Source organism: Numenius arquata, chromosome 1, assembly GCF_964106895.1.
Source record: "Numenius arquata chromosome 1, bNumArq3.hap1.1, whole genome shotgun sequence".
NCBI lineage: Eukaryota > Metazoa > Chordata > Aves > Charadriiformes > Scolopacidae > Numenius > Numenius arquata.
The window spans coordinates 648,019-792,197 of NC_133576.1; the positions used below are offsets into that span (position 1 = coordinate 648,019).

The 144,179-nt window shown below is 41.3% G+C and overlaps 1 protein-coding gene and 1 pseudogene across 1 annotated transcript; one reads left to right on the forward strand and one right to left on the reverse strand.

The window, feature by feature from the left end:
• Positions 1 to 1,328: 1,328 nt before the first annotated feature.
• PRMT8 (protein arginine methyltransferase 8) lies at positions 1,329 to 68,313 on the reverse strand. Its single transcript, XM_074145445.1, has 10 exons — positions 67,887 to 68,313; positions 34,949 to 35,134; positions 30,882 to 31,037; positions 25,237 to 25,300; positions 21,555 to 21,697; positions 21,079 to 21,166; positions 17,420 to 17,535; positions 11,101 to 11,251; positions 5,177 to 5,298; positions 1,329 to 2,978 (listed from the first exon to the last, which is right to left on the reverse strand). Exons 1-10 carry the CDS (start codon positions 67,959 to 67,961, stop codon positions 2,895 to 2,897), a joined length of 1,185 nt encoding a protein of 394 aa, XP_074001546.1. The 5' UTR covers positions 67,962 to 68,313; the 3' UTR covers positions 1,329 to 2,894.
• Positions 68,314 to 129,803: 61,490 nt separating this feature from the next.
• On the forward strand, positions 129,804 to 136,997 carry LOC141466954 (TRPM8 channel-associated factor 2-like; annotated as a pseudogene).
• Positions 136,998 to 144,179: the final 7,182 nt, after the last annotated feature.

A 144,179-nucleotide genomic window follows, 5' to 3' on the forward strand; every position in this document is an offset into this window, starting at 1 on the left:
CAATAGTTTTGCTTTAAGATTAAAGTCAGGTTAGAATTGACCTCTTTTCTCCAGTTGTTTCTCATCAGGGACAATCTTTTATGTACATACTGTATTTCAGTTTCTTTCTTACGCTCTGCCCTCAGCTCAGGATGTTCTTTTCCTGTCGGCGGGAAGGAAAAGGCAAGCTTTAAACATGTCTGTTTCAGACATCAATGGTCATTTTGTCATTAGTATTTTAATGCAAAGCTTTGAAAATCAGTGGCTCGGGTTCAACCCTGGAAGCCACGACAGACCCTCTTATTCAGGCCTTGAGATTAGGCTCAGACTCCGTGGCAGTTACCCAGACTTGAGGGATATCCGAGGAAAACCTCTCCGTTGACTGCACCTGGCCTGCAAGATCTTTGCGTATCTGTTTCACTAATGCTGACATAACAGATCCTGTGTACGCTGAACTCAGTGAGGCTTTCCAAACCTCAGTGGTAGGATACATCTATAACGGCCTTGGAAGCCTGAATTTTCTTTTTGGTCACTGTGATTTGAAGATACTCAGCATTGCAGTTGGTGTTCTCAGTTCTTTCTGTGATAGAGAAATGTGATAGGCTTTTGATGTGAAAAAAAGCATGAGCTATTTTCCTGCAGCTGAATGCGACCAAAGCCTGGTCATCACCCCAGCACTGTGCTATTAACAATATCAGGAAGGGCTTCATCTTGCGACACTGAAGTGAATGGACACTTGTAGTAAGAAGACCTACATTTCTCTGTCATTAGGTGAAAGATGAAGCAGAAAGGGCAGCACACAGCCGTACTTCACACCTCTCAAACTGGCTAATGAGCTGATCTGTTCATTAAGTTTTCTTGCTGCTTTTTGTCAGGCAAAAATGACACGTTCTTAGTAAAGGCAGGCAAACCCAATTTGCATTTTTTTCTTTTTTTTTTTTGTGACTTTTTTTTTCAAACAAGGTGGGTTTCCCTCCCCCTTTCTTTATTATTCTTTTAGTATTAAAGATATTAAAGATTCATCCAATGGGCAAGAGAAGTGGATAGTTTCAAGTGCCAACAAAGTGTAAGTTAGACAAAAAGAGCAAGAGTCTTTCTTCTTTCAGTTACAGTCAGCTCAGTGATTACTGGAAAAGGAACAGATGAAAACATTGAGTATCTGTATAGATGAAGGGGACTGAGAAAAAATCTGGTAGCATCCCGTGCCTTAAAGTCCTAGAATCAGAGAAGTGTTAGTAGAATGACAGCAATATTTGACAGATAAAATTCTAGTCATTTTGTGAGGCAAGTTGTTCATCCTCATTCCAGGAAAATAAAAGTGCTTTGAAACAACAGTGACGAACTACACTGCAAACAGTATCTTTTACTGCTGAATTACGGTTTAATTTCATTCTACAAAGACACCATGTGATACACTTCCTAGACCATAAGAAAACGGAGGCGCTATACATTGTTTGTGAAGGGAAAAATAATAGAAATAGGTTTCTAGAAAGTGAAAAGTTGACAAATACTGGCAAAACACATCTTCAAGTATGCTTTATTTGCAGGTAATTAAAAAGATTTTTAGGCAAAAAACTAGCCGATTTCATCCAATACATGATGCGACATGATTTAGTGCCGAACGCTAGTCAGACTGGAAAATGGGTAGATAGGACCATCGATAGATAGATAGGTAGGTAGATAGGATGTAGTTTTTGATGAATTACATGTGATTAAATGGTAAACGTTCATATAGTAAAAAGACTTGATACATATGTATGAAGAATTTAAAGCAGTTAATATTTTAACTATATGCAGGAGATATTGTAAGAAAAACAAGGGGTTTAAGAGGAAGTAAGAATAAGAGAAGCTACAGACATTGTAGTAATATCAGAAGCCATAGACATTTTTTTTAAAGACATTAGCTTGTGCCTGCAAATCACTGTACTCTTGAGAATAGTATTTGCAATTTAAAACCTATCTATCTAAAACATCACCAAAAGGAAACACTAATTCCTATTTTTTGAAAATTATTTTGTATTAAGAATCTTGCAAAGAACTGAAATATGGCAAGGCCAAGAAACATGAATTACCCACCATTTCAGAGACTTTGCATTCATCACATTTACATACTAGGTGTCGGATTTCAGAAGGTCTCATGCAAAATCCAGCTATAAAAATTCACCACAGAATATTTTCAAGGATAAAAAGCTAATGTTTTTTAAAGCTCTAACAGACATCCAGTTGTGAAGGTGAATTTTAAAACTAATGGTCCACATTTTCCAGAGGACATTCAAAAGATAGTTGTCGAACTTTCTGTAAATGCCCAGCTCTTATCTACACTTTGCATGGAATATTTACCAAAGCTACACTTTGGACAGTTAATGAAATATATCACTGCCTAGAGTAGTGCCATCACTATCTTTCCATAACAGCATAATGAGAATTAAATAATCACAAAACAAATTCCTAGTATGAAATGACTTTTTTTCCCTCATATACAATATATATATTCATTTATATTGAGTATAAGTCCAGTAATACTATCACAGTAATGTGCTGTAGTGGTCTTTCATAGTGAGAAAACTGCCCTAATCATCTTTAACATGCAAAGCTTGGAAGAACCAGAAATTCACAGTAAGTAGTACAATTTGTATATGCATCTTCTGCCATCCTAAAGTTAACCAGAACACTCAAGACTGTTGCTTATTTTTCCTATATGTTTGACAAAAGCTACAGTTCTGTATACTGTACATTCACAGTGGGATATCAGCCCCCTTGTATTATCTGCAAGAAGGATCAGATTACCACTTTCCATCAGAGTAAGCATTCTAGTATTTAATATAATAATCTTGTGAACAGTTGTTCCTAGCTTGAAGTTCAGCAGTTCAGGACTTGATAAAGTTCTCCTTTTCATCTCTCTGAAGGGCTTCCTGCTAGCGCATTTTGTAGTCATTAGATACTGACATTTCACATAGCTGTCCTTTAAAATCCAAGTCTACTGTGAAATCCAGGTCACGCTGTAAAAAGATTTAAATGTAACACGTAAGTGAGACCATAAGTTTAGTTTATGAATTCAGTTATCATTGCTTGGGTTGAAAAGAACTGCAGATTCAAGAAATACCCACTGTGTTTTCTGACTTCTTTTGTTTTTAAATGTTACTAACACTGGAAAAGCAGGATATAGGACGTGTAATAGCATTCACCATACAATCTGTGTCTAGGGCATATTTGTATGTTCTTCTTAAGGTTGATTTAGTGTCCTGATTACAAGTAGGAAGCATTCTGTGAAATGCTGTGCTATCGTGCGTATTCTATAACAATTTTTTAAGGGTCTCTCCCATTGAGATGCTCTTAATCTAGGTTAAAAGGCTTTCACACGAGGAGTTCTTCCAGAAGAGATCTAGTAAACTTCCCATTGTAGAGAAGCTCTCAGTCAATTTTTGTCTTCTAATGACATGTTTTTTGGAAGGAGGCACTACATAGCCCTACAAAACGAAGCTGTCTCTACAAGGTTTTGAAAGCTTGTAGAGCTTTGAGAAGAACAAAGCACTATCAAATCCTTTTGAACCAAGGTGGTGTCTCTGTCTCATCATAACTATCAAGAACACAGTAATTTTAGCACCTAAATCTGCATTCAGGTGCTTACTGCTGTGCAAATAAATTTGAAATATTTTATTCATTTTTCCCTCAAAAGAAAATTGATACATTCAGCCCCAAAGAAAATGTTCCAGTCCCACAAGGACATCATAAAGGTGGCAAACAGACTATTTTCCTCTACTTTCACAGCAAGTGGTAGCTTCAAGAGTGAATGTGTTTGTTTTAATGCCAAGTTTATTTTGTATTTGTTTCTTCCCCTGTATCAACACTACTATGAAAACCATATTCAATCTATATTTGGTACAAAAAAGGAAAAGTAATGCAAAAAAAAAGGAAGGCAATGAAATGTTAAATATTTGCTGCAATATTTCAATAATTACAACTGCATGGATTATAACCTGGATTATAACCAGGTTATTTTAATGGCTGTATGGTGTAATAGAAAATGAAGAGATTCTTCTCAAGGTTTTTGGCAGAAAATGGTGCCACTGTTTCTCGCAGAAGCCACACTTCTCATGTTTTTTGCTCTTCTACACAGGCATGGGTTGTCCATCAGACCATGTCTCATAGTCTCCTTACAAGTTAAAAGAAGCACTGAATAACTGACATGGTGAGGGATTCAGCCCATAGCAGAGAAATTGAGGAAGTTTTCACCAGTCATGATAGCGTGATATCTATCCGTCATACTTTAGTCTTAAATAAAACATCTGTATTTTCTGTGGAAAGCCACAATTTCTAAAGAACCATATCCCTTGATTAGTGAGTTCAAGTACTTTTGATCAGTGAGTTCGTATAGACATTCAGCTGAAATCTGTTACGTGATTTCCTAAAGAAGAGTTCTTGGGCCCTCAGTGGGAAATCTTACTCTAGATAATATTGATATTATAACAGCCTATCAATACCTGAAGGGAGCCTACAGAAGAGCTGAAGAGGGACTCTTTGTCAGGAAGAGTGGTGACAGGACAAGGAGCAATGGTTTTAAATTGGAAGAGAAGAGATTTAGATTAGATATAAGGAAGAAATTCTTTACAGTGAGGGTGGTGAAGCACTGGAACAGGTTGCCCAGGGAAGTTGTGGATGCCCCATCCCTGGAAGTGTTCAAGGCCAGGCTGGATGGGGCTTTGAGCAACCTGCTCTAGTGGGAGGTGTCCCTGCCCATGGCAGGGGGGTTGGAACTAGATGATCTTTAAGGTCCTTTCCAACTCTAGCCATTCTATGATTCTATTCTATGATTCTAGATATGGAGCTTCCTCTTGATCATCCTGTGTTCGCAGAAGGGATCTTACCACTGATTTTAGTGACAGTATGAAGAGACCCTTGCCTGCTTGTGTCACAAAATTTGAACCAAGCTGATTGCAGAGGGCAGCTGACTTGGTGATGTACTTGAATCATTTCTTCCTTCCCATGCTAGCTTGTTTGCAGGCTGAGTTCTGTAACATGAGCACTGCATTATCATTGCTGTCACCAGCTTTGGTGAAGCTGTGACTAGAGCTGTTACTAAAAATATTAATTTAGAGCCTTTAGCATGCCCATTGTTTGATTTGTATGCATTTTATTTACTGCTGATTATAGTTTGTGATCAATAGAGTTGCAGTTAGAATCAGTGATGCTGACTCACCACATTTTTTGCATTTGGTTTCATGGATATAGTCCCATAGATTTCTTCTCCTCGTCTCACGGTTAAATAGTCCTCTAAGTAGAAGACAGTTTGCTTCCAGTGAGTATAGGGAGCATCAGGTGCTAAAAAATATATATGGGTATTATTTACAGAAATCTCATCATTTTCTTACAAACCAAACTAAGACGTGGGAACAATTGAAAATAGCCTTTCTTCTCATAAAATGCTTTAACTCATATGCTATACTAGCAAATATGCTTTACAACAAAACAATTCTATTGACTGTCAGTGAGTTATCTTCTGATTTTTACTGGAATATGTCAGATGTGAATCATACCAAGCAAGAAGGATTCCACAAAGGGGGCTTCTGGGCACGACAGGCACTTTTATGATGCTTTCCTTTCAACCGACATACATTCAAATTGGGGAAATCTTTACCACTAAATGCTTTAAAAGTGAGAAGTCTAAAGTAGTTCAAAAACAATTACACAAAACCATGAAAGAAAGGTTCATAAAAAACTATTAACTACAAGGACACATATGAAAACGACTCATGATCCTGGAACAGCAGATTTTATAGTTTCCAGAAGGATACAACTGGGGAAAGGGCACTTGCACCTTGACCTGGTTTTGGACTTTTTAAAGGCATATGCTATGGGCAATTTGCCAGAGATGAATACCGGTCTAAATTAGTTTCTAGTCTTGCTTAGCAGAATCACTTTGATGACCTTCTGCTATTTCAGGTGTTTATTTCACTTATTTGTTTTTATTTCTGATTTAAATTCAAATCTTAAGCAGTGCGCAATGAACTTGCATTGGTCCTAGCATTCTTGCAGTTAAGAGCGTCTAGAAACCCAAGAATAGCTGTACAATTTCAGAGACTTCCTGATGTGGCAAAAAAGCTCTGATAAATTTATTTTTCTTCCATTTGTTTTCCCCAATCACTTTTTTGAGGCAGACATAGGCCCACTGTGTTGAATCATGCTAATAATATCTTAACACTGTTTAATAAAAAATTATCTCATTTGAACACTAATGTTTCAAAAAAAATATTTGGCTTTAGAAATTGTTTGTGACTGTGGAAATAATGAAGCTTTTTTAAAACTGTCAGGACAGGAATTTTTAACAGCTCTTTTTTTTCCCCAAAATTCTAGAATCAGAAGACTGATATAAACAAACTTTTGTTAGAAACTGTGTTGGCAAAAAAAAAAAATCTTCCAGAAAAAAAGTATTTTACCAGTTAATTTCTGACTATGTGTTTTGACAGTTTTAATGACTGTTAATCTCAATTGCTAAATGGAGAGAGCTTCTTTCAGCAGTTCAGATCCGGACTCTGTTTTCCCTTTGGATGTGTCTCTTTAAAATTTCTAACTGAAAACATGTTAGACCAAAACTAAATTGAACTTATATTTTAAATCATAACTGCTATCTTGTACACACAGATGTACATGTGCACATGCCCTTACGCAAAGCTATCCTCCTTAGAAAAGCCTGACATATCTGGAAATTTGTGCTCCATGAACAAGATGTATGCGTGTGGAATGTAGGCACAGGTCTTCAAGTCCACTCCAAATCATACACTTCCTTTCTTCATAATTAAAAAAAAAAGGCATGTCAATGAAGTATCACTTGCTAATGTCCTACAAACTTGGATGTTTTACTGAATTCAGTAGAGCTTTGCCAACAGACACAAGCTGAGAATCCAGACCAGTCTTCTAGACAGTTACAGAAGGCCAAATGACCTTTTTATGGGGTAACTTGTTCCACGCTTACCATAATGTGCTGAATGGAGATAGAGAGCCACTTGCCTCACTCACCCTCCTGTCTACACTCATGCTAATGCACGTCAGGATGATTAGCCAGATTTGCTGCAAAGGTATACTTCTGACTCATGTTCAGTTTGTTGCTCACCAGCACTTTTCTAACTTTTCTAACAAAACTGATTTCTACCCAGTTGGCCCAAGCAATAGCATAGAGTTGTTTGGTTCCAGCTGCAGGACTTTCCATTTGGCTTTGCTGAGCTTTATAAGGTTCTAATCAGCCCATTTTGAACCTGTGTAGGTCTCTCTGAACAGCAGCCCTTTCTCTCCAGCCTATGCTCCTCCCAGTTTGGGATCATTAACAAATTTGCACTGATCATTAACAAAGTGCGCTCTAGATCCCATGGTCCACATTGTTAACGAAGATGTGGAACAGCACTAAACTCAATGTTGGTCACCTGTTGGATGCTACTAATAACTGGTCTCTGGTTTGGCTTTGCTGTTTGACACATTGTGAGCCAATTTTTCACCCATGTTATTGTTCACTTATCCAGTCTGTATCTTACCAATATAGCTGTAAGGATGCTATACAAGGTTCTATAAAAGGCCTTGCTAAAGTCAAGGTATACAACAGCCACTTCCCTCATCCACACAGCTGGTCTTCTAGAAGGCAATAAGGCAATCAGGCTGGTCAGGTATAATTGCCTTCAGTAAATCCACACTAGCTGCTCTCAATCACCTTGTCCTTCATATAGCTGGAAATTGTTTCAGATGGATTTGTGTCATAGCTTTCCCAGGAACTGAGGTGAGGTTGACTGGCCTGTAGTCATAGTCAATGCATACTGCTTACTGCACTTCTTGAAGATGGGTGTGATAGCTGCCTTATCCTCACCCTCCCTTCCCCCATCACCATGACCTTTTAATGATATTAGAGGGCAGCCTTCCAATGACATTGACCAGCACCCTCAGCATGCTTGGATGCCTCCTGGCTGGTCCTATGGACTTGTTTAAGGTTCTGTAGTCCTGATGGCATACCTTGAGGCACAACTCATATACTACAAGTTTCATGGTATAAAAAAACTACTTCTCTAATGGCTGCAAGGCACTTCTCCCATTACTTCAAGTACTTTGAATAGTGGTTAACCCCTCCACATAAATAGTACTTCTCTTAGTGCAGTCAGAGGGTCATCACATGGGACCCAGAGGAAACCCTGGACCAAGTATCATGCAGAGGAGTCACAATCAATTAGTTCCCCAGGCTTGAGTGGTCCCTATTATCTGCTACAATTGGTGATATGGCTGTAGCATCATTTAGAATCATAGAATCATCTAGGTTGGAAGGGACCTTTAAGATCATTGAGTCCAACCATCAACTTAACTCTGACAAAACCACAACTAAACCATGTCCCTAAGCACCATGGTCTTTTAAATACCTCCAGGTATGGTGATTCCACCACTTCCCTGGGCAACCTGTTCCAATGTTTGATAATCCTTTAAGTGAAGAAATTTTTCCTAATAACCATCCTAAACCTTCCCTGCCATAACTTGAAGCCATTTCTTCTTCTCCCATCACTTGTTACTTGGGAGAAGAGACCAACCCCTTACCTCGCTACAACCTCCTTTCAGGTAGTTGCACAGAGCAATAAAGTCTTCCCTCAGCCTCCTTTTATTCAGGCTAAACAACCCCACTTACACTCCTCATAAGACTTGTTCTCTAGACCCCTCACCAGGTTTGTTGCCCTTCTCTGGACTCACTCCAGCACTTCAATGTCTTCCTTGTAGTGAGGGGCCCAAAACTGAACACATTATTTGAGGTGGGGCCTCACCAGTGCTGAGTGCAGGGGTATGATCACTTCCCTAGTCCTACTCACCACACTATTCCTGATACAGGCCAGGATGCTGTTGGCCTTGGCCACCTGGGCACACTGCTGGCTCATGTTCAGCCCACAGTCAACCAACACCCCCATGTCCCTTTCTGCCAGGCAGCTCCAGCCGCTCTGCCCCCAGCCTGTAGCGCTGCCTGGGGGATGTTGTGATGTAAGTGCCGGAACTTGGCCTTGTTGAACCTCATCCCATTGGCCTTGGCCCATCAGTCCGGTCTGTCCAGATCCGTCTGTAGAGACTTCCTACCCTCCAGCAGATCAACAGTCCCACCTACGGTGGTGTTGACTCAGCCTGTTCAGAGCCCTCTGTAGAGCCACTTTGATTTGCATCAAAGAAGGCCAGAGTGAACTTTAGTTTTAGAAGTGCTTGTCAAAACCACACAAACAACTTGGACTTGATAATCTTAAGAATTTGGCTTTACATGGATATCTGACTAGCAGCTCTTTCTCATTTGCATGCAATGACATCCGACCTTTTTTATTTGGTGGGCCATACAGCCTGCTAGAGAAGTTAGTTACTGAAGTAAGATGTTCAGAGAACTGTCAGTAAAGCCGAGAAAAGCATTCAATGGCAGAAATGTAGTATTTGCCAAGTGACGGGAGACAGAATTTGGAGACAAAGGAAGCCTTTCCACACAGGCTTTCAAGAAGGCTGAGCCACCAGCAGCTCAGGGATCTACTTGCTGAAAGAATTATGACAAAGGGCAAGTCATCAAAGCTGAAAGGATCCTAAAATGGGAGTGTATGAGTAAGCATTCAGAACTTCTGAAATAGCAGCCTGTGGGAGCTACAGAGAGTTTAGAGAAGCGAGGTTTTCAGTCACTGATGGTGAACTCCATTTTTTATAGAAGTTCAGAAATATTTGAGATTGTGACTCCTTTTCTCTCTTTTTTGTCACGGGTAGGCACAAAATACCTTGTGCATACATTTTTCAAGTTGAGGTGGCTCTGCAAAAAACTGTAAGAAAAACACTATGCCAAACTCGTATCTGCCCTAGGCTTTTGTCCAGATGTAGCCTCTTGCAGATGAAGCCACATTCTGAATGATACGTGAAGCCTTTCATGTACTCCTGGCAATATATGTACTAAGGTAGGTTTCAGTTAACATCACAACATAGTAACTACACCCTTTATGCAAAGCTATTTTTACAGAAAACTGGAGGCTTGACTATATTATCTTTTAGAAAAGATTAGTGGGCTGCCTTCTGCTGAAAAAATCAGCCTTCTGTGGAAAAACCAAATGCCTAAAACCTGAAGTGTTTTCCACCTTAGATAATTTTGTTCAGCACAAAGTCAGAAATATTAGCCCTTCAGGATACCACTGCAGTACCTCAAAGATTGTTCATGTCTCCCTAGCTATGCTTTGTTTCCCAGCACATACTGATGCCTATCATGGTGTGGGAAATGCAATACAACACATTTATAGACTGACCACGGAAACACGGTTACTGAAAAACATAAGAATATGAGGTACAAAATAACATCATCCATACGATTATACTTCTAGAATCAAATATAAATATTTTAACAAAGTACAGAGCTTTGAATCTCATGTAAAGTGCTGAGAGCTCCTGTGAAGTATTAAAAAAGAGATTTCTAATCTAATTAACTTATATCAGGTCCCATTTACACCCATTTGAGTTGTGTAATGGTGCTAACTGCAATCAGCACCAACTGTAATATGTTGTTCTTGTCATTAAAGCAGTCACGAGGTTTTTATATTTCTTGCAACACTGTGTAGCTTATTCACTCTGGTAAACAATGCCCTAAGGGAATGGAGTTATTCCTTTAAATATCTGGTCACCAAGGTAAGTTAGTGTTTCACATTTGGGTTGTTAGAACTGATCTATATAAGCAGTGTGTGTGTGGTTATATCGTCGAAAAAAATGATGGTTTTTGTTCTAGACTCTGAGATAAGCAAGAGCTTTAGTTGAGTTTTGGATTTGGGGGAAATTAGGATGCAGAGCTGCTGTCTCTCTGAGCTGACAATTGCCTGTTTAATCTGAGAAACTTGACACAGGATTTAGATATGATGGGCTTAAACTCCTGGGTCGTAATTCCCACTGACCTCTAAGCTCAGTAGCCATTGTGAAATGCTGCCTGTTTTTGGAGAATTCCTACGAGCAGTTGTCCTTTCCCCATCCTGCTCACCTCCCCCAAACTGACAATATTTATCACTGAAATTCAAACCTGGTGGTACAGTAAACTTTCGTGTGCCATCTGACCATCAGCACTGATATACTGCTGGCAATATAAATGAAATTAAAAGAAATACAAATTACCTGTAGAAAATCCCATCTTCTTGTGGCACTTTGTAAATTCAATATTAAAATAGGTGACCAAGGCATGAATATAATCATTACGCTGAATTTGGAGGCAGAATGCAGAAGTAAATGCCAATTCTTCAGTCTTCACTGTATAAATATCTACTTCCTGTTTTAAGGAGAAAGAAGAGTCCATTTACATGCAGGTGTCTGGGAATCTAAGGTAACTGTCAAGTGAGGTACTTAAGCATTTTATTTCATGATCAGCAACAAAGAGAACTGACAGCCCTTTAACACTGTAAAAAATCAATGGTACATTTGAATATATCAAATCAGCAAATGATCCCGACTGACAGTGTAATAAGAAAGGCTACTCACGGAAGAGCATGTGTCCTTGGGAATGGCAGGGAGGGGCTGCGAGAGCTGGAGGAAATCAAGGCAAATTGTGTTTTGACAAATATAGGCACAATGGATGTTGAAATGGAGATAATAGGTCCCAGTTCTAAGAGCTTTCGTCATCAGGGGTTGTCAGCATGAGGAAAGATGGCAGAGTAGGGTTTTTAATAAAAATGAACTTCGGATCTGTTTGAGCATCTCGGAAAGGGAATGTGCTTTGAGTGTGTCAAGCAGCCAAAAGATTTGAGGCATGACAGGGGCCTGCTTTTTGCTGATAATGCTTTCTAGTCCTGATAAGTGATAGCAAATAGTAAGCACAGGGATCTTACTCTTGAACTAGACAGAAGCAAATAATGAAAATTGTACTATGGCTTGATTGCAGTAGTTAGGAGCAATGATGTAGTCTCCAAGATTACTTATTTCCATCAATATTTAAATCTCACTGTTCAATGGTTATACTGAGATTTTTAGATGGATCTGGTTTTCCCAACTAGGTATGGCTTTTATCTGGGTTGTTGCCAAAACTCATAGTTATGATAGGGAGAATACTAATTGTATTAATTGTATTCTAATGCTGTGGGAAATGTTTCCTATCAGTGCACTTTCTGATATCCTCCTAAGTGGATCTGGCTTTAGTGTCCTTATTGTCCTTGTCAGGGAATATTTGGCAAGAGCCAGATACCCCCAAACTATTTTTCTCTCTACTATTTGGAAAGTCAGTATTAACAACAAAACTGCTCATGCATACAGAGAAATAGAAGCTTAGTAGGCAGAAATCCAAATTTCCTCTACTCTACCAACATAAGCCAGGAATATCTCTGACCTCCCCAGCAATACTTCAGACTCCCAGAGCAAAAATGGAGAGCAGAGTCTAGAATGCCCATTAGAGGGCTCTTTTAGCCTCTTTTAGGACACAATAGAGGGCTCTTACAGCAATTGTATTCTATAATCTATGAGAAGTCTGCAGAAATGGACATCAAACGATGCAGCCATAGTTCAGTTCCTGAGGTCTTTACGTGGAACACATATCATGTGCTTCTGAGACTTAGAAAACTTATGGTGAGCTGATTTAAGCGAGCTATAGTTTTGGCCTGTCTGATTAGCAATATTGTTCAAAAATAACTTAATCATAATGAAAATTATTTTTACTACATTGCAATGGCACCCTGAGTTACTAGTGCTTATAAGTGACCGTGCTTATAAGCGGTCATGTAAAGATAAAAAGAAAAAAGCATACTAGGAATAAGAATTTCTGAAGTCTCCTGGCAGACTTCCATAGCAGCCTGCAAAATATGCTTTGACAAGCTAGACTGGACTGGTGGGTGATAGCTGCATATTTCTGTAATTTTTGGTGGCTTTTAAGTGGTACCACTGTGGGGAAATTGTGAATTAAGTCTGATGATGAGGCACACAAAAGAGATCTGGCTCCCTCTCTCTGAGCTGTGTTGGCTCTGCAGGGTAAAATGGAACCAAAAGCAGTAGGAAATATTTTTTTTTAGAGAAGTTAGTGGAAATGTTTCAGAAATACTGAACATATGTTCTGGATAAAATAGTGGTCACTTTTGCAATCATTTTTTAAGGACAGAAACATGCTTTTTTTTACTATGCAAGATATGAGACAAATGTGGGGTTTTTTATTAATTAACATAGTTTTGAAACCGGCCAGATCCTGTTTTGGTGATCTCTTTGAACTGTACTCTGGCTACTATATATTCTTATATTAAATGTCACTGCTCATTGAATGTTAATTACAGCTAATAGCACAGGGGACAAATGTTTGCATGAAATAAGTGGAAAAGTCATGATTTACCAGATTTCATTCAGATTTCAAAACCAACAACATCAACAAAATGTGCATAGTAAGCAGGGATCTGATCAAAATACAGCTCAATTATACTAAAAAAAATGGAGAGCATGAGCATGGAGATCAGTTAAAGATTCAAATCTCAGTGAATGTCTTGTTTTGGTTGGTTTTTTGGTTTGCTTGTTAATTTTTTTTCAGATTTGGGGTTGGATTTTTTCCCTCCTTCCTCTCTCCCGTTGCACCAGCTGTCTTGGTTTGGACAAAGAGGGAACAACATAGGATGGAATGGTGAAGGCAGTGCTGATCATAGCAGGTAAAGGTGCTGAACTGATGTAGAAGCTGGAGGACAGGTGGCATTGGTACAAGCAGTATTGCCAGCTTCAGAAAAAAGTTTGATCTGAAGGCTGAGAAATAAAATTAATTGCTAGCGAAAGGAGAAAGGGTCAATCCCCCTTTTCTAACAAACATTCAGGAAATTAGCTATATTGTCAGTTGCGCACATGCATTCAGATGTGAGGGAAGCACTGAATGCAAGAGTCATCCCCAAAAACACATTTCACTTTTCCAAAAGAATTTTGTTATTTTATTTTAAGAATGCAGAAAACAAACAGTATTAATGTGGGGAGAGAAGAAAAAAAACCATTTAATTCTGGGTGGTTTAGAGGAGCAGTGAAAGGAAGAATAGAGTATCTGAGATTGTTTTGACTAGATTTTGCAGCATATGTTGGTTTTTTTATTAGATGAAATAACAAGGAAAGAAGCATAGCTATGACTATTCTAGATAACAGAGACCTCAGTACTCCTGCCAGGGCCCCTCTTCTGCCATCTTTTCCTGTTCGCACGGAAGGAAATGCCTGAAAATTACTAGGGTGTTGTTTGGTTTTCGGGTTTTTTTGGGGGGAAGATGGGAATAGACAGAGTTAAATCTGAGGATGCTGAAAGGAAAAATTGTGGACTGTGAGGAGAACTGCTCGAAAGGAAAGAGTGACAGGGAAAGTCACTTAGGAAAGGGAAGGGAAATTTTCATGTAAAGAGTAAAGAAAAATGAGAAAAAAAGAGCAGCATTTAAAGAAAGATGGAAATTGAGTGGCATAGGTGTCTCTTGCTTTACTTCACAAGCTGGGAGAAAGGAATGTGATTGGGGAGTTCACTGAAATTGCAGTGGAGCAAGAGAAAAGTCTCATGAGGAATGCCTTGTCCTAAACCTTATGGGTCAAGATTACTATGGGAGAAGAACATGGGACTCACAGACCCCCCGTGTGGCTGTATCTCTCTGAGCAAAAGTACCTTTTTGCAGAAAATACTGCACATCCTATGAAATAAGGTTTTATACAGGTGAATCATGATATTTCCAAACAGTGGAAATTTCTCAATGGACTAGATATTTGAGCATATAGGTCAATGTTTTCTGCTATTGTGCTGTGTTATCTGATAAATGAGCACATTGCATAGGGGCTTTTTTTTGTGCAGGGAGGGCAGCTTGTGCTTTAAGTAGCATTAAACTGTGTAATCTTAAAGTGGTGTGTGACCTGCAAGAGCTTTAAACTGTTTCTGGAAAGTGTGGGACAAATGGGAGCATAAAAGTAGATTTATTTCTTTTTATTTGTTCTTTCTCTGTGGCTAAACAAGGGAAGATATTCAGGAAAGTTCAACTGTATTTTTTATTATAAACTGCATGTGGCATGTTTTTCATACTTGTTTGGTTTTGTGAGTTTTTGCCACTCTCTCATTGTAGGTTTTTTAACATGGAGAAAAAGTTCTGGGTCAACCCAAACCCATTTGTATTTCTCTAATGAGAAACTCTACTGATTTTGAAACAAACTTTTTAATTTTTCTTCAGTCAATGTTACTGAAAGCAGTAGGCTGTCAGAAGGACACCTGTCCATTTTTCCTGGTGGTTTGAAGATACTTTGGTCCCACCATCCCTGGCTGATTTGGTTTGGAATTTAAACCAAGGACTCTTATTTGCCAGGAAAATCCTTATGCCCCATGGATATATTTAAGAGATCATTCAAAGAGGAACTGCTTCCACACCAGAGAAGATGCTCTATTCCCTGCATGCAACCATCCCAGGGCACATGTGGCTTAGTGGCTAGAGTTCCTTGAAGGGTTCAAGACTTGGGTTACTTCCAGTTCCTGAAGAGTACAAATGAGGAAATTTTACTCAATTCTCTAGTATTCTAGATAAGTGTCATGGTTACATAGAACGCAGGGGTAGATGTCTTTTTTTTTTTTTTTGCTGAGAAATAACTGCAGAAGCACAGGGCTCTGGCTGGTCTGTCAGGAATGCATCTAGTGACTAGTCCATCTACTGACTACTGTGCAGAAAACCCAGACTCATCTGGTAGGCACCTTAAGTTAGCTGGCTTTGGGTTGAATTCACCCCTAAAAATCACTTTGTGAATCTCATATGAATAAGCTGTGCCATCTTGAAATGATAAAACATTTGAATAATTAAACATTATTGTTTTGTTTATTCTAAAATGTTTTCTTAGGCTAATATTATTCTCTGAATTCACAAATATTTTCAGGATCAAAGAAATGCACTTCATATAAATAAACCACATGCAAAAGTAAATTAAATTAACAAAAGAAATGCAGCCTCAGTTTTTCCTGCTTCCATATTGCTAGCTTGAACAAAAGCCTTTCATTGCCAATTTTATCTTTTTTTAGTGATAAATTTGTGAGATTAGGGATTAGATTCTGGAACTGAGAGTGGTTTCTGCTTGTTGTAGTTATTACCCATTTTGCTCCCAAGGTGCCATTACATGGTAAAGCACCATTCAGTGTATGGAGAAAAGATGTGAGGCCATGTAGAATTAAATATAAAACCCGAATAGGAACAGTTTAAAAATTTTGTCTGTCTTCTTAAAGCAAATTATTTTCAAAGACCTTAGAAGAAAACATTAGATTTGCACTTCATTTAAGGGTGTGCAGCTTTTATAACTTTTTATTCCAGAGAAGCCAACCCATTTTGCTACCTGATCTCTCAGTCTCCAAACATATTTTATGTAGTCTAAATAACTGCTTATTTTGTGTGTGTTACGATTTGAAATTGCTCTGGCTCAGGCTGTTTTCAGACAAAGCCATCTTGTGTTCCCCTCAGTGCAGACGAACTGTGCATGCATACATACTCACACAGAATTTCTATTTCTGTTCCTTTCTGCTGCTTTCAGTAAAGGTTCTGCAGACTAAAGGTGTGTCTTTCCTTTTTGCATATGGGAATACTTAATGCTGTGTTTGTTACTGGCAAAAAGTGAAAGGGAAAAATTAGAACTGAGTCTTTGGGATAAATGAACACACTGTTGGATTCATGGACCTGACCACTGCTATTGATGCGGACAGCCTTATTCATGAGAGTAGTAGCACCACATGAGAAGGATTCCTTCACATCAAAGAAATTTTAGAGCTTCATGTGTTCCTGCAGGCTATGGATTCTTAACCTGGTCTTGTGAACGGGGAGTAGTGACCATTCTGTCTTATATGTAGAAGAGAGTACAAGCTAACCTCTGGCTGCAGATGGTGGGGCTGTGAGAGCACACTAACATTCTGGATAAGGCCAAGAATTAGGAAGTTATACAGATAAATTAGATGCCAATTCTGATCTCATGCTCTGGATTTCATCAGAGCTGACCAATTAAAAACCTGATGCTTCCATCTTTTTTACTGCAAACAGAATTAATTTACCTCTTGTCCTCAGCAGCATTCCATCAGTAATTTCCAACCTCTATTTACAAGAAGGTAGTATGAATTAAAATTCGTATCTAAATATACCATGTCTTATTTATACAGTATTTGCACATGTATAATTTGTAAGTATCTTAAATTGCTATTAGCAGTAGCTGGATGAGTACAGAGTCACAAAGAGCATCTTGTTTTGGGTATTCCATAAGTGATCAAGGTATAAATGGTCATGCTTAGCTCAGTTGACAGTATTGGGCATGTGCAACATACTAGTACTGACTAATTTAAAACTGCACAATTTTCCTTCTTAGTGTGATAGCATTCTGTGATGATGGCTTCTGCAGCTATTTAGAACCATACAAAGATAGTAGTAAAACATAAGCAGCAGGTCTCCAAAGAATCCTACAGGTAGGTGTAAACATTCATAATTAGGTACATTTGGAATTACCAAACCTTTATTAAACAGGCATTGGTCACCACTTGCTTTGGATCTACTATGTCCACCAAAGGCTCCTTCATGGCAACATCCCTAATACAGGTCATGTCAAAGCCGTACACATTCTCCCACCCTGTCAATGCAAATGGATGTGTCAAAGATTAGCAGTAATAATAAATTTTTTTGTTTCTCAAAGTATCTTTCATTTGAAAGAATTTCTACCATTCCTTAACTTTCAGGTCTCCCCTTCAGCTGTTTGCTCCCTGCCCCAGTTGTCTATGTCATCATTGCTATTTTACAGAATGCATTTGTGGCAAAATAACCCCTCAATGTATATCTTTGAACAAGTGGCTCTTGCTTTTTAGTATCCTCAAAACTGTATTATATGGGGTTTGTTGATGATTTTCATGGCTTTAGACATTTGAGAGTGTTGCTCAAAATCATATAATATGTCAGGTTGAGACTTGGGAATAGCTGCTAAGATTATTCTATCCTTTCCTACCCATTCTGGTTAATATTTCCTCTTTTTTAATCAGCAGTTTGCATGCTCTTTAAATTACTCAAGTAGTCTTAGTTACAGCAAGTGCAGTACTGACAGGAGTAGAATTACAGGTGTGTTTCAATGTTTGGGCCATCCAAATTTGAGTCTGCATGTATAGCATGACAAAAAAGCAAAATGTCCACTTTCTAAAAGATTTAAAAGCCATGCTGATCTTCTGTATTTGAACTGTTCTTCTGATTGTTCTGATAAATGCTTCTTGTCTTGCCAAGGTTTTTTTTCCTTTTTTCTTTTTTTTTTTTTCTTGAACAAGTAGTACCCCAGGGAAGAGTACACTGGCTTTGCTTTTCAGGTTCCTTAACAAAATGAAAACAAACAAAGACCTCCAAAAAAAGTGAAATCTTAGTCTTATGAATCATACCAGTCAAGGCCTATTTGGTGCTCAGTTTAAAAGTCTAAACTGAACACTGTGAACTTCTTAAAAGAATGTTTGAACACAAGCAAGGTAAACCGATAAATAGTAATAGTGAGCATTTTTGAAATGTCTTGTTTTTTCAGAGCACAGCATTTGAGCTACTCGTATTCCCACAGGACTATGATTGAAAATGTAGTATGAGCAGAAAATGTGCATATTTCTAAATTGGGACAAATCTAGACATGAACAGTTCTTTGATATGTTATCCCTTTATTGGGCTGTGAGTTTCTCAATATTTCAGGGGAGCTGATGATCAAAGCTTTTGTTTCAGGCACCATGATCTTGTGGGAACTTCAAATTATACTTACAGAAGCCATATGTTTTTATGTGATTAATCAGCAAAGATTAACTAAGAAACCCTAGGAACAATTTAGTAACAGTTTTTTTGTTGGGGCCCTCATCACTTGATGTACTTCAACCTATGTGGAATGCCTTTGAAATATATGCCACAGTCTGTCTTAGATAGAGTCTGTATTAGATAAAGACAACATTATATGTTTTACATATGTTTTCATTGACTATAGTAGTATTCTGTGGCATTAATAAAGTTTGAGAAATCAGAAGTCAGATTTTTTTAGAAACCTCATATTGCATTATTTCTTAATCAAAATGATGGTTCTTGAGTGCCCTTTGAAATGCTCAGCCCTGCATCTTGCATGAAGGCAAGACTCTATCCACCTTAAGAGAGAAAAAAGAAAGATGAAAATTCAAAATGTAAGGAAACATCATCAAGGATTTATAAACTGAAAAGAGAGACAAGATGGTGGTGCAGATAGGTAGTGAGATGCAAATAGCTGAAGAAGACACAGAGGATATAAAAAGTGAGGGGAAAAGGAAAATCAGAAGTGAAATCAGAAAAGAAAGTGTCTTAAAGGAAACCAATGTTTTAGAAGAGAAAAGGGACCTGAAATATTATTTTTTTAATGATGAAAAAATAAACCAGTTGAAAACAGGTGTGTTGTCTATGAGAAAAGAAAAGGAGCTCATGACCTAGAAAGGAAGGGGTTCAAAAGCAACGTGGAAGAAGGCAGAAGGGATCCTTTCAGGCCAAAATGGCTTTGATTCCGTTACAGAATGGACACCTGATACATCCTTTTGAATCTGTAAATTTTGTAAGGAATTTAGCTATCGAGGTCATCACACAACTGAGGAGAAAAATCTAGGCTGTGCTTGAGGAGTGGAGGTAATTCTCCCTGGCATCTAGGCAGGCATCTGGTCACTCCCCCATTGCACTGGGCTTGCTTTTGACCCAAAATGGCAGGTTTGACCCATTGGCAGTTCTGTGTATTGGCACTGGATTTGATTAAAGAAGCACCAAACTTTCTTTTCTGAAAGGAGCTGAGAGGCAAGGAATGAGGTGTTAGGCATTTTCATTTAAAGGTTGACTGAACCCATTAATTTTACCTAAGCTTTTGCATGCATCCTTAATTAATAAAACTGCTTCGGTAATTTGTGATTTTTTTTTCCCCCCCGAATGGAAAATGCCTTTAAGTGAAATTGACCAGCTCTGAAAAATAAATAAAAGCCAAAAAAGAAAAAAAAAAAAAAAAAGAAAAGAGGAGTGAAATAATGTAGAACTTACTGATTTCATCAAAACTATTATGACCAAATAAACGCAAACTTGGGTGACCTGGGGGACAACGAACTGAATGTGAACCAGGACTATGACACTGTGGTGATGAAGGTGAACCACATGCTGATATGAGGAGTGTCCAAGAAAACGAGGTTTGCCTAGCCTGGCTTAGCAAAGGCTCTAGTGCTCTGGGATCTAGTTGCTATCTGCTGCTACAGAAACAAAGTCAGATTCCCTTCAGGTGACAAGCGACAACGAAGGCAAGTTTCAGCAAGGAAAATTGTGACTGGGTATTCAGAAACATGTTTATTCCTGAGGGTGATCCTTCAGCATTTGAACAAGCCCAGAGAAGCTATGGAAACCCTATCTCTTGACTCTGCAGGGCATGGCCCTGAGTCACCTGCTTTAACTGTGAAATCTGGCCTGCTTTGAGCCGGAGGCTGGACTAGGTAACTCATAGAGGTCACTTACACCACCAATTATTCAATTAAACTTCAAGGGGGAAAAAAAATTAAATGTAAAGTTGATTTTATGCATCTATGAAGTAAACCAAAAAAAGTTTAGAACTTTTTTCAACATCAAAGTAAAATGGAAACTTAATTTAAAAATTGTAACATAAAGTGTTTAAAAAAAGGTTACGTTTTGTTCTTTTGACAAGCGTATTAGTGAGATAATAATTTTTTCCAGGCTTATTTCTTAACATTTATGATTTATTTGCATCTTATTAATGTTTGTGTTCTTGTTATTTTAAAAACAAAAAGCAGCATCTGGATGGCAAGAGAATATTACCAATTTTAATGGCAGTTATGTGGGATGTGGCAGTATTTATCAAAACAATAAAACCAAATCTCCTAAAATCCACATTCTAAAATAGAGGTCAATGTTTCAATATAACTCTAAGCAAGGTCTACATCAATTTATTCATGCATCTTTCCTTTGTGCACTTTAAATTGCTGCAAGTTTCCTGAATTTATCACCAAACTAGAGTTTTCTCAGTGTTCATGTTTATATTGGAATTCTCTTGGCTTTGGCAAAACTTTGCCAGTGAAGAGATTACAGTAGGTTACTATAAATCAAATATTTTAGGGAAATAACCACAGAAAAGTGTTACTGTTAGGTGTTTACTTACAGTGAATTTTGAAGTCCTTGTACTGTCTGTCTTCAATTGCTACCACGTACAAAGCAGCTCGGTCTGGAAACATTAGCCCTCCAGGTTTCTGTTGATGAATTGTGGGGAAATGGATCTCGTAATCTATTCACCTGACAAAGACATCACATTTTGAACTGCACATACAAAAACCAGACAAGCAGACTTGCATGCCTTTATTCTTTTCCTTCAGATTGTCACATCAGCTTTAATCTCAGCAACTCTTGCAGCCTGTGGCAAGTCGTTAGATAGTGTATATATGAATTTCACCAGCAGTTAATCAAAAGCAAAGCTCTTTTACTGAGATTCCCCTTGATAATCTTTTTGGTAAAGCCTAAGAAATGGCACTTGGACATGTAACTGTGTCTTGTTACGGTGACAGTAGGAGAGGGAAGGCTTGAAGTCAGACAATAAATGATGATTGCTCCAGCAAGGAGTATGACATGCAGAGCACCTACCAGCCACTTGTCTCGTGCGAAGATGACTGTGTTTAACATTGACTCATAGAACAGACAGTAACCCATCCACTCGCTGATGATGATGTCTACTTTATCCACAGGTAATTCAACTTCTTCGACTTTACCTTTAAATATTGTGATTACTGAAAAAAGAATCCAAAGAAATATGTTTCACATAATAAAACACCTAACTAAGTTCCCTACTGGTGAATGTCAGGCTGACGTTTTCAATATAATTCTCTTCTTGAATGCCTCTAGATAAGGGGTGACTCCATACAACTCAATGGATTTTACACTATTTTAAAACAACTTGCTGTTAATATAATAAACAGAAATTTTAGTATCAGTATAAAAGGAAAAAAAAAAACCACAAAGAAAAACAACAAACCAAATAAATCCCATATATAAAAACCAACAGGAAAACAGGCCTTACCCGGTTACCTGCATGATCTCATTTTACAAACCCTTTGGAATTTTGGAAGATTTCTAGGTCATTGACTAAGTTACGCAAATTCACCTCAAATCCTTTAAACATCTCTGTATGTTTGCATGCACGTGATCTCATCACTGACATATTAGAGATTTATGGACTAGAATCTAATTCTCATCTGCTGAAAAGACACAGTATGCTGGTTTCACGATGAGGAAACTAAGACTTATTTCTTCCATCAATTCTGGGGAGCTGACTCAACTGAGAAAGTCCGATCTAGCCTGACAGGACACAAACAAGAAAGTGTGTACAAACACGGTTCTCTCGCGAAATCATTTTTCATTCCTTTCTGCTTCACGATTGAATCTTTTATAACATACCGGCACTCTCACTCTGAATCTTCTGTCTGGTTTAGACTTGCATAACTTTCCACAGTTATCTAAAGTGAATGCTGGGAAACATCACTGTCAGGTGTTTTGTCACCAAATTAGTTTCAAGGAAATTAAAAAGGCTGCTGTAAATTTGATGTAGTAGAATACCATATCTCAGAGTTACTATTACAACACAGACACTATTGCTGCACGGTACTGGCAGTACTGTATGCTACTTGCAGGAGACTGGGTATGTGCTGCAAAATAACAATAATTTCATTTTAGGATCACTACACAATCCACTGATCATTCTTGGATTTTTTAAAATACATTTCCTATTTACAAATGTATTGCAATTTCTTTAGACAAATAATTTTCAGCTTGTGTTTGTCTGGTATTTATATTGTCTGTTGCAATGGGTAAAGTCTTATGGTTCTGGATTCTTCCTTGACAAGATAACTGATGCACTTGAAAATTGGAATAAAGCGAGTAGGGAATATTTTACTTTCCATTACTAATTGATAAGATTACTGTATTACTCTTAATAAATGGTGTTTTTTAATTATGGCGATTTTTATTGATGAAAGTGGTCAACATTCAGTTTTAGGAAGACGAAGGTGCTTTCACGTAACTAGAACTAGGTTAGCTAAGACTGGGAGTGTGGCTTGAGTGATTTTTAGAACTCAACCCAGGGAGAAGGAGGTTTCATCTTTCCAAAATACATGCACTACTAGTATTACCCTAACCAGATGTGGCCACTCTATTTGCGTAGCAAACTTTTAATCCAGACTGGCCCCTGAAGAAGCTGGGAACGCTCTGATTCAGCCTGGTAACACAAAGTATCAGCTGGTAAGAGCAACCTGATTGGAAAAGAGCAAGTTCTCTTCTCCTTGTTTTAAACTTCCTTTCACAGTTAGTAGCTCAATAGTAGCTCATAGTTCATTATACTGAAGACACTTCATGTCTATAAGCTCTAGCCATGAGGTCTCTTTAGTTCCCTTTTCTCCCAAGAACTTTCACTGCCACAATTCTTTTGGAGTTAATTTTAGCACTGTTGACAGCTACCAGGGTGAAACACCTGCAGACTTTGGAGCCCTCCGTTTATACCCAGAACAGTCACAGTGTAAGCAGCAGCACAAAGTCCTCCCACCTCCCTTCACTTTGATGAAACGTCTTCATAAGACACTATGTGGGAACAGATTGTGCTGTCCCCAGGTGTATTGTATCTGTTCTGAAAATAGGGGGTTTATCTCTTTGGTTCAGCCCCTTTTGCTGACTCTGTATTTCTCTAAACAATTAGTGGGAAAAAGACACCATTTCTATGAGCAACAAGATCTGTTGGCTCAGTACCTGGTTGCATTAAAATAAAAGTGAATGTGGGTCAGTGTAAAGTGTGTAACTGTAAACGTTAGTTCAGTTATGTATTTTGTTTATACTGGAGACCAAACTGCAGTCTGACAGGCTGCAGTCCAGGAAAGCCTCCTGCCAAAGGGGAAAGGTCTCTGCTTCTTCCTCCACAGTTTTTCCAAGGACTAGCTCCTTGGAGAAAGAGAAGGAAGAAGCAGATAAATACCTTCTGCAACCTCCGGAGCACACTGGATCCTTCTTATTTATTCTGACAACGGTCCCTTCACACACGATTCCCATTGCTGGAAATCTAAATGTGAATTGATTTATGGTCTGCTGTCTGTGTAGCTATTTGATGAAAGGCCATTCTGGGAATATACGGGCTCTGCACCAAGGGTGAGATCCACATCTCATTATTTTAGTGCCGTATTGCTACTGTGGAGGAGAGTATTTTCTGGTCCTTTGCTTCCTTCTTTTTCTGAACCCAAAGTTGCATAACTGGCTGGCCTTATATCCCACATCACTGCTATTTCTTTCACACCACACAACTTGAATATGCATGCTGTTCAATAAATTCTCCTCCCAAACAGCTCTGTGTTAGTCAGAAGCTGCCAGTGACAGCAATAAAAATTAGAGCAGATCTAAACCAGAACAGAAATCTATTCCTGCGCGTGCGCTAGCACAGCAGCAGTGCAGACACAGCTGAGAAGGGGCAGGGCAAAAGATGGCTAGCTATGGCCCGGGCTACTCTGCAGCAAAGGCAAGCTCTTCACAAAGGGCACTTCTAAACAATAACTGTCGCACGGCCTCAGTTAAAAAAAGCCTGTTTTTTTAGGTTGTTACAAAGTGATCTTGTGTGCAGTGATTCCGAGGAGGACTGAAGACATTACGTAGAGCTTGTGGGAGATTTTTGTTAAGAGTTTGCAGTAGGTTAGGGGTACTTTTAGTATTTTTTTTTTAAATTGGAGTGTTTCCGCATCTCTGGAAATTTCAACAGTTTTCCTTTCAAGAAAAAAAGTTTTCTATAATACGTTTATTCCAAGAATTGGACATTTTCAATGTGTATGTTTCAATAAGATTTCTTAAAAATATTTTTTCTAAAGTTGGAAGTAAGAAGCAACTCAGTGAAAAATCTGTATTGATATGGAATACTTTTTGCCTTGTAGCTTATTTCAATTTGAATTTAAGTGCGTGTGTGTGTGTGATGATTCTATTTAAGAGATAAGGCAAAATTCAGAATTAATTTGAAAAGTTCAGCTCTAATATGGGGCCTCCTGTCTGCTTTGCTAAATCAAACTGCTTGCTGATAAGCCCTATTTGCTTCTGTTGTCTGTGAGCCTAGAAGTAAACGTAGAGGTAACGTCTCCTATGAGGAACTGTTGTAGTGCCTAGAATTAGATGTTTAGTTTTGTATTTACATAAGTAAATTATGCAAAACTACCATTTACATACAAACCATGCAACATAAATGAATCAGAAAAAGTGAAACAGTTATCTTCTCTTTCTCCTGAAGAAATTTTTAGATATGCCTTACTATTGTCCAAGTGGTTGGCCTTGATAATTTTTTCTGAGTAGTCAGATATACTTGAGCATTCGATCTAGGAAAAAAAAAAAAAGAAAAAAAGAAAAGCAAGAGGAAGAGTAATTATGTGTTAGAGATCTCAACTATATGAATAAAACTAAAATCTACTGAATACAGCAAAGACTCTACAGAGCATGTAACCGTTGATAAAGAGTAAATCAAACCTGCGTTGGGTAGGATTATGATCAATGATATCTTAATATTTAAACTGCAGTCTGTTTTTGAGTTAAACTGGCTCATACAGAAAAGATTGTTTTTAAAACCATTGAGATGTGGGACAAAGAGGTCCTAACTACAAATTTACATAATTTATTAACCATATTATTTAATTTAGCCCTCCTACTTTAGAATATTGTGTCCTCCCCCCAAAAAAAATCTGCTGAAGGGAATGAATTAGCAGGGTGCTACATTTCCTCACATAATCTAAAACAAAATACATTCAAACTTTGTGAATAATGTTAAAATTCAAACTATGTCAATACTGGTCTGTGTCAAGAAGCAATTGCTTTTCTTCATGAAAAATCTATCACCTTTGGTAATGCATGCTATCAAAAAAGAATACAGACATTTTGCACATAAGAAATGACTGAAATTATTGTATTTACAAAACCATCCAGATCTGCATGTCTTTTCTTATGCTTTTACTAGGAAAGGGATTACAAAGTAACTTCTAGTTTTAGATTTACCCTTAAATTTCTTAAAATCCGAGTTTTAGCATAAAGCCCATGTTTGCAATGACCTTTGATATCTTTTAGAGAAATACTGCATTCCATTAATCTCTCTGACTTTTAGGCCCTTTTAAAATCATGAAGGCCAAAGTTGCTGGTAGCCACCTAATCTGTTCGTAATTTACCTCTTCCAAATTTGACATTAAACAGCTGATAATACTTTGTATAATCCTTGTCTCTCTAAGACCCTATAGGGATGTCAAACAGAATTATATTTTCTCTAGTGAGGTGTTTGTGAGGAGTGATACGTCCAGTGACTTCCCTTTAACCTCTAAAAGCCAAACTGTGCTTGACCTCTGTGATGGCAGGACAGCGGATGGAAGGACACACAAATCCCTTATTCTTTTTATGTAGTTCATGAAAGAGCTAGACATAATTGTAGTTATAATATCAATCCCTGTCCCCATGGGAACATGAGCATTAATTCTGCACTCCTGTCTGACTCAATGGCCTGAACATAAACCAAAACTGGCATGTAGGAAGGAACACGAGAGTGCCACTCCAGAGAGTCCAAGAAAGAAATCCCTCGGTGAGAACTCTGTCCTTTTTCTCCATCCAGCTTCTTCTACCTTTACTGTAAACTGTATAGACTATATGCCTTATCTATACTTACAGCCATTATAATATACTCAGTTTTCCTGTCTGTATTCACATCTGTCTGGCATTTTCCATTGTCCATTCTTTTTGCTTGTTTTGGATGATTTTTAAATAAAGCATGCATATGTAGGTGTTTGGAGGTGGCTTTCCAACCTTTCTAAAGAAAAAGATGCAAAGAAATAAAAAGCTCTATTTCATGAATGACTACAAGTTTCCAAAAATCAGCTTCATTCTCAAAGAAGCAAAATAAAAAAACAACACTCAAATGTTCTAAGAAGGAAGATATATTTCAGAAAATGAACTTGCCTTAGGGTGGCTAATGCTGTTTGTCTCTATTTTGACTGGGACTCTATACTGTGGTAAAATTTTATTTTAAAAAGCAAGTCATTTCAGAAAAAGAAAATGCTGAATTCTGTAGGTGAAGAAATAGCAAAAACAGTATTGTCAGGTTTTTTCCTCAGTTCACTTTCAAGTCAGTGATCTGCTCAAATCTGTCCAATTTTACAAAGCATTTGGATTTTACAAGAACTGTGTGTTCCAATGAAATATGTCCATACCTCAGTTTACAATCATAGTCATAGAATGGTTTGGGTTGGAAGGGACTTTCAAAGATCATCTGGTCCAACCCCTCTGCCATGGGCAGTGCTGTCTTTCCACTAGATCAGGTTGCTCAAAGCTCCGTCCAACCTGACCTTGAACTCTTCCAATGATGGAGCATCCACAACTTCTCTGGGCAACCTGTTCCACTGTCTCATCACCGTCATTGTAAAAAATTTCTTCCTTATATCCAATCTAAATCTACCCTCTTTCAGTTTAAAACCATTGTCCTTTGTTCTATCACAACAGGCCCTGGTAAAAACTCTTTCTCCACCTTTCTTATAAGCCCCCTTTATATTTTGAAAGGCTGCAACAAGGTTTCCCCAGAGTCTTCTCTTCTCCAGACTCAACAACCTCAACTCTCTCAGCCTTTCTTCTTAGGAGAGGTGTTCCATCCCTCTGGTCGTTTTTGTGTCCCTCCTCTGGACCTGCTTGAACAAGTCCATGTCTTTCTTGTACTGGGGACCCCAGGGATGGATGCAGTACCCCAGGTAGGACCTCACCAGAGCACAGTAGAGAGAATCACCTTTCTCAACCTGCTGGCCACACATCTTTTTATGCAGCTCAGGATACATTTGGCTTTCTGACCTGTAAGCACACATTGCTGGCTCATATCCAATTTTCCACCCACCACTATTCCCAAGTCCTCCTCTGCAGGGCTGCTATAAATCAAGTTGTCACCCAGCCTGTACTGACATTGGGGGTTGCCCTGATTCAAGTGCACTTGGCCTTGTTGAACTTCAAGAGGTTCAAACTGGTCCAATTCCCAAGCCTGTTAAGGTCCCTCTGGATGGCATCCTTTCCCTCAGATATATCAATGGCACCACTCAGCTTTCTGTCATCTGCAACCTTGCCAAGGGTGAGTCTCTACTTTCATTTTACTTCTCAGTCTTCAATCTAATGCTGCAAACATCTTCTCTTTTACTGGGTTCTTTTTCTGAAACAGTCACCACATTTCCAGATTTCCTTTTCCCCTGGGCTATGTCCTCACCTTTTTATGCAAATCAGCTAACACCCGACACGCCTTCATTTTATGTGTCTGTTTAACTCCTTATAACCTACATTATCTTGCTTGTCTGAAAATATGATAGAATTCAGATAGTTCTACTGCAATGATTGTCCTCAATTTTGTATGACTAAATGCAGCGGACGAACCAAGGTTTCAAGGGATAATTGAATGTATTTGTCCATCCATTACTCACCCCTTCCAAGCACGAACAGCCACATGCCAATCCTATCTCTACGTGCCTTACAACAGCTCCACAGTTAGATGAACATCATTGCATGATCTACTGCTATCGTCCCCTGATGGTTAGGGGTCAGAGCACGTGAAGAAAGAAGAAAAACTGAGGGGGCTGCTTCTGTTCAGCTTGTAGAAGAGACCCCCCCCGCCCAAGTCCAATAGCTATCTTCAACTATCTAAAAAAGTGCTTGCAGTGAAAACAAAGTCAAACTCTTCTCTAATGTGCACAGTGACAGGACAAAAGGCAGTAAGTATGAGCTGTGGCAATTGAAAATTCGTGCTGATTGTAGCACTGGAATAGCTGCTGAGAGAGGATTTAGTCTCCATCCTTGGAGATTTTCCAAATTGGACTGGACAAGTCCTTGAGCAACCTGATATAGGTTTAAACTTAAGTCTGCTTTGAGCAGGAGGTTGGATTAGATACTTCCAGAGGTCTTCTAAACGAAATCTTTCTATGCATCAGTGATTCTATGATTTACACCTCTCAAAGACCCAGTGATGATTCTAGCAGTTGGCTGAGATAGTGCAAATAATAAGTTCCAACAGTGAGTAAGAGAGGATAAGAAGAACCAGATAGGGTAGTGGATGAATTTGAACCTGAAGAAGGGAAAGAGTGAGAAAGAAGAGAGTGGTTTCAGCAGCACTGTAGTCAGAAAACCAACACTCTGCATTTGTCAACATTTCCCACATCATGCTATTTGAAAAATCACATCTAACTGTAGAGAAGAAACTGGAACATCTCAGCTCTATGTAATAACTCATGGCAAATGTTTGCTTTTTAAAAGGAATACTCACAGTTTCCATTGGCATTCTTTGCCAACGGGACCATAAAGTCTGAATTTGACTGTAAGATTGCCACTGCCAGATCTCTGAAATATCTGCTTTTCCAACATAAATACAACTCTGCAGCTTGCTGTGTGACAGGGTTCACGGTGAGGTAGCTCATCCGACAAGAAGGTTGAAACTATTAGGCTGTAGCAGGGGAGTTTCACATTTAAGTGAATTCCTTTGAGAGCTAAGTTTCCCGGATAGCACACCCCTCAGCTTCAGCACAGGTGAGCTGATACTGGTGTGACACTGAGCTTTATAAATGCCTGAGGTACAGCCTGAATTGTAAAGAAGTCCAAAGCAAAAAACAAAACAAAACAAAACAAAACAAAACAAAAAAAACCCAAACCCGTGGAAAATATTTACTTTTCTTTTACTGGGTGAATTTTCTGTCAGTGAGCTGGCTCACTGTAGAATCAGATAAGCACCAGTGCCAGCACAAGGGAGGGGGGAAGACCATATGGCCAGGGATCTGGGAGACAGGAAGGTGGGAGCACAGCATCATCATTTTGTGTATGCTTATATGGCACTGCAACATTCTTGTGTGAGACCTGCATTCCTGCATCAGAGAAGGCTACATGTTTATTCTCCCTGAGGCTTTGAGATAATAAATTTTGTACTTGGTTTACAAGAAATATATTCTAACCACCAATTCTGTATATTGTCTCATGCTTACACACCAAAACTTTTGCTAGCACCTTCATATTTCAGCTATCTATACTTCCATACATCTGATACTCAGATGAGGCACTCAGAATTAACATTGGATTTTTAAAATATAAGCCTGAGAATTGAACAGGGGTTCTTGCATTTCATGTATCATTACATTTATCAGTAATAAAGATGCACAGTTTAGATACTTGGTGACATCAGTGTCTTCAAATGCACAGATGTAGCCAACTAAGTTTTCTTGAAACAATTTTGTCAAAGAAGTACACAGAGAAATAGAATCTGGTTCCCCTTTTCTATGTTGTATTGTATCTGCAGGGCAAACAGAAGTTCAAAGCAAAAAAATAATTGTATTCGTCATTTTAGAGTCAGTACCAATAACTGCATATACTTAGGAAGCAAATCTACGCTCGCTCTAATGACTTCTCTGCAGAGAACTGCACATTCATGCTCCCAGAGTTCAATGTATTTAAGGTAATCATTCCCTTCTGCCTCTGAAAAGTGTTATTGTTGGCACAGAAAACATGCACATGCTTGCTTGCATAATTCTGAGTTGTAACATACAGGGAAAAGTGTATTAAAGAAATTTGTTTCCAAGACTACAAAGTTGCAGAACTTAAGAATTTAAAAAAGCAAGATAGTTCCTTTGACTCCTCTGAGTAGGAGTCAGTCCCTTTAACATTTTTTGCAGCCAAGAAGAAATGTGCTTATGTAGCAGACCACAAAACATTCCACATAAGAAAAGACATTATATCTCGATTTGGAAAAGGCACACTACTGCAGGTCATACAAAGCAACAGAACTCCACTAAGTCACTGTAAATCAAGCCATACAAGAGCTTGGAGAGAAGAATTTCAAACAAAGACAAGTAAGAAAAGGTAAATCATGAAGTAAAAAAATGCACAAACTCAAAATATGAGAGAAAGTCTCCTTACCCCATATACCTTCCTGGCTCCTGCCTTTGCAGCAAACATGGAGAGGATTCCCGTGCCACTTCCAACATCAAGGACAATCTTATCTTTAAAAACATGTTTATTGTGATACATTGAGTTTCTATAGGTTAATGTGCGCACTTCATCCTTTAACATTTCCTGTGATGAAAAAAAAAAGCATTATGTTATTATTTGAAGTGCTTATATGCATTCAACACTGCCATTGAATGCATTCCCTTATTATAATTTAAGCATTACTAACACACAATCTGAAGAGTTTTTCAAGTACTTTGGGGTGCATGCACCAAAACAACTGTAAAACGCTAGCTATTTAGAACTGAATTATTAAGAAGAAGCATGATGTCCTTTGTACAAATTTATTTCTATAAATATTACTTCACTGTTACAATTGGCAACCAGAATGTAATCTGACTGCGGTACTGCTTTGGGCATAGAGAGAAGCCATACAGAAACCCAAGCTTTCCTTTTCTTTCACAACTTAGAGCCTCAGCAGAGGGACTTTCTGAGGTTCCTCTTTGAATGCAAGAGAAATCATTCCATAAACCATCATAAGACAGCAGTCTTGATAGCCTTGTCCAAAGTGATGCAGGAAGTCCATAGTCGAGTTTAGAGATACTGTGCTGTATGGTACTCCCTTACTGCTCTTCTGTTCACCCATTTTTATGACCAATTTCCAGAAGATATTAATGTATAACCTAGACCACTATCTCTCCATTTTAAGTTGTCATTGTTGGGTGCTGATTTTTGATTCATTGATAGCAGCAGTACATGCATTTCATTCCATTAACACCTTGCTCTCAAGTGTGCATTTATCAGTCAAACTATATCAATAAAGAGTACTGAGGTCAAGATCCAAGTGCCATTTTTAAGAGAAGTGTAGGCAATTCAATACGCACTTTAATTTTCTCAAAATGCTTCTGTTAGGTCTAGAAGGCTGAACTTTTGCTTATACTACTGCCACCATTTCATATTTTAAGCAGGTAGGCAAATGAGTTTTTGAATTTAAGGATAACAAGAATCAGTTCCCTTCTCAGCAGTCTGAAGCACCAGTGCACTGAATTGTTACATATATCAGGTGCTCACTTACCTCTCGTGGCAAAAGACTATATATATTTAATAACTGTAGTTGACTAAAAGACTATTTTTATCGTCATAAAGCATGGTTTGGTATCAGGCAAAGAAAGAGGCAGAGGAAGAGTTCAACAAGACTGGAAAGGTGATGGAGCACACCCTCATGGAAACTGTTTCCAAACATACTAAAGACAAGAAGGTGATTTGGAGCGTTCAGCGTGGATTTGGAGACGGCCAACCACTGATAGCTTTCTATGGTGAAATAACAGGCTCTGTGGACAAGGAAAGAGGAGTGGATGCTTGTTTATCTTGATTTTAGCAAGACTTTCAACACTGTTTCCCATAGCATCCTCATTGGAAAACTAATTGAATATGGAGTACATAAATGGACTGAAAGCTGACTGAACTGATGCTCTCACAATGTTGTGATCAGCGGCACGAAGTCTGAAGACCAGTAACTAGTGGTGTCCTCCAGGAGTCAATACTGGCCCCCCTTCTCTTGGATGCTTTCAATAATAATGTGGATGATGCAATCTCAGCAAGTGTGCGTGCTGTTGATAGAAAACTGGGAGTGGCTGATTCACCAAACAGTTGTGCTTCAAATCAGAGGGACCTCAACAAGCTGAAGAAAGAACTGACAGGAATCTCAAGAAAGTCAACAAAGGGAAATACAAAGTCTTGCACATGGGGAGGAATAGCCTCATGCACTAGTATAGGCTGAAGACTGGCTGTCTGGAAAGCAGTGTTTGCCGAGAACTACCATGGGAACCTGGTGGACAGCAGTTTGAAAATGAGCCAGCAACGTGCCCTTGCGGCTGCACTAAAAAAAAGCATCAAGAGAGGTGGTTCAATGCTGGTGGGACCACATTTGGGGGCCCTGAGTCCAGTTCTGGGTTCCCCAGACAAGAGATGTTGGAGCAGATCCAGCAAAGGCCCAAGAACACAACTAAGGGATTGGAGCACCTGACCTGTGAGGAGAGATTGAGAGAGCTAGGATTGCTAGCCAGAGAGATAGGATCCTATCAATGTGTTTAAATATCTGTTCAGTGGGGGAGAAAATAAGGCAGAAATAGACTCTTCTCAGTGGTAACCAACTATAGAACAAGAGGCACAAATGACATGAACAAGTTTTTCAAAGCCTTGTCCAATCAGGTTTTAAATATGTCCAAGGATGGAGGCTCTGTAGGAAGCATTTTACTGATCTCCCAATAAAGAATATTTTTTTCCAATTAAGTTTGTGTCCGTGACATCAACCACCTCCTTCAGCCCTGGTGGAGACAGCCCATCAGGTCTCATAGACTTATGTATGTCTGACCTGTTTAAGTGATCCTTCTCTGTTGATGGAAAGTCTTTCTCACTCTAGACTTTGCCACTCATCTTAGGGACCTGGGATTCCTGAAGGTAAGTCTTGCCAACAAAATCAGAACTGAAGAAGTAATTTTCAACACACCCTGCCTCATTCAGCAACAGTCCCACCTTTTCTCCAGTTTTCATTTTACTGTTAATACACCTAGAGAAGCCTGCTTTGTTACCATTCCCATCCCTTGCCAGATTCATGTCCTGTCCCCTGCAGGAGCAAGACTTCCACTACTGTCACTTGTCACTTCTGCGTGGCTCAGGGCCAATTGGTTCTGATGCTTCACTGGACAGAACTTCTTGCCCTTCATCCACAATGAAGGCACTGAATCTGTTCTGTACCCAGAAATCTGCAGGTGGATCAGGAGCCTTCCTCCTGTTGCCAGTCACAAGTTTCCAGCCTTCACCAACAGAGAAGTCTCCACTTCCAAACCTGTTAAGTACAGATTATGACTGCCCCTCCTTTCAGTACAATTGGGGATTTAGGCTCTTGTACCTTCGGGATCTTGGAGAAGATCCAGTCAACCTCTTCCTCAGGTTGCTGATGCTGCAAAGTCTGCCAACCTCCTCTAGCAGCTCCTTCAACTGTTGACACAGATTCACTACCAGTGCACACGTCCTGCAGGCAAGGAGGCAACCTCCCACTTCCCAGTCTCAGCAAAAGGCCCCAGGTACTCCCTGCACTCCCTGAGACCTACAAAGCTGCATTCTTCCATCAGAAGCTCAATCTGATTTGAGGTCTCTAATGTGTCTTCCATATTTCTCTTAGGTCTCCTTCCCACTCAATTGTTCCTCTATCTTCTTCCATTCTTGGACTGAATTTCTGAATGCTACACTGGCAAGATGTAATTGGTAGCTAGAAATCTTCTGTTTATGTGTATACCCCACAAACAATTACTAGTGCAATGGAAATAGATATTGTTTGTTATGTGGTTTGTGAAAAGCACCACTGATTTCACATTGTTGGTCTTTTTGCATCCTAGTCTTTCAGATCACATCCTCTTGGGTTACAGAAATATAAGATATTAGTGTCTTCTTTAGAATTGGTCTGAAGTCAACTTTTTGATAATAAATATGGTCCACTGTGTATTTTGGTTATTTTTTTTTTTACTATTTTGATTCTTGAGTGTATTTACCGGAGGCCATTGGACTATATGTTCCCATTAATGCAGCCTGTGCCTTCAAGTAACATGCCAGGAGTCAAGAAATTACCGGGCTTTCCATGTCAGTTGAGTAGCTGTTCTGCTGGCATCTGTACTCAAATATGCACAAACAAAAGACCCAACTTAGCAATAGGGTAGTTTCCACACGTGGTTGAGTTAGTTTGCAGCCCTCGTAAATGCACTAAATGGATGCACCCATTTGAAGATCACCGCTGTACAGATAGCTAATATAAGCTCTGTGGAGAACTCATATACATAAGGATCTAACTGGGACAGAGGTTTTGAGTACAGGCCTCTAGAGAAGTGGGTGAAATCTTTGGCACTTAACCAGATTATACAGTCTTCTGAGGAAAGGCAGAGGAATATAATCATGTGCCAGTGGGAGGGGAATAAATAACTAATAAGTCAAAGAAAACATGATGATGATGTAATAATTGAAGAAATAAAAATAAATATTACCTCATGAATTCCAAAGTGAGCATAGGAATCAAAGTAATAATCCCTGGATGTCATCTCTTCTGGATTGATGAGCTTTGCCATCTTGCCTCGGCCTGGGCAGCTTGGTTGCAATGGGACATGTATAACAGATTGAACTGGCTTTGGAACAACAGTAGGCTGAGGAGGCTGGGATGGGATGGGGCAAACCTAGGGAAACATAGAATATGGTTAAGAGGCATCATTAAAAGCAAACATTTCTCTTGATGTCAGCATAGGGATATTATTGTAAGTAGCCAGGAGATAGTAAGACCAAAGACAACTTGGGTATCATAAGTGAAATTTAGGCTGCCTTCTGTTCCTGACTCTTTAACTTATTAGCTCTGCCTTGGAAAATTTCCTTATTGGCTTTTTCTTTGATGTTCCTCTGCAGATACCTACACCAATGCAAAGTAATGGCAAATTATTGGTGTTGGCTAAAGTGGGTGACTCCAAACATTGACACAAGGCAGTTAAGAGCTAAGTTTTCTCCTTTAGTATCTTTTTTCTGTCAAACTGCCACAGCTTTGTGAGAGGTAAGTTGTAATAAATAGATAGTTCCCCTGCAAAGAAGAGGTCATAATCAAAGGATTTTGAACACAGTGTTGCCGACAAGAAGGACAGGATTCACAATTGATTCTTAATTGTCAGGTAATGTATCTGGCTATACTGATGAGGTAGGTCTGAGAATGTTCACAATACCTTAAAGTCTCTGACACTATCTGAAAGACTCTTAGCATGTCAAGAAAGCACTGCAGGGAGCTGTATGGGATATGTGATCCCTTAATTTAGTTTCCTGTTGTTGGGAGATGTAGGTGTTACCAACACCTCTGGTCCACTGGACTTCATTTTTCCTTGCATATTGCATCTCCAACAACAAAATTTCAATAAATCCAGAATGCTCACAACCCCTTGACTCAGATTTGATACCTGTAGCATCTAAGACAGAAGACAGAATGTTTCACAAACATGAGACAGACGATGGTCTTGCCCATAAGTACCTGTATATCTTTCATCCTTAACATGAAGCAAAATGCTGAAAGCTGAGAAAGACGCTACAGCTTCACACGCACACTAAGTCACCTGCAAATTACGGGTCAACAACTTCATATATTAAGAAGGTCAATCCTACTTAAAATATGTCCCCTCCTCTTGCACTTTTTAAAAAATTTTCAGATTTAGTAGATTCCCAGTGGGGACCAGATTTGCCTGAATGCCTCCTAGATACTTTCATAAAGTCGACTCTATCTTCTATAGCTTGATACTGCGAGACATCAGTCCCTTGTACTGTCTCTGAATAGCATCAATTAGCCTAGTTTAGTTTACTTCAATATTAAAAAAAAAAAAAAAAAGGCAACACGTTTTTTCACTTGTTTACTAGAAAATTTAAATGTGTCATCTTTTGATGGTTTCTTTGGTCCATCTGTGAAAAATGAATACTAGTGATTTATGTTCCTGTAAGACCTTTGTCCCCAAAGATCCAGAAGTGCTTTATTTATAGTTTGTTTCTGTTTCTGATGTTTTTGACTTTATCACCTCACCCGGTTCACCTCTCACTCAGAATACAATTGCTCCCAATTGGTATTTGTATTTCTGTCCTGTCTAGTTTTAAAATGTCATTTCTCTTAAGAGACTATTTCATTGCAAGCAACACCATTCTGTCAAGGTGTTGCTAGTAATATCCAACCCTTCCAAATTTAATCTTGATATTTTTAATCACATATTTGAGGTTAGATCCTAACATTTTTCTCCACTGGTGTACACACTATCAAATTTTTGCAGTTGACTTGCCCTGTAATCCCTTCTGTATTTTTCTGCTGGGTTACAAAGACTTAAACTGTAGATGTTTGGAATTTTGTTTTAATTTAATATGAACTCTCTAAGGTCTTACACTTTTCTCCTAAATCTTGTCTCCACATGATTTTACAAGTGAAACACATAAATATAAAAGTCACTGAACTCTTCATTCTGTTCCTGTCTTAGGTAAGAAGGTCTCCAGACACAAGATAATACATCACAGGCAATTGCTCAAAAGTTACAAACTGGAGAGATCTGACAGTTTTTGTAAATGGAACCGAAGGGATATTAGCATTTCAATTGCTGTCAAAATACACATTCAGATGTGGTTTGCTGTAAAACAGAAAGCATTTTCTACAGGAAAAGAGACTAGTCTTGAAGAAGAACCTTCTGTCTGGGTCTCAGGCAGTACCAGTTCTGCTCCTGGGTGCATGTAATTTGTCTAGACAGGGTTATGAGAACAAGAGTTATTCTAACTAAAGATACAGAATGAAACTAAATTCAGCAACTCAGGCTAGGAAAGTTGTCTGAATGATTTTGTGTGCTATAAAGGAATTAACATTGTTACCTCACAGTCTGCAAGACAGCTGAATTCTGCTACAGCCAAGGAGTGGCAAGATAATTTTTATTAAGCTATTGAGGCAGTATTAGACCTTTGACTCACAGTACTTTTCAGGTTTATCTAAAGTACCTGAAGGTGTACTGTTCTTAACTGTTCATCTATATCTCTGCCATACAGTACATAGCCCATGTAGTGGAAGAAGTAGAAGCCTATTATGTCTGCTTCTCAGCTGTCTTAATTTGTAGCCAAGAAGCCTGTGGTAAAATGTGTTGGTGGTGGTTGTGTGACAATGTTAGGCCGTGAATACCATTTGGTCTTCCACTGTCCATCCAGTGCTATGGGTATCATAGCCTCATGCAGAAGGGGTAACAGAAAATTGGATAGGGGTGGTGGTCTTCTCAGCCAGCAGCACTCTGTCACAGGAACCTTAAATCAGCTGCTTCATTTCCGTTTAAGGAACATTAACATAACAGAGACCTTTCAAATTAAAATGATGTAATTTTTTGCAGCACCTGTAATACCCACTGCTGTAATTCCTGCATGTAGCACTGTAATTCTGAATCTCCAAGGCAAGGTCACAATTATGAGAATAATTTTGTGAGCAGAGCTCAGGTAATCCCCCGTCATAGATTTGCTATAGACACTGAACAAATTCAGTCAAGAGTAACTCATGTCCTATGACAACAAATACCTGGGGAAAACATAAACACAGTGGACAATTACAAAATAAAGAAATGCAATGAAAGTTATTATTTGTATCAGAAACAATAAAGTCTTCAGGTGTACAGCTCTGTGCCTGCCAAACTAGAAACAACTAAGCTTTTAGGGATATGGTATAACTACTTTAGGAGAAAACATGCCTCCAAGAGAAAATCTATCATGGAAAGACAGCTTCCTGTAGTCTTTCCAGAACTGAAAGGAATCCTTGATATGGTTTACAAGTTGAGCACATATATACTGTACCTGCCAGAAAAAAACTCATCTTCTCAGTAACTCCTGAAAAGGGAAAGCATGTGGGGTAAACTTCACATCAATGAAAAGAATCTAACAAATTCTGTCTGAATGAGCCATGTTTATTACAAATACAGATTCCAGGCTAGCTGGACATAGTTCCAGAACACTGGCCGCTGGTAATGAGGATGAAGTTTGAAAGAATGCAAGTAGCGGCCTCAGAATGCATTCATCACTGTGCTAAACGTGCAGCCCTCTATTTTTCCATCTCCTATTTGCTACTGAAGATAGAGTTGGAGGGTCTGAAGAATCTGAGAAGCAATCTTTTTCTACAATTGCGATGGGACTTAAGTCCTGCTGCTCTGTACCACTGTAACACTTAAATCAAAAGAAATTAGGGAAATATCTTCCTACTTTTAAAAATAAAATAAAGTTTCTTTCCTTTTTCTTTGTAGACAAGGTTGGTAGATTACGGATACATCAAAGGTATTAGCACAGGACCACTTTTTAAAAAGCTTTGAATCCTTACAAAAGGCAAGATTCATAACGCTTATTCATTTCTCAAAATCTCACATCTGAACATCTTGACACAGATTTCTAAAACACATATAGGTACTTCAGTGGCGGATGTTACTTTCAGGTATGTGGAGTTGCCCACATGCATCAATGGAAACTGTTGAAATTCTTCTTTCTTGAAAACTGGATCTAAGTCAATGGATTTACGAGGCTATCTGGATGTACAATTCCCATAATGCAAAAGAGAACTGGGTATTCAAAAATGATAGGCTATTTTGAAAATTTGAGTCTTTTAGATATATCCATCTGCCTACAGAGAGGCAAGGTGGTGAAATAAGCCTAACTCATTTGTTTAGAAGGTTTGTGACAAAAGCTAAGGTCTAGAGTAAAAATAAACTTGAATTTCAATGTTCGTTTCTTGATATTGCTATGGAGACACAGGGCTGAAGGTTAAAATTCCAATCCTTGTAAAACTGTTGTTCAAGCTGCAGTGCTTTATCCTTCGCAAATTCTTAGGTATTTATGACATTTTTATCGCATTGAAGAGGTTAACAATAGCTTCCATCTGGAAATGCCTACCCTTTCATTAAGAAACTACACTCATTAAGAATGGAATTATCATTTAATATGATTCAATTTCAGTATTCTCTTACTTATAAACAAATGTATTTATCATATCTAAATGTTGGTTATTTCTTGGGCCAGATAGCTTTCCATGTCAGAACTAATAGAACAGAATATGCCTTGCACCATTTTCATTAGTCTGAATTTAATAATCCACACCTTTAGCATGCAAGCAAACATGCAGGCATCACCCCATATGCAGTGACCATAGCAGTTCCAACAATACAGCTTCTTCCTGATGCAGGGATAAAGGCATAGCCAAATATAAGAGATAACTGGTATCCTCTTGCCAAAATTTAGGCTTGCTTCTACAACAGCTCCTTGGAAGTCATTACACAGTGGTACAAGCTGAAACCTCCTGTGACTCCTTTATCTTTTATCCTTTTGAAATAAGTCTTTGTCCCAGATTTGTGGGAACATATCTTAAATGTTCTTTGGATTGAGCAAAGCATCTGCTCCATTATCTGAGAAGTTTTAATCTGATTATCTGAGGAAATTAAACTGCCACAGTATCTGGTCTGTGCCTCCCATTGGTACGTTTTGAGCTTGTCCAACCCAGTCTAATTTGAAAGAAGAGTGTAAATATCAAACACATTTGTATTCCTATACAGAGCTCAAAACTAAGTTAAGAGATGAGGGGAAAAAAAGCACGAACTTATCATAGAATCATGGAATAGTTTGGGTTGGAAGGGTCCTTTAAAGGTGATCTAGTCCATCCCCCCTGCAATGAGCAGGGACATCTTCAACTAGATCAGGTTGCTCAGAGACCTGTCCAACCTGACCTTGAATGTTTCCAATCTAAATCTACCCTCTTTTAGCTTAAAAACTTAAAAGCTGAAAGACTTACAGCTTAAAACCATTACCCCTTGTCCTATTGCAACAGACCCTGCTAAAAAGTTTGTTCCCATCTTTCTTATAAGCCCTCTGTAAGTACTGAAAGACCACAATAAGATCTCCCTGGAGCCTTCTCTTCTCCTGGATGAACAACCAAAACTCACTCAGCCTGTCCACATAGGAGAGGTGTTCCATCCCTCTGATTATTTTTGTGGCCCTCCTTTGGATCTGCTCCAACAGGTCCATGTTTTTCTGTGCTGAGGGCTCCAGAGCTGGACGCAGCACTCCAGGTGGCGTCTCACAAGACTGGCATAGAGAGGTTCACCTCCTTTAACCTGCTGGCCACACTTTTTTTGATGCAGCCCAGAGTATGGTTGGCTTTCTGGGCTGTGAGTGCACATCATTTCCTCATGTCCAGCTTTTCATCCACCAACATCCCCAAGTTCTTCTCCTCAGGGCTGCTCTCAATCCCTTCAACCCCAGCTTGTATTGATATTGGGGGTTGCTCCAACTCAGGTTCAGGACTCTGCACTTGGCCTCATGAGGTTCACATGGGTTCCCTTCTTGAGCTTATCCAGGTCCCTCTGGATGGCATCCTCTCAACCATACCACTCAGCTTTGTGTCATCTGCAAACTTGCCGAGGGTGCACTCGCACTCGATCCCGCTATGTCACTGAAGAAGATTTAAACAGTACTGGTCCCAATACAGATCCCTAAGGGCCTGTGTTTACTCGTAGGAAACAAGGTTTCATTAGCGTCCCTACTCATGGAAAAAGCTTTTTATGCCAAGCATGTGAGGTTTACCGGGAGTGCAAAATGGCCAGAAATCAAGGCGTTCCAACTGAGACCAGATGAGACAAATATTCAACTACAAACAGACATTTCTGCTTTGAAATCAGAATGTTATATATGTCTATATTAGGTACATGTTTTCAGGAAGCAGGGCCTTCAAAGACCAGTAAAGAATGTTTGCCTTTTGTTCTGGATTTTGTTTTTCTTAGTGGAGGCTTGATGTTGTGGTAATTCTCAATATCAGAATGAAATTGCCAGTTCCTCAGCAGCTATAAATCTACTTTCTGCTTGATAAAAATTAGGCTTAGTTTATTTTAAATTGCAGATAAGTATGAGTTCAATGTCACTGCAAATCTTTCTAAACTCTAAACCTGCAAATCTAGCCAAACAGACACTGTAGGAAAAGTGGGAGAGAGAACTGGTTCTTAAAACTGCTTACTCCATTTTCAGCCACTTCAAAGTCAAGTGCTGCTCTGAACTTTCTACATGGAGTGTCTGAAATGCCAGATGAACCTGTCATAGACAAACCTGTCCAATTATCATCAGCAGGAAATATATTGTCCTTTACAGACAAGTATGGGTTAGAGTACACTACAGCTGCTACATGTTATTCCTAAGGTAATGGTGATAGTAAAAATATTATGAAAATACTGAGGTACATTCTGAAATTCAAGGTTCTATTGTTTGCTTTAGAGTAAAGACTCTGTCCAGAACAACTGAGACCGAGAAGCCATACAAGGAACTTGATTATACACTGTGTCAAAATCCTCACAAAGTCAAAGATGCAAGCAGGTCTTCAGTATGAAAAAGGCACGGTTAGCAAATTTAGGCTGCAGCAGATATATCATCGAGTAGCAAGAAAGAATGCAAGGATCACAAAGGTTTGCAAATCTGTTGCTTGTTGTTTGAAAGTTAAAAAGGATTTTAGAAATCTAAATATAAGAACAACACAGGAACTGTGATACCTTTGTGGATCTGACCCAGTACTATATACTGTCAAGATTCTTCATGGGGACTATCTATTGGGGAAAAGCAAGAATCTTAGTGACAGGTCACAAATTAAACAAGCAAATTTCCACTTGGGTATAAGGGAATAATTCTTCCCCTTAAGAGAAGTTAAGCACTGAAAGAAATGCTTAGAGGGTCTGTAGGGTCTCCAACCTTGTAGATTGCAAAACTCAGACGAAGAAGGTCCTTAGCAGCCTGATCTAGGTTTAAAGTTCTCTTTTATCTGAGCAGGATGCTGGACTAGATGACCTCCAGAGGTCCCTTCCACCCATATTATTCAATGATAGTAAGACAGGGACAGTTATATCTGTACTATGCAGGGGATACAGGTGGCAATGGCAGGATAAACTTATAAACCTGAGCCTAGTGTAGATTATGGGGTGGCTTATAAATTTGGGTTTATACACACAATAGGAACAGAACCTGTTTTCATGAAATTAAGTAATGGACACTATGAGAAGAACACAAGGACGTGACACTGGAAAGAAAAGCTTTTGAAGCTACGTGTAAGAGAACTGGACTGAAATGATAGGAAATGAGATGACAGAATGTAAGAACAGGAGTGATGTTAAGTATTTATAGCACTTATAAAAGCCTGAGTGGTTCTAGACCATTCTGTGTGCCAGTGCAGGTAATAAACATGCTCTTCATCCAATCTGCCCTCTTGACTGCTTACTGCACATTACAGTGCAGCTTGGGTACAGCAGCAAAAAACAGGTGACAAATTGTACTTATGGATGTTGACATTTAATTGACATTGTGTTCCTTTTTATAAAGATGGAGATTTTGCAATGTGTATAAAGTAGAAGGTCCAGAGCAGGGCATGAGCAGTCCTAGTTCAGCATAGAACAGAACGACATAGGAGAGAAATATATTACTATTAACTGAAATTTACTCTTTGCAAAGTACCTCTTGAAAGGATAGCAAAACAGTATTTTAAAAGTGCTGGAGGTATCTTTCTTTAAGACAAGGTGGCATTTTGATCATCTTTGGCATGTGATAGACCTAATGTCTATTATCGTTTTAGATTTAATGTCACAGACTTAACTACAACAACTTCTTGGTTTATAAGATCCCTGTTACAAGGGACAGGACTGACTTCATGGCCATGCTGCTTTTGATGCAGCCCAGGATACGGTGGGCCTTCTGGTCTGATGCATGTGGATATATATAAAATATATGGATATATACAGCATATGGATTGTTACAGTGTAATGGTCTCTGTCACGAGTCAAGAATCTGAGAAGTGGAGAATTAAATAGAGGAGAATTTTAAAACTCATGAAGGAGGCAAGCTGTGATGTTCTGTGGCTAGATGTTCTGTGTTTTTTTTTCCATTCTTCAGTGTAATTAGGAATGGAAGAGGTGGCTATACTCAAGTACACTGGCAATTTTGACACAAGATTGACACTTGTAACTAAATCTGGCAGGCTGAGAAGCTGAGAAATAAGGGCTAGGCCATCAGGGTTATGCTGTTTCTGAGGCATTCCAGACTTCTCAGACTTTTTCTGGCTCAGTACCATATATCAGGACAGTCAGGAACAGCATGCTTTTTAATAGAGCTGTTCTGAATTTGGTGCCTTGCTAAGAAGTATGGGCTTTTTGGTTGCTGTATGTTACAGCAGCCTTTCTCCTGTTCCAGAATCCAGTCTGAAAAGTTGGCACTGCTGTGTAGATCATAGAGTAGCACAAACTGCAACCAGCAGCCTCGTAAGTCCAGTGGCCGTCACACGTTGCAGCTTCTGGTCTCATACAGATTTACAGCTATGTGTGGCATGGTAAGACCGCAAGTTCCTTCCTTCCACTGGGGCATCCTATCCCTTTTAAGGATTCATGAACGGCAAATAAAATCAAATGATGAAAAAAAATGTCCTTCCTACCTCCCTATTGTTTTAAGCCTCTCCTTTTCTGACTAAAGAAGGTGAGAATTTCATTTAATTTCATCATTCTTCATTCATTTGGTAGAAACTGAGACATTACAGTAGTGAAAAACAGGAAGGTGCCTTAAGGAGTGGTCCTCAGCTTATCAATGTTGACTGAGTGAAATTCTGATATCATCATAGGAATTTAAAATTAAAAACAAGGGTCAACTGTGAGAGCTAAGAACATTACTGCCAACCATATGTTACATAATTGGTATTACTTCTGTCAAAATCTGAAGCGCACCTAATATGTAAAATAGCCATTAAAGGCCAGGCAGCACTTATACTGACTGATCACCATGGAATACTTTTCCTTCTTTTCCATTCAATTATCCAGAAAAAAAGCAGTAGGTATAAACTATGTTGTATGCTTTCCTGCAACAGATTTTCCTTCTGAGATTTCTGGTTTTCAGGAGTTTTGACTCTTCTCTTTGCAGCACTACATCCAACACTCTCTAGAACAAAAGCAATCAAGGTGCACAGATATAGGAAGGGGAAACAGCCTGTTGTTCTGACAGGGCTATTTAGAGGCTTAGCTTTTGTGGTGGTTGAGAGGGAAGGTTTAAGGTATGTCTATTGCCTGTCTATTCTTGAAAATGACAAAAGAGAAAAAGCTGATAGCCGAATTTTCCATTTGAATTAAGCTATAGCCTCTGGGAAATAAAGAGCTTTTCCAAGTTTAGTGTCATTTTATTTCTGATTTGCCTTTCATGGAATTGCACAAGGCTAAGAAATATCTCTGCCTTAATAAAATTAATCAGGTCTTCCAACCTTTAAAATATTGGTCACAAACTCAAGGAATCTATAAACAAACCATATCAATTTCATTCCTGGGCATTCATTGCTGAGTCACCTCTATATTTGGTAATGACAATTGTTACCATTAAATACTTACTACTTGCACTGATACTGATATTTTAAGAGTCCCATCTGGCCTGATTGAGCAAGCGCTTCTCTACCACCAAGTAACGCTCAGCGATGTTGTGCTGTTCAGGGGTCAAACTCACACTACCACTTCCAACTCCCATGACCAGGTTTGGCATGGCAGAGTGAGAAGGTTGTGAAGGTGTCATATTGCTGGAACAGCACTGGCTTGAACTACAGTTGTTAGTTTTTCTCTTCCCCTTGTATTCTGCAACACAAGTAGTCAAATAGCACCAGTCTTGTGTCATTTTTTGAGACAGGATGGAAACCCTCAGATTTATGTGCGGCTGTCTGAGTGGTGTCTTCAAGCCCTGTCAATACAGCACTAGTTCTAAGGCACCTGGGTACTGGAACAAGGGTAATGGTTCTTCCCGTGTGCACATGAACACTGGCAGTTCAAGGTTCCTGGTGAGTGATATCCTCTGCTGCTTGGGTAGATTTAGCACTTTGTGATCAAATAGGATGAAGAAACTGTTTCGTGCTGTGTTTCCCTGGAAGTAGCTCAAAGCCTACATTGTTATTTAGCAAGTCGTGATTCAGTTACTTTTCCTTCTATAATGTGGGGCTCAATAAATAATGAGGCAGTATTCTAGGACTGCCTTTGCATAAACTAGTTGGACTAGCTGGGAGGAGGATCTAGGTCTGTCACCACTCTGCCTTTGTTAGCTCCTTCCCTTCTATATGTGCATCAGAGGGGACTCATCAGTGTCACTTTCTTTCTACCGTATAGCTCACAGCATAGATAGACTGCACTGGAGAATAAAAAGACTGTCCTTTCGCTTCTCTGCAGGGTCCAACATTCAGTGTGCAAAGCCCTGTAAATGAGACTTCCATAATATGTGGTGGGTCACCTAAGTAATCTGACATAACTATACATAAATCCTGAATTACAGACTATTTATCATCATGGCTATGGAGCCATGAATGGTGCATAGGGATCTATAGTCAGAACGTGAGGGGCCTGTTAACAGATGGTAGGTAGTTGTATTTAAAGATGACTAGGCAATTCAGCTCTTTCTGTGAAAAAAAAATATATATTTTTAAGGACCAGGTGATTCTCTGAGGCATGAAACCCTAGCTTTGTTAGCAGTTGCTTTCACTTTGTGGTCAACTATAAGCCAGGGAAGACACGCTACTGTATCTGGAAGCAGTGAACAGAAATGTAAACGTGACTGATGGTTTTTATTCATCTCCAAGTGAAGAGAGATACTCATGTGCCAGATTACTTTAAAACTCCTCACATCACAGGCATGGCTTGCTGTAGAAATAGCAACAGAAGTTTTACAAGGCTGTACTGAAAACATCAAAGTTGAACACAGTGAAGAGGAAGAATTTGTTGCAGATCCTTGCATAAAGATTTATAAAGTTACAAAGCCAGAAATGTGTGAACCCTCCATTGTGATTTTCTTATTGGTTGCTACTATCAACTTATGCAGCAGCAACCAGTAAGAAACTGTGATTCTTGCTGAACAGAATCATGGTTCCAGAGATATACAAATAAATAAAATGTGATATACCCCCTTATGAGAAACTCCTCAAGATGGACACAAAATGGAAATGAAACAAAACAAGCTCGGTATTTCAAAGCTACTTTACATCACCCTGGAAAGTGCATGAAAATCTACTGAGAAAAGCAGGGAGCTACAGCCCCTGTTATCAATATGCTTCTTGCAGGGGAAGTAGCTGTACCACTAGACAGCCTCTTGCCCGCCCCATCATCATCTTGACTGACTCTCTAGTGACATAGGAAACAAGAATCAGAAAGTGCTAATCAACTATAAACCCAGTTATTTTTAGGCCCTTTCTCAGTCTCAGGCAGTAAGCTGAAATTCACATGAAAAAGTAGAGCTCTGCTATTTTTAGAGGATAATTATTAACAAAAATAACCAGAGTATTCTATCTGTACAAATTATTTTCTTAAATTAGCAGAAAAGTTAATGGAAGCCCTCCTCTGCTTAGCAAATTTCTAATGCACTGATCCCTGAAAGTCACTTTGCATCTGATACCCCAGTCATTCTCTTTACCGCTCACTGAGCTTCAGATGTTTCACAACAGTTCCAGGAAGACATTATATTCTGTAGGCTTTACTGAGCTTTAGGATGGGGGAGGGGAAAAAATTTCCAATTGATCACCTACTCCATGCCCTAGCCAAACTTTTGATCAGTGTAGTTTCAGATGTAGTTCAGTTCTAGAGGAGGTCTCTGCTAAGAATTAGCCAGGTTTATCCATTATTACTTTTTAACATCTGCAGGATAAATTAGGAGAACAAGGAAGGAGAACAAGACTGAGAAATGGCAGTTCCTGAGCTCAAGTGCCAGGGAAAATCAGCACACTGAGTTACAGTTCAGTGCAGCTTCAGAACTACCAGCAAGCAGGCACCAACGTTCAATAGAATTCCCACATTTGGCATTGAATTAAAGAATAAGGCTAGGTATGGCTTGAAGGTTTGCTTGCCTAAGTATGAGTTAGCGAATATAGCTTGGCTGACCACAAACAGGGGCTTACCCCCTTGCAGAGCTACGAGAAAGGCATGTATGTACGTGGGCAGCAGTTGTGAGGCCAGCACAATGTTATCTCTGACAAATGGGGGGCTCCAAGAGGGAGGTAGCATATGGTAATGAATTACTGGAAACTAATGAATATGTTAATTAGTCATTGCATGAATATGTACGTGTGGTGTGCATATATGTTGCTAAACTGACTCTGTCTGGCACGCACATTTGGAGGAGCGATCCCCTGTGCGTCCAGCGCTGCAATAAAGGATACCTGCTTAATAGTCATCCCGACTATTGAGTCATGATTTCATCTTTCACGGCATCAATTCTGGCAACCCAGATGGGACACCCTCTGATCAGCTGCAGGACCTGCTGAGAACAGGACTCCCCAGGGTACCCCCGGGATTTTCCCGAAGGTTCTCCTCGCCTCATACGGATCACTGCGGGGGCAGACAAGGACCATCTAATGAATAAGGTATTCTTTTTAAAAAAAAAAAAAAAGAAAAAAATTTTGTTTGGGTTTTTGGAACCGGTCATTTGGGGTTCCCATAAGCTGTAGGAGACGTCCTACGCAGGGTGCCGTATGCCAGGCTACTAGTGTCTGAGGGCATACTGTGTACCTGAGTGCAGGCACATGTTGTGCTGTGTACTCTTGCAATACGTACACTTGGTCTTGGTTTGTGTACGCGGGTATGAGCACGTGTTGTGCTTCATACTCCTGTAATTCGTACACTTGGTTTTGGTACGTCGGGTATGGTCGCGAGTAAAGCTACGTACTTTTGCATTAACGTGCCTTGTGGCGGCAGTAACTTATCGGTATTGAAATCGGAACTGTTTAAAGGAATTGTGTATTGAAAGCTGATTTGGATTTGATAAAAAGTGTGTGAATGAATTGAGCTAGCTCTTGTATGTATGATTTGAGTGACTGAGAGGCAGCAGAGCTGCGAAGCGAGTGTGGAGTTCTGATCCGTGGTTCTGTTATCCCGCGAGGGGTGCGGCCGGAGACGAATGAAGCGAGTATATTTGGTTGATCAGATGAATATGACCAGTCATATAAATGGATACTTGTCCCCTCCACCCGGATAATGGGTGTAAGCCAACAATAAGTGTTAAATGTTAAAACTGTTCTAAGATATTTTATGTTCATTGGTTTGGGTCTAATCCAGATTGTACTGATTTTGAGTGCCCTAATTGCCAGCTGTGGATGCAGTGGGAGGAACACTGGGGAGATAGATTTTATCCTCTAACTGTACTGTGTGGTAGGGCAATTGGGGAGTTAAATTAATAAAGATGGGAGGACAGCAAAGTGGTGGAATTGTGAAAAGAAGCCCCATAGGATGTATTTTAGAACACTGGAAAAATATAGGGGGACCATCAGGTGAGAATGTGAATAAGAAAACTTTGATAAAATATTGTAATCAATGGTGGCCCTTATATAAATTAGATGACGGAGAAAAGTGGCCCTTTAATGGGACTCTAAACTATAATACTATGTTGCAGTTGATGTTATTCTTATGAAGAGAAGGAAAATGGGATGAGGTTATGTACGCGGATATGTTTTTCACTTTGCGAAACCATCCTGAATAGCAAAAAGACTGTGGATTTAATATACCACTGCAAGACCCTCTAGTTTTGTCCCTACAGAAAGAACAGAAAGATAAAAAGAAAGGGGCAGCAGAAAATGAAGAGGTGCTGCTCGGCATGTAGTATTGGACAAAGGTGTTTGAAAGTAACAGAATCCAGAAAGAGGAAAGAGGAAACAGAGGATCAGCTTGAGGATTTGGGAATGCCTCCCCCTCTATTGCAAGATCCGCTTTCTCCACACCAATCGCCATTCACTGAGACAGAGGGTGGCAGTAGCGGTGAGGAAGAAGGGGAAGCAGCAACTGCCTTTACTCCAGTTACTGCAAGAACCAGGAGTAAAACCCAGAGAGCTCCACAACTCCTAGCCCCGTTACGGGAAGTAATGGGATCTAGTGGGCCAGCTAGAGTGAAAATTCCATTTTCCACCACTGATTTAAATGTGATAGGAGCCACTGGCCAGCAGAGAAAGGCGTTCTTTTTGGAACCCCTCAGATTTAAATTGGGGAAACAGATTGGAATACATTGATTTTTATACTTGCCATATTCGCCCAGATCACTGTTAGGGCGAGACTTATTAGAGCAATTAGGGGCAGTGATAGTTTTTAATCAAGGAGCCATGGAATTAAAAGTAAAAGAAGATCAGTTGATTGAAATTTTGAGCCTAGCCCTAATGCACTCTGAAAAGCTCACTGTATCATCACCCGAACTCGAAGAAATCATTAATCAAGTATATCCAGGTGTTTGGGCTACAGGGACTCCAGGAAGGGTGAAAAACGCCACCCCCATAGTAATAGAACTTAAGGAGGGAGCGAGCCCAGTATGTCAAAAACAATACCCCTTGAGATTAGAAGATCGCAGGGGAATAGAAGGCCCAATTAATAACTTTTTACAACAAGGACTACAAGGAAATGTCTCTATTGCCATTCAATGTATACAAACACAACTCTGGATGCAATCTGTGGTTTCTGATATAATCAGAGAAGGGATGTCAGGAAACCTACCACAAGAGATTAGAGAAATTATTGCTAAGAACGATACTACCACCCCATTTGAATTAAAACATCAGGCTTGGTGGCAATTAGTTAATTTCACTTATGATGACACAAAAGAACAAATTGAAGCCTATGCGCTCACAATTCAAAAGGCAAAGGTGTGGGGTATTTTCCCTATTTTAGCACTAGGGGCAATCCATCAAGATGTAGTGGTCAGACCAATAAACCATAATGTTTGGGCAAAATACAGTGATGATATAAGGAAATGGCAGACCATTAGTACTGAAGCCTGCATTCCAAAGGAACAACTAGGATATGTTTTTGAGAATGCAGTAATTGAAAACGAAGATTTGTGCTTAGACACAGAGGACAGTACACGCACGTTTGCGATGCTTCCCTCGGAACATGCTCAATCACAGGTGTATTATGTAGGAAAAGGATGTGCCTGTATAAGGACTAGTTGTGTTAATGTGAACATTGATACTTGTGAAGAAGAAACAAATGGAACTAACTCTTGTGTTTGCAATTTTACCAAGATACAAGGTTGTGATTTTAACTATTCTGCTCCTATAACCACTTCTCAGTTGATCTCTGACAGTTTTGTGCTATAGAATGATGTACCTATGATAAGGGGAAATAACACTCAAGGGTTAATGGCAGGGCCATTGCTTGGCTTAAACTGTGTATCTATAGCCTAAAGCCATTACCAAGGGGTTTAGGCAAAGAAAGGATGTGTTGAAACCATAAAGTGGTCACCTCGGCCTCGATGGGAGACAAGGGAACAATTGGTACTCAGTTGTCCTGACAGAGCGATCATCTGGTTTCCCAACCCCGTGGCCTGGAGCAACACATTAACATTAAAAGCGAGAGGTGCACAGCGAGGAAGACATGGCCTTCATCCCCGAGACCCCCGGCCCACGACCACCAGGAGACACTGCGCACGTGCGGCTGGGGGGAGTTAAAGGCGGAGACTCTGGAAATGATTTCTCGGAACTCATTGTAATAAAGACCGCCTTTTCGGGGAAAGGTCATGGATATGTATAGGCGCCCCTTGAATATGTAAGATCTGATTGTATAAATCCTAAGCTAACTGCCGCGGTGGGTGCGCACGATTGTGGTGGGGCGACCCCCCCCCCCCGTGCTGCCCGGCGCCGAATAAACATACCTACTTTACAACCTCACGGGTTGTGGAGTCTGCTTTCTGCACGTCACCATCAGCTTATATCTCCAACCTTGATTTTCTTATTCAAATTTATTTGGATGTAAAATCAGCGTTTGAGCTATTTTCTGATTTGAGATCACAAAACAAGTAAATGGGTAGAAACAGGAATCACATACCAGATTTCCTCTTTCTGAGTTGATCCTCCTAGGTCTCTCCTAGGAAGAGAGGTTGGAGGCTACAAGAGAGTGGGATGCAGCAGCTAGGAAGACACCAAGCTGAACGGATACTTCTAAAAACCATAGGTGTAAATTTCTGAATATTTCTCTGCCTACATACTGTTAAGTGCTGTAAGAAGCTTGGCCTGCCTCCTCTGGCCCAGGACCTCTCCTGCCTGGCCACTGGAGCCCAGCCTGGTGCCCTGGGGACTCAGGTCCTCTGTCCAGGCTGTAGGACATGGCTGATGCTTTCCTGTTTGCAGGTTCAGCCAGTGACCTGTCTGTCTAGACACACACACACGTTCCGAGGACACCAGCATGGCCGGTCACACAGGCTGCCACAGACAAGGCATGTGATTCCCTTGATTACCGGCATGGACCCTCTGCCCACCCAGCCCCCACAAGGCCCCTGGCTTGCTGGCTGGTCCAGCTTGGTGCTCACTGCAAGCACGCAGCATTCACACGTTCATCCCTCATGCTCTCCACATTCACAAGTTCCCCCAGGCATACCAGAACAGACGCCCTGCCCGGGGAACCTGGTCTGGACCTCAGGCCACCATTTGTCACCGGCTAATCTGACTTAAAAGTTTGCTGGTGAGTATGCACCACACACCCCCGGCACACCAGAGCCGGGGAAGACGCAGGCTCTCCCCCCAGCAGCCAGCACCAGGCACATGGTGGTGGCCCATGATCCCGTCCCGGCAGTGCTGAGCTCCTGGCTCGCCTCACTCACGCTGTCATGCCGGTTTTGGGAACAGACACCATTCCCACCCCAGTGGCTGGGAGTTCAGGACCCCCACTGGCTCCAGTAGCTGACATGGAGACCCCACTCACTCCATGCACTGGCACCACAGGCCAGGGATGCCCGCCCCTGGTCTGACCCCAGGAGCTGGCACCAAATTCCCCTCATGTGTGCATGGGTCTCACCGGTAGCTGGCACCAGGTCCACGTGGGACAGAGAGGGAGCATACGCAGAGGGATGCTTAAGAAAAGATTTAATAAGGAGATAGAAGAAGCAAGGCTAGACTGCGGTGATCAGTACCTGGTGGATTAAGTCACTAGTCTTATATCTGTTTTGCTTCATTTAGAATCTCAAAGCAACAGTAATCACGAAGTCACTGTTACGCTCTTCATTATGTATCATCAAGACCTGTCTTTCTTCAAAGCCAAAGTTATATCCTTTACATAAATCCATGACCAGTACAATCTCACAAGGACAGAAATAAATGCTACAAGTACCTAGTTATGGTAACAATTTTCGATAGGATTTAGCAGTTCTGAATTGTACTCTGTGCACAGAATACCTGCTGTATAAAGAATGAGAACAGTTTTCTAGCATTTAGTTTCTCCTAAGTCATTAGCAATGCATTTTTCTATAAGATATGTCATGATAATGAATATCAAAATTAATCATATTCTGTAAAGCCTCATTTATATTTTCCAGGCTGTATGTTATATTTAGGGCCTCTTGACTGCACCTGACATTTTTCATTGCTTGCAAACTTTACAGAGGTGTGAAAGTCTAATCCCTATTAAAAACACAGAGACCATTGGGGGTCAAAGTTTCTCTTAAAAGCCACTACCACTTACAGCTCCACTAAGGCGACTGTGAGTTATAAGTGTATAGGAAGAGTGAAATAACAACAGAGAATTGATATTTTTGTCAGAAAGAGGAAATCTGGTATGTGATTCCTGTTTCTACCCATTTCCTTGTAGGGATTCATCAGTGTGATCCAAGGCCTAGCAATGATCAGCTGCCCTGATGTGTAACCCTGGGTCAGGATCATGAAAAAAATCCTAAATTGTAAGACAGAGTTTTGACAAAGCCTGTAGCATAGAGCCATGAAAGATAAAATAAGGTGAAATACAAATTTAAAGTTTAAGGATTCAGGAAGAAAAACAATAACGTGAAGAGATATAACATGCTAAGGGAGTCTAAAGATGGCAACAGCAACATGAAGTTTGAACATGAAGCAACATGGAACAACATGAATGTTCCCAGCAGAAGAAGAATCTAACCCTTCACCACCTGCTTCATGCCTACCTGGCCAGCAAAGACTCTTTGTATGTCTTATGTTGGGAACGATAAACTTACTAGTGCTTTGCTTAATAACTTGACCCTCGCTGCCTTTGATATGTTAGACAATAAATAATTGCTTTTTACTATTGAGAGGAATATACTCTGTCTACAAGAGACTCTCTGGATATGGCGAAAGGTGCTTGAACAGAGTGACTCAGAAGGAATGACAGGAACAGTGCCTAAATTTCTGAAGAGGTTTTGCAGCGAATATATTTTTGAGAACCACGCATTTGTGTATTTCTCAATGTATTCTCACTGGCGAAAAAGTTCAAATCAATGACTTCTGTGAGTAACTACACTGTATTTTATGCATGTTAATTGAGTTGTACTGACCTGCAAGTGTGCTGTCTTATTCTCTGACCTCTGAGATGTGTAGGTGTTACAGAATTTAAGAAAACAAGACCAGTTACACTTAATTGCTGAATCAAAGGTGTGAATGCTTGGAAGAGATCTAAACTGGAACGGGCAAATATTTTTAAATGCTTCCTTTCTGAATTGGGAGTTTGTATTTCTAACAGCTCACCAAGTTACTTGAATTTAAACTTACTTTAGAGCTTTGTTAGCACTATATTTAATGTGAGATTATTATTTCAGCTTGAAATGGAAGGTTATATATTCCTATAATTCTCCACAACTAAACTGAATTTTGTCAGAACACCCATACAGAGGAAGACAGTGAATATAAAGGATGTTATTGAATGAAAAGCTAGGACTTTTCTGTGTGTCCTGGTTTCAGTTGGGATAGAGTTAATTTCCTTCCTAGTAGCTGCTGTATTTTGGATTTAGTATGAGAATAATTTTGTTAATACATATCGTTTCAGTTGTTGCTAAGTAATGTTTACAGTAAGTCAAGGACTTTTTCAGCCTGCCATAGAAGTTGAGAGGGAGCATATATGGGACAAGCTGGCCAAAGGAATATTCCATACCATAGATGACATGCTCAGTATATAAATGGGGGTTGGCTGGGGGCGGGAATCCATGATCACTGCTTGGAACAGGCTGGGCAACTGATCATTGGGTGGTGAAAGCAATTTGTGTTGCATCACTTTATTCTGTATATTCTTTTTTCATTATTTTCATTATTTTTTTCTTTTCCATTACTGTTCTATTAATCTGTTTTTATCTCAACCCATGAGTTTTTGTTTTGGTGTCCCCTGTCCCTCCTTTTATCCCTCTCCTCCCTACCCTACTGCGGGTGGAGGGGTGTGAGCAAGCTGCTGCATGGTCCTAGCTGCTGGCTGGGATTAAACAATGACAGTGTGAAACTGCTTTTTTAAACACAGAGTTTCTCTGTCAACGGAGAAATATATATATAAAAATAAATATTTTATGTGGTATAAGACTTTAACCAGGTTTTATCATTTTACAGTATATGAGCCCACATTGGCGCAGTAGTGTCTTCTCTGACATAGTTCTAATAACACAGGCAACCTGGGTGCACAAAGAAATGAAAGTCACAGCACAATATGCAGTTTGAATTTATGTAAATATAAAACATCGTGTGTATACGTATGTGTAGATTTGAAGGGGGAAGGGAATGAAACCAGGCTCTTTAGACTTAAGCCTGGAAGTGGCGTACCAATGTTTGTGGGACAGTATGCTAGTGAGGTCCCTTGGTCTGCTGACTCAGTGAAGGTAGGGGATGGAGATCCATGCAGCAGCAGAGATATGAGGGTCATTGATGGGATAGAAACTACAGCTGCACCTGGGAATGGTCAGGTAAGAATTAGGACTTCTCCCAGAAAAAAGGTGGTGGAATCTATAGCCCAACTGAAGTGCCTCTACACTGACACACGCTGCATGGGCAGCAAACAGGAGGAGCTGGAAGCCATTGTGCAGCAGGAAAACTATGATGTAGTTACGGAAATGTGGTGGGTTGTTTTGCACAACTGGAGTGCTGTAATGGACGGCTATAAACCCTTCAGAAGGGATAGGTGAGGAATAAGAGGCGATGGGGTGGCCCTGCGTATTAGTGTTATGAATGTCTAGAATTTAATGATAGTGACAACAGGGTTGAGTGTTTATGGGTAAGAATAGGGGAGGGGGCCAGCAAGGCAGATCTCATGGTGGGAGTCTGTTATGGACCATCCAACCAGGATGAAGAGTCAGACGAAATATTCTATAAGCAGCTGGGAGAAGTCTCACGATTGATAGACCTTGTCCTCTTGGGAGACTTCAACTTAACAGATATCTGCTGAGAATATAATACAGCTGAGAGGGAACAGTCTAGGAGGTTCCTGGAGTGTGTTGAGGATAACTTCCTGATACAGCTGGTGAGTAAGCCAGCTAGGGAAGGTGCACCACTGGACCTGTTGTTTGTGACCAGAGAAGGACTTCTGGGGGATGTGATGGCTGGAGGCCGCCTTAGGCATAGCGATCATGAAATGACAAGAGTTTTTGATTCTTGGAGAAGCAAGGAGGTGGGGGGTCAGTAGAATGGCCACCATGGACTTCTGGAGAGTGAACTTCGGTCTCTTCAGGAGCCTGGTTGACAGGGTCCCTTGGGAGGCAGTCCTGAAGGGCAAAGGAGTCCAGGAAGGCTGGACATTTTTCAAGAAGGAAGGCACAGGAACAGGTTGTCCCCATGTGCCAAAAAACAAGCCATCGGGTAAAGACCGGCCTGGCTGAACAGAGGTATGGTTGAAACTCAGGGAAAAAAAGGAGAATTTATGACCTTTGGAAGAAAGGGTAGGCCACTCATGAGGACTACAAAGATGTTGGGAGGTTATGTAGGGAGAAAATTAGAAGCGCCGAAGCCCAACTAGAACTTAACCTGGCTTCTAATGTTAAGGACAATAAAAAAAGTTTCTATAAATACATTAGCAATAAAAGGAGGATTACAGATAATCTCCATTCTTTATTAAATGGGGGTAGAAACAAAGTGACAAAGGATGAGGAAAAGGCTGAGGTACTTAAGCCTTCTTTGTCTCAGTCTTTAGTAGTAGGACCAGTTGTTCCCTGAGTACCCAGCCCCCTGAGCTAGTAGATGGGGCAGGGAGCAGAATGAAACCCCCGTAATCCAAGGGGAAGTGGTTAGTGACCTGCTATAGCACTTAGACATACACAAGTCTATGGAACTGGATGGGATCCACCCAAGGGTACTGAGGGAGCTGGCAGAAGTGCTCACCAAGCCACTTTCCATTATTTACCAGCAGTCCTGGCTAACCGGGGAGGTCCCAGTTGACTGGAGGTTAGCAAATGTGACACCCATCCACAAGAAGGGCCGGAAGGAGGATCTGGGGAGCTACAGACCTGTCAGTCTGACCTCGGTGCCAGGGAAGGTTATGGAACAGATCATTCTCAGTGCTGTTACACGGCACACGCAGGACAACCAGGTGATCAGGCCGAGTCACCATGCATTCCTGAAAGGCAGGTCCTGCTTAAAAACCTGATCTCTTTTTATGACAAGGTGACATGCTTGGTGGATGAGGGAAAGGCTGTGCATGTTGTTTACCTGGACTTCAGTAAAGCCTTTGACACCGTTTCCTTCAGCATTCCTGGAGAAACTGCCTGCTCATGGCTTGGCCAGGAGTATTCTTCACCGGGTAAAAAGCAGACTGGAAGGCTGGGCCCAAAGAGTGGCGGTGAATGGAGTTAAACCCAGTTGGTGGCTGGTCACAAGTGGTGTTCCCCAGGGCTCAGTACCAGAGCCAGTTCTGTTTAATATCTTTATCAATGACCTGGACAAGGGGATTGAGTGCACCCTCAGTAAGTTTGCAGATGCCATCAAGGTGGGCAGGACTGTTGATCTGCTGGAAGGCAGGAAGGCTCTACAGAGGGATCTGAACAGACTGGATTGTTGGGCCAAGGCCAATGGGATGAGGTTCAACAAGGCCAAGTGCTGAGTCCTGCACTTGGGTCACAACAACCCCAGACAACGCTACAGGCTGGGGGCAGAGCGGCTGGAGCTGCCTGGCAGAAAAGGACCTGGGGGTGTTGGTCAACTGCCTGCTGAACATGAGCCAGCAGTGTGCGCAGGTGGCCAAGAAGGCCAACAGCATCCTGGCCTGTATCAGAAGTAGTGTGGCAAGTAGGACTAGGGAAGTGATCATCGCTGTACTCAGCACTGGTGAAGCCCCACCTCAAATAACGTGTTCGGTTTTGGGCCCCTCACTACAAGGAAGACATTGAAGTGCTGGAGCGTGGAGAAGGGCAACGAACCTGGTGAGGGGTCTAGAGAACAAGTCTTATGAGGAGTGTCTGAGGGAAGTGGGGTTGTTTCGTCTGGAGGAAAGAAGGCTGAGGGGAGACCTTATCGCTCCCTACAACTCCCTGAAAGGAGGTTTTAGCGAAGTGGGGGTCGGTCTCTTCTCCCAAGTAACAGACAATAGGACAAGAGGAAATGGCCTCAAGTTGCGCCAGGGGAGGTTTAGATTAGTTATTAGGAAAAATTTTTACACTGAAAGGGGTATCAAGCATTGGAACAGGCTGCCCAGGGAAGTGGTGGAATGACCATCCCTGGAGGTATTTAAAAGACGGGGAGACGTGGTGCTTAGGGACATGATTGAGTTACGGTTTTGTTAGAGTTAGGCTGATGGTTGGACTCGATGATCTTAAAGGTCCTTTCCAACCTAGATGATTCTGTGACTCTATGATTCTATGATCCTAGGTACGGACACATACACATGATAAGTAGTTTTGTAAGCAAGCATATTAATGGGTCTTTAAGGAACAGCATACTTTTCTGTGTGGCTGAAATGACAAATGATCACAATGTTAAGGCAGTTATTGATTTATTAAAAAGCATAGTCTTGCTCATTTGGAACTAGTGTTATGTATTGCTTTTGCCCCTATTATTTCATTATTTACAAGCTGTAAAAGGATGAATTGACTCACTCTCCTGATGGCCTCCTGCTACCTCTGCCTACGGTTCCTTGATTCCTGACATTTGTTGAATCCAACAATAGGAAAATGAAGCACAACAAGAAAATATTCTGAAAGTACATAGGCACCAAAAGGGAGGCTAGGGAAAATGTGGGCCCACCGCTAAATGGGGCAGGGGCCCTGGTGATAAAGGATGTAGAAAAGGCCAAGGTACTCAGTGTGTTCTCCATCTTGCTCTTTACTAAGACCAGCCTTCAGGAGTCACAGTGTGATTCTGTGACTTTTTGACAGTAAATTTAAGTATATATTTCTACTCCTCCTGCTTTTATGAAAATGAGCAGCTTCTCTGGATGTTGACTGTATGTCCCTATCTCCTTTCCCTTCCCTTCCCTTCCCTTCCCTTCCCTTCCCTTCCCTTCCCTTCCCTTCCCTTCCCTTCCCTTCCCTTCCCTTCCCTTCCCTTCCCTTCCCTTCCCTTCCCTTCCCTTCCCTTCCCTTCCCTTCCCTTCCCTTCCCTTCCCTTCCCTTCCCTTCCCTTCTCCATCCCTCCCTTCTTCCCACTATACCTACCCATCAACCCACTTTCCTGCCTTTCTTCCCTCCTTTTCTTTTCCACATTCACAAAGTAATTTCATTATGACCTTTGACCTTCAGTAAATTTACAAAGCACATTCTGTTTCATGACTAAATATAGTATTTTCCAGAATAGGGCTTTTACTTCTGTTTGCCACTTCTAATCCCAAAAATCTAAGTGATCATCAGACTTACACAGAGCTGAAAAGGATTTAGCTGAAATTTTAGTCTGCAACATACTTTCTTGCACGGTAAAATACGTTCCCTTTTTTGTCTTCTCTGCACAATAACTGTCCTTGTACCTCAATTTTATTATTTCACATCCTTGGTCTGCTTCAGGTTTGTAGAGGACCTAGTGGGTTATATCAAAGCCAATGGAACTGAAAGGGTAATGACGGCCCTTACCTTTTTTTAAGGCTCAGCAGTACAGTAGGCAGAGCATCCCTAACAATTGTTGAGCACCTCCTGCTGCCTGTAAATTCAGCTTCTCCTAATTAAGTTTTAAACACTGTGACTCCTAAGCAGGCAATTGTATTGTGAAGTGGCTAACACTATCCAGTTGGATTTCCTTCTGAAACAGCTGTTCCAGCTGTACAGTTTCACAAGGTGCAACCTGTGGGTAAGAAGCAGGGCTGCTTTTCAGATTTGACCACTCTCTTTCTAGGGAAGTAAGAAATGACTAACCCAAAATACCAAATTGAAACATGCCAGATATACAGCTGGGCTCACTCACAAGGAATTTCTGCAGAATACACTTTATTGACACTATCTGGCCATGTGCATTTAATCAGCTAATCTTCTGCTATAAAGTTCTTTCTGTTAATATTCTTCTTTTCCATTCTCAGAACATTTCTGCAGAGTTCTTAGTTTTAACTAAGAGGTAAGAGTTTTAACTAGGAGGTAAGCAAGATGCTATATAATACAATGGTCATGGGCCTGAGAAGATGACCTGTAAGAGGAGATTACTGTGTGCTGAACTTGTTTGATTTGCGGAAAAGAAGGCTAAGGGACAATCTAATAGCAGCCTACAAGTACCTGAAAGATAGTTAAGCAGAAAATTGAGGCAAACTCAAAGGGTCACAATTTGCTGTTTGGGTGGTTCGGATAGGACAATAAGAAAAACTTTTTCACCGAGAGGTCTGTGCAGCACTGGAAGGTTGCCTACAGAGGTAGTGGAATTTGTGCTTGGAGATTTTCAAGACTTGGTTAGAGACAGGAATGGCCAACATGATCTAATGCTGGTCACTGTTCTACACTGAATGCGAGGTTGCATGGGATGTTCTTTCTAACCAACACTTCTGTGTTTCTGCAATGATGCTGACTGTGATCTCTATTTATAAAGTACTCAGTGGCGTTACTGATGATACATCCTGATGTAGCTGAGATTAGAGTAAAAAAATAAAAGTACATATCCTGTACTTCAGACAGGGTAATGTCTAATATAATAGGGCAAAATCATAACATCCTCAAATAGAAGTAGTTTAGAAGGAGTTATGGGAAGGGTTAATTACTTCCCTATTTGTGACTAAGGAAAAGAAAATCAGCAGCTGGTCTTTACCCCAAGCTGGGGTCAAGCTTCAGGGCAATGGATTGATGAGCAGTATGGGGACGCAACTAGAAACCGAAACAGATGGCAGGGTCTCCTCTCCTGCTTTCTAAGTGAGAAATTAAAGTCCACAACAGAAATCAGTTTGGGCTGGTAAATTGTTGTTGGAAGGCCCTGGCTTGGTCACACATTATTCTGGGCTCTGATACTGGGTTTGAGTATTCTAGTGCTATTAGAAGCAATAAAACATAAGCTGTGTTGCCAGAAAAAGACAAGGACAGAAGAACTGCGAGGCCACGGGTGACCCCAAGTATGCACTGTGGGCACTGAAGGAACACTTCAACACTAATCCTTGGAGACCACTATGTATCATTGCTTCCCAACCACTATATGTTTACTTTCATTGTACTGTTACAAGAGAAGGAAATACTACTTTTTCTTTTAAAAAGGGGAGGGGAACTGTGACAGAATGGTTCAAATATACTTAAATCCTTGGACAGGACAAGAAGAGCTCTAGGAACTTAAGTGTATGGTCCAGACCAAATAGTAAGATGAATGTGAAGCTTGTCAACTGCACTGTGATGAAGAATTTGCCGCTAGGAAAAGCTGAGGACAGTGGTATAAAACAATGTCTTTGAAAATACATACCTCCATGCCCCCTCTTCCAAAGCTGGGGTTTTTTCCATCCTTTCTCAGAAAAGCTTAAGGAACTCCTTGTCTGCCAATAATGGCTAGAAAAGGTGCCCTTTTTTAAACAATAATTCACTCTGGGAGGAAAAGATGCAGGTACCATGCAGTCCTCAATATACGCAAACTTACAAGAGCATGTCTTAGCTGCAAGACAGGATATTTTAAGTGAGGGAGACAGTATTTGCCTCATCTCCATTATTGCTTCTCTGTCCAAAATCTTAGCTAAACATTTTATTCCCACCATAATTTCCTTGCAAATGTTTTGTTAGTGAAATATTCTCTTCATTTTGGAAAGCGAAGACATTGAAATTTTATTTATGATCACCTAACATTTCACACTCAAAATACAAAGCAAAATTATCTTTAATTTCTGCACTTAACAGAATTTTCAAAAAAGCAAGCTCATCAGTGAGTGCTTCTTCAAGTGAGTCTGCCTTAATTCCAATTCTGGTCTCTAAATCTTCAAATAGTTGATGCAATAAAATGAAGATAAATAGATTTTCTATTCCAGACTTTCAAACTGAGTTTCTATTTTTAGAAATATGCAGATTATGAAAAAGACAACATTTTACGTATCTTTACAAATTTTGATTTTTTGAGATAGATTTTTCACAATGGGGACCTGAAAAACCTAGTTTATGAGAAATAAATAAAGCCATCATCCTTCATCTTTCTACACCCCTTAAATCTCAGTTTAAAACTGAAATACTAAGAGTGAAATAGTGCCCACCCTCTCACAGTAACTGCAAAGTAAGAAAGTTGTCTCAGCTCCCATGCAACAGCTTTTCAATAGCACGCCGAGAGACTCCATGGAGCCAGTCAGTATCTGTTCAAGAACACAGGAAAGAGCCAGGTAGGGTGTGATTAGTCAGCAGTTGCTCCTTTCTGGCATGGTGAAGACACCCTTGTGGCCATCAACTCAGCCACTTAGCGGGCAATCTCCTCTTTGCATCCTTGAGATGTGTGCTTCTCGTTTCTGTTGTTTAGAGGTTACTCCCAAAGAAGACCGAAAATTATGGAAAGGACAATCCCATTTTATCCTAAACTCTAGATTAAAATAAAGCTGGCATTAAACCTATTGAGCAGGACAGCAGGCAGCAGAATTATGTGGAATCAGAGGTAGGAGCAACCAGTTTCATCATTCACCCTCCTTTAGCTGTTCATCACCTCATCTGGCAGTGGACTAAACTTTGCTGCAAACTTGGAGCAAAGCTGCAAGTTTTGCTCCAAAATCTTATGAAAAGATTAGGCTCAATGCTTTTTTACCTTTATGTATTTCTCTGCTTTGCCTGTACCAGTAAGCGCACAAGCCTTCATCTTTCACAATTAGGCTGAGAGTGAAGCTCTGGAAGGCACCTGAGTCAGTCTTGCTAAGCTCACTTTCAGCGTAGAACAATGATAAAGGTGGTCATCTACAGAATGTCTTCCACTCTTCTCTGAAGAAGAATTTGGTGCTTTTCACAGACTGAGGTTGGAAAAAAGAGTTATTACTTCTGTGCAAAGTTCTTACTAGCAGGGAAGCTCTCTGTTAGCATTGCCACAAGGAGACAATGTGATCTGGCCCATGATGTAACCAAGAGGAACCATGCCCTTTCTAAAAAACACCAGTCTTGACACTAAAATGCTATTCACTGGAACAACCCGATGCTGGCAGAGGATGATCCATGCTAAGATATCTTTATTTTGAAACTCTGCTTCGAGTGATTGCTGTTATTCTTTATTTAAGCATAAATGTTTTTTGATCCTATTTATATTATTAACGTTAACCAAAATTTATTTCTTCAATGGGGCCAAAGTATTACGGTCAATGTCTTGAATTTTTAGTATTAAATTTGAGAAAGGAATGGAATGCATTTAACTACACTGAGATCTTCAGCTGAGCTAAATTAATGTTCTGCACAGCTGAAGTTTGTAGGAGAAGATGGCTCACAGCCATATTTCTGCTCCCCCACTCCTGACTTGGCTAGAAACCAAAAGAGCCTCCATGACTATATTAGAACTGCCTGGTTACTAGCCTAATTAGTCCTAGTAGAAGCATTGTGCAGGACCAAAGTGTGGTGAAGTGGAATACTCCCTGCTTTAATTCAGACCTGCCTCTATAGCCCTTGGGGATTTGATTACACCTACAGTGAAAGATTCTTCACTAACATCATGGGTCAGCTTTCTGTCTTGTCAGCAGTGCAAAGCACCTAGAGCACGGGCACTAGTCTGGTCTCTGTAGATCACCTATACCACTCGCACACACCAGCTACCACAACTTTTCCCATTCCGTAGGCATGTGGCACACCACTTTGTGAGGCTGGAAGATATGTCATAAGCTGCGTCTTCAGCTAGCTAAGTGACACCATGCCAGATCTGTCATGACTTCTGTTACCATATGAAGTACACCACATAGCAGCGCTATTTCTCTCTCGGGTAAACATCACCCACTCATTAATGTTCATTCATATATGGTTTCTAAGAATGAATGTTCTATTTCATATATGCATTCTAAGCAATTTAATAACACCAAATAATACTATTCTACAGCACCTTTCACCAATAAATCATAGAATTCAACAGTATGAATGGGAAAGCTCAGAGGGATTAAATTATATCTCCAAGATCATCCAGTGTAATAGCCAGGCCCAAAACATACGTTTACTGAATAAATTCAGTCCACCATTCTCCGTTAGGCACACTCTTGCTCTGCTTCTGTTCATTTGTACTTTGATAATTTATTAAGGAGAAAACCCTCTTCCTACTCATGATTTACAAACAGAAGCTCGTGATTTCAATAGATTTTATGATCTCTTCTCCCCTCAGTAGTGGTATGGCTGGATTTCATACAGATAGGACATTGTAATCCTCCCACTTCTGGTAACAGAGCAGTTACTTTCACAGACCTGAATCTCATGATAGTGCACCAGTTATATTAATCTATATGGGGAAACATGTCTATTATGCCTATTACCCTAAATCTTCAAAACATTTTTTTTTCTAACCAAACCCCAAGCTTGTATAATTCAGGGAGGACTCTATTTATAAATTACCTAATGTCTCTATTCTTAGTAGTGAAAGAAGCATCTTTTCTCACAGCATCTACAGACACTGCGAAGTCTTCAGCATAAGAATTGCCTTTAATGAAGTTACTATGAGCTTGCATTGGACAAAACCAGCCCATTTTCAGGTTCCGGAATTGTTTCAGTCACCAGCTAACCTGTTATGTGTAGATGTATATGTCTGTTGGATGTGCACATAGATCCTGGCACTTTGTGCTATTCCCTTCACGTGGCATAGGTTCACAAGCTACATTAAGGCACACTTCTTCTGAAATCTCACTTCTTTCAATTTGTTTCCCATCACTGATATCAGGCCTACTATTAATATGGCTTCCATTTAATACATTTAAAGTAAAAAGACCCAGAAACTGAAAACTACAGCAGATCAGCACCATTAATTTTGCAAGAATCTTTGTGCATATGTTCTGCAAAGAAAAATTTCTCTTTCACTTTGTTTTCTGTCTGAGAGCCTTTAATTATTTGCAGAGAACTCAATTCTGGATCTGTTATTTATGGGAACAGTACTGTTTTATTTAGACAAGTCTTCTTTCATGACTTACATACAGAGGATCTTTTTTATATCTTGAGGAGAAGTTCTACAGCCTTTGTTCCAATGGAACTTCTCTTGAAGTTCACGGGATGGCCAAGGGAAATAAACATTTTCTGAATCTTTTTTTCCTGTGAACTCCAAACAACTCCAAAACCATTCCAGCAAACTTGCTATTAGTGGGACCCCTGTGGTCTTCTGTGAGTCTCTAAAGAGAAAAGACTTACAATTTTATTCCTCATGACTTTTATTTTTATACCAAGCACTGTGTACTCTCAGGCTGCTTATAAACACATACAAAAAAACCACTGGTTCCACTTAAGCTCTGGCAGACAGACTGATATCAGGCTGTTCTCAGTACAGTAAAATTACAAAATTATTCTGAGCCTGATCCAAGTTCCAACAGCACCTGTGGCAACACTTCCCTTCACTTAACCGTGTCTTTTATCAAGATGTAAGGCTATGGGGATACTGGTGATGTAAATGTCTGTACAATCTGGTCTCATGAGAGCACACTTCGGTAAGTTTCCTGGGAACACGAGGTGTCCTCCTTGACTGGGAAGTAACACTAGTGAACTACCGCTTTTCTACTCTCTTGTATTCTTGTTTGAGGAAACACTGAGTATTGTCTTACTGCAGCTTTGGTTGTCCCTTGTCTGTATTTGTTGTAATCATTTCCTTAAGTCCTTTAGGCTAATAAGCTAGCTCTATCTTCATCAGAGGATAGTTAAGGGAATAAAAAGTGTCTCATGCAGTATCTATCTTCTTTAATGTATTTTCTTGAACTGCCCTACTACTGGAACAGTATACTTGCCATATTTGACCAAAAATTTGAGTAATGCTCTTAGTTGTGGTAGATTTAAAAAAAAATAACAAAAATTTTACTATGAAGTTGTAACATACGTAATTGGCTCAAATCAATCTGAGTAAGAAACAGAAGGTTCTTGGAATGATTTGGAAGTGGGACATTTTGACCATTTGTTAAATGTTTTAACTCATCATCTCTTATTATAGCAAACATTTTTTGCATCATGCCTATCACCATGGCATTCAGAAACTTAGTGAGTATCAAACCACGCTTATTACGAATACCCCATTGGTTTCAAATGAAGCAAATTCATACCAGTTCCTAATTTTCTCTCATACTGTGGTTAAGTCCAAAAGTGAAGTGCTTTGCCCTGTACTCCTTTGGCCACAGAACATTTGCTAACTTCAGGAGAAAGTAAGAGAAATACAGGTTTGAAGGTCAAACTGGGATCATATGACTTTGCTAAATATAAATGTGGAAACTGACAAGTGAAAAAGCTTCAAAGGTCTTGGCATATTTTGCTTGGTGCACTTCTAAGTCTTAACATCACAAATATGAAAATTAATTAAAGAGAAAATATCTTGGCTGGTGTTATGAATGTATCTCTTCTGATTTTCTTAAAGTACAAGCACAGCAGGATATGCCTAATCCGCAATATTTTCTCTCTAATTTCACAAATCTGTCACTGATGAATACTCTGAGGAAAGGAAGCACATTTTAATGTTCTCCTAACCTGTATGCAGCATTGGAATGAAACTGCCCTTGTTAAGAAAGCCTTCTCCATAAATTGACATTGCAGCGTGCGCAGCATTGCGCGAGCAGAAACACAAAGGCAGCTAAACAACAAAAATGTACTATTAGTGAACTAAAATGGACAAGGAATATTTAAAGAGCTCCTCTATACTATTTTCCCTGCCTAAAGAGAATTTCCAGTGAAAAATGGCTTTGAAAGGAACCGGCTGTGCTGGTACGTTTCTCCTTGCAATGCTGCCCAGGATCCTGGGACCTTTAATGCAATATGTGCTGTCAGCGCTGTGACAGTTTACAGATGTGCGGCCAGACTTCTTGCTATTTATAGATGCCTCTTCTGCAAACAGTACTCCATGGGGTTGTAACGCAGTAGCTGCAGGCATGTTCCTCGATTTAGCGCTTGCATCACATTCATTTAAGAAAATTCCGCTCTTCACCTGGCATGGCAAAGGAGGCGTATTTATGAAGGTCAAGCAGAGCACGCACTATTAGGAGGAGAAACGTGGAACTCATGACGGAGCAGGACACCTAGCGTGAGGACTATCTTAAAGGAGGAGGCATTTAAAGAATAAAGGAAGGAATAGACGTGCTCGCTCCCACCGAAGTGGTGCTTTTGTGCTTTATTACCTCTGCAGGCAACTGGGGAGGCGGGTCAGTGCCGCTTGTGCGGAGCTGGTGTTGAAGTTGTTGGGGTGCAGTGTCCTCGGGGGTCTGTGCATGGCTGTGCTGCGTGTCGCTTACCCGTGTGTTAAGCGTTCAGTCGGGGCGCGAGGCACAGTCTATTAATAGAAATGGGGAGTTGGGCACACACGTGCACTTTCGCCTGTCTCCTTCTCACACGCTCCCAGAGAAGCTGGGATTGCCTCCTGCATCCTTATGCTTTTCCAGCTCTGACACTTTGCACACTGCTGTATCCCTCGAGAAGTCTCAGTGGGGTCAAGACAGCCCTAGACAAGTAAACAAGGGCTGCTCAACCCCAATATTGCCGAGATGGGAAAGGCTGAGGAAACCGAAGGTAATGGGGGGAGGGAGGGAGGGGAAAGGGGTGTTTCTCGCAGAAAACCTGGGAGCTCGCAGGGTTCCCTCTCGGCCCGAAGGCAATGCAAAGCTATTCTCGGCACTGCTCAGGCCAGCCGGGCTCAAGCCGGGCACCCCCTGCCCTCCGCCCCGCCCCGGGAAGCTCGGCGTGGTAATATCCAGGACGCTGCAGAGACAGGGATGCTCCTGAAGTCCCCCAAACAATCCTAGCAAAGGCTCCGCGGCGTCCCGCCAGGCGACAACGGGCAGAGCTGGACAAGGTACCGTCGCCAGAGACCTTCTTTGTCCCTTCCAGCTTCCTCGCACGCACAGATAACTGTGTCCCCCCTCCCCTCCCCTTCCTTACCGCCGGCACAAACCCTCGCCTCCCCCCGGTCCCCCCCTGCGCCGCACGGAGCCTCCCCTCCGCCCGGCCCACCCGACTTCCCGGGGAACCAGCCCTAACGCGGCGGCTCCCGGGCGGCGCCGAGTCCTCTGCCGAGGGGAGCGGGGGGGGGGGGGGCTCAGGCAGGAAATCATGGCAGCGGCGGGGAAGGGGGCTAGCCGAAGAAGCCTGGAAAGTTTATCTGCGCTTGCTGCTGCTTTTGCTAAGGGATCTATGCCTGGGGCAGGGGGAGCTCGGGCGCCGGGCTCTTCTTCGCGTCCTTACCTCAGTGCTGTCAGCAGCGTTCTCCGCCATTTTCCTCCTCAGGAGCAGGCAGCGGGAGGAGTGTTTCATTCCCATAAGAGCTGGCCAAGGGGTTGGGGCTTGGAGGTTGGTGCTTTGTTTTGTGTTTTCAAAGATCTCTAAACACTGGTGTGCGCCAAAGGGTAGGGAGATGAAAAAAAAAAAAATAAAAAAAAAATACGGAAAACGGCAAATCAGTCAGCTTTGTCCTTTCTGTGTCGTCCACGGGAATGTTTGTCTCCTCTTAGCATCCGGAGCTCTTCGGGCACTTTCAAGTCCTCCTCTTTCTCCTCTCTTCTCCACCTCCAGCGAGCTCTTGGGATGGGCAGAGAGAGGCAGCACACGCTCTTCAGGTTAAACTAAAAGGCTGTCGGGCTGCGAGTCCTCCCCTTCAGAGAAAGCAGTCAGGCTAAACAGGAGAGAAGCACCAGCTAAACTGAACTTGGGCGTGCAGAGACCAGCTGGGCATCTTTGTGTCCTGTGGCTACTCTTCCAGAGGCAGAGGGAGCCAGAGACAAAGCAACAGGACAAGGAAATCATAGCCCTTTATTTTCCCTCTGGGCTTCGTTCTTTCTCTCAAGGTCCCAGGAAACTTCCTTTAAAGATGGTCACAGAATTTGCCACCCTCTTTCTATGAATGTCTTCTGAAATAGCAATCCTTCCTCCTCCTCCTCCTCCTCCTCCTCCTCCTCCTCCCCCCTTCCCTTCCCTTCCCTTCCCTTCCCTTCCCTTCCCTTCCCTTCCCTTCCCTTCCCTTCCCTTCCCTTCCCTTCCCTTCCCCTTCCCCTTCCCTCTCCCTACCCCTTCTGCTCTTGGGCAGAGCTTGGTGCCCTTCTCTGGGAGTTGCATTCACGTGTCTTTCATAGAAAATAACATTCTGTCAACTTCCCCCACCCGTTGTCTACACTCTCTCACACACAAACACACATTTACACATACGCACGCAGACACACGTTGTCTCCCTCTCACACAACATGCACAATTTCTTTTCTTCCCCATCCCTCCTCTTCTTTTGAATCAGCAACACTTTTCTTTGCAAGGACTCTTGGCAAGGTTCTTAGAGGGCAACCGAAGAAGCCTGCTCCAGCTTCTTTCCTCCGAGTTAAGTAGCAAACCTGCTTTCTTAATATATCTTCTCATGCATGTGCTCCCAGCTTCTGTTTTACTTGAAGTTTTTCAGCAGGATCCACACTCCATCAGATAGCCGTGAACTGTAGAACTACAGTCCCCATCCGGATGCAGCTCGTGCTGAAAAATCAGGGGGAGGAAGGGGCGGAGGGAGAGGTCTTTCTGGGGAGGGAAAAGGCTAAAGGTTTTTGAACTTCTTTTTAGCATTTTCCTAATGACATATTCCTCTGTGGGAGTGCATTGCCACCTTCCCCACACGTTTCTCTTGCTTTCACTCCTCCGGGCGCTTTCTAGTTCTGAGTTGTCAGCTGGGAGGATTAGGTTTACCTCACTCGTGTTGCTGTGGGTAAGGGCGGGAGAGGGGGCGTATTACATAATTAATCCTTCCATCTTCACTTTCCGCAGCTCCATCTCCAGCCCACTGTTCTCACGTTTCTGTTTTGTTTTTATACGGAGGAGGTGAGAAAATAATGTTGGTGTGTGGGTGTGTGTTCGAAGGATTTCAAGGACCAGAACAGGATTGCTGCTCTCTGAACAGTTTGAAATTATTTTCTCTGGGGGTGCTAATGAAGACCTGAAGAAGAGGTTTGAAAGATTACTTTCAATGCATATTTTAAGCGCATAGCCAGCTCAGATGCTAGATCAGTAACAGGTTATGATAGATCTGGGGTTTTGAATTTTTGTCTCCTGCAGCCTATTTTAATATCTTTTAATTAGAGTTTATCCTCATCTGACCTCTGGAATGCTGACATACCGTGAAGTACTGCCAAAACAACAGTAGGTCCCTGGGCACACAGGAGGCTGAAATATTCCTGGGAGTCAGGGAATGGTGAGAGAGAATGTAAATTAAAGAGGAGAGAGCAAAATTTTTCTCTCCTCCATGGGGATGAGGAGATGAGGCCAAGAAAATTAAATAAGCAAATTTCTCCCTTTTACTTGAATGACCCTCACAAATTCTTATTCAGACACAGGACAGTAGGTATGCGTGAAGTTCTACTCAGCATGCATTTGGGCTAACCTACATAGTTTTATTGTGTCTTCTCTATTTTCAGGTGATACACACAGCTAAACTTAGCCTAATTAATTTTTTTTTTTTTTTTTAAATAAACCAGTGTTCTATACAGAGAAAAAAGAATTAGATTTTTCAAAACTACTCCAGGACACATTTTTCAGTTTTCTCTGACAGCTGGGTCTGTATTTCTGGTGCAGCTCAATCACTCTTTAGTCAGCTAAATGAGGCATCAGATTTTCAAAAGCACTCAGCAACTGGCAAAACTGGCAGGCAGAGATTTAATATATCCTTCCTTCTTCTGCTTTGGATACTGCATGACTCGCCCTGGCACCTATTCTTGCCCTCTTCCACCTCTTTGTCAACACAGATGATACCTGACTGCTCATCCTTGAATGTGGTGCTGATGCTTTACAGATACCAGGAAAACCTTCCAGTCTCATGGTTTCCAGCATAAGGATGAATGTTTTGGTCCTGAACTCCTTTGGAAATCTGCCAGATGGTTGGTGTCCTCACTCCTCCTTTTATATTCTATATGTGTTTGAGGAGACTGCTTTGAAAACACACAGAATTTGCTCTAATCTGTTTTATCCCAAAGGGAAAATTATTTGTCCTTCAGGACTATTTTTAACCAGTCATGGGTAGAAGTTATTCCTTGCAAGAATCCATGAGCAATATCAGTTAAGAGGCTGAAAGCAGCGTGTTTACACGTACAGATGTCTGTGTGCGTGCAGATACTTTGCCAGTCCTTCAGTTTAAATATGGGCCTCAGTGCAAGTTCCTGTTGATACCGAAATTCACAGGAACACTGAACCTGGGGAATACGAGCTTTCATACTCTTTAGGGCACAAATTCTGCCCTCAGACGGGGCAATACAAATCCTGGTGACGTCTGCGGTTACTTAAAGGTGAGAGCTGGCCATTGCAACATAGGAGAACATATTTCTGATCCACTATTTTGTTAGTTCTCAAGAAAAAGAGTACTGTCGTGAAGAAAATGTCACAGTAGTAAAAGTGCATTGATAACAAAGCCAGGAGATGTCAAAAGCACCTTCTGAATTTAAATATAAAATGTATGAGTACATGTGAAGGTCACAAAGTATTACAGATGGAATGAAGTGGTGCTGAAGAGAAAATGGAAAGGGAAGCATTTGTTACTTCAGATTTCCAGTAATAGCAGCTGCGGTTGAGACTTCTTTGCTGCTTGCTGAGCGTGGCAATAATACTCTGCTGGCCCTTAGAATATTCAGACTTATTGCCAGCTTTGTCATTAGCTTGAACGAAATCCAAATGTCTGCAGCTGAGGTGGGATGATCCTGTGCATCGGTACAGACTTAAGAAATCGCATAGCAGTTCTGGTGGAAAGCATGTGGTGGGTTACTGGGTGGGGGTGGAGCTAGATTGACTATGACTCATCATGCTTTCTCACTGCATAAAAGGCAAACTGTATAGTTATCTACACTAAATGGAAGGTGGCCAGTAGAGCAAGGGAAGTATGATTCTCTCTCTGCTTGGCACTGTTGAGGCTGCATCTTTGATTCTGTGTCCGCTGCTTGGTCCCCTAGTTCAAGAGGGAGGTGGATACATTGGAGATGGTTCAGTGAAAGACTACCATGATGGTCTCAAGGCACTAACCTCTGAGGAGAGTTGGCATGCTTGGTTTGGTGAAGAAGAGGTCAAGGGGCAACCAGTAGTGGCTTTAGGAACTGTAACTAAGATGAGCCAAAGTCCTCTTTGTACAGTCAGAGGATACAAAAAAGGGCAACAGCCCTTTCAATATTAGCAAAAAAAAATTCAAAATCGCAAATATTAGCATACTAGTAAAAAAATCAATATTAGCAAAGGAAACGTCTCTCCATATAAGAATCCCTAACCTTTCCTTGTGCTTTATACATCAAGGAAAGCCTTTTTTTTTTTTTTTCATTTGCACATCTGTGCCCGTGTGAAACATGGGATCTGCTAGACATAAAGCTAAGGACATACGTGAAGAGGAGAACACCTTTTTCCTCTGATAAAAACTTTCTCCCCATAATAATTTTTGGGGGAAGAAGATGCGATAAAGTTGCTGCTGTGATGATTCCAATTGAAATAGGTAAAAATTACTTCAAACATTGATAATTTGGCATCATTTCAAGTAGGAGGCCATAGTAGTGCTCCAGTCAATCAATGGACAGGAAATGTAAGGATAAATAAGGAGAGGAAGATAAAATATGAATACAGAAGGAGGTCAGGTAGAGGACTGGCAGAAGAGGACTGGCACAGAAGGTGGAAAAGCACGTAGCAAAGTTCTGCATAGGGGAGCACAGGGTAGGCAAAGAAAAGCAGTGATGAAAAGGCTGAAGACAGAAGAAGGTAAAATAGAATAGCACTTTGTGTCACAGATAATATTCATATGGCCTGGATCAATGCTAAACTGTTACATTTATTACACTGGAATGTTCTGTCATATAAAACAGAGTCCTTTCATTCGGTCTTCCAAACCCTTCTGCCACGCCACCACACCCATTTCTGCAGCTTTGGCCATCTCTTCCCCAGTCACTTACTCACGGGTCACAGGGAGGATTAAACCGGGAAATTTCACCTTTCTTAATACCTTGATGAAAGGAAGAAGATAGGGAATAATCAACCTGGAAAAGACTTTTCCCCTTCTGTTTGACCTCAGACTTCAGCAGAAAGGTTGGGCAAGAAAGCAAGCAAGCTGCCTTTCTTCCTTGTTTGTTTAGAAAAGTGGGGAAGGACTTTCTACAGAGACTGGAAGGAACCATTGGGCTATAAATCCACTTCCTAGTTGAATGAGAAAATACCGTGGCAAAAATCTATTCCTGCTCCAAAATCTCCACAATATTTTGTTTGTTATCTGATCAAAGGAAGACAGGGCAGGATCCTTTTGAAGTATCATTTTGCATTGTTCTTTAAAGTTAATAGCACTGTATGAATTTATAACAGCTGTGATTTTTGCCCTTTAAGTGAAAAACTGCCGTAACTGATGAGCCAAGGCAAACTAGTTCTTACAATATTTTCACTTTTCTTGTCTTCTGCAATCTTCAGAAATTTACTGGTTTTGAGTGATGTTCATTCTTCACTTGTTACTGAAGGTAACATAGATGGTCAGAAGGTCAAAGTGATTTCCTTTGCCTTAAAACATACATTATGTTTGGCATTCTCTCCAGTCTCTTCATGTGTCTTCTATCCCTGCTATGTCTCTCAAAAATGCCAGTAGTTGAAATATTTCTTTTATTTCCTGCAATTTGCCCATGTTCATTCTGAAGATTCTAAAGTGAATTCTAATTGACACTGTGGATTTAATTATATCATTTTATTTATGCTGTTCCTTCCTGGTCCTTTAGCTTTCCTCATTAACTTCTTTTTCCCATGTATCATCATCTTCTTATCCTTCTTCATGAACACTGGCACATTCCAGCCTTGTCCTGGGAGTCACTGCAGTTTTCGACCATTGATGCTAAGTTTGAGTGAGGAAGGGACTATGGGAAGATAAACCGATCTGAGATACCCACTTCCACAAGGCAAGAATATCACAGAATCATAGAATGATTATAATTGGAAGATCATGTAGTGCCAACCCCCCTGCCAGGGGCAGGGACACCTCCCACTAGACCAGGTTACTCAAAGCCCCATCCAGCCTGGCCTTGAACATGGGGCATCCACAACTTCACTGGGCAACCTGTTCCAGTGTCTCACCACCCTCACAGTAAAGAATTTATTCCTGATACCTGAACTAAATCTCCTCTCTTTCAGTTTACAACTGTTCCCCCTCATCCTATTCCTACATGCCCTGATAGGGTCTCTCCCCATCTCTCCTGTAGGTCCCCTTTAGGTGCTGGAAGGTCTCTATAAGTTCTCCCTGGAGCCTTCTCTTCTCCAGGCTGAACAACCCCAGCTTTCTCAGCCTGTCTTCATAGGAGAGGTGCTTCAGCCCTCTGATCATCTTCATGGCCCTCCTCTAGACTCTCTCCAACAGGTCCATGTCCTTCTTATGTTGGGGGCCACAGATCTGGATGCAGTGCTCCAGGTGGGGTCTTAAAAGAGCAGAGTAAAAGGGCAGAATCACCTCCCTTGACCTGCTGGCCATACTTCTTTTGATGCAGCCCAGGATGTGGTTGGCTTTCTGGGCTGCAAGCCCACATTGCTGGTTCGTGTTGAGCTTCTCGTCAACTGACATCCTGAAGTCCTTCTCAGGGCTGCCCTCAATCCATTCTCCGCCCAACCTGTATATGTGCTTGGGATTGCCCCGACCCACATGCAGGACCCTGCACTTGGCTTTGTTCAATTTCATGAGGTTTGCACAGGCCCTCTGGATGGCATCCCTTTCCTCCAGCTCTGACTCCTCCTGTTTATTCCCCATGCTAAGTGTGTTTGCATAGAGGTATTTAAGTTGGGCCCCTGATGAAGCTGACTTACTGGCTGGAATTCCTTTGTGCTGCACCCCAGGTAGTCTCCTGCTGACCCTTCTCCAGGCTCTGGGCATCTATTACTGGTATTGGTGTCGCACTGGTAGGAGTGGGATAGATTGACGTTCACCTCCCCTGGCAACTCTAGTTTAAAGCCCTCTTCCCAAGCTTGGCAAGCCTCTGACCAAAGATTCTCTTCCCCTTATTTGACAAGTGTACCCCATCAGGCCCCAGTAGACCAGGTTTCTCAAAGCGAGTCCCATGGTCTAAGTAGCAAAATCCCTATCTGTGGCACCAGTCCTGTAGCCGTTTGTTGATTTGCCAGATTTGATTAGCCCCTTCCCTTTGACCGGGAGGATTGATGAAAATACTACCTGCTCCCCAGAGTCCCTGACTGCTGCTCCCAGGGCTCTATAATCTTTCTTGATATTCCTCAGGCTGCTCCTGGTTGTATCACTGGTGCCCACATGAAACAATGACAGTGGATGACAGAGAACTGTAAGAGGCTTGGTAGTCTTCTTGTGACATCCCTGATATAAGGTAGGCAACACACCTCCATAGAGAGTGCATCAGCTTGGCAAATGGGTGCTTCTGTACCTTTCAGAAGAGTGTCACCTACTACTATCACCCGTCGCCTTTTCTTAGTTGCACTGGTTGTTATACAGGGAGGAGATTGGGTTCCCTTACTCAGCTCCAGTGCCTCTCCTGATGAAGTGGGTCTTTCCTCTTCCCTCTGCAGAGCTGTGAAGTGGTTCTGCAAGGGCATCTCAGGCTTGAGGGGAAGTCTCTTCCTCCTGCTGCTCCTTACTGTCACAAGCTTCTATTCTTCTGTGCTACTGCCCCTCCTCCCATCTGTGTGTGCTGGTGTGGGAGTTTTTGACTGGCCATGGGCTGTTGGTCCACTGCGGGCTGTGTTTGGAACCAGCTATCTGTCTCCTTCTCAGCCTCCCTGATGCTGTGCAGCCTCCTCACCACCCCCTGCAGCTCAGCCACCTGCTGCAGGAGGCCCTCCACTTAGGCACACCTTTTGCAGGCAGGTTTGCCACCTATCCCTGCCCCAGGAGAAAGGTCGAGGCACCTCCTGCAGTCTGACTATATATGTCCAGGGCTCAGATAATTCAGTGTTAAGTTATAGGAACCTTGTCATGAACTGAACCCTTAACTCTGCTTACAGAGAATGAAACAGCAGAGAACTACCTTGTCCCTTGCAGATTCATCATTAGATTTTTTTGTATTTTTATAAAGTTGTAGATTTCATTTTATTTACGAACAGAAACTATTTTGAAGTCAAAAACCTGAAAACTTAATCTAAATTTAACCAAAAAGTTCTTTCAATTTTTTTTCATTGCAAGTGCTAAACTCTTTAGAAGTTGTAACTGTGTCAGCTGGAAGAAAGTCCTATTCTCAGAACTTCTATAAAGGCCACCAAAGTGGGTCTCCAACTCTCTATGGATTACAGGAGCTAAGCAGGCTATTGAAACTTCCAACTTGATCTCTTTCTATGACCATGTGACCCGCCTGCTCGATGCGGGGAAGGCTGTGGACGTTGTCTACCTGGACTTTGGTAATGCCTTTGACACCGTCCCCCACAGCGTTCTCCTGGAGAAGCTGGTGAATCATGGCATAGACAAGCGTACTCTTCACTGGGTAAAAAACTGCCTGGATGGCCGTGCCCAGGGAGTTGTAATTAATGGGGTGAAATCCAGTTGGCGGCCGGTCACCAGTGGTGTCCCTCAGGGCTCAGTTTTGGGGCCGGTCTTGTTTAATATCTTTATTGATGATCTGGATAAGGGGATTGAGTGCACCCTCAGTAAGTTTGCAGATGACACCAAACTAGGTGGGGGTGTTGATCTGCTTGAGGGTCGGAAGGCTCTACAGAGGGACCTGGACAGGTTGGATCAATGGCCCAAGGCCAATGGGATGAGGTTTAATAAGGCCAAGTGCTGGGTCCTGCATTTTGGTCACAACAACCCCAGGCAACGCTACAGGCTTGGGGAAGAGTGGCTGGAAAGCTGTCCAGCAGAAAAGGACCTGGGGGTGTTGGTGGACAGCCAGCTGAACATGAGCCAGCAGTGTGCCCAGGTGGCCAAGAAGGCCAACAGCATCCTGGCCTGTATCAGGAATAGCGTGGCCAGCAGGAGCAGAGCAGTGATGGTGCCTCTGTACTGGGCACTGGTGAGGCCTCACCTCGAGTGCTGTGTTCAGTTCTGGGCCCCTCACTACAGGAAGGACATTGAGCTGCTGGAGCGTGTCCAGAGGAGAGCCACCAAGCTGGTGAGGGGTCTGGAGAACAAGTCATAGGAGGAGAGGCTGAGGGAACTGGCCATGTTTAGTTTGGAGAAGAGGAGGCTGAGGGGGGACCTCATTGCCCTCTACAACTCCCTGAAAGGAGGCTGTAGAGAGGTGGGTGTTGGCCTCTTCTCCCAAGGGAATAATGACAGGACCAGAGGAAATGGTCTGAAGTTGGGGCAGGGGAGGTTTAGATTAGATATTAGGAAGAATGACTTTTCTGAGAGGGTGGTCATGCACTGGAACAGCCTGCCCAGGGAGGTGGTGGAGTCACCATCCCTGGAGGTATTTAAGAAACGTGTAGACATGGTACTTCAGGGCATGCTCTAGTGCCCGGGATTGTTGGTTTGTGGTGGGGTGTTGTGTGTGAGATTATGGGTGTGGGGTTTAGTTGGTGGGTGCTTTTTTTTTTTTTTTTTTCTTCTTCTTTCTGGTGTGGGGTTTTTTTGTTGTTGTTGTTGGTTTTTTGTTTTGTTTTGTTTTTGTGTGGGTTTGTGTGTGTGTTTTGTTTTTTTTTTTTTCTTTTTAATGTGGTTGGACTCGATGATCTCAAAGGTCCCTTCCAACTACTAAGATTCTGTGATTCTGTGATCTTATCAGAAGGAAAATTAAGTAATACTCTCAGAATCATGAACCCGTCTTTACTGAAATAAAACGCAAATCACCAGTTTCCTTCCTACCTTGTCACTTTCTGCTCTAGTGTGATAACTTTTAAGAAACTTGCCTTTCTGAGAAGAAAATCTTCTTTCTGCCTTATATTGTTTGCTGGAATCTGAGATGTAATTTCTATATTTAAACAAAAGACCCATTTCTGTTTCATCTGCCCTGCTTTTCTCTCCTGCAGTCTTTGCTTAAACTTTTAAATTGCTGTGTCACATAGGGTTAAAGGAATTTAACTAGACGACAGATGAAGTTGAAACAACTGAGATTGTTCCTTTCCTTTCTTTGCCCAATGGCAGGCACTCTGTCGTATTGGTTTCTGTCACTTTCTGTTTTTCACCCATTCTCAAACTTCTTTTCCTTTTCCTTTCCTTTCCTTTCCTTTCCTTTTTCCTTTCCTTTCCTTTCCTTTCCTTTCCTTTCCTTTCCTTTCCTTTCCTTTCCTTTCCTTTCCTTTCCTTTCCTTTCCTTTCCTTTCCTTTCCTTTCCTTTCCTTTCCTTTCCTTTCCTTTCCTTTCCTTTCCTTTCCTTTCCTTTCCTTTCCTTTCCTTTCCTTTCCTTCCCTTCCCTTCCCTTCCCTTCCCTTCCCTTCCCTTCCCTTCCCTTCCCTTCCCTTCCCTTCCCTTCCCTTCCCTTCCCTTCCCTTCCCTTCCCTTCCCTTCCCTTCCCTTCCCTTCCCTTCCCTTCCCTTCCCTTCCCTTCCCTTCCCTTCCCTTCCCTTCCCTTCCCTTCCCTTCCCTTCCCTTCCCTCCCCTCTGACTTTTGTTGACGGATAGACTATAGATTTCTTGCTACATTGGAAAATGCTGGAGCTATTTCTTTGCCTTCTTCAGTGATAGCCATAGGGCTTTGGGAGCACCTTGTAAAGCATTTTAACTGGAAGATCTATGAAAATCACTCAGATGGCTCTGTCAGGTCTGGAAAACAGCTGTCTAGCTTCTTAATTTCTCTTAATTTCTCTTCCATAACTGTCTTATACAGTAAGTCATTGATGTGGTTTAACCCCAGCTGGCAGCTAGGACCACAGAGCACCTTGCACAGTTCTCCCCTTTCCCTTCAGAAGGATAGGGAGAAGGAGGAGAAAAGAACAGGAAAGGAAAGGGAAGGGAAGAAACCACCTCACGGGTTGAGACAAAGACAGTTTAGTAGAACAATATCAGAAAAGGAAAATAGCAGCAGCAGCAACAACAACAACAATAATAATAATAATAAAAGAATATACAAGACACAAGTCACTCTCACCTCCTGGTAAATTGGTGAATTGGCACCTAACCCAGCAATGGTCACAGATTCCCCCCCCGCCCCCGCCAGCCCCCATTTATATACTGAGCATGATGTCTATGGCACAGAATATTCCATTGGCCATTCCATTGTTCTGTCTATGCTCCCTCTCAGCTTTGCTTAGCAACAACTCAAACAATATGCATTATTGACATACTTGTCACAGCAATCACTAGAAAGAAAATTAACTCTTTCCCAGCTGAAACCAGGACAGTCATGCTGCTATGTGTCTCCCTTTTTCCTGTTGTGAACAACTTTCTTCAAACATATGCACGTGTCCAGCTGTCACTGTCGACAAGCAACCAAGTGTAACTATGATAGTGGGTTGGCATTTTTTTTCTTCCCAAGTCAGTATTTTCCTTCCTCTTCCATTAAGGAAAATTGCCAAAATCCTCCAGCCTCCCACTAAAACATAAAAAATAAGAAAGTCTGATCAGTACTGCGCGTATTTCATGAGGTGAGGGCAACATAGCTTCATTTTCCAGAACCAGTCTAAAACTTATCAAAAATGAGGTCATACTTCTTTACAGTGTTGCCTGATGATGGTGCCCAATAAAGTGAATACAATCATGATTTGGCAGCCAGGTTATATTGTAGAGTCAGCACTATGAGGTGCTTAAGATGATGATTCTTCTGGCTGCAAAGAGAGCTCTGGCTGCAAAGAGAGCTCAGCCTCCTGGGTTACTGATCTGTTTGTGGGCTCTAGATTCTGCTAGTTCATTTCTGGTCCCTGCCAGGGAGAAGATTGATTTATTTATACTCGACTCTGCATAATACAGGTATAATTAATTGTGTGACCTAGGTCACAAAATAGAATAGAACTAAATAAAATAGAAGATGGTAGAAGCAAAAGAGCCAAAATTGAGAAGTACCTGAGCTTTATATGTGGTATACTTGTATTTTCTTTCAGGGAAAAAAAATGTTTTATGAGAAGTGCAAAATGGTTTTGCTTGTAGTGTTCAGAAACCTGCTTGACATAATAAAAACCCTCTGGAAGTGTATTGGGTGTCATTTGTTGAAGTTAGAGAAGTCAGCAGAGAAGCCAGTTAGTACAGCAGAGTTGTTCACAGTTCAATGACAGTGATAGGATCAGGCTTCTGTGACTTTGATCCTATAGTCACAAACTATAGGATGAACTTGAATTTCTACCCTATATCACAATTAAAACTTAAAATTCACAGAAGCCTGTGAAAACTATAAAATATCAAATACTAATCAGGATATTCCAACATGGCTTGCTGCTGTGCTCTGAAGCCTGGTCACCCTCAGCCATCAGTTCCACTGTATACTCACAGCTAATTTAAAATATGGTTGTTAAAGACTGTTACGGTTTGAGAAACCCACAACAATTTATTGTCCTTTACACAATTATTCTATCACCTGATGACCCCTCCCCACCTGGGACTGGAAACACGAGGGGTGAAATATAAATAGATTTAATAGGATACTAGCTAATTAACGTTAATAATACTAAAGAACCAGTATTGATCCCGATACCAATATAAAAGGATTATATTCAGCCAATTCTATCAGTAGGAATCTGTGCACACCCAGCAGTGGACAGCAAACTTTGGAGCTTTGGGAGGAAGGGAAGGTTTCAGGGGTTCAGCACCAGGGCAAGAAGTTATCTGTCTGGACTGCCACCATCGAGAGAGAGCGAGCACTATGCAGCAAACTTTCTAATTTATATTGAATGTGACATTCATGGTATGAAATAATCCTGTTGGCCAGCTTCGGTCAAGTGCTCGGGTCTTGCTCCTCCTCATCCCTGCACCTGGCAAGGCTCGAAAACACTGAGACATCACATAGCATAGCTGGCTATAAAGTAAATATTTTCACAAATTCAGACACTGGAGTCTTCTAAAAGTGCAGTTTTCCCAAGCATTAGAAGAAAAATTAGTCCTCTGTTGCTCAGACCAGGACAAAGACTGACAGTTCTGTATATGTAGTGATGATGATGAGTATAGTGTAAGTTCTGTTACCAAGAAGTGTGTTGCTGATGAATTAATTTAGAAAAAATATTAGTTATACAGTTTACAACTGGCCTGATTTCTCAGTTTTCTAAGCACTGTCATTCCAGCGATCTCTCCTTCCTTAACTGATATATAATATATATATTATATATATATAGCATTCTCTAAGCAATCCTGCTTCAGCAGGGGAGTTGGACTAGATGATCTATACGGTCCCTTCCAACTCTAAAAAAATTCAGTGAAATTCAGTGAAATAATATACAGATATATTCATTTGCAACAAATTATAGACACAGTGGAGCTGTGTCAATGTGCATATTCAGCACAATCATTAGTTCTCTGAGGACCTCTACAGATGCTGGCTGAGACAACTAATTTGAGACAACAGATTGACATGATATGAAGTGGTTGACCGAACTCCTAGTTGCCTTCACAACAACGTATTTGACAAACCATCGCAGAAGCTCTCCAAGTGGGAATTTCAGACGGTCCTGGAAATTTCCCTAGGCAGTTCCTGCTGTGTCTAAGCCAATTGGCAGGCACTGTTAGTATGGTATTGTCTCAGAGATGCCCCCAGTTAGTTGCTGCTGCAGAATTGATCAAACTGTACATAGATAAGATACTTGGAACTAGCCATTAGAACTGTTCCTACAGATACAGAAATGGTCACACATAACACTTAAGATATCTAGACTAGGTTTACACACATAAGACTGTGTGCCAGCTGTATTATAAGAATTTAGAGAGCAGCAGTTCAGAGAATCTCATCTGATTCAGCAGAAGATGCCTTTGCAAAGATATTTGCAACAGAGACTTACAGTGTCAATGTCTGGACACCAGTTGACCAACCTGTTTGAGAGATTTTATTTCCAATGTGGATATTATCTTCTGCAAAAAATCCCAATATATCAGTAGTTTTTAAAAAGCAATCTGTCTTATGAGTATCTAACACCCATTCTCATATACATCACCTCCAGCAGAATGTTCATTGACAGAGGGGGAAATTTGTGTTTTTCAGAAGCAAACTTCCTTACAGAGCCATAAATACCTACTGGGCTGACATGACTAGAGTAAGTATATTGCTGCTGGAGGCCCTAAGTTTGACCTTTGATATACTATTATGGAGTTGCTAGGGATGTAACATTTATTAGTTAAAGTGCAATTAGGCAGGTGTTAGGGAAATACATGTAATCGGCAGAAATAACAAAATTTAGCTATTCAACGATATTTGCCTCGTGACTCACTACACTAATCAACGTATAGCACCTCAGAGCAGTCCGCCAATCATAAGGTTAAAAATCCAGAAGTTGCTCATTCACCTCAGCCTAAAGGGGAGAAATCTACCTTCTGGAATGCCTAACTCTGGAGTGCCTCCAGGGACACCTGGGACGTGGCAGGAACCGCTCTTAACAGCCTGCACTTCCAGGACACTGAGGGTCCACTGCTGCTCTTGTAAGCAAGGTAAGAAGAATCAAAAATAACCACTGCTCTGTAACACTGCAGTGTTTTCTGCATCAGTAACCACTCTTTTGCTAAGGCAATAAATACCGAAACTCCTTCATGTGGATCTAATTATTGCATTAATTCAATTAATGAATGCTTTAGCCTGCCCTGGTCTAAAGTGCAACAAAATCCCATGTGCTGTGTTCTGGAGAAAGTGGCAAGTTGGTGTTTTTTGTTTGGTTGGTTGTGGGTTTTTTTTTTGTTTCAAAGTGTGTAAACTTTTTGGGGTAGCTCTGTATTGGCATTGTGGGTAAGGTCTATTTTCCAGAAAGACATGCAATTATTTCCATTGAGATTCTTACCTCAACATCACAAGGATCAATTTGAGTGTGCACGCAAGAGTGGAACAGCGGCTCAAGAGATTATTATTAGAGGAACAGGGGTTTTAATCCCTAGATCACAGAACCAGAAGTTTGCTGAAGCTGGTAGTTACAGAAATTGTTGTCCTCTAATGGGCATTTATGTGAACCAGTGTACGAAATGATTTCGCAAGCTCAAGATATAGCTCAACAAGGCAACTTTCTGAACAGCAAGGACAGTTGTCCATTGTTGACTGTTTTGTTTGCTAGCCCACTTGCTGTGTGGATGCAGGTTGATCCAGATCAGGACACTGATTAGAATAACAAAACCAATCTTTTTGTTTTTTGTTTTTTCTTTCTTTCTTTCTTTTTTTTTTTTTTTTTCCCAGGAGGTGTGGCATTGTGCTCTTGGAGGGTTTACTTTTATTCCATTTCATTTACTAAACTAATTCACTGTATAGCTGAAAAGAGCTATACTCAACACGATGTTGGGGCTCCTGAAAGCTCCCTCAGGCCCTTGATCACAAGCTAGATACCACCAGCATGTACCAAATGGTATTAAATGTCATTGTTTCCCAAGAGACCTTGAGCCTGCTGGAGGTTCTCTGTACAGGAGAGAGCTCTCATCTAAGTCAGCATTTATGGTTGCTTCAGGGGGACCAAGCAAGTACTACAGGAATAAGATTATGGCCTGTCAGATGGTCTTAGGGTAGTTTCTTTTTGAACTATATTTCTGATGTAGAAACGTTGATAGAATTTTTTTTTCAAGTTAATAAAACCATTAATACTTTTCTCGAACAAAGTTCGTTTCATTTCACTGGCTGATAACTGGAGCATAGTATAAATTCTGGGAGCCTAGAGATCTGTAAGCAAACCAAATATATAATACTTGCAAGTGATTAGCTCCAGGTGCTTCTTTAATATTCCCCACGTGTAAGAAAACTTTTCTGCCATCTTTGAAACAAACAGCTACTGGTGAAGTAACATGGCATGGCCCCAAACGTAACAGCTGGATAGAAGCCTCCCAAGTTTATGATGTGTAGTATTTTGGATTCTGGCAGGGGAAGAATTTATGTCATGCTGCCCATCAACACCAACATCAGGACTTTTCCACAAAACATCAGCTCAAACTTCACCATACAGCAAATTAAAAGCAATTGAGAGGTAAGTGGGGCTGGCAGGAATACAATACCCACAGCACCGGAATAACATCAGTGAAGACATTGACTTTGAAATAAGGCTGCTGGTTAAAATATGGCACTATGCTTTGCAGAGGCCACCATCCATTCCTCTCCATGTTGAAGGAATATATCAACAGTCTTCCATATCGAGGAGAGAGTGGAGGTTCTCCCGAGTCCTCCTCTTGCTATTAATATATTTATAGAAATTCTTTTTATTGTTTTTAACATCCAGGGCCAGGTTAAGTTCTAGTTGAGCTTTGGCCTTTCTAATCTTTTCCCTGCAGTTTTGGGCCCCCTACCACAAGAAGGACATTGAGGTGCTGGAGCAGGTCCAGAGAAGGGCAACGAAGCTGGTGAGGGGTCTGGAGCACAAGTCTTACGAGGAGAGGCTGAGGGAGCTGGGGTTGTTCAGTCTGGGGAAGAGGAGACTGAGGGGAGACCTTCTCGCTCTCTACAACTACCTGAAAGGAGGCTGTAGAGAGGCGGGGGTCGGTCTCTTCTCCCAAGTTACAGATGATAGGACAAGGGGCAATGGCTTCAAGTTACGCCAGGGGAGGTTCAGGTTGGATATTAGGAAATATTTCTTTACTGAAAGGGTTGTCAGACATTGGAATGGGCTGCCCAGGAAAGTGGTTGAGGCACCATCCCTGGAGGTATTCAAGAGAGGAGTTGACATGGTGCTCAGGGATATGGATTAGTGTTGGGTGGTGTTTTGTGTGTGTTTTTTTGTTTGGTTTTTTTGTTGGGTTTGGTGGTTGGTGGTTTTTTTTTTTGTTTTGTTTGTTTGTTTTTTGTGTGTGGTGTTTGTTTTTTTTTTTGTTTGTTTGTTTGTTTAATCGGTTGGACTAGATGATCTTAAAAGGTCCCTTCCAACCTAGGTGATTCTGTGATTCTGTGATTCTGTCTTATTGAACTCTACATCAGAACTTCAGTTGGTGACTCTCCAGTAATATACACAGATTTAGGAAATCAAAGCATAAAAGACATGAAAATCCTTATGCTTTTTGTACAGTAGGTAGGGCAATTAATGCATATTTTTAGGACTTGTCCATGGGTTGCCATTAAGAAACTTCCCTTTGTGGTAGATACCACCTCTCCACCTTGACATGGATCTTGTAGAGCACCAACTGCAGGAACTTTTTACTTCATTATTGTGCTGTGTTCCAAATGCCAGTAACAATGATCATTATTATTAATGAACATTACTATTTATTAATTATCATTACAGTGACACATGATAAGCCACTCTGTGTGCCTGGAAACAAACTGAATACAACATAATCAACATTAAAGACTGGCCTGAACATGAACAACATTTCAGGGTGAGGTGGCCTCTTGCTCAGTCTCATTGATCCCTAGCTCCACAGACACGTTCCAGCTTCTTCAGGGTGCTCACGTTATTGGTGCATCCCACTCCCCTAAAGCTCTTCTTATGATGTGATCAGCAAACTTGTGGGAATGTAAGCCTTTTTTTTTTTATTTAATATTCTTTCTTGCCACATTTAAACTTGCAGTATTAATTTACTGATATCTTATTTTAAAAGTGTATTGAACAGGAGAGCCAGATGGCACTGCATAGCCCTAAAATACTTGCATTAGAACAGGAAGCCATGGCTTGCTTTTCTGTCCAGTCACAGGGCACTTTGAGACCAAGTAGGAATATGACGCTTCAAAAAAACCTGAGTCCTCCAGGGGCAAAAGGAGGTGAAGTAAGCTGTTTATGTGACCAGAAGAGGTCGTTAGGAATCAGCAAGGGCTGGCAGCTCCCTCACAGGTGGGCAGCTGGAAGCTGAGCATGATACAAAAGCCAGGAGCCTCATCAGCCGGGGAAGCCCTGGAGGACTTGGCAGGGAACTATCTGAGCCATCTTTGGAGTGCTGCATGGTCAGGCAGGGAAGCATCCATAACCCTCCTTGGAAGCCCCAGCATGCTTGACAGGGAACAATCCAAGACATGCCTGATGAGCCCCAGCTGGCTTGGTGGGGAAGCTTCCAAGCTGTCCCTGGGGAGCCCCAGAGGGCATGCTGCAGAAGGGTTCTTGCAGTCTCTTAGGTCCCCTAGGTGACAAATGAGATTGGGGAAAGGTCAAAGTCACCACTCCATGGGCAGCTTCAGAGGCTGTTTGGGTGTGGTGGGGAAAGGTTCATGCTAGCACTGGGGATCCCCAGAAGATTTGGCAGGGAGTAGTCCAAGATGACCCTGGGGAGCCTGGGAGGGCAAGCTTGGCCTGGAAGGGGACAACTAACCCCTAGAAGCCTTGACAGGCTTGGTGGGGAAGGATTCTTGCTGTCCCTAGAGAGCCTCAGAGAGCGTGGGAGGGAAGGGTCAAAGCCACCCCTGGGGAGCCCCAGAGGTGTTACCTGAAACAAAAGCTCTCAAAACCAGAAGCAGTTTAGAGAGGAGATACTGCTTTATTCAACGTCAGGTGCTAGGTGGAAATCCACAAATCTAGCACACCTTACTGGGGTCATTCACCCATTATTTATACACAAAAGATTCTCATTATTCCACCTACCTCGTACACAACTCCACCTAGGCTTACATATTCATTAGGATGACCCAATAGCCCTTTTGCACATGCCTATTAAATTTTGCAGCATTGGCGAAACACTTCTGCGCAAGCGTGAGCTCCTCGGTGGTCGTTTGGGTAGGGATACCCTTCCTCACATTATCCTTTTAAGGTATTGAATCTTCTCAGGACAGTAAAAGTTGACTGTAAGTTTGCCAGCTTCTCGAGGATGATAAGGGTGTTCCTTGAAGTAGCCACAGCTCTGTCCTAATTGGTACAGGAGTACACACTTTGACATATGAGAGAAGCTTGAGGTGATTAACTACTTCTTGGTATCCCATCCTTCATCCATCCCATCATCCATCCATCCCATCCATCCCATCAGCTTGGTGACCAACTGTTTTCTCACACATTAAGAAGCTCAGTAATTAGCACTATATTTAGAATATGGTTATAAACAAAGCAGAGGCCTGTCTTTGGTAACAGAGGGCCTAGTAATGAAGGATCCAGGTGAGGAAGGCACTAAGCTACCCCTGAGGAGCCCTCAAGGCTGGGCAAGGTTGTTGAGAAAGGATCCAAGCCACCCCTGGGAAGGGGCGCAGGGCTTTCTAGGGATTGGTCTGTGGTGACTTAATGTTGAGGAGTTAGTGATCCACATATCAGTTAACCTGAGTAGGCACAAGCCTATGCTGTGCTAGGCTGCATGTACAGGAGGCCACATGTATCCTTAGCCGTCCGGCCTGTGTTATGTTGTGCACATCCCTTGGCCACAGGATAATTTAGACACTTCATTGTACTAGAGGAGCCTGTATGCAGCTTCTACTCTGTGTTGGAAATTACACCACCAAAAGTCATTGTCTTTACCTAATAGTGCACAAAAGAAAGTGTAATAAATAACTAAGGGTAATTTGCTGATCAAACAGGTTAAGCAAGAGGAACGAACCCATTGTAGCAGTCTTGAGAACTTCCTATTTAACCAAAAGATACACGTCCACAATGTTATCTGGCAACACCAAACATGGGAACACCCTGTTTGACAAGAAAGGCTTAACCACAATGTCATCAGAATGTGTTACCTTGAGCGAATGTTAAACCGTTAATGTCGTGCTAATGTGTGCCATTGTACCAATCAACCCTGAAAAGAATAGATTGTATAAGCTGATTCTGTGACGATATCTTATCGAAATTGCCCCAAGCAAGAAGCCCCTCGGAAGAAGCCGAAGAGGGGCGTACCGAAGATGTTGCAATCGACCTCTGTGAAGATAAAAGGAGTCATTTAGCTTGCCTGAATTTGCGAGTCTTTGGTGGAGCTGCGACTCCCCAGCCGCCCAGCGCTGCTTTTGCTTTCCTACCTTAATAAATATTTAATAAATCTATTTCGGACTCGATTTGTCTTAAAATTCAACTATAACAAATTTGGTGCCGTGACTCGGATCCAGACAGCCAACTCAGAATTCAACTCTGGGAGGGCGCCCCCATCTTCGGATGGTCCTGGAGGAGATTCCGACTTAGCTCACCTGGATTTTCCGAACTGAGATAGGAAAGCAAAAAGAAAGAGAAAGGAAAACTGCAGTTCCCCGTAATTTTTGTGCACAAAGAGCCGGACGAAGACTCGGGAGTGAGTAAGTATATTGCGGTTCCGTTCGGTCGGGGATTGGGTACCTGGGGTGCGAGTGACTGAGACGTCCACTGGGCTTAGTAGCCCACCGGGCGAAGTGAGTGTGGACCTCCTAATAGTGCGGTTCCCATTGTCCGCGAGGGCGTGGGCCACGAACGGAGGGAAGCGAGTGAAACTTGAGTGAAAGAAGGCACTCCCGGAAGATGGGACAGAAGAAAAGTAAGGCTTCTGGTTCCATACAGAAGATACGGGGTGGGGGTGGGCTCCCTGATATACCCCAAGATAGCCCATTAGGCCTAATGATTCGATATTGGGATAGTTCCCCTTCCCTAAAAGGGAAATCCAAGGAGAAATTGGTCTATTATTGTATGGAAATATGGGGAGGAAAACAGATAAGAAAAGATTTATATTGGCCAATTCATGGATCCTTAGAGGATTGGATATGCCAACAATTAAACATATACGTTAACAACAAACGACTGTTTAGTAAGGAGGAGAGTGAATATGCCTTTTTATGGATCCTGAGCACGGCTCAGGCCGCTAATTTGTTTCCATTAAAGGAAAAGAAAAATGATAAAAAGAAAAGGTGGGACATAGACGAACCTCCAGTGTCCCCCCCACCCTATGTCCCCCCTCCTCCGCCACCACAAGGTCCTGAGCAAGATCTCCCTCCAACAGCACCTACAGAACCTGAGGAAGAGACTCCTCCTTCTAATCGAAGAATAACTAGAAGTCAAATCAGAGAAAGAAGGGAGGAAAATTTATTGTATCCCTTAAGGGAGACTGCTATGGGGGGACCACAACCCGGAGTTGGATTTGTATCTGTACCCCTCAGCTCCGGGGATGTGAGGGAATTTAAGAAAGAAATGGGACACTTGTTAGAGGACCCATTAGGAGTAGCAGAACGTTTTGATCAATTCCTCGGGCCTAACATTTATACTTGGGACGAGATGGAGTCTATTTTAAAGATCTTGTTCACAAACGAAGAACGAGGAATGATCAGAATGGCAGGCATGAGACACTGGGATCAGAGGCATCAGCATGGTCCCGCCGGGGATGTAAAATGGCCCTTACAGAGGCCCAATTGGGACAATCAAGACCCCGCACATAGAAATAACATGGTTGATCTCCGTGATATGATAATTCAGGGGATTAGGGATTCTGTGCCTAGAGGGCAAAATATCAATAAGGCCTTTAATGAACAACAGAAGAAAGATGAAACCCCCACCGAATGGCTGGAAAGATTGAGAAAGAGTTTACAGCTATATTCTGGGTTAGACCCCGATAGCCAAGTGGGTCAAGCCCTGCTGAAAACTCAATTTGTAGCTAAATCTTGGACAGATATAAGAAGAAAGTTAGAGAAAGTAGAAGACTGGCAGGAGAGGGGGTTAGATGAGTTACTACGAGAAGCTCAGAAGGTGTATGTGAGAAGGGAAGAAGAAAGTCAGAAGAAACAAGCCAGAATCCTGATGGCTGCTGTAAGGGAAGGGCAAAATCAGGGAAAGAGAAGAGAAAGTCCCTGGAAGGGCCCAGTAGAACCGAGAAGAAGGGGATTTGGTTCGCAGGACATAGAATGTTTTTATTGTCGCAGGAAGGGACATCTGCAGAGAAATTGTCGGAAAAGAATGCAGGATGAGGAGATTTTTAAGGAAGATTAGGGGGGTCAGGGGCTCTATTTGCTGGGGACCCCTAAGGTTACCGAGCCCTTGATAAAATTGAAATTGGGTCCTCAGCATGAAGTGTTCGAGTTCCTCGTGGACTCGGGTGCCAAAAGATCAACCGTCCAAAAGTTACCATCTGGATGTGTTGAATCAAAGGATAAACTCCAAGTAATTGGTGCAAAAGGGGAACCTTTCAAGGTGCCCCTGATAAGGAATGTAGCAATAGAAGCCCCAAATAAAGATGGGGTGGGAACATTTTTATTGGTCCCAGAAGCTGAATATAACCTTTTGGGACGAGACCTGATGGTGGAATTAGGAATTAATTTGGAAGTAGACCAAGAGATGTTAAAAGTAAAGTTATGCTTATTAACCGCTGAAGATGAAGCCAAGATTAATCCGGAAACTTGGTATAGCCCTGGATCGGTGGGAAAATTAAATATCAAACCGATCACAGTCTCTATAAAAGACCCAGACCAGCCAATTAGGATAAAACAGTATCCCATCTCCAGAGAAGGGAGAGAAGGGTTGCAGCCAGTAATTGAGAGACTTTTGGTCCAAGGACTTTTAGAACCCTGTATGTCTCCTCACAACACTCCCATATTGCCCGTAAAGAAGCCGGATGGGTCTTATCGCTTAGTACAAGATCTGAGAGCCATAAACGAACGAACCATTACCCGGTTCCCTGTGGTGGCTAACCCACACACTATACTTAATCGGTTAAGTCCAGAATATAAATGGTATAGTGTTATAGATTTAAAAGATGCTTTTTGGGCCTGTCCCTTAGAAGAAGAATGTAGAGACTATTTTGCTTTCGAGTGGGAAGACCCCAGAACCCACAGAAAACAACAATTACGGTGGACTGTTTTGCCCCAGGGATTCACAGAATCCCCAAATTTGTTTGGACAAGCTCTGGAACAATTATTGGAATCCTACGAATTAAGTCAGGGATTAATCCTGATTCAATACGTAGACGATTTACTGATTGCAGGAAAAACTCAAGAAGAAGTCAGAAATGAGAGCATCAAATTATTAAACTTTTTGGGCCTCAAGGGGTTAAAGGTTTCTAAGTCCAAATTGCAGTTCACTGAAGAAGAGGTAAAATATTTGGGACATTGGCTCACAAAGGGACACAAGAAATTAGATCCCGAAAGAGTGAAAGGAATTTTATCCCTAACAGCGCCCACTAATAAAAGACAGATAAGACAGCTGTTGGGATTGTTAGGGTATTGTCGACAGTGGATAGAAAATTACAGCAGTAAAGTAAAATTCTTGTACGAAAAACTAACTAAAAATGGGTTAGTAAAATGGACCCCTGAAGATGAGAAGCGCTGGGAGAACGTGAAAAGAAACCTGGTGGAAGCACCTGTCCTCAGTTTACCCGATATCCGTAAACCCTTTCAACTTTTTATCAATGTGGATAACGAGACAGCTTATGGGGTTCTGACCCAAGGGTGGGCAGGGCAGAGAAAGCCTGTAGGATATTATTCTAAAATACTAGATCCTGTAAGCCACGGGTGGCCCACTTGTTTACAAGCAATAGTGGCCACTGCATTATTGGTAAAAGAAGTTGGAAAGGTCACCTTAGGAGGTGAACTAAAGGTATACACCCCCCATAACATTCGAGGAGTATTGCAACAACGAGCTGATAAGTGGCTTACAGACAGTCGATTACTAAAATATGAGGGAATTTTGATTAACTCCCCTAAGTTAGAAATGGAAACCACCTCTGTTCAGAATCCTGCTCAATTTTTATATGGGGAACCTAGGGAAGATTTGACACATGACTGTCTCCAACTAATAAATTTGCAAACTAAGATAAGGGAGGATTTAGAGGAAGATGAATTAGGCGAAGGGGAGAAATTATTTGTGGATGGTTCCTCACGAGTGGTTGAAGGACAACGGAAATCGGGATATGCTATTGTGGACGGGTATACCTTTCAGATAAAAGAGTCAGGACCATTAAATAAAGCTTGGTCCGCACAAGCATGTGAGTTATATGCTATGATGAGAGCATTAAAACTTTTAGAAAATAAAATTGGAACCATTTATACAGATTCAAAGTATGCCTTTGGGGTGGTGCATACCTTTGGAAAAATTTGGGAAGAGAGGGGCTTAATTAACACCCAGGGAAAGGGATTAGTCCATGAAAAACTAATCCAAGAAATTTTAAAGGCCTTAAGAGGTCCACTAAAGGTAGCCATAGTCCATGTAAAAGGACATCAGAAGGGACTAACCCATACAGTAAGAGGAAACAATCTAGCCGACGCAGAGGCAAAACGGGCTGCCCTGTTAATGGTTCAGACCTTGGGAGAGGAACCTGAAAGGCTAAAAATAGAGAAGACTTTCACTCTCCAAGAATTGGATAAGCTAAAACAAATTGGAGCAAAAAGAGATGGTGATAAATGGCTGCTACCAGATGGTAGGGAAATTCTTCCAAAGGGATTAGCCAGAGGAATACTAAATAAATTACACCATAAAACCCATTGGGGAATTCAGGCTTTAGTGGATCAGTTTGAAACAAAATATGCCTGCATCGGAATATACGGATTAGCCAAAAGGATCTTAGAGGGATGTTTAACCTGTCACAAAGTGAATAAACGACAACTTAGGGAGAAGGTTCAAGGGGGTCGTGAACTGGCTAAAAGGCCCTTTGAGAAAATACAAGTGGATTTTACTGAATTACCGAAGGTTGGGAGATATCAGTATTTATTAGTCTTGGTTGATCACCTTACGCACTTTGTAGAAGCCTTCCCGGTGATAAGGGCTACTGCAAAGACAGTTATTAAAATCCTCTTGGAAGAAATTATTCCGAGGTATGGAACTATTGCGGTAATTGACTCAGACCGAGGCCCACATTTTACATCCAAAATAATTAAAGAAACAACTGAATTGTTCGGTACAAAATGGGAATACCATACTCCCTGGCACCCACAAAGTTCCGGGAAAGTAGAAAGAATGAATGGGGAAATAAAGAAACACCTAACCAAACTTATGGTGGAGACAAAAATGAATTGGACTAAATGTCTACCACTGGCCTTGCTTTACATTAGAACTCAACCTAGGACAGATACTGGTATATCCCCCTTTGAAATGTTGTATGGGATGCCTTATGACTTTGGATTATTAGTAGAGCACCCAAAGGTCGAGGATAAAATTTTAACAGAATATATTTTAGAACTTACAAGAAGGAGACAGGAACTAAGAAAGAAGGGTTTGGTAGTACAAAGACCTCCCTTGGACATTTCCATACACCAAATCCAGCCTGGATACCAGGTATTAATCAAAACCTGGAAAGAAACCTCCCTAACACCCCGTTGGGAAGGACCCTTTGTTGTTTTACTTACCACAGATACAGCTGTACGGACAGCAGAAAAAGGATGGACTCATGCCAGCAGAATTAAGGGACCTATCTTCCCAGAAAGGTGGACCGTAACGTCAGAACCAGGAGACCTCCGAATGAAGATAAGGAAAAACGAGACCGGTAAATGAACCACTCCAGAAGGGAAGCAAGAAATAGTTTACATCAATGGTTCCAAATACCACCTGGAAATACCCTACGAAAAGTATATTTTGCACCTTGGAGTGAGGAGAGAATACCTGACCAAACGGGGGGGGCTGGATTATACAAACTGACAGGAACTCCTCAGGTTTTTCCTTTTTGCTGTGAAACAGAGACAGAAATACCTGAATCGCCCAGTATAGGAGATCTCCGTAGAATACCCTGCGTGAAGCACCCCACTTCCGGACATTTATGTTGGGTTGTTTGCCGATGTTTAAATTGCGATAAAGAATGGTCCTGTGTTTCATTTAAGAGACAACCTTATTGTATGAAATGTCGCAATAATTTGACACATACCAGGGAACAACGGGCTCAAGCAGAGATTCGTAAATTATTTTGTGGGTGGGAATTGTCAATACCCGAGCGTTGGGAAATATATGAAACAGACTGGTATAGAGTTTTAAGACAGTGTGTTATAAGATTTGCCTGGAAACGGGCACAACAACCAAACAGGTGGAAATATATTTGAGAGGTAACTAACTCTTTAGACCTCGGAAATTATTGACAGGATAACAGCAAAATCCCCCTGAAGACTACCTGCTGCTGCCGAGAAGATATTAATATCCCGTTGCTCTCCGCAAAAGAGTAGACGAGGAAGGCAGAGAGGTACTGAACAGTGGGGGAAATGAAAGCTGGTATCCTATTAATGGTATTAATTACCACGACTTTAGAAAATGAACATCAACCCTTCAATTGGACCTTAGGTCGATGGGAAGATTCAATAGAAGTTCGGTATAATGTGACAGCCGGACCCCCAGAATTCCAAGTTAAATTGGAAGAATTAGTCTTTTATGAACTAGACCCACCCGGTCGACAAGAAAGAGCAATAAAACCTTTTTATCTCTGCCCCAGTTCGAATCCAGGGAAAAGCTATTGCAATTTTCCTAATCACTATTACTGTGCATATTGGGGATGTGAAACCATAGCTTCAAACTGGGATGTAGCCAGTAAAGATAGATTTTTAAATATAATATGGGGGCCCAGAGGATGCAACCCTCCAGCTTCTAGCTGGGATGGACACATAGAGGGCTCCCATCTTGGCAACTGTAAGCATGTTATATTAGAAATCCTGCAGCCTAATGACCATGGATGGTTATTTGGACGAACCTGGGGAATGCGATATTGGGAATCTGGAACTGATAGAGGAGGACTAATATTCATTCAAAAACGGGAAGTTAAAATACCACAAGCAGTAGGGCCCAATCGAGTCATCACAAAGCCAAAGGGAGGAAACTCCACAGCCTCAGTCACCCCAGGGACATACCTAACCTCTACAAATAAAGTGGAGAAAATACCCAAAGATGATGAACCCTTATGGGCTGTAATGAAGGCAGCCTATCAAGCTCTAAATGCAACAAATCCAAATTTTACCACTTCCTGTTGGTTATGTTATGATGTAAAACCCCCTTTTTATGAAGGGATAGCTGTGCCATCTCCCTTTAATACCTCTGCCGAGGAGAATCCCTCCAGATGTAATTGGAAAGAACGGAAAGCAGGGATTACTCTCCAACAGGTCAGAGGGAGCGGTTGGTGTATAGGAAAGGTGACGAATGGGGAAAGAGCTCTATGTACTAACCAAACTCAAAACTTTACATCTGATATTAAATGGATTCTGCCTAGTCCTGGGGCATGGTGGGTTTGTTCCATAACCGGATTAACACCTTGTTTGTCCACTGCTGTTCTCAAGAAAAATGCCTCAGAATTTTGTGTACAAGTTACTGTGGTACCTAGAATCCTCTTACATGGGGAAGAAACTATGTATTTACATTGGAGCAATTCAGGACATAAAATCAACAAAAGAGAGCCAATATCTGCAATTACTATAGCTACTCTACTTGGTTTAGGGGTCGCCGGGACCGCCACTGGCATAACCTCCTTGGTACAACAACAACAGAGTCTAACATCTCTAAGAGCTGCAGTAGACGAAGATTTGGCCCAAATAGAAAAATCTGTTTCCTATTTAGAGAAATCATTGACCTCATTGTCAGAAGTAGTTTTACAAAATCGAAGAGGATTGGACCTTTTGTTCATGCAAAACGGAGGATTATGCGCTGCCCTAGGTGAAGAATGTTGCTTTTATGCTGACCATACAGGGGTAGTAAGAGATTCATTAGCTAAGCTGAGAGAAGGATTAGAGAAAAGAAAACGGGAACAAGAGGCTCAGTCCTCCTGGTATGAATCTTGGTTTAATCCATCACCATGGCTGACTACCTTAATTTCTACTTTGGCGGGACCCCTCATAATGTTACTATTGGCTCTGACTTTTGGACCCTGTGTCATTAATAAACTTGTAACCTTTTTTAAAGGCAGGTTAGAAAAAGTGCAGCTAATGCTGATGAAGCAATCGGAACTGGAAATGAAAATTATACCAAACGAAAATCCTGAATTAGATGCCGCTTGTGAGGTATTGTCTAGGTTTGATCAGCAAATCACTTATAAATAAAAAAAAGGGGGGATTGTAATAAATAACTAAGGGTAATTTGCTGATCAAACAGGTTAAGCAAGAGGAACGAACCCATTGTAGCAGTCTTGAGAACTTCCTATTTAACCAAAAGATACACGTCCACAATGTTATCTGGCAACACCAAACATGGGAACACCCTGTTTGACAAGAAAGGCTTAACCACAATGTCATCAGAATGTGTTACCTTGAGCGAATGTTAAACCGTTAATGTCGTGCTAATGTGTGCCATTGTACCAATCAACCCTGAAAAGAATAGATTGTATAAGCTGATTCTGTGATGATATCTTATCGAAATTGCCCCAAGCAAGAAGCCCCTCGGAAGAAGCCGAAGAGGGGCGTACCGAAGATGTTGCAATCGACCTCTGTGAAGATAAAAGGAGTCATTTAGCTTGCCTGAATTTGCGAGTCTTTGGTGGAGCTGCGACTCCCCGGCCGCCCAGCGCTGCTTTTGCTTTCCTACCTTAATAAATATTTAATAAATCTATTTCGGACTCGATTTGTCTTAAAATTCAACTATAACAAAAGGTCACTCAGAAATATATACTTCTGGTGCTAGTACAGGCAGGAGTGCCTGGGGAGCAAATAGATGGCAAACCAACTCCTTGCTTGTGAGGCTTGTATTAGTAAGTAAAATCAAAGAATCACAGAATCTTCTTGGTTGGAAGGGACCTTTGAGATCATCAAGTCCAAACAACAAAAAAAAAAAAAAAAAAAATACACAACACCAAACACCAAAACAAAACAAACACCCACAGCCACACACCACATCCACCCACAAACAGACGCAAACCAACAATCTCGGGCACTAGAGCATCCCCTGAAGTACCATGTCTACACGTTTCTTAAATACCTCCAGGGATGGCGACTCCACCACCTCCCTGGGCAGGCTGTGCCAGTGCCTGACCACCCTCTCAGAAAAGTAATTCTTCCTAATATCTAATCTAAACCTGCCCTGCCGCAACTTCAGACCATTTCCTCTGGTCCTGTCATTATTCCCTTGGGAGAAGAGGCCAACACCCACCTCTCTACACCCTCCTTTCAGGGAGTTGTAGAGGGCAATGAGGTCCCCCCTCAGCCTCCTCTTCTCCAGACTAAACATGCCCAGTTCCCTCAGCCTCTCCTCATATGACTTGTTCTCCAGACCCCTCACCAGCTTGGTGGCTCTCCTCTGGACACGCTCCAGCAGCTCAATGTCCTTCCTGTAGTGAGGGGCCCAGAACTGAACACAGCCCTCGAGGTGAGGCCTCACCAGTGCCCAGTACAGAGGCACCATCACTGCCCTGCTCCTGCTGGCCACGCTATTCCTGATACAAGCCAGGATGCTGTTGGCCTTCTTGGCCACCTGGGCACACGGCTGGCTCATGTTAAGCCGGCTGTCCACCAACACCCCCAGGTCCTTTTCTGCTGGACAGCTTTCCAGCCACTCTTCCCCAAGCCTGTAGCGCTGCCTGGGGTTGTTGTGACCCAAATGCAGGACCCGGCACTTGGCCTTATTGAACCTCATCCCATTGGCCTTGGCCCATTGATCCAACCTGTCCAGGTCCCTCTGTAGAGCCTTCCGACCCTCAAGCAGATCAACACCCCCACCTAGTTTGGCGTCATCTGCAAACTTACTGAGGGTACACTCAATCCCCTTATCCAGATCATCAATAAAGATATTAAACAAGACCGGCCCCAAAACTGAGCCCTGAGGGACACCACTGGTGACCGGCCGCCAACTGGATTTCACCCCATTAATTACAACTCTCTGGGCACGGCCATCCAGCCAGTTTTTTACCCAGTGAAGAGTACGCTTGTCTATGCCATGATTCACCAGCTTCTCCAGGAGAACGCTGTGGGGGACGGTGTCAAAGGCCTTACCAAAGTCCGGGTAGACAACATCCACAGCCTTCCCCGCATCGAGAAGGCGGGTCACATGGTCATAGAAAGAGATCGAGTTGGTTAAGCAGGACCTCCCTTTCATAAACCCATGCTGGCTGGCCCCGATCCCTCGGCTGCCCTGCACTTGCTGTGAGAGCTCACTCAAGATGATCCTCTCCATGATCTTTCCTGGTACTGAGGTCAGACTGACAGGCCTGTAGTTTCCCGGATCCTCCTTCCGGCTCTTCTTGTAGGTGGGCATCACGTTGGCCACCCTCCAGTCATCTGGTACCTCTCCTGTTGACCAGGATTGTTGATAGATAATGGAGAGAGGCTTGGTGAGCTCTCCCACCAGCTCCCTGAGTACCCTTGGGTGAATCCCATCCGGCCCCATGGACTTATGCGTGTCCAGGTGCATAAGCAAATCATTAACTACTTCCTCCTGGATTACTGGGGGGTTGTTCTGCTCTCCATCCTTATCTTCCAGACCAGGAGGCTGTACACCCTGGGGGTAGCTGGTCTGACTATTGAAGACAGAGGCAAAGAAGGCATTAAGTATCTCAGCCTTTTCCTTGTCCTCGGTCGCAATGTTCTCCCCTGCATCCAGTAAGGGATGGAGATTCTCCCTGACTCTCTTTTTGTTGATGTATTTATAAAAACTTTTTTTGTTGTCCCTTATATTAATGGCCAGGTTGAAGGCCAGCTTGAAGAAGGGGTGAAGGAAACTGCAGAGTGCTGGAGCAAGAATCCCACCTGCACCACCCTCTGTAGACAGTGAAGATACGACTTCCTTAATTGTTCCCATATACTCTGACCTTTTTCTTTGGCAACGAGATTAGGGACTGGATGGTTGATCCCTCTCCAGTATAGCTAATAAACAGAGCTAGCTGGGCAGGAGTGTCACCCATATGTCCCATTGCACTTGTAATATGTTGGACCTGCTATCATAAGCAACAACTTACGGCTTTTCTGGATACCATGAAAAAATTACCTTAATTCATGGAAATTCATCCCAGTATTAACATATTCAGAGAGGTGAAAGAACCAACCAAGTTTTTATAATCTTGCAACTAGAAGGATATTCACCATTTATAGCTAGGGTGTGTTAGGAGAAAAATACATCATGAAAGAGCTGAAACATGACAACATGAAAGAGCTGAGGCTACTGAAGTTCCATGCCCCCAAGTCCAACCAGCAGCAAGGCTGAAAGTGTATTCCCAGTAGGCACAAACATACAGAGCACATGTATACAACACATATATACACATACAGATGGTCAGCCACAGAGATCAGACAGACACATGGAGCGTTCGCATGAACAGACGGCACCAACATATGAGCCTCAAGGCTGCAGCCCTGGTCCACTTGCTGGTACAGACCTACAGACACACACACACAGAGTTGACGCGGACTCCCCTGGTCCCAATGGCCAAGTTCTATGTAGCTCTCAGACCACTTCACCTACATGCCAGCTAGTCCAGCTTGATCTTCACTAGTACTTACACACTTGCATTCACTCCAGCTGCTATGACCCACGGTCCCACTCCAGATACTAGCGCTTAGGTCCACTCACTCCAGTCTCTAGCTGCTGGTACTACAGAAAAATAGGACCCTCCAACCTGTGATCTGACTCCAGTTGCTACTCACAGACCCACACAGACACCACCCCCCCCGCCCCTTGCCCTCCCCAAGCAGAGTTCCTTACTTGGGAAAAGAGAAAGGAATTTAGTAAGAAGGTAGGAGACACTGCACTGATCAGGCACAGAGCATGGGAAGACAAGTGTACCAAACAGCAAACTATTTGTGTGCAGCCAGCCCTTTTTACCCTGGTACCCAACTGTTTTCACACACTGGTAAAAGAATATATGAAAAAAGTGATGCAACACAATTGCTCAGAACCCGATGACCAATTGCCCAGCCTGTCCTGAGCAGCGATCACAGATTCCTGTCCCCTGGCTAACCTCCGTTTATATAGTGAGCATGATGTCTATGGTATGGAATACTCCTTTGGAGGCAGACCAACCTCAAGGGAAGCAGGGCACCATGCTGTTCCACTGGGCCCCAAGGTGGGGTAACATTGAGGGAGTGGGACACAACACCATGCCTTGGAGGTCACCCTGCCAGGTCAAGGACACTGGGTGGCCTCAGAGGTCCAGGCCCTGGAGCAGGCAAAGCCTTGAGGGTAGTGGGCCTGGTCCAGGAGCTGGAGTGCCCTTGACACAAGTGTTCTTTCCAGCAGATCCTAAGGTGGGGCAACCAGGCCTCCTTGCCAGATCCTAGAAGCAGGACAGTGTGTGGAGGGAAGCAGGGCACAATGCTGAGCCCTGGAGATGGGGTAGCCTGAGAGGACCAAGCTTTTCTGCCAGGCCCAGGAGGCAGGGTGGCCTCAAGGGGAGCAGGGCACCATGCTGACTCACTATGCCCAGGAGGTACAGTGACCTCAGTAGGAAAGGGGCAACATGCTGGTCTGCCTGGTCCCAGAGGCACAGCAGCCTTGAGGGAAGCAGGGTACAACCATGGCCTTCTGAACCCTGCAGGCAGGATGGCCTTAATGGGAGCAGAGCATTGTGCTGGCCCACAATGCTCAGGCTGCACAGCAGCCTTGAGGGGAGAGGGACATCACAAATATCCTCTAAATGCTAGTGAGGATACACTTGGAACACCGTATATGGTTTTTCTCCTGTCCCTCCAGTCCAAGAAAGATGTGGAGAAGCTGTGTTGGTCTCACGGAGGGTTAACACAATTGCTTAGGGGTGTTAGAGCCCATCTTGAAGTTGAATTTGTTTATAATTATCTGAAGGGTAGTTTAGAAGGATGACAAAGCAACTCAGTAAGGGTAGATGATACAATAAGGACCAAAGGGCTACATATTGTTTTGGAACTTCCCACTTGTGAAATGCTGGTTTAATCTTAGAGGAAATAACAATATTCATTGAGTAGGACAGCACTGGAAGATGTCACCTAGAGAGGCTGGGTAATCTCCATCCCTGCCCATTTTCAAGAATCAGGTATGCAAAGCCAGTCACCTGATACAGTGTTGGCAACAGTCCCACTCCAATAATTAAATTGGGGTGGAGTCCTCTGAGGTGCATTCCATTCACTGCTTTTGTGGTTCTATGATTCTTGCAGTATTAGCTGCTAAGCGCTTCTTTATTTAACTGAATCTTCTTTTTATGTAACAAATATTATTAGTGGCTTTAAGCTTAAAATTTTTTTATCTGCGTGACAAATTAATGACAGAAGAACATAAGTCCACTGAGCTTACTGTGGCACAAGAAGTCATGTTTGGTAGACAGTTGTACAGACAGAAGTAAACAGGAAAAGAAGTGGAAATATTTAATTTTTAAGTGTGTATGTGAATAAATTTCTAAATACCTGTGAGTATTAGGAATATCTGGGATCAAAAAAACTTCATTAAGTACACACTTTAACATCAGGCTTTGGTCCCATTTAATTTATATGGCTAAGCATTCTTCCTGGCCAGGTTCTTCTGAACTGAGGCTTAAAAAACGTGTTTAAGGATATGGGCTTAATCTTTTCCTAACCTATCATGATGTAAGAATGATGTACATTTTGTTAGTAAGACACTAGTGAGCATCCGGTCCACTGACCACAAGCCAATTAAATAAATCACCTTTGTCTTATTGTCCACATACAGTGAACTGCAAAATGTACGTAAAAAGAAAAGTATGGACAGTGGAATGAAACATCTATTTCAAACTGTTCTAGTCATCTAACAAAATTCTATAGAATACCATGCAGAATATCTGTTAAAATATGGCTAATAAAAAGAGAGACTCCCATATGAGTCAACTATATTTTACCGTCTTTGGTTTCTTGACACAAAAACTTTTAAAATTTGGCTTTTTGTTATAGAAAATTTCAGTTTCAAAGGTTTCCAAGTGAAAAGAGTAATCAGTTCCTATGACAGAATAAAAAATCTGCCAATCTCGCTAATTTAGATTTAGGAGTTTTCTTTGCCAGGTTGCAGTTGATATTCCATATTGATGTCTTAAAACTCAGGATTTGCATTTTCACAACTAGGCACACTATGTTACCAGTGTATGTTAAGTAATGTCACTGTATATTTACCCCAGGGAATAATACCAGACCACTATAGCTGAATTCAATCACAGAAATGATGACAAGTCAGTTTGCACCTTAACAAGAGAACACCACATTCCCAAAAGCAACGAAAAATTTACTCTGCTCATCATGCCACATGCACTGCAAAGTAGAGCTGTACCGTGCCAAACTGTATTATTCCTGTTAATTGTATAATTACGATCTTTTTCTTGATTAAATCCAAGCCGGTAGGGTATAGTTTCAATTGCTAAATTTTGATGCAGCTCGATTTTCACTCCTTTCAGCCCTGCCCCTTCTCTTTAAGATCTGCTAGGTATTTTCTGCTCAGTGCTGGCGTCTGCTCTCTTCCTTTCTCCAAGCTTCCCTTGTTCCATGCAAAGCCTATCACCTGCTACAATTTCTGGTCCAAAGGCAGATGAGTGTGGGAAGCCTGACTTTGAACAGAAATTAAAGATGAACTACTTCAATCAAAGTAAATGTTGATTTTAACAGTCAATTGTAAAAAATAATTTAAAAAAAAGACAAATGCAGCCATCCTAATTAAACATGAAGGGTCTGATTCTCAGATCCCTTGAACTAAAGGTACAAAGCACTGGCCAGGCAGCACCAGAATGTTTCACATACACCACTCCTGAGGAATCACAATCATTGGAGCTAATAAGAGGTAGGGCTACAAAAGCCTTCCACTAGAGGATGGTGAGAATACTTACTCTGCTTCAGGATTATGCATCTTAATGCAGTCTTTTAGGCACTAAATATTGGTTACGTAAGAACTCTTGCTTCATAGGGGAGATGAAGGAATCTCTAGCTATTTTAAAATTATAAATGAATCTTTCTTTCCTGTTTTGACTTTTTCTCTTTTAGACATATACAACTTATAAATCCCAAGAAATGTCTCTACTCTGTTTATAAAGTGTCATATTAAAATCTATGCTAGAGAATGCAGACTGATTGAGATGGTAGATCTCTGTGTTTGCTGATATGAAAGGGTTTAGTTCTGGGTGTTTTTTTCCTAGGGAATTTCAATGGGAATATGTGCTTGAGCAAAAAAAAAAAAAAACTTATAAAAAATTTAAGACTTGTTTACTTTTTGAAAAACTGTAGATACTTCTGCCCCTCCTCCCTTTTAATTGTTTCTTAGCCATGCAAGACATATTTATATCTTTCTCCATGTATTCTTTCCCCATAAATTAATCCCTTCAAACAAACCAAACAGATTTTTGTTTTCTTTCTCTCTTTAAACTATTCCTTTACGGGAATATCTGTCTCTAAGGACATGTCTAGAACAGGACAATTCTATCAGTTCCAGGGAAAGAGAGACTACTGCTGTGTGTTACCAAAGTTCAATATCACAGGCATTTTTTGCTGGCATATTCCTTTAAAAATTTGTCTGATTTTTAATTCTTCACTTTAATATTCCTGAATTTAATACTGTTCAACTTCTTTCTGAATATTTTCTACCAACCACATATCTACCTCTAAAGATACATTTTCTGAAACCTATTCATTAACATACTCCTAACACCTTTAGCTCCCTTTAATATCTTCTGGTTTTAACCATATTTTGCAACACCTCATAAAATAGACTTACTTTTCAATTTGACCAAATCCATTAACCACTTTCCTACAAACATAATCAGGGATAATGAAGAATATAACCACGGTAATGAAAACTAAGCAACTCTGAGACTCATTAGTGATACTTAACTTTATCATGTTTCATTTCAGAGCCTCTTATGTTTCCTTCCCACACCATGACAGTACTTCCTTTCTATATCTTAATCTCCATTTGAATGGAGATTTGCTTCTTAAATAAGAACAGTGCAGAAAAATCTGCCCCAATAGGAAAATACAGACATGGCAGAGAAGAATTCCAGACTCTAAAGGTTCTACACTGTACTGCTAATGATAAAGTTTTGGCAGGCTATTCTAGTCCAGTGACCTGGGAATCTAAAAATGAAATTTATCTCAATGTCTATGCTTTCATGGGAGTGAGATGACATAGTGGTTCCTCTTCACAGATCTTTGAACCTTGTAACTTGTAGATCTGTCTTTATGATTTCAACAGGGGAAGTTTAGCCAGTACTATCACTCTCTGTTAGGTGCTAAGGAGAGCTTTTTCTTCCCACAGTTTGAACACCTGCTTTGCAGTGCACTTAGCAGGTTCTCACTGCTGTCTCCCGTTAAGCACACATGGAACGCTATGGGTTGGAAAAAATCCCCGCCCTTCCATTTTTTTCATGGAAAAAAGAAAATGAAAAGAAAGTAATGATATTTTACTTACCTGTCAGAAATCATCACTCACTGCAGGTGAGTCAGCAAACAGGAATTTTAAAGAAGAAATTAATATGCGGTTCTGCTCTAGAAATGGCTGTCTAAAAATGGTTCTTATGCAGCGTATTCTTCTTGAGGATGTTGCAGGAAAGAATGGGACTGTGATATATAAATCACAGATGCAAAATATAAAGCACACAGGAGATTATCAGCTTCTCAACTCCTGAGACCCCTCAATCCTCTGTATCAGAAAGAATCCGCCTTGGGCTATTGTAAACCCAACTAAACCCCAATATAACTTCACCATTATTGTAAATTTGCATCTTTTATTTCAAGGTGAAATTTAAATTCTTGGTTCTGAAAGAGACACCAACACTCACTTAGTTTTTATTCTAAGCAAATATGCTAAAGAGTATCTGAGACAAAGCATTTTTTTCTGGAGGGAATCATACTTTGTCTGTGTGAGGACTGAATGCAAACACAGTTTGTGCATCACTGTCAATGACTTCTCCAGCCGGTGATTGAACACAACCTTGCTTTTGCAGGTTCAACTAATTATGGTCTTTTTCAAGAGTAAAAGTTTTCATGAGATCATTCCGTAAGAGAAAGCACATGACCCCAAAGGAACAGCAATTTATTAACACAGCAAATGAGCTAATCAAATTAGACACACCCTTCTTTGTCATACATAAGTGAATCAGAAAACTTTCAAAGCACTTCACGTGTTCCTACTCCAAGTATGTATTTCTTTGCTTTCAAAACCACTCTTCACAGCTTTATTTGTCTGAGTTCTCTTTAAAGAACAGAAGTGCAAACTGCAGTATTAAACACCCAGCAAATAATAAAATCAATTATCTACATGCTAAAAATCATCAGCTAAAGAAAAGGAGAAGTTAGACCAAATGATAATAGATTAGATTATTTTTTCAAGTACTGCAGAACCACACAATGCAAAGAGACATTCCGTGACAATTTAGATAAGAAGCATAAACAAGCTCTGGTGCTTCCTTGCTAAAGGAATAACATTACCAAGCTTCTTTCTGTTCTTGCTGCTAGAAACTTCCCATTCAACTACTGAATAAAAAGAAGACAAGTCATGCTTGTTTCTCAAACTCTCCAGTTCACAGTATGGTGTTTTTGACCAAACCACTTTTCTTGGCAGACTATGCTAAGCTACAAGATTTTCCACTGAAGTGGTTAATATGAAGGCTCATGTTCCCTTTCATCCCTCTTTCTCCCATGATAGATGCTAGTAGGGTAACCACCAAGGAGAGTTACAGACAGGAATCTCTTTAACTGAAAAAGCAATACTCAGCAGAGTCTTCTGTCAGAGGCCTTAGACTCCACAAAAACTAGTTTCGAGCTTTTCATCTCACGTAATGCCAAGTTCAGTACATCTTCAAAAAGGGTAGCCTTTTCATATATATGTACTCCTTTGTTTTAAAAAGCCTAATCCCAGGATATACTGTCAGTCATAAATCTAAGCACTTTGTTACCTGGAGAACTACTGTTGTTAGTAACTCTTTGTGACTTCAACTTCCCCGATGTCTGCTGGAAATACATCATAGCAGAGAGGGAACAGTCCCGGAGGTTCCTGGAGTGTGTGGAAGACAACTTCCTAACACAGCTGGTGAGGGAGCCAACTAGGGAAAGCGCCCTACTGGACCTGCTGCTTGTTAACAGAGAAGGTCTTGTGGGGGATGTAAAGGTTGGAGGTCATCTTGGGCAGAGCGACGATGAAATGATAGAGTTTTCAGTTCCTGGAGAAGCAAGGCGGGGAGCCAACAGAACTGCCACCTTGGACTTCTGAAGAGCAGACTTTGGTCTGTTCAGGAGCGTGGCTGAGAGTGTCCCTTGGGAGACAGTCCTGAAGGGCAAAGGTGCCCAAGGAGGCTGGTCATGCTTCAAGGAGGAACTCTCAAAAGCACCATCCCCAGGTCCCGAAAAATGAGCCAACGGGGAAGAAGACCAGCCTGGCTAAATAGAGAGCTTTGGCTGGACCTCAGGAATAAAAGGAAAGTTTATGGTCTTTGGAAAAGGGGGTTGGCAACTTAGGAGGAATATCAAGATGTGGTAAAGCTATGCAGGGGGAAAATTCGAACCACAAAAGCTCAAACAGAACTCAGCTTGGCCACTACGGTTAAAGACAACAAGAAAAGGTTTTTTCAGTATATCAACAGAAAAAGGAAGACTAGGAAAAATGTAAGCCCATTGATGAATGGGGTGGGTGCCCTACTGGTGGAAGACACAGAGAAGGTGGAGTTACTGAATGCCGCCTTTGATTTGGTCTTCACTGCTAAAGCTGTCCCTCATGAATCCCAGACCCTGGAGGCAAGGGTGAAGGTCTGGAGAGAGGAAGATTTTCCCTCTGTAGGGGAGGCCTGGGTTAGAGACCACTTGGCCAAACTAGACATACGTAAGTCCTTGGGCCCAGATAGGATGCACCTGTGAGTGCTGAGAGAACTGGCAGATGTTATTGCTGGGCCACTCTCTATCATCTTTGAAAGGTCATGGAGAACAGGAGAGGTGCCTGAGGACTGGAGAAAGGCAAACATCACTCCAGTCTTCAAAAAGGGCAAGAAGGAGGACCCAGGAAACTACAGGCCAGTCTCACCTCTGTACCTGGGAAGGTAATGGAGTGATTCATTCTGGAAGTCATCTCCAAACACATTGAAGAACAGGAAGTTATTGGAAGTGGTCAGCATGGATTTACCAAGGGTAAATCATGCTTCACCAATCTGATAGACTTCTATGATGTTATAACTGGATGAGGGAAGAGCAGTAGATGTCATCTACCTTGACTTCAGCAAGGCTTTTGACACTGTCTCCCATAACATCCTCATTAGGAAACTGAGGAAGTGTGGGCTAGATGAGGGGGCAGTGGGGTGGATTAAGAGCTGGTCATGTGACAGAACTCATGTGACATGAACTCATGTCATGTGACAGAGAGTTGTAATTAATGGAGCAGGGTCGAGTTGGAGGCCTGTAACCAGCGGTGTCCCCCAGGGGTCAATACCTGGTCCAGTTTTGTTCAACATATTCATCAATGACCTGGACGAGGGGACAGAGCGTACCCTCAGCAAGTTCGCTGATGATACCAAACTGGGAGGACTGGCTGACACTCCAGAGGGCTGTGCTGCCATCCAGCGTGACCTGGACAGGCTGGAGAGCTGGGCAGAGGAGAACCTAATGAGGTTCCACAAGGGCAAATGTAGGGTCCTGCCCCTGGGGAGGAAGAACGCCAGGCACCAATATAGGTTAGGGGTGGATCTTCTGGAAAGCGCTTCTGAGGAGAAGGCTCTGGGGGTCCTGGTGGATAGCAAACTATCCATGAGCCAGCAATGTGCCCTTGTCGCCAAGAGGGCCAATGGGCTGCATAGGGAAGAGTGTGGCCAGTAGGTGGAGGGAGGTCATTCTGCCCCTCTACTCTGCACTGGTGAGGCCACAACTGGAATACTGCGTCCAGTTCTGGGCTCCTCAGTTCAAGAGAGACAGGGAACTACTGGAAAGAGTCCAACTTAGGGCAACAAAGATGATTGAGGGATTGGAGCATCTCCCTGATGAGGAAAGGCTGAGAGAGCTGGGACTCTTTAGCCTGGAGAAGAGAAGGCTGAGGGGAGACCTTATCTATGTTTACAAGTACCTAAAGGGTGGGTTGAAGGAGGATGGAGCCGGACTCTTTTCAGTGGTTTCCAGCGATAGGATGAGGGCCAACGGGCACAAGTTGGAACATGGGAAGTTCCATTCAAATATGAGGAAGTACTTCTTTCCGGTGAGGGTGGCAGAGCCCTGGAACAGGCTGCCTAGGGAGGGTGTGGAGTCCCCTTCTCTGGACATCTTCAAGACCCGCCTGGATGCAGTCCTGAAAATGTGCTATAGGCAATCCTGCTTTGGCAGGGGAGTTGGAGTAGATGATCTCTATGAGGTCTCTTCCAACTCCAACAATTCTGTGATTCCATGACTCCAGATGTGCAGGCATTAACTAATGTAAATCAGAGAAACCTGTCTTCTTTGAGAAAACAAAGTCATCAATTGAGAATAACTTTCCTTGGGAAAATATGTTGGGATGGGCTCTCTTTTTGACAAAAGGAACTTTTGCTATTGACTATGTGTGCATCTCTGAAAATGTAATTCTCTTAACTGTAAAAACCTAAACCATGAAAACTGAAAGTTAAATATTAAGGTTCTGTCGGGGAAAAAAAAAAAGCGTTAAGATTATGTTTGGCTTTCAATGTCATTGGAAAACATATTTTCTCTTCAGGTGTAACTAGGCAAATTAAGCTTTGATCATAATTTTTCCAGATTTACTCTCAGAATTTGCCCCTAAAAATAAAACCTGAAATTAAGTCATTCTTCATGGGTCTTATGCTCTGCTTATGTTTTAAAATGAGATAGAGCTTCTCACAACCTCATAAAAATCCATCAAAGCCAGTGATGATCAGATTCTGTGTAGAATACATCAACTGACAATGCACTGCACTATTCATGTGTCTCACTGTCTTCTGTTCAGGTTTCTTCTGTTCCCATCAATCCATCAGTTGCCTTTGGCCAACTAGTTCTGTATCCCCTAGATACAGAAAGAACAGTCACTTTATTTGAGTTGGTTCATCTAGGGCTGCTTAATGTTTGATTTATCCAAAATGGAAAAAAGGACAGATGATGTTAAAAAACCCCACAAAAACAAACAAACAAACAAAAAAACTCCACATAACAGAAAAACCAACCCCAAAAGAAGCCTAGTTTTTCTCTTCCATTAGATCGGGTATGGTGATCCAAATGAATGTATTTCCATTCTGTAACTATAGCTAGTAGTTGTCTTTCTTAGTAAAAAGTTCCTTTTCAGTGCAGGCAATTTCATAAACTACTTTATTCTTATATAGTCAACATTTTTACAGCAGTTTCACTCAAGCATAAAATCAATTAAAATCCTTCCTTTGAATTTTGAGTTGAATTTCTTTTCAAAATGCCGCTTAACATATATGATGAATAAGAAAGCTTTTCATAAACCAAATAGGAAATTCACCATTTCTAAAGACAGTAAAAATAACAAAAGTACAAGTCTGATCTCAGTGCTTTAATGCACGATTAATTTAGCAAATTTACAGAGACAATGTGTCTTCTCAGCTAGTGAAAGAAAGGCTTGTATTAGACAAACCTAGGAAAGGTTTGTATAATGAAGGAAGGATTGTATTATACAAACCCACTCTTATATAAGAAAGTAGCTAAACAGGATAAAATGCACAATAAGATCATGTGAATCAAGGTTTCCTTCTTCCAGATATTTTGGACACACTCAAAATCAGTTGTTTCATTTATCTGGATTTAATTTACTGCTCTGCAAAATGAGATGAAAGAGTCTTCTCTTACAGAAGTCACTAAGGTATTTCCAAAGGTGATTTATTGTGAGCATATTTATGTTAATGTTGCAGTTCTTACATGAATTAGATTTGACCATTTGTAGCTGTGGATCAGCAGGAATGCTAGATCGAAAAACCATGTTACAATTGGTTGAACCTATTTAAAATTAAGAACTGCTTTCAGCTTTCTTTGTGAAGCTGGAAAAATGTCGATAAACTTCCATGTGCCTGCCCCTGATAGTTCTGTGGGGACAGAAATTCTGAGCTGGGATCTAGAGTTTGCACAGGAGCACAGACTACATTTAAATTTAAGACATGATTCTTATCTAAGTTTCAAACAGTAATAACTCACAGGGTAAAAACAGATAAAAAAACATTTGCATGTTTTCAAAAAATTGCATATTGCTTTATTTACAAGAACACAATGTATTTTCTCGGTTGCAAACTTGGCACTCACTGCTTATGTCATGTGCTTATGTGGAGCATGACTCCACGTGGTGGTAGGACTAAACCTTGAGTAGTTATCAGAAAGGCCTCGGATGAGATAGGCTCAGAAAGTAAACAGAAGTATCTCGAGAGAGCTCTGACAGAACAGAAGACACTTTGGCAGGAGGGGAAGTGGGAAAGTCCACACAGCTGCTTCCTTCTTTACTATTAAGTGATTGCAGCCTCTAGAGCTGTCAGGCCAGTACATGACACAAGTCCTAAAATCCACTTAAACCAACCATCTGATTTTGATATAAGCATGCTTTTGCTTGACTTGCCAAGACTTCTGAAGGAGTCTCATAATTAAGAGGCACAATCAATTTGATATACAAAGCCTTCTATGCTTTTTTGACACCTGCTTTGTAAAGTATCTCTCATTAGGGAAAATCCAGCAGTATTATTTTGTTCATTGTCACTTCCATTTTAACAGTTATTCAGTATTGCCTTGCAATACACTAAAATATACATTCTTTTTCATTAAAGGCTATTGTGGTTTCAGTTGGGATAGAGTAAATTTTCTTACTAGCAGCTGGTATAGTGCTACGTTTCGGATTTGGACTGAAAATAGTGTCGGTAAAACACTGATATTTTTAGTTGTTGCTAGGCAGTCAAGGCCTTTTCTGCTCCTCATACCCCTCTGCCAGTGAGCAGGTTGGGAGGGCACGAGAAGTTGGGAGGGGATACAGCTGGGACAGCAGACTCTCACTGTCAAAAAGGGGTATTCCATACCGTGTGACATCATGCTCCGTATATAAAACTGGGGGAAGAAGAATGAAAGGGGGAATGGTTAGAGTTATGGCATTATGTCTTCCCAAGTAACTGTTATGAGTGATAGACCCCAGCTTTCCTGGAGATGGCTGAACACCTGCCTGCTGATGGGAAGCAGTGAATTAATTCCTTGCTTTGCTTGCGTGCATGGCTTTTGCTCTACCTATTAACCTGTCTTTATCTCAACCTATGAGTGTTTTCTCACTTTTGCTCTTTCAGTTCTCTCCCCTATCCCAACTGGGGGGGTTAGTGAGCGGCTGCGTGGTCCTAATTACTGGCTGAGGTTGAACCACAACAACGGCACATAGCTCTTCATGAAGAACTTCTATTTGGAAATTCTTAGGCATTTGGTCTTAAACAGTCATTAATTAACATGAACTTATATAATCATGCATAACTAATGATTTTTAAAAGTTACAGAGTGACATACCTAACCTGGTTTTTGTAATGCACTAGAATTTTCATGCTCATCTAAAGGGATAGACAGAGTGCCACTGGTCATGTAGGTCTCAGTGCCTTTGAATGAAGCTGTTTTGTGGGCTGCCTTGAAAGTTTCCGGAAGGTGTCTGAGCTTATGCAGTCCTTGCTTAAGTCAATGCATCAAACCCCAAAATCTTCCATCTTCATTTAAGTCCGTAAAACTCTAGGAAGTCAGTATTTTTCAAAAAGTCCTTTCTCCAAACATGTCTTTTTTTTTTTTTCTCCAGCAACTTCTACCCTTTTTTCTTCAAATTTTTACTCAGATATTGAGATGGTTATTCACATGTTACTTGCCATAAAACATACTTCTGGTATGCAAAAAATAATGCCAAACCAATATAATTTATTATTTTCTATTTCTTAGTGGCTTTTTCTTTTCTTTAACAGTGTCCTGGTTTTCTTTCTTTCCATGTTTTCTTTATTGAAAATATAAAAGCAAGACTAACTAAAGGAAGTAATGGTCATGTTACCAAAGACAGGCCTCTGCTTTGTTTATAACCATATCCTAAATATAATGTTGTTTGCTTCCTACTAACCTTCTTACTGTGTGAGAAAGTGGTTAGTCACTGAGCAGATAGTGATAAGGATGGGATACCAAGAAGTAGTTAATCACCTCAAGCTTCTCTCATATGTCAAAGTGTGTACTCCTGTACCAATTAGGACAGAGCTGTGGCTACTTCATGGAACACCCTTATCATCCTCGAGAAGCTGGCAAACTTACAGTCAACTTTTACTGTCCTGAGAAGATTCAATACCTTAAAAGGATAATGTGAGGAAGGGTATCCCTACCCAAATGACCACCGAGGAGCTCACGCTTGCACAGAAGTGTTTTGTCAATGCTGCAAAATTTAATAGGCATGTGCAAAAGGGCTATTGGGTCATCCTAATGAATATGTAAGCCTAGGTGGAGTTGTGTACGAGGTAGGCGGAATAATGAGAATCTTTTGTGTATAAATAATTTCCACCTAGCACCCAATGTTGAAGAAATTCTAAACTGCTTCTGGTTTTGAGAACTTTTGTTTCAGGTAACAGTCACAATTTTTGTGACATTGGATTCTGTCTTTTCAGAGTACCTTGAGCTGAATAACTAGTTTGGGATCTGGCCAAAAGGAACTGATGACTGCTCTGTTTTTCCTAGAGTAAAATCACACATTTTGCACTAATTGGTTTCAAAGAAGATTTTTACCAAAGGTCTGGAGGCAAAATTCTCTTTCTATTTACAGAATTTAGACGAGATCAATTAAGACCAAAGTTAGGTTTTATAAAAAGAGCAGTGCAATGAAGTACAAAAGGGAAGTACTTGTGCTTATCTTTTTGGACTGACAATATGAGAGTGACATAAGAGGCAGAACTTTAAACTCTAGCTCTTGAGAGACAGAACACATAGTGATGTGGTAAGATTTCAAATAAATAGCATACAAAAGATCTATGAAAAATTTCTATGGTGTCTGACTCACAGTTGTATTTAATATGGCTTAACCTTTACGACTCAATCTCCAAAGTTTTTTAGAAACAACTCAAATTGGACTACTGATGTTATTTGATGTGGACCATGCTGGTAGACACTCCAGTGAGAAAGTGATCTCACAAAGACAAAGTTAATGAATGTTCAGAGGATCCCCAAAATTCTAAGAGCATAATTCTGCAGGATATTTCTGCAAATCCACACTCCTCTCACAAGGTGTAGCTGATTGAGGGTACTTTCAGTCACTCTGTATATTTGATAGATGTTTTGTTGTGCTTATAAAAATATCTGAAAATGCTAGGCTAAAATAAATGTTTTTTGTGATTTCTTCCCCATGGCACGCTACTCAGATTCCATCCATAGAAAGCGATTCCTCCTTTTGTGGTTTTTCATATTTTCTTATCAGAAAACAGCTGTATTCCTGAATGATGTTCACATGAGAACTTCTTGCTGTACGTTTAGATAAAATCAAAGCCACACAGGTGGCGTGGAAGCCAAGTGGAAGCCGGTGAAAGCCTCCTGGTCAGGATCATTACAGCAGGTAAATAATTTTTCTGAGACGTTAATAAAAATATATGATTAGACACATGTTTACCTGAGGTTATCTGCTACATAAATTTATGTCTCTGCAATTGCAAATACATTTTAGATAGCTGAAATTAACATGATCACATTTTACTTACATTTCCCTCCTAGTCTTTCCTTTTCATAACACTTCAATGAATATATGCCCTTTCATTCTTAAAGTTACTTCTGTTCTATCATCTGACTACTTAACCAAAGTCAAGCACCAGTCATTACACAAGTGGTTGTACTTGGACAAGAGAAATTTGTGCCTTCTTCAACGGTTAAAGTTTTCTCAGGGAGAAATTGTCTGCTTTGCATGTACACTAAGTTCCCTTTACAAAGCCTTGTGAAAGAGTCTTTAAAACAACTGTAGATATGAGACTTTTTTTTACTCTGTACAAAAAACAAAATGCATGGGAATCAAAAGATGGTTCTTACTCATCACAAGCCTGATGAGTAAGAAAAAAGATTGAAAAGAAAGGGGAAAAAAAAGGGGGTAAAGCAAAAGCTGCATGCACAAGTGAAGGAAAAATAAGGAATTCATTCACTGCTTCCCATCAGCAGACAGATGTTTGATGTTTTGCCATTTCCAGGAAAGCAGGGCTCCATCATGCCTAACTGTTACTTGGGAAGACAAGAACAAGATGGTCTGAGCTAACAGATGGTGGGGAAAATGCTGTCAAGATTACAGGGAAAGTTACAAGCTGGTCAGGGCAACTTGACCCTGTTGATGCACTGAGAACCTTGACACACAGTACCAATGTGGTTTCTTAACCTGCTGGCCTGCTTCTTCAGAGGCAGAGAGTGGGGCAGGCATTTTTTGCAAAGTTATTACATAGAATAACAAGAAAAAAAATGCTGTTTTTAAAATTGAAAACCCTGCTAAAATAAGAAACTCTAGATCCTGGTTGCTAGCCTAGGTCATGTGGATTATTGCAACTTTGAGTCTTTTTTTGCTTCTTCTAATAGCAGCTAGAACACCTAGTGAAACTGAGTATTTGACATGTAAATTCAAGATTAGAGGCTGTTTGTCCCTTTTAATCCAATTCTTTCATTTGGAGAAAATGAAATAAAGCTTCTCGATATTCAATATTCTCAATACTTAGTAGATAAGTATGGGAATATTTTTTTTCTTCAGAGTTCATTCCTGAAATGGAAAGGTAATATCAACTAAGGGAGATTCCTGAGAACCAGAAGAAAGTAAATGTCACTATTCTCTTCAAGAAGGGCAAGAAGGGAACTACGGGATGCTTAGTAGCCATGAAGGGGTGGTCCCTGATAGCTGAATATTAAAGATATTCTAGGTTACTAATTTTAGGACTAAGAAAACCTTTGGCTGCTCTTTCTAAATTTATTTAACCTCAGACAAGACGTAATTTTAAAACTAAAAAACAACATCACAAGCTTAAGGTTACGTATATAAACAATACACATAAATGTATAAATCCAGATCCAGCCACCAGTCAGGATGGCATACAGGCCAGAAGGAATGAAGAAGGAAAGACAGTATATAATTAGAAAGAAACTCGGAATACAGAAACTGGAAGAAAAGCAATGTTGCTACCTTACCAAAGTGGATTGCATGTCCACTAGCATCCAGTTTCTGGAGTTAAATAAATTGCTCTCTCAGCAATCACTTCAGTTCAATTCTGTTGTATTTGACTTTGATGGAGGACTTTATGAAACATTAAAATTTTCAAAGGCATTGCCTTCAGGTAGTTTCCATATGTAGTTTTTGAATGAAGAGAAACTAAACTGGTCTGCACTACATCATGTTAGCAAGACAGCTTTTGCAACACAAGAGCAATAAAAAAGCCCAAGTATTTCACTCAAACCTCAAAAATTTACAAAAAAAATCGGAAATTAAGTCAATTCCATGTTTTGCAGTGGAATAGGGCCAAGTTGCACATCCAAGCATAGACAAACTTAAGATGGTGTATGACACTAGTGGTCCAAAGTAGTCAAAAATGCATGTACGGCAAAAATCAGTTTGATGAGACTGAATGAAGCACCAGCCAAGGCAATGAGAATTTGTCAGGGAGCATGATGCTCATGTGCATGCGTCTGCCAGTCAGATACAAGACAAGTAGCAAGGAAATAGGCTATAGTTAGTAATGATGTTCCAGTCGGTGTATCGAGGGGAAAGAGACTTGCTGAGAAACTGTATCTAAAGAAAGGTGGCAGTTCTCGTAATGCTCTTGTAATACTTGTACGACAATGTCTGACACATCTTCTATCCTTACAAATTGTCGAATGGCATCATCAGTCCAAAGAAATAGAAAAACTTCACTGTAGAGGAAAATTAAGTTTAGGTTGGTTCCACTTTAATTTTGGAGAAACTGGCATTTTCCCACAAAATTGTCAAAAGTGGTCAAAAATAGTAATAATAGTAAAAGATGTGCTCAACTTCCTTATCTGTTTGTAACACTTAATACTGTACTGGAATACTTGTCCAGTTTATAGCCTTACAGCTAAGTCTGAGAACTTCGTGTGATTAATGGAAAATGTTGTCCTGAGACTATCAAGTAATACGATACTGTCTCCACTTCCTTATTCTTGTTTATATGTGCATCTAAGTTCTTTTTCCTATGATTTTTTCCTGTCAAAACAGCAAATTATATATCACAGCAAAGAGCTTTAAATAAAAAAAACCACACCGGATTCTACCTGTCTATACTCAGGATAATCCTGATATTTTAGCGGACAATTTATGATTTATTCTGGCCTGGGGAAACCAGAATCTGGATTTTCATTGTTTCCTCATGATAATTCCTCCAAGTCCCCATTGTTGTAGTAGCAACAAAGACGCTACAGAATCGGAGAGGAAACATAAATTATCAAAATTTGAGAAAAGCTCCGTCTACCAGATAATCTGTCACAGATTAATACAGAAAATATGAATCATCTTTAGAAAAGGATAAGAGGGCGGGTGACAGTGATGGTCTTTAACAATGTTTTAAGAATAAAAAACCATTTTCATAATGCTAACAAATACACTTAGCACAGAAGTTCCGCATAGTCTGTTTTCTTCTCTGGTGTTATCCCTATGCATGATCAAGTAGTGCTTATTGATGGATGTTTTGCAGTATTACTGCCAGTTATTCTTTCGACACAAAGTCCTGTTAAAATCAGAAGTATTCTGAGCATTTCGGTGAGAATCTGAGTGGTAAGTTTAATAGAGTTCAACTACTACTAGTTGAACTATTAGTACTACACTGGTTATTTTCACTATATTATCTTTCAAGAAGGAGCAATAGCTATATCAGCCATACTTGATAGTGCATACTTGGTAGTTCTGACTAAGCATATTAGAATAAAGGAGCAGTCATCAAAGTAATAAAATACTGTTCAAAGTAGGCTGTGATCTTATGGTGAAACAGAAATAGATTACAATGACTTGAGTTCCAAAAAGGACACCTGACAGAATACAAAGCATCTGACAGAACAGAAATTCCCCACTGTATCATACTGTGAAAAGATAACAAAGACCAAAATGGCAGCGTTCAGAACCATACTCACTTAAATTATCTTTCCAGACTGTGTGCACTAATAAATACATGGACATCTGTTTACAACATGGACCTGTTGAAACAGGTCCAACAGAGGGCCACGAAGATGATCAGAGGGCTGGAGCACCTCTCCTATGAAGACAGGCTGAGAGAGCTGGGGTTGTTCAGCCTGGAGAAGAGAATGCTCCAGGGAGACCTTATAGAGACCTTCCAGCACCTAAAGGGGACCTACAGGAGGGCTGGGGAGGGACTCTTTATCAGGGCATGTAGAAATAGGATGAGGGGGAACGGTTGTAAACTGAAAGAGGGGAGATTTAAATTAGATACTAGGAAGAAATTCCTTACTGTGAGGATGGTGAGACGCTGGAACAGGTTGCCCAGAGAAGTTGTGGATGCCCCATCCCTGGAGGTGCTCAAGGCCAGGCTGGATGGGGCTTTGAGCAACCTGGTCTGGTGGGAGGTGTCCCTGCCCATGTCAGGGGGGTGGCACTGGATGATCTTTAATGTCCTTTCCAACTTTAACCATTCTATGATTCTATGTAAAATACATGAGCACGGTTTTGAGCTTTGCCTGTAAAGTTACATGTTAACATATGAAAGATCAAATACGTTCCTAGAAGGACTGACTTGTAAGTGCTAAATTTGCAGAATGCTCTCCATATAGTTCATACCTGTTTCTGAAATCACAAATACTGCATGGAATAAATAAAACTAAATAAGAAACAAGTAATCACATTTACAATTTTTATTTTTATTTCACAGCGACTCTACTACTCTTTGTCTACACACATAAATTTTAAAATGTATTTAAGTGTAAATTTTCCCTCCACAGAAATGTAGATTTCTTTAAGTAACAGAAGGATGGATGTACCAGTCACAGTAATGGCATTTCTATCTTGTCTATTCACACAGACACATTCTCATGCTCATTTCTTAGAAGTTTTAGAAGAATTTTGATCTTATTTTGAAAGTAGGTTATACTGGGAAACTTGTTGAAAACCATCAGACTCAAAGAACATTTTATCAGTGATCTGTTGTTAGTCTAAAGGTATACTGCATTGGTCTATGTTTGGTCCAGTTTTATTTAACATTTTAGTTTTAAATACAAAATACACTTCTGGAGTGGCACTGCACTTCCTCTTAGGAAGTGAATATACACATTTTAAAGAATAGACTCTGAATTCAAAATGATCTTGCAAAATTGTACTCTGATTTCAAGAAAATGCAACTCCACAAAAGATAAGAACAAGTTATTTACAACTCAGAGGAAGAAACAAATGTAAAAAACCATGTGGGAAATAGCCAGTTACAGCTAACTTGAGTCATTTATTTGACTCTTGCAAAAAAAGGCAAAATTATTCCAGAATGCAATACTGGATTGTAAGGAAGACATGGGAATTCATTTTCCACCTGATGAAGCGCTACTGATATTGCAGCCTTGGTGTGACCATTTTTGGTTATCAGACTTCAAAAAATGTTAAATCAACCAAGGTTCAAAGATAAACTATAAAAGTGACTAAAAGTTTGAGAAAACCCATGCTAAAAAGAAAGACTAGAGGAATTTGGATTGTTTCATTTGGTAAAGACAAAACTAGGGAGGAATGTTATAAGTCTCCCCTTACGTAAAAAAAAAGTAATCAGTGAAGATAGTGGCTAGTTGACATCACATCTACTGGATAAAAAAAAGAATTGGAAAGTTGTTTGGAATTACTTCTGGAAGTCTCTAAGCCAACAATCCCACTTGAAACAGGGCTGTTGCTAACACTAGATCAGTGCTCTTTTGACACTTAACTGTTCACTATTGACACTTGAAAACCTCAATGGAAAGAAATGTCACCATTTTTGTTGGTGATCCGTTCCAGTACTGTACTAACCTCCTTGTGAAAGTGTTTGTCCTAATTTGCCCAGCCACAGATTTTTGGCTGTTGCCTCTCGTTGTCTGGCACTATTGAGTAAAGTAATCTGGTTGCATCATCTTTGTTAATCCCATCCCAGTTCTTATGGGTTGCTACATGCTCTTTTTTGTCTTCTCTTTGCCAGACTAAACATCAGCTCCTTCAACTGCCCTTTGTAGATCACGTGCTCTAGTCCCCACACCATTGTGGCAGCCCTCTGCTGGACCCTATTCAAATTTATCCACATCCTTCTTTTATCATGAGTTCTTCAGCTCATGGCTGACTGAATTTTCCTGAAGTCATTTCCCTAATTACATATGTTTTAAGTTCTTAAGAAAGATAGGCAAGATCTTTGGGACTCAGCCTTCCAAGAGATGGAAACAGGTGCTGTACTTTATCCAAAGTCAAATGAACAAAGGAGGTGGTCTAGCTATGAGAGGAGGGCTCTAGCTCATAACCCAAGACTGTATTTTCACAGGCTGGTAACAGCTAGAAGATGCAAAGTGATGCCTTGCAGGGCTGTCAGAATTTACCATAGATAGATCTGTATGTTTTATTACAGAAGAGGCTTCACTTTCAAGCTGGTTTTCAAGAACCAGTATCTGCTCCAGCAATTCAAAGACTGTGGTGGTAACACGCTTTTTTGTTAAATGATGGAATTCCTGCCTTTGTAGCTTAGTTAACTGTCACAATATCAGGTTTTGCAGTAATATTTCCTTTCCTTGAAAAGCAACATTTACAGCAAACATGGACGCCAATGTTACCTCTTGAATTTTTAATCCTGCTGCATTTTGCAGTCAAACTGGATCTCTCCCCAGTTTTTACTGTTCCTATTAAGTGAAAAGACTTTGATCTACATACCTCAATCATAAGATCAGTGCATCGAAATCATCCACACTGCAAAAGCATTCCAATTTGCTCTGTTTTGTCCTGACACAAAATAGTTTATTATGGCCACACTTAATTAAGCAAACAGGTGCCTGTAAAATAGTCGTGAAGTCTGTATCGTGGTTGATATATGATCTTGTGTTCAGAGCAATGACAACACCGCCATAGGTTGACATAATGTGACACATGTCACACGTGCTCTAAAAATTAGGAAAATGAGTTGGAGATGTGGACCTTGGATGTGGATGTGCTAAGGTGTTCACATGCTAAAAAAAGATTTCTGTTCTGCACTCTGCTTTATCTGTTTTGATTGTAAGTTCTTCAGAGCATGGGCTTTCTCTTCCCTGGGAACAATGTGCACTGATCACATCTGATCTTCTTAAATAGTGATTTAGAATAAATAATAAGCATAAACAGGTACACTGGTGTAAAGCATAGCTTCCTCAGGTGCTAATACAGTGAGTGTTTGTAAAAAATGTGCCACTCCCTTACTGATTATTTTAAACAGGTGCACGACAGACTGAAAGAGAGTCCAAAGGCACACTTGCTGGCAAAGGGAAGATGCTTCCTTTTATACTTAGCAGGGAGAGGGAGAACCTACGAAGTTACTACAGTGCCTGCGGTCTTTCCAATCCAGACTGAGGACTGTTACAGGGAAGCATCTCTGATGGGGTAGCATAGTTTCGGTGCCAAGCTCTGCTTTATTTATTACACTTGCTACTGATTTGGAAAAGGGAATTTAGAGGTTGTACATCAAAAATCCCCCATGATATAGCTTGCAAAATCAGACAACAGACTTCACAGGTTGAAAAGAACTATGATACAGTAGAGAAAAAAAAAAAGCAGAAAGAAGGAGAACTGGGGAACACAACACAACTTGAAGACATCTACCTAATTTTAACAGCTTGAATTTTAATTAGGGTGCGATTTATTGCATTCTATATTCTTCAATTCACAGAGCAGGGCTGGGGCATCTGCTAAACAGCATTATACCTTACGAATACTCCACGGACAAAGAAACCAGAAAAACAATAATGCTAAATGATATCTAAAAGGTTTTGTGAACAGCAAATCGAATATATGTTTGAAATATGATATAAAGGGAATGGAATGAAATAACGTACTTTCAAATAGCATTTTTCCAAAGCATTATTTCTTACACAATTAAGGGCTAGTGTTCTGCAAAGTTCTTAAATATATGCTTAACTTCAGGGCCCAATGTAGCTTTGAATAAAGTGGTATGTTTAGATTTAACTGTTTAATTTGTTAAAGAACTAAGGAATCTCATGTGATTGAAACTAAATCACACTAAATAAATAAGCAAAATAAACACTTCATAGTAAAAATGAATGTGAGATTAGAACCCAGGCCAACTAGACACACTTCATAATTAAGTTGGCTTGACCATCTTATTCTTATTCTTTTTTTGTAAAATACAGAAAGGGAAAAATGAAGCTAGAACCAATATTGTCACCACACATGCTACTGAGTATACCTGTGCTAAAGCTGTTAGCTGTCTCATCCCAATTCCTGTTTCAAAATGAAAATAAAACAAAACAGACGAAAAACCTAATACAGACCAAAATGGCAAAACAAAAATCTCAGACACATTGATACCAGCTTTGAAAAGCATAAATGCCACAATAGCCTGAGGTTCTAGGATTCATTCTGCAGTCCTGACAACACCTAAACAGAGAAACAAATGACCCTGTGTCATCTTCTGTGATCTTGTTAATATTTGTTATAGCAGTCAGACTCATGACATTGGAAGCATCAATGAGAGATTTGACAACTGCTACCAGTTGGGATATTGAAAAGATGTAAATTATCTGTCATGAAATATTAAATTGGTTATTGTTTTTTAGCAACCTTTCAGTTAAGTAAAAATGCAGAGAACATGAATTACTCATTCTGCAAAAAGCTAATAGTTTAATGTTCTGTTTTTAATTAAAGCATTAAGCTGGACAGATATCCCTACTCATACATCAGTATGTCAACAGGTTATAAAGGCTTCTTCTTGGCAGTTGGTAACCGGAATGATGATGGTTAACAGCTCTTGCACTTTACTGTGGAAAAATATGGATAGTCATACATGCATACGTATTTTTCCAGTCACAGTAAATGTATGTCACAGAACTGTTCAGTGAGAGGAAATTCCATAGGACATTGTGGCAAATACACATTTAAATGAATGCCTTTTATTTCTGCATTCTAAATAAAATGATCCATCTGCAGCTAGACAATGTATCTAAAGGTAGCATGATCCAAAGGGCTCTGAGGTAAAATATTGTAGTTTCCTGTGATATCAGCAAGCAGTAGACCAGGTTGGTTCAACAGTTAGTATCTCATTCTGCTAGAAATGCAAAATCTGATCATCTCAGTCTCCTTTCTGTATGGGAGTAGAATTTCACTCTTGAGCTGCTAGAAAAAAAGTCCATGATTTTTATGAATATTTATTATTTGCAGATGTTCCATAAACAACTAATAGGACTAAAAGATTTATAAGTACTCCTGGTACTCGTTTTGGCTGAGACAGAATTAATTTTCTTCATACCAGATCATACGATGCTGTGCTTTGGATTTGTGATCAAACACAGTGACGATAGCACACCAAAGTTTTCATTATTGCTGAACAGTGTTTACACACCATCAAGGCCTTTTCTGCCTCTCACACCACCCTGCGAGAGAGTAGGCTGGGGGTGTGCAAGAAGTTAGGAGAGGACACAGCCAGGACATCTCATCAAAGGGGTGTTCCATGCCATATGACGTTGTGCCCAGCAATAAAAGCTGGGGGAAAGAGGAGGAAGGGGTGGTGGGGGGGTTCAGCATTATGGTGCTTGTCTTCCCAAGTAACAGTTAGGCATGATGGTGTTGTCCCCAAGGATGGTTGTTTACCCAGTGTGCAGAAGCCAATATACACACAGAGTAGAGGTGTTATCTATTTATATAATTTCTGCAGAGGTGGTAATCCACAAAGCCAGCACACTAGCCTAAAAACACTTAGGAATATTTATACGATCCAATACACAGAAATACACACTCTTAATTAGAATTATTGGTTAGTACTTTATCGTAACAATTTCTATTGGTTAGTACAGTCTCTCACTTTCATTTAAAGTTACAAGGTCCTTTAATTGACGTGCTCATGCTCCATTACCAAGGCGGGGGTAGTCCAATTCAGTCTCCAGTTGAGTTGGTGGTCGCGATCTCCCACTGCCACCTTTACCTTTCTCCCAGTTACTGCAAATGTTTGTTGACTTTATGCCTTATCCAGCAGCTGTCCAGTTTTCAGCCGGTTTCGGCACCGCCTGTGGGGGGATGTTCCTTATTATCAGCCTTCTGTTCTTCTTCAAGGGTATATTCATTAGCAAGGCATTTATTGTTCATACCAAGTGTCTGGTTTCAGAGGGCCTTGTGACCTTTTTACAGCTCTTTATTCTTATATAGTGAGAGATTCTACCTCCTAAAATACATTTTACCTTTTTAAACACACATTCTTTTTAAACATACATTCTACCTTCTTAAAGTACATCAGTGGAGCCCTGCTTTCCTGGAAATGGCAAAACATCTGCCTGCTGATGGGAAGTAATGAATGAATTCCTTATTTTTCCTTCACTTGTGCTTGTACATGCAGCTTTTGCTTTACCTATTAAACCGCCTTTATCTCAACCCATGAGTTTTTGCACTTTTACACTTCCGCTTGTCTCCCCCATCCCACTATAGGGGAGTGAGCAAGTGGCTGTGTGGTGCTTAGCTGCCTACGAGGGTTAAGCCATAACAGTACATTTTAAGTTATTTCCTCCTCCTCAACACCAATATTTCTTTCATAACTGTTCCCAGTCCTGCATTATGTTCTTGTACCAAATATTCTTGGTATACCACATATGCTTGAATAAGCAGACGAGTTAATTAAATCAATTAGCTTTGCTACTGAAATTTTATCATGAAAACAAGAAGCCTCCCAAATCCTCCTTCCGTGCTTATTGTATTAAATACTGTAGCTTTCAAAACTCCTTCTGTGACTCCTTCTTTGTCCCCTTCTTTGTCCCCTTCTAGACCCACTTTCCCAAGTGGGTCTATCAGATTAACTGCTTCTCACATAGAAATATTCAGCCTATGCTTCTCAACTTCCCATCATTTTTACTGCATGCATCCAGAAATGTCCCATATATGTGCAATTTTGGAGTGACTAGAGCATTCCTGAGAAATGTACACCACCATACTACAGAGAAAACATACTGCTGACTATGAGGTGGTCTTACGGATGATCCCTGACCTTATGTCTCTTTAAGAGGGGAGAAGTAGAAATTTGACCTGAAACGTAGGGTGATACTACATCTCCCATCCTATCAGTCCCAAACCTTTTCATCACATATCCTTACACCTCCAAATCAGAAATCCAATCCCATACTCCTGTCACTGCCACTTATCTCACCCCAAACAGGAATTATCCTTATTCACCCCCACCTTGCACTGCTATGTTTTCTCAGTTCTTTATCCTACACTTCCCTGCTTCCATGTCTGCGATATCCCTTTCTACCTCAACATCCCCACTCTGTCCTCATCTGCATGTTTAGCACCATCAGAGTTCCTGTAGAAGCTTTAAAGCATCTAGAGATGCGACTCACATTCAGAAACATTACCAACAAGCAGAGATACCTTATCCCTGAGCAAGGCGGCTTCTACACTTCAACAGTTGACAAAAGACAAGGTGGTGGGTGAAGTCAGTTAAACAAGCAGATTCAGAAATGGAATATAATATTTTATTGAAAGCTGTATACTTGAAGAAAATTGATGCCCAAAGGTAACCATTAAAAGTTGCTACCTATCAAATGTAGTGGGAAAGAAGAAGAATCTGCATGTAGTGGTACACTTATATTCTTAACTTGTGATTTAAGGCAGACAAAGAGTACTGAAGGCAAGTGCAAAGAGTAAGAAAACAATGCTCTCCGTCTCAATGAGTTTTTTCTTCTGCATAACATGAGGTACGTGCTGTTTGAAAGACAACATGCATTTCCAGTGTGCAAAGAAAAAACAGACAGCAAGCCAAATACAGTGCTAAACAAAAAGAAAGATATATACTTCATATTAGAATCAGGAGATACACAGTCTTGAGAAATGCCTAATAAGACCTGGCAGTGCTGAAGTAGTGAAACCCTGAAAAAGTGACAATAAAATTTAAACTGCTGCTGTGAGAACAAGAAGAACCAGGAGAGCACTCAGATTTAAATTGAAACATCGAGTGGGAAAAGTGAATGTATTATTTTAGAGAAAAGGTTTAAAATAGGCATCTCAGAAAGGTACTTAAAGTCAGATTGTAGTCACTTGTTTAACTAAAAACTGTATAACTGTATGGAATATTGGAAGTTCTATTCCAAAAGTGATTACATAAAAATTGCACCTTCCTACTCAACAGATTTGATTGCAGTGTTTATTCAGCTTCAGATCTATTTAAGTCAAAGACAAAAATATGCCTTTACAACTTTTTATTCCTGTCCTGTCTCCTTGCAGAGCCCACACAATTCAGCCAGGGATCTAGATGTTACTCGTTTTTGTGCAACAGCTAAATTACTTTGCAAGTTTCAACCAAGTATACTTGCAAGAGCAACCAGAACATCAATTCAGTGGAATGGAATCAAATTTTACACTCTGCATTGTGGAGTAGGCCAGAAAAGATCTTCTTGGTTTCTCTTGGTCCTAAAACCTGTATGGAAAATACTGTGGTCCCTAAAAGTCATGGGGTTTTACTGCTGACTTCAGTCAAACCTAAGCATGTGCAGACAGAAATTAATTCTCAGTGTCCTTCTGTCATTCGTTGGCTTGAATGCAATCGGCTTCCAGCAAACAAAGTTCTTTGTTTGGCCATGTAGCTGTTGAAGAGACTTTCTCCAGATTCTCAAACATCCTTCATTGTTTGTGATATTATACAAAGATATATATTTACAAGGAAAAATCTAGAATGGACATCTCAGAAGGTGCTTAAATTCAGATTGTACTCTCATATTTAACTAAAAATTGAATAAGATATAACTACTGCAATTACCTATGCAATGTGAATTATAGAGATTCAACTCCTGATTCTCTCCATTATTCTTCATTCAGGTTTTAGCCTTCCCAAGCTGATGTGCAGTTTTTCAATTCAGTGTGAATGTATTAAATTTTAGAAAAGATGGTTTGGCATTGATTAGCCTCATAAAAATTCTCTTTTGCCATCTCAAGCTACTCTTCCTGATAAAATGCACAGAAAGTTCCACTCCAAATCTGCCCTGTCACGAAGAAGGAAAAAAATGGACAATATAATTTTACAGAATCACAGAGTCACAGAATGGTAGGGGTTGGAAGGGACCTTCAGAGGTCATCTAGTCCAACTCCTCTGCCAAAGCAGGTTCACCTAGAGCAAGTTGGACAGGAACACACCCAGGTGGGTTTTGAATATCTCCAGACAAGGAGACTCCTCTCTGGGCAGCCTGTTCCAGTGCTCTGCCACCCTCACAGTAAAGAAATTTTTACTTATGTTCAGATGGAATTTCCTGTGTTTCAGTTTGTGCCCACTGCCTCTTGACCTGTCCCTGGCACCACTGAAAGGAGTCTGGCCCCATCGTCTTGACACCTGCCCTTTAGATATTTATAAGCACTGGTAAGATCCACTCTCAGTCTTCTCTTCTCCAGGCTAAACAAACCCAGGTCTCCAGCCTTTCCTATGATCATTCCCTTGGTCATCTTTGTAGCCCTCCACTGGACTTCTCCAGTAGTTTCTCATCTTTCTGGACCTGGGGAGCCTGGAGCTGAACACAGTACCCCAGTACACCAGGGCAGAGTGGAGGGGGAGGATAACATCCCTTGACCTGCTGGCCACGCTCTTTTAGGATACCATTGGCTTCTTGGCCACAGAGACACATGGCTGGCTCATGGTCAACTTGTTGTCCACCAGGACTCCCAAGTCCCTCTCTGCAGAGCTATTTCTGATGTACTTGATGATGTAATTAATTATTTCTCAGTTCAAATTATAGACAACATGAGTAAAGTGGTTCTACCTTCCAGCTGAAGTCTAATGAAATGAAAACCTGTCAAGAAAACTGCATAATCCTAGAGAAAGCATATGTACCACTTAGCATCAAAAATAGGTCTAACATAATTTATGAGTCAGAGACAATTTTCACTTGATGGTCAGGAACACACACAAGCTGACACTTGGATCCTTGCCAGCAGCCAGACCCAAAACCTTCAGGGTGTAATAGGTACCAGTGGCTGAGGCCTGGTGTAAGCCAAATAACTGCACATTGTGTTTGGGCCCTTTCTGCCACACTGCCCGCCGGCCTGCATTCCTGCTTTTTGCACCCAAGAATATTGTGCAGGTCGGCACACTATGCAAATGCACCTTTCAGTTGCAATGTATGCACACGCGAAGCAGGATAGAGAAGGAGCTAGGCACGGACACAAAAAGCGTGGACTGGATGCTTTGAAGAAGGGGGAAGTGGACAGAAGGAGAAGGATGAGAGAGACACTATCTGAAGCATCGATATCAGCAAGGAAGAAAATGAACAGCAGAAGGAAAAGGCCAAGGGATTCCAGAGATAAAGGAGGGGGTTCTAGGAAATGTACTACTGTGGAGATGCTATGGAGGGAAATGTGACAGAAGTTGGCTACAACTAGATGAGAGCCATATCTGAAAGGCATGCAAATATAAGTTAAAAGTCAAAAAGTGTAGACTGCACGTGAAAGTGATCCATGGTAATAATAACATATCAAGAGGAAAATATTGACCTTACACAAAGCTCTGGTAGCAGGACATAGGCAAACATTACAGGTGAACAAATTTTGGATCTTTCAGACAAGAACATCTGCGTAAGAAGTCAGAATTGAGGTGAAATAGAGCAAATAAAGAATAATGAAAATATTGTTCCTGAGAGCTAAGAAAAATACGCAAATTTTGTGTTCAGAGAGATGGGTTGGAGGCCAAATGAATGCCATTGACATAATGAACTCTGAGTACTTGACTAAGTGGCACTTGAGACATAAACCTTAAACTTTAATAAAGGTGATTTCCTAACTGCTACTAACATAAAGGACATGGACCAAACCTCTGTTGTTATATACGGAAAACTAGAGATAAGCCTCATAAACTGTTTTTGCTCAAATAACACTGGCAGGGGTGAGAAGTAAACAGGAAAGAGCTGAAGTTTATCTAATTGGCAACCATATTTTTTGTTTAAATTTGAAATATGAAGGGGGTTTTGTTTTCATTTGTTGGGTTTTTTTTTTCAAACTGAGCAAATACAATTAAATTGTTCATGCATATTTTAAACTCAGGTATTATTTTCAAACAACAGTATTAATTTCTGTATGTTTTTTTCCTACCAATTAAAAAACCCACCCAAAAGCGAATCGAAAAACCAAACAATCCACTCTCCCTCAACACTGCAGTACAGCTATATGTTTCAAAGTAAGCTATAGCCCAAAATATTGCAATTTAAATAGTAAAGAAACTTTCAGAAAATTTGAGCAAGGTTGCCAGAAATAGTAATCTTTAATGCAAATGCATCATTTACCTCAGAAACACTAAGGCTAGTTGGGAACCTCTACTGAACCTCTAAATACAGTTAAAACAACTTTGCCTGCCCTGCTGAGGAAGCCTTGCATCCAGCTCTGGATCTTCTCACCTTTGTACTGAAATAATGAGGAGCACACAGATGACCTTGCTAGCTGTGCATCAAGCATTGTAAGAGATTTTAAGACATGTTACCACAACCATTTCTGTAGTTTCTCTACCACAAACATTCAGTAGTCGTTTGATTCTGACATGAAATAGATCATCTCATTATTTTAAAGACTCTACTAGAAAAGCAGTTTAATAATGATTCCTCTTTGTTTTAGAGGATATTTGTGTGCAATGTCAAAAATGTTCAGTTATTCCAATAGGCTTGTCAGGTCAACACTAAAACGTTTTGCATTAGGGAGCAAGTCTTGCCACCTAATTTTCTTCTCACTAACGTTATGATTCAACAAAATTCTTTTTCTCCTTCAAAGCCTGAAGAGACCAATCAGAGCACTTTGAGAGAATGATGATATGCTTTCTTTCACGTTATTAGTTTTTTTGACCTAATAGACAACCATTTACAGCAGAAACTCAATATGATTCCCTGGGAGTTGTTACAAGAACATGACTGAGGTGGTACATTTACATAGATGCCACTGAGTTCCTAATTTATTCTGTAGAACTGTTGCTCATGGCAATGGGAAGGAAACTCAGTTTGGCTCAGATTCCAGATTGTATTTCAACAGCTATTTTGAAATATTTTAAAAACTATTTTGACTATCCGTTCACCTGAAGCTTAAACTTGGTAATTGATAAAATTGTTTGTGCAATTAAAATACAACAAAATCTATATGAGCTAATGAGCTATAGTATAGCCCAAGCGATCCATTGTTGTTAATATTGTTTAATATATCATACTACAGTACATAGCCCTTTACAGAGTGCAAGAGAGAACACCTTACCTTTACATCCCATTCTGTTTGGGAATGGTAAAAGTAAAAGAAGAACACTGTAAAAGTTTTTTCACAAGAATGACACATGTTCAGACAGCTGACTCCTGGACAGGTCTCGCAGTGGAATCTGCCCGTTCCTTTCCTGCCTTTATTACCTGGTAGTAGACATAAGGAAGTACAAACGTTCCTTTTTTTTGTCCAAACTTCATGATTCACAACGGAAAACTTACGTATCATGAATTTTCTATACCTTGTGGTGAAAACAGTGCTTCATCCATGAGAGAGCAGCGGTCTGACAAGGAATAGCTATCTGTTAACCGTCAGCATTGGCAGTGGAGATGATACTGGTCTGTGAGCACTGTAAGGAGTACCTTTGCAGTTTACTTAACTATAACCAACAAAAAATGAGAAAAGCAGCAGAACAAAAAACAAGAGCAATAGTGACAAGTGCTAGGATGTTGAATGTGATGACGACAGTATGAAGAGGTCATAGAATGCAGAATAGTAGCAGGGAAGAGAGGTCTTATCACTGTGATCTCTCTTCAGAGAAAACGTCTCTTTTCCGTAATAGTTTCTATGTAAATTTGTATTAGAACTGATCCAGTTAGGAGTTGAAACAACATGTTGCTTGTCAAAGAGCCTACAATATCCTCAAAAAAATTTTTTTTTGCTCTCACCTGACCTGGGATCAAAATTTGCAAATGTCCAGCGGTTGCTCACACACGAAAGGTACCAGGAGGGAACACTGCGCTCTTCTTCACTGTCCCCTGGTGGTGCTTTCATAGCACCACAAACCTTTGTGCTCCATGCTTTCCTGGTGACTTAATCATCAAAACATTTCTCAGGCTCACAAAGGCTGGGGTCAAAAGCTGAAAACATCCAGTGATTGTTCCCACACCAAAGGTGCCAAGAGGAAATGCTGTTGCTCTTCTTCACTGTCACTTGGCAGCACTTTCATTGCCCCAGAAACCATGGGGCTCTGAGCTTTCCTAGAGATTTCATTCTCAAAACAAGCAATTTTCACTCTTCTCAGTGCCGGGCTCAAAAATTGCAAACATCCAATGATAGCTCCCACACAAAAAGTGCCAGGAGGGAAAGCTGTGGATTGTTGTCACTGTCTCTGAGGTGCGCTTTCATCGCCTCACCAACCACAGTGCTCTGTGCTTTCCTGGTGACTTCATCCTCAAAACAACCTTTTTCCAATCTCCCCAGGGCCAGGCTCAGAAATTGCAAATGTCCAGCAATTGCAGCGATTTCCTTCCTGGCACCTTGTGTGGGAACAATGGATGGACCTTTGATATTTTCGAGCTCAACACTGGGGAGAGTGAAAAAGAGGTTGAGGATGAAGTATCCAGGAAAGAGTCCCAGGGTTTCTGGAGTGATGAAATGCTTCCAGAGACAGTCATAACAAAGGAACTAAGGAGAGTGAAAATTGCTTATTTTGAATATGAAGTCACTAGGAAAGCACGGACAACCAAGGTTGCTTACCCAATAAACTTGCTTGATGGTTTACTGCAAACTATCCCTTCTAATAAAAGACTAGCAAGACTGAACATCAGGACCCAACACTGAGGAAATGGTTAGATACTGGAAAGCCTATGTATATCAATTTTAATTTTAACTGGCCATTTCATGTTAGTCTCATACCTTCTCTGTGCTCTTCTCCATACCCCTAAAGAAGGCAGAGGTCAAACAAGACAAATACATGTATTGTTGCTTGCAAGATTAAAGGAATAATCCCTGTATTGACAGTCAATAGCATGAGAAACAATAATGTTGAACATTGTCTATGTGGAGGAGACTACTAGATATTTCTGCCCACAATAAAAATACCTTACTCACCCCTAGACTAGCTGTCTTCTGTTATCATCCTGCCTCATTTCAAGGCTTCATCTGATTGAAGTCTGTGCTGAGGTGATAAATAATGTTCCATATGGTAGCATACTGTTGACTTTCCCCGCTGAGACAAGAGCGTCTTGTTGCCTGTGTTAGCTAGAGAACACAAGTTTGGAGTGACCCAAGCCTGTCTAAGTTGCAGTACCTTTCAGTGACTGTTGTTCTCCACCAGGTGCAGATCTGCTGTCACACTGATGACCTCAGCTATGCTGCAGAGCTGAAGCAGCCTTTCTTGGTGGTAAAGTTCAAAGTTGAAAAAAACACCATGGAGGTGTCTACTCTGTGGGGTGGCCTTGTATATATCATAGTGCTCCTTGGAGAGCACATTAGGCCAAATATCAGTCACAATTAAAGAGGCTGTGCAGGCCCCATTCTTCGGAGTTGGTAAGCAGTCCTAAAACCTAACTACAGACAGATGAGTAAAGAAGTATTTCTGTATTGATGTCTTGCCTATAATTTCCTGGTTTTTTTGTGGTCATATATGGAGAAGACCTCAGAGTAAGTAATGCCCCAGGAAAGCCTTTGCATAAAGCTTCATGTTTCTCCGTGCAGAAACTATATTGATAGGACTTTCATTTAGGATTTAATCTCTGTCCATGTTCCCAGTATGACCATGTCTGAGATACCTTTAAAGTGGCTTGATATTAAAAAATGGATATCATGAACCCCTTGCAGTGACAGTAGACATGAGATCACCAAAGATGACTGGACCCCTCACTAGAATCTCAGGGTCTTCCCTTGATTCAGTAAAACCTAGTTACATCTAGATTAAGTTATTGTTTCTGAGGCTACGCAGAGGGTTTTGGCTACGGTGAGTCTCCTGTCTCTTCACACTTAAAAATTCTTCTTAAACTGGCTACATTTTTTCACCTGAATGCTGAATGAGGGGAAACCAACATCTCTGCCGGGCTGTCAACAATCTGTCAGTACCCAGCCCCCTGGGCTGAGCTGGTCACAGAGGCCATCATCCTGACAGTACCAGCTGCTGATATACGCCACACGGACAACCCAGAGAGTCTGCTTTCCGTCTGGAACAAGATGATGAATGCAATGGCCAGACTGGCAGCCATCCCAGCAACTTTTCCAAGGCCAGAGAGGATGGTGGCAGATGTCCAGATATCTCATGGCAAGTACAATAACATTTTGTCTTTATTCGTGATGGGTATTTGTAAGGGACATACACAAGGCAGTAACATTATCACAAGATCATGCAAATCCTCAAATCAGCACATGAATCCCACCAAATTCAAGGAGACTGCGTGTGAGAATAGTCATCTCCTGTGAATGTCAAGAGCTTGTACACAAAAGTAACACATTCTGCTGCTAAATCTGAGGCTATCCCAGGGTAAAACTCAGTGGAAGGAGACAGGCTGGCCACCAAATGATGTGTTCTGTGTCGTGTTACTCTTGTTACTGTGGGAGTGAGTTTGTGCTAATTGCAACAGAAAGAAGGGAAACAGAGCTAGCTCTTTTAGGCGGGACAAATCAGATCTTGAAACTTAAATTAAGGCATATAACAGACACACAGGCAGCCTACTGTGCAATAAGACCTTGATGTTAGCAGGGATAGAATCACACCAGAAGGGAAGTGAGGGTAGTGGTAGGGGAAAAACTTTGTTGTAAGCAGCATTTTGCTATCTGTCATTTGAAAAACACGCTGCTTAAAGACAACTCACTAGGTCAGTGGAGCTGACCAGGCTGGAGCCAGTTGTGGGTGGTAAGGAGGCCAACCATTTGCAATTAACCTTTTTTAAATTGTATTGCACTTTTCTCCGTAGGACTGGCAGGTGCTTTCAGCTCTACTTGATTGACACTAGAGATGTTTTCTTCCACTTGAGTTGAACACCAGTTGCCCAGGTCACCACTGTGTCAATAATCCACAGCTCTAGCAGCTTAACTCACTTGGTGTAGCTGCTGTCAGTCAAGTAGGACTAATTCAAGAAAGGCTGGCTCAAGTATAAACAACTTGCACTTCATAGAATCATGGAACGGTTCCAGTTGGAAGGGACCTTAACAATCATCAAGTTCTAACCCCCCTGCCACAGGCAGGTGGGGCATCCACAGCTTCTCTGGGCAACCTGTTCCAGTGCATCACCACCCTCACAGTAAAGACTTTCTTCCCAATATTTAATCTAAATCTCCCCTCTTTCAGTTTAAAACCATTCCCCCTTGTCCTATCGCTCCACTCCCTGATAAAGAGTCCCTCCCCACCTCTCCTGTAGGGCCTCTTTTGGTACTTCAGTTATTAATAACCAGTTAAATATAATAACTAGTGAAATATAACTAAAATAAATAATAAGCCCCCTTTCAATACTTAAAGAGGGCTTATAAGAAAAAAGGCAAGAGATTTTTTAGTAGGGCCTGTAGTGATAGGACAAGGAGTAATGGCTTTAAAGTAAAGGAGGGTAGATTCAGACTAGATAGAAGGAAGATATTTTTATGATGAGGGTGGTGAAACACTGGAACAGGTTGCCCAGAGAGGTGGGAGATGCCCCATCCCTGGAAACATTTAAGGTCAGGTTGGACGGAGCTCTGAGCAACCTGATCTAGTTGAAGGTGTCCCTGCACATTGCAGGGAGGTTGGACTAGATGACCTTTAAAGGTCCCTTCCAACCCAAACCATTCTATGACTCCATGATGAATAGGTGCTATGTTTCCATGCTGCGATATGCTTCTCCAAGCATATGCTCATGTAAGAAGGATTTTATTAGAGTAATCAATCATTATATCTGCCCACATATGACTCTGAATTTAACAATGAAGTTATAATCTGTCAGTGACTCTGCAACAATTATGTTCAGATTACATGTTAGTTGCTAATTTTTGTAACCGCTAACCCCTCAACATGGAAGGGGGAACATAGGAGTATTATATTTTACTCATTCGTTCTTAGCATTAGTGACAACTCTGAAAATTCAGACTCAGGACACAAAGGTAACATAATTGTCATGAGTAGCTTTGTGCAGGTATAAAGGATGATTAAGTAGTTCATCTGGCAGTGGATGTCAGGGAGCAAAGTCCATCCCTTTCCCTGCTTTGTTTTAGCTGTATTGACTCCATAAGCCTAGTAAGCATGCTGTGTTGTGTGTGTGACTCAGGCCGATTAATCGGTTTTGTGCTGACACAAGAGGCTGTTCTGCAGTAATTTTTACTGATGCATAGGAAGACCTGACTTCCAAATGCCAGAGTTTAAAATCCTTGGATGTCTACAGATGGAGGTGAACTTTAAGCCAAACTTTAGCTCTGCCTTCCCTTGAGCTGCAGAGAAACAGGAGCGTTAAAAACCAGCATGACCCTGAACACGTGCAGCCTTGATTCACAGCTGCTGTGAATCAGATCTTTTGAACAAGCTTGCACGGACTGAGAAGCTGCCCCCACAAACACGTTTAGGTAGCTGCCATGCTCTGAGTGAAGCTACACTCAGAAACAAAGACTTCTGGATTATTGATTTATGTGGCTCTTTCTCTTGATGTATTCCAGCCCTCTGCACAGATACTCACATAGGCAGCTACGTCCACCAGAGGCCACACTAGTAGAACCCAACATAGAAAACTCTTCCAACTTCTGTCACGCCTGCTGAAATAATTGGAGAGTAGCACTATTTCAGAGATGTGAATGGCTCTGTATCCTCCCTTCTGGAGCTGCAAGAAACCAGCGAAGGATCCATTCAGTCTATTGAATTGGCACAGAAGGAAAAACAACTACAGATACTAAATTCCTATGAAAAGCTGGTTATGATAGTCAGCAATACTGAGAAACTCAGGAGGGATATTAATAAGTATGTTAAATCTGTTTGTCTTTTCTGAAAAAAAGATTTTTAGAAACAGCATGAGAAACAGCAAAACTGGAACCAAAGTGGTGACAATTATAGTGAAGTAGTAACTGTGGCCATCATCAGCTAGTTCTATACAAAGCTGATGGAATATTTTTCAATAGTAAACAGCTGCTTTACTAAAAACAGTGAAAAGAATCTGCCTTCACAAAAAAAAAAAAATATTAAAAAAATCCCAGTTCATGTTTTGCTTTCTGGTACAATAGGCATTGTCAAGGCACAGTGGAGGCCAGCTGCTGCCCAAGGGACAGGGAACCAAGAGCCCACTGCAGTAACACAACCAGCAGGACAGATGCCTCACCAGCTGGGGGCCATCTGACAACACCTGAGTGAGGCAAGCAGGGCCAACCTGGCACAACAGCCAGGCTCAGTTGGAAGTCCAGATTGCTAGATAAGTCTTCAGAGATGACGCAGGTCTGAAGTCAAGCAAGGAAATCAGTCTGCAGGTCAGGGTCAGCTCCAGTGGTGGTAACCAGGGTCAGACATAGTCCAGTGATTACCAGGCAGGCCCATTGTGATAAGGCACATCGGAAATCAAGCAAGGAAGTGAGACCATGGATCAGGGTTTGGATCAACAGGGTCCACAGCCAGACACAGACAGGGCTGGAGACAGGCACACCTACAACATAGCTCAGGCAGAGACTGATGGCTCAGCTGAAATTCAGCCCCTGGGGCCACCAACAGGAGATGTAGGTAGAATCCCCTGGGGGGCTGCTCAACGCCAGTAAAGCTTTTTGGTGCATTCCGGGCCCTGACACAAAATTTTGCAATGAAACATTTTAGCCCCCTGCCTTCAGGATGAAAATCTCCTTCTTCTTTGTGAGCACTTACGGGAAAATAATCCATCTTTCTACTTTATTTGTGTCTGCTATTTATCATGCAGATTTTCCCCCACGTATTTCCTTCAGAGCCAGAACTTAGATTATAGAGCTTCTAGGGAAAGCTGGAGAGGGTGCTAGGGTCATTTTCATCAATACAAACCATACCGTTATTTGGCTACACAAGTTTACAAACTGTCCTGACAATAGCATCTCCCTCACCAGATCTGAAAAATAGGAAAACACCAGTGTCAACAGAAAGTTCTACAGCCAGAATTATATTTTCACACCTCTGCTCCAGTAGAGTACAGGGAGTACAGTCATCTGCAATGTCTGTAGCTCTGGAAAAAGCCACTTGCCTTTTTTGCTCTTTGGTTTGGGTAGTGCCAAGGAGTGGAAATGGAGCAAAAGAGCACACAATATGCACATTAAACTTTTGCTTTTGGTTGATATATTTGATATTCCAGCACAGAGGGTGGAAGCACGTTAGCAGTATCCACTCATGACAAACAACTCAAAGAATGAGTTAACGTAAAGAGAATTAATTGTGGTTTTGTCACAGTAGTGTTTCATCCCATGAGCTTTCCCAGGCAGATTGCCCAGACTGATTGTGGTTTACCTTCCCTGCAGGTTTGATGCCTGCTGGCTACCCAGTCACGCGCCATTTGGAGTCAGTGACAGAGATGGTAGATGTGCAGTCCCTACAAGCCAATGGCCTTTGGGGTGCCAGTAATGAGCTGGGCCACAATCAGCAGCAATCTGAATGGGAGTTTCCCCCGCACACCACCGAAGCCATCTGCAGCCTCTGGTCTGTTTATGTCAATGAGATTGTGTTGGGCATCCCAAGAGATAAGGCCCACAATGTGCTTGCACTAGAACTTAGAAAGAGGAGGATTCAAGATTACATTGAAAATGGAGCACAGCTGAAGGACTGGGAAGTATTTACCGCTCTGGAGACATACCTGCAGGTAACCTGCAGGCAAATTAAGCTTACAACAGATTTACAAAGTGACCATTTTAATCCAGAGCTGCTTCTTTCCTTTTCCTCACTTTCTGCAACCACTTGATCTCTAGCCTGGATTATGAGGGAGTGTAGAAATAGGATGAGGTGTAACAGTTTTACACTGAAAGAGGGTAGATTTAGACTAGATATTAGGAAGACATTTTTTACTGTGAGGGTGATAAGACACTGGAACAGGTTGCCCAGGGAAGTTGTGGATGTCCTATCCCTGGAAGTGTTTAAGGCCAGGCTGGATGGGGCTTTGAGCAACCTGGTCTGGTGGAGGTGTCCCTGCCCATGGCAGGGGGGTTGGAACTCAATGATCTTTAAAGTCCCTTCCAACTACAACCATTCTATGATTCTATGATTCTAAATACTGGATTTTTGGTTTTATGTGAATAATAGAAATATAGGCTTGTTGAATACTCTGACAGGGTTAAAGGGCTAGCCTGATTCTTCAGTAGGCATTTAGAATTTGTCGAGTAGCTACACTTATAAAAAAGAAAGAAAAATACCCTGTAAAAAGATCAATAACTGAATTTAGTAAAAGATTTTGTAAAGAATGCAGGTAGAGTAATTCTAAACTTCCATACATATTTTTGGCACTGTTTCTCTTTTCTTATGATTCATAGCTGCAAGAGACCTTTGGATGGGAAGCCTTCATTGAAATTGTTTCTGAATCCCAAAATATGTCTGAGGTCCCAGATTATAATGACTCAAAAATGAATCCATAGCCAGATACCTTTCTTCATCTGGTGAAGAAGAATTTGACTCCTTTCTTTAAGGCCTGGGGATGGCCAGTCAAGGAGAGCCTTTCCCAGCAACTGGCTGTTTCTTTCCCCAGTTGGTCAGATGGTCCAATGAAGCAATATATCTCCTAAGCATGTCTTTGCTCATAAAAATGAAAATGTGATTGTCTGCGATAAAACCAGTGCTCTGCAATAGTTTGGCGTGGTGTTGTGTCTGGTATGGTATTATAATGAATCTGAGAAGCAGTTCTACCCATGACAGGGGGTTTGGAACTCGATGGATCTTTAAGGTCCCTTCCAACCCAAGCCATTCTATGACTCTATGATTCTGTGATTGTACGTGTGGTAGAAGAGTTTGTTCTTGACTCCCTCCCAAGTCTGCCTTTGTATGATAGGGTCCCACTACTTCCTTTCCTGACAGAAGTCCTTTTAACCACAGAAGGGGAAACATTTGCGGTCTTAATACCTATGAAAATTAATTCCTATTAGAAAGAGGTATAGGAAGGCTATCTGTACAAATAGCAGTGGACACAAAGATGTGCTTTTTCCATAAAGTGATGATTGTGGACCAAAGGCCACTACACTGCATTAGTATACCTGTTGAAGTCAATTATTTGTGGGCTGAAATCAAAGCTTATCAGAAGTAATGGAAAAAACTGTGTCTGACTTCAGCTGTCTCTCAATCCTATTCTGCACCTTGCATTATCATGGAAATGAAAGTGAACTATGTTCAACCCTTCAACTCGGTAACTTGCCAGCCACTTTACTTTGACCTGTATAGTTAAACAGCTTAGCACTTGTTAAGTGGCCAGAGTTACACTGGGATGAACGTGCTCATATATTCCAACTCCTCATACTAGAGAGGGAATTGGGTTTGCTTTACGTCATTTTTCAAATTCCTTTTTCTTTTTTCCCCCTCTGTTTCCTTGTCTCTAAAAGATTCTCTGTTCCAGACTTACTCTTGTTACAGATATGCAAAGTTTATTAACACAGATCATTAGAAGAAGAGTAGGAACAGAAGAAAAAAGTCACTTTAAAATAGAGAAATGTTAGGAGATAATAAAGCTAGAAATAAATGGAAGAACTCAGATGAAATTACAGCTAGAGCAATGAGAAACAAGAATGATCATTCAAAGGAAAACCTTGATGGCCAGCCTTGATCTTTGTTTAATGTTTTGAAAGGGGTTGTCTTCATGCTCTGCTTTCAGAGTTTGTAGCTGTGTGTTGAGAAACTGCTGCTTTCGTGTCAGAAGCAAAACAGTGTCCGGGCAGTGAAGTTATCATCTTGATCCTCAGCTAGAATAAACTTGCAGATGTCTAGTGAATGTAAAATTGTGGCAACTTGCTCTGCCTGAGGATCTAAGGCAGCAGCTGAAACTCACAAGATTGAATGTGTTGACAGGAAAGAAGTACTGGAGTGTACGTACAATGGTCTATTTTGATCTCCAATCTGAACAATCAGATCAATGGCCTGTTCTTAAGTGCCACACCTGAATTTTCCCTATGTTAAAATAAATACTATAGCACAAGCCAATTTTTAAGGTACATGTTGAGATCCTGAGCCAAGCAGTTCCTTGTCTTTTGTCTGTGGTTTCTTTTTCTGGAGTGAATGTTACAGAATCTTGCTGTTAAGGCCACTGTCACACACTGACAGCAGTGACAGGAGTCAGAGGCTCTCTGCAGCTCCTCCAGATCTCATGAGCCATAGCTGAGCAGCTTCTTCAGCAAAAGAGCTGGGAAGCAAGGGATACAAGGATCAAGCATTTCTTTTCACTGTGTCCAGATAAACATATGTCAAACCTATGAATAATCCAACATAAATGAAGTGACCTACATTAATAATACTGCAAACCATTTATCTGTATATCCAATGGCACATGCTACCCAGAAAGATCCCCCAAATCCTTCAACTATCCTGAACTTAAAAATCTTTATTCTATACTTTGAAGCAAAATGTTCAAATGCACCCATTTTTTTCTTCTGACAAAGTCCTACAACTATTCTGTTTCGAAGTTTTGGGGTTTCTAAGCTGAGATAGAGCTGAAGATGATTTGATTCTCAGGAATTAAAACCTAACAGTGTATGATTATCTCCTCAGCCCTGACATCTGAAAAATCTCCACAAAGCTAGTTTTAATATTGCAGAAAATTGATCTTGCTCAGTTTTCTGCAGTAGAGGATATTCTTCTAAATTGGGTACTTTTGACACTGATACTTAACATTTCCGTACAACCTCTTTTTGCTTCTGGTGTTTTGTGGTGTCTTTAATAAAGGCTTTTTGATTGTTCCTATCTGTTTGTACACAATATGATAACATTCTGTTAACGTATCTTTGGTTATACCCAAGATGTCAAAAGTGTTTCCTTCATAATGTACCGGCAGAGCATGAAGAATTGTACTATGCACTAATTTCATTTAGCATTTTCATCGTGATGTCATGCTAATAAATCTTGCTGATACCACAAATATATGGGCATTGTTGGTACAGAGTGTATGAATATTGTCTGAAAATAATCAGATATCACTGAAGACTGTAGTGTGGGAAACTGAAATTTTAAAGTACAGAACTATTTTGAACTCATCATCATGAGTTTCTTTTCTAAGCCAAGAGCTTATCAATGCATAATGGCACAGAGGTAAACAATCTGGGCATATTAGTGTGTCACTGAATAGCTCAAGATATACTGAAACTAATAAATGCAGAAGTTAATGGGGAGGGGGAGTGAAGAACCAACCATAAGATCGGTTTTGTTAAACATAGTTTGTTTAAGCCTTGGAAAATTAAAGTCTGGGAGAGTTTCTGTGATTATTCTCTATGAATTCATTGGAGGGCTAAACTCCAGAAATGAGAAAGAAACCTACCTCAGATCTCTCCAACAGCAGTAACTGCATGGAACCCCTTCCAGAAGATATACTTGGGGATCTGCCTGTGCAGATCTGCAGGGATCTGAGCTGGCCTCGAGCTAGGGAATATCTTCAGGTTTCCCCAACCTTGCATGATCAACATAACAGACATCTAATCTGCACCTGTTTCCCCGGCTTCTCCCCTGGGAAGGAGTCTGAGGAATATGGTGTGTTATTTTAAAACAGCAACACACACTCGTGTGTTCAGGCATGGCTTGGTACTCATTACTGCTTCTTTACATTAAAAGGGGAAAGGCCTAAGGAATTGTACCTTCCACTCTGGGCAAAAGATTCATGATGATTCAGAAAATCTGTCTGACAGTCTGGGACAGGCTCCTGAGAGACCTGCTTCCTACCCTAGCCATGCGTTGTTGATCATGGCCATGAGCCCACGGCTTTATCTGATCTTTCAGATCCTCTAGGCATGGCGTATCTTAAGATCCAAGGCCTACAAGTCAGTTGCTTCTTTTATGAAAGCCAGTGCAGAGGCTGGAGCGTAGTGCTTGGGGTAGCCAAGGCTGAGAAGGTGCGCTGCAGTGTCCTCTCTCCTAAGGGGTCTCTGTCTCCTGGGGTCTGCCGAGAGCTGCAGACTTCTCTTGGTTTCCTGCACTGCTGTAGTGCCTCTGAGTGGTGGTGAGGACATGAACAATGGGGTTGGAGCTTGCCAGCATAGGCCTGAAACTGCACACCAACTACAAACAGCTACTGTTATGGAAGATCTTATTTTCACAAGAAACCTGAACGTTGTGAGGTCAGCTACTGATTTGCTGGGAAGGGTAGCTTGGTTTGTGATGCTGACAAGGAAGTAATTTGCTGCCTCTCTGCTTTAGACCCTCTGCACACAACAAAGTGAATTCACAAGGGTGCTTGCACAGACCTTCATCTTGGTCAAATGGCCTGGATAGCAAGAACTGATAAAATAGGAATGGGAATGTAAACAGCTCTGTGAATTGAATACCTGAAACTGAGAGGGCATTTACACCAAATCCACTGTTGTTAAAGAAGAACATGATCACCAGCTTAACAGTAACAAGGGAATTAAAGGCTTTTGAGACAGAGTCAGTCTGAAAACAAAGTTTAGAAGAAGCAAGACATTTTTAACAAAGAGAAGAGGGAGAAGCGGGAAGGAAGCACCAGTCAAAACCTGGTTTGAAGTTGCCCTGCAACTTTACAACCTGTCTGTAAAAAAGCATCCCTCCTGTTGGATGCTGTGGGTGGCCTGCATTCCTGGCAGTAAAGGGTGCAACATGTACAGACCCACAACTTCAGCGTGCATATGTGACCTTGTGGTTTCTCACTGGCCTGTGGGTTAGCAGGCTGTAGGAAGTGGGTACACATGAAGCCACATCTCCAGCAGTGTGTGAGAGTAGGGGAATCCCTGATATCAGAAAAGGGGGCATGTTCTTGCAGCCCACACTTCCTGTGGTGAGGGTGTGTTGCACAAGTAATCATGTGAACATGTGTGTATCTTGGGGTGTCTTTTCGGGGATTAGTTATGTAAAGATGTTTAGAAATGTACAGGTGTCTGGTATTGTGCTTTATCTGTTGGACTGCTCACATTGATCCTCAATATACAGGTTATGGTTTGTCAGTTTATTAGATGTATGAATAAATCAGTAAAGTGCTTAGATCCATCCTGATTAGATTTAAACCCCATGAGCACATTTTCCTTCTGACAGTTTTGTACCCTCTGCATTCTCCATGCTGATCCACTGAAGTCAGCTCCCTGCCGATATGCACAAAAGCAAGTAAATTTTAGAGCAATAACAAATACAACGTATTCTCATTTTCGGGCATCTGTGGTACAATTCAGTTCTGTTCTCCAGTATGACGGCTGGGAACTTTTTAAAACATCACTTGAGGATCTCTCACTGTACTGTGAATCTAGTAGCTAGTGCCTTCTAGCAGTCAACCAGAGCAGTGACAAATGTTCCTTAGATGACTCTCGAGAGCCAGAAGGCCAACCACCTCAATGGTGTTAATGGCTGTGGTGGACCCTCTTGCTCCCCTCCAGGGAAACCTACATGCCCGACTACCTCTCTGAGATGCTTTTACACCAATGCATGTAGACTGGGGAATAAACAGGGAGAACTGGAGGTCTGTGTGTGGTCACAGGGCCATGATCTCATTGCAATTACAGAGACATGGTGCGGTAGCTCACATGACTGGAACGCTGTCATGGATTTTAGGAAATTTTTTAGGAAAGACAGGCCAGCGAGGCGTAGTGGTGGAGTTGCTCTTTATGTGAGAGAGCAGTTGGAATGCATCAAGCTTTGCTGGGGGTGGATGAAGAATATGTCGAGAGCTTATGGGTAAGAACTAGGGGCAGGTTAATATGGGAGACACTGTTGTGGGTGTTTGCTACAGATCACTGGATCAGGAAGAGGAAGTTGATGAGGCCTTCTACAGACTGGAAATAGCCTCATGATCACAGGCCCTGGTTCTCATGGGGGACTTTACTCTGACATTTGCTGGAAAGACAACACAGCCAGGAGGTTTCTGCAAAGCATTGATAGTGACTTCTTGACATAGGTGGTGGAGGAACTGACGAGGAGAGGTGCGCTGCTGGACCTCATGCTGACAAAGAAGGACTAGTTGGGGATGTGAAGGTTGGGGGTAGCCTTGGCTGCAGTGACCATGAGATGGTGGAGATCAGGATCCGGTGTGGGAAAAAAGTCAAATTACAACCCTGGACTTCAGGAGAGCTAAATTTGGCCTCTTCAAAGACCTACTTAGAGGAATCCCGTGGGCTAAGGCTCTAGACAGAAGGCAGGTGCAAGAGAGCTGGTTAATAATTAAGCACAACTTCCTCCAAGCTCAAGATTGATGCATCCCTAGGAGCAAGAAATCAGGCAAAGGAGGCAGGAAACCTGCATGGATGAGCAAGGAGCTTCTGAAGAAACTCAGATGGAAGAAGGAAGTTTACAGAATGTGGGAAAAGGGACTGACCACTTGAGAGAAGTATAGGAACATTGTCAGAGTATGCAGGGATGCAACTAGGAAGGCTAGGGCCCATTTGGAATTAAACCTGGCAAGGAATGTCAAGGACAACAAGGGCTTCTTCAAGTACATCAGCAGTAAAAGGAAGACTAGGGAAAATGTGGGTGCACTGCTGAATGAGGTGGGTGCCCTGCTGACAGAGGATGCAGAGAAGGCAGAGTTACTGAATACCTTCTTTGCTTCAGTCTTTACTGCTAAGGCCGGGCCTCAGGAACCCTAGACCCTGGAGGGAGGAGAGAGAGCCTGGAGTAAGGCAGACTCTCCCTTGAATGAGGAGTACTGTGTCTGGTTCTGGGCTCCACAGTTCAAGAAGGATGAGGAGGGCTACAAATATGGTCAAGGGAATAGAGCACTTCTCTTATGAGGAAAGGCTGAGAGACCTGGGTCTGTTTAGCCTGGAGAAGAGAAGACTGAAAGGGGACCTCGTCAATGCTTATAAATATCTAAAGGACATGTGTCGAGAGGAGGGGGCCAGACTCTTTTCAGTGGTGCTCAGGGACAGGACAAGAGGCAGTGGGCACAAACTGGAACACAGGAAATTCCATCTCAACACAAGGAAAAACTTCTTTACTCTGAGGGTGACAGCACTGGAACAGGCTGCCCAGAGAGGTTGTAGAGTCTCCTTCTCTGGGGATATTCAAAACCCACCTGGGTGCGTTCCTGTCCAATCTGCTTTGGCACGGGAGTTGGACTAGATGATCTCTGAAGACCCCTTCCAACCCCTACCATTGTGTGATGCTTTTTTGAGTCTTCAACTGATGTGTTTGTGCTATTGTTAGCTATCCATTCCTTCCTCAGTTCACCTGTGTATGCCTCTTATATGGAGGCATGGAAGAACAAAGGCTGCATACCCACACCAGTCCATTCAGAGTACAATGAGATCTAGTAGAGATTATTTATCCTTAGAGGTATCCTTAGGGACACTTATCCTGCAGGTTTTTGAATCAATCTGCCTTGAGCAGTGCTAGAAGCACCATGTCTGGCTGTTCCTATTGCAGTCATGACCAAGTAAAACTTCGTGATCTGTAATGCACAGGGTTTCTGGCACTGTCTAGTGATCCCTTCTGACCTTCAGCTCCATAATGACAGGTCAGATGCAATCCCTCCACTCAAAGCTCCACCGTCTTTTCCTGAGTAATTAGTTAAAAACAGTTCTTAGTTCTTCTCTGAGTTACTGGGCACAGACTTCACAGAATCACAGAATCACAGAATGGTTAGAGTTGGAAGGGACCTTAGAGATCATCGAGTTCCAACCTCGATCTTGGACCTTAGAGATCTAACCTTGGACCTTAGAGATCCAAATCTCTTCACATTGAGACTTGCCCAGACTCGGTCACAGATATGCTTTCCTGTCGTTTTCTGACTCGCCTTTGCAGGACATCGTGAGTGCGTTTAATCCTTTGCTAGCAAA

What these genes read in the sequence shown, in the direction of transcription:
- PRMT8 (XM_074145445.1), bottom strand. Translation starts at nt 67,961, where the DNA reads ATGGGAATGAAACACTCCTCCCGCTGCCTGCTCCTGAGGAGGAAAATG. An exon ending in GGCCAACCACTTGGACAATA is followed by an intron (nt 21,698 to 25,236) that starts GTAAGGCATATC and finishes TTCTTTTTTCAG; the next exon opens with TAATCACAATATTTAAAGGT. An exon ending in GAAGATGGGATTTTCTACAG is followed by an intron (nt 5,299 to 11,100) that starts GTAATTTGTATT and finishes TATATTTTTTAG; the next exon opens with CACCTGATGCTCCCTATACT.